Source organism: Dryobates pubescens, chromosome 3 (assembly GCF_014839835.1).
Source record: "Dryobates pubescens isolate bDryPub1 chromosome 3, bDryPub1.pri, whole genome shotgun sequence".
Lineage (NCBI taxonomy): Eukaryota > Metazoa > Chordata > Aves > Piciformes > Picidae > Dryobates > Dryobates pubescens.
Window position 1 is genome coordinate 47293880 of NC_071614.1, and position 117986 is coordinate 47411865.

Here is a 117986-nt window from a genome sequence, read left to right on the forward strand (position 1 = left end):
TGTGCCATTTTCAGAAATCCATCTGGGACTCAGGAACAAAGCAAATGCACACAAACATGAGGAAGACAGAGCTGGCACAGCCACCGGATGGAATTTCTTTAGGGGAGCTAAATCGCTTGTTCATTTTGCTGGCAGAGAAAGATAGGAAAATGAGCGTTCCTGTTCTTGATGAACTCTGTGATATTGTTAAAGTCTTCAGACAACATATAATTCATGGCAAAGCTGTGGCAGAATTCCTTTGCACTTATCCACAGTGTGGCTCTCCCCCAAAACACAGCTCTGCCTTTCTTTCATACTCGAAGAGTTGCTCAGATGAACAATAGCTCTAACTTTAGAGAAGACTCAGAACATTCGCCTCTATTTTTTGGCTTGAACTCTGTCAGCATTCATTAGGACTCCATCGGTTGCAAAGTTTCCTTGCTCTAAAAGGACACAAAAAAAGAAAAAAAGATATAAAACACCACAAAACCAAACACAATAGCAGACTGCATGCTGTGATATGGACTGGCAGGTGATTTCCCAAGAAGTTTTGCCAGTTTGCCTTGAGCTTTGCAAACACTGAAGGGGAGGGCACAAGCGATGCCCCATACCTGCTGGCACTGTCCTCCAGTGCCAACGGCACTGATCCACAGTCCCAAGGCTATAGGATGGCACATCCCTGAGCCTGGAGCAGTATGGGGAGGTGGCACATACTTGAGCTCTGACCACCAAAGCCAGTTGAAATCTCACTTGTACATGCCAGTGAATATTTGAGTTATGCCAGTTGAGGATTTAGCCCAGGGCTGCGAATCCAATTGAGCACCCAACTCAGCTTTGCATTTCTTTTGGAAAAGAGCAGTGAATCACTGAAGTGGAGGCTTGAAGAGGAAATCCTCAGCCACCACAAAAACATTTCATGCTTTATCTCTCCCTCTCAAGTATTCTAGCAGACAGATGGAGGATTTTCCTCCCAGTGACAACAATAACTACACTCATTGAAGAAAAATATGTGGACCAGTAAGACCTGCATTCCTTGTGTGAAAAATAAGAGTCATCTGTGCCAATTGCATTTTTCAGGAACAACTCATCCACATGAACAAATGGCTGCTGGGATAGTGTCAGGACCAATGAGGTGTAAGGTAATGTGCTACATAACTGACAGAAGGGAAAAGCAAAAAGAGAAATGTGGCTCAGTCTTTGTTTCTTCCCAAGTTTCCATTATTAATTTACCTCTTTGACTCACACCTTCCCTGATCCTTGATCCCGTTGCTTTGTGTAGCAATTGCACCTTATTCCTAATTGCAGCATTCCCAAGAGCTTAGTTACTTTGTGTTTAAGAGACTCCTTGAAATACATCCTGACGTGTTGAGCCCTTCAGGGCAAGGATTTGGAAAGCTTGTCCTGCAGTCATTTAGGCATGCACTTAACTTCATAGGTAGGTCCCTAAATTAATGAAGCTTACCAAAATGACAAGGCTTAAGTACAGCCTGGTAGTCCAGACAGCAATATGTCTATGAGATTTGATTATTATCATTCATCATTATGAATTTTAAAAGAGAACTCAGAGTGGGGGGAAAAACAGCCTGGAATATTTGCTAACCTCTTGTAGATGGAAAAAGAGTGACAAAGACACCAGTCTCACTTACGAAGTAAGGAAGTGCCCACATTTTACCACATCAGGTATACAAAAAGCAAGGACAACACATTTCCCACTCTCTACCTGATGACCATCATCTTCAGAGCAGGAGCCTATGGGCATGTCCCAGTTGCAAACTTCTAAAACTTCTTGAATTCTTCCCCTCCCTGGTGCCTCCAGTGCAAGTGTTCCTACCACATCCAGTGGATTTGCTCAAGTCACCCATGGCCATGAGAGCAAGAGGCACTACCCCATTTAAACAAAGGGGCCATCACTTTTTTGCTTCCAGGGTACTGGATCCACAGGACACATAGGACAAAATCAAAAGGCAGGATCAGAGACACCAGTGTGCAAAATTTGGGCAGGTGATGCAGAAGCGACAGAACAGGCTTGTGCCTGGGGGCTGCCAAGCAAGCTGTATGGCCCACGGCACCACACTTGCCTGGGCAAGCAGAGAAGGGCATTAGGCGCCAGATGAGAAAGCAGCATCTGAGCTGTGCCAGTCTCTCAGTATAAAAACACTCAGCTCCCTTTCAGCCATTAAAATGAATGAAGAGCAAGACTGTTTGGATAAACATCAGCCAAAAGAAACCTTGGAGGCTGTTAGAAAGCTACTGCTCCATACAGTATAGACCATGTTTCCAAACACAAATATTACACTTGGCAAAGACACTCTTTTGCTTCATGAGTTATGTTGCCTTTTTTGTTATGTTTTAAGTTTGTGCAAGAGGTATAAATAGCTGGGCTGCTATTAAATGAGCTTTTCGATTTTAATTCTTGTTTTGTTTGTTTGCAAAATATCAAAATGGTCCCAGCTCTTCATGGAACAGACATACACTAGATTCTTGTGCCTGAATTTTCATTGCTAGTTACAGAAAGTACCATGTAACTGAAAAACAATGTTCAAGAGCCAGACATGAAAAATACAACTTTCCTATATGAGGTCATTTTTCAGAGAGCTGTCTGGAGCAGGGCATCTGGTTCACCATGTAATTTACATGAGTGCATACATGATTATTTGCCTTACAGAATACTCATTATTTTCTGCTCACACCATGCTAGGACATGAGAAGCCCCCTGAGACAGAATCATGGAATGGAAGGGCTTGGAAGGGATCTCTGGAGATCATCTGGGTTGCACAGCATTGCATCCAAGCAGAGTGTGAGTATCTCCAGAGGAGGAGATTCTACGGCCACTCTGGGCAGCCTGTTTCAGTGCCCCACCACACTCAAAGTAAAGAAAAAAAGAGTGAAACAGAGGTACCTAGTTTGGGGGTTTGGTCACAACTGCTTTGGCTAATCCTGTGTTCCCCAAAAGCTGAGTTAATAGGCGATACTGATTGCAGACTACACTAGACTTTTTACTGCATACATCCAGCTCCATAGCAACACTCAGTGACCCTCCATACTTTGTCTCATCATGAGAAGACATCAGAAAGCAGCCAGAAGCCTATTTAAGGTTATCATTGGCAGAAATACACCTCAGGCTGGAGAGAAAATTCTTCAGTGAGAATGAGTAAGTTGCTCATTCCAAACTCAAACACAACCACATACTAATCACCAGAACAAGTTGGAGGCCAAACGGCACTGTGTGTATAGTATAGTAGTCTGTGTGTATAAATGTGAGAGCACAGCTGCATCCTTGCTAGCTGAATCCCATCTAGAGAAGTTCCAGACATGGCCAGGCCCTGACACTGCCCCTTTATCAGCACAATAGCAATGTATACCTAGTTTAACCAATTCATACTTGAATGAGTCAAACTACTCAACAGTGATGCAACACTAAGTGACTGTCTTAGCTCAACCACAGAGAGGCATTCAAACACCTCTCTTAGCATTGCAAAGGACTTCCATCTTCAGACAACACCTTATTCCCATTAGAAGTCAATATTTACTTCCATTACAAAGAAAACCTCACCAAATATTCCCAGGTATTTCAGAAGTGTTACCATACCACCAGAGCAGACACCAAGTGAAAATATGAGCATATGATTAATCCTCCTTCATCTTGCAGGTCCACAGCAAATGCACACTGCATAGTGTTTACTGACAGGAGGGTTAAAGGGAGTGGCTCACAAAACCTTCTGTTAAAACCTATTTGCTTTTTCTTCTGAGAGGACACAGCAAAAGCCCACTACAAATGGCTGTTATTCAACGTGTCTCGCACAGGACCTTTCCATCCACTCAGCAGTCAGGCAAGAGCAGCCATAGGAAGTCTCACCAGCACAAATACATCTGGCGCTCAGAAGCTGGAAAAGTGTTAGGTCAAATGCTGTAGATTAACAGCTGAAGTACAAAAATCAGACACACAGCCATGTTCATACAATCACAGAATGGTTTGGCTTGGAAGGGACCTTAAAGATCATTTAGTTCCAATCCCCCTGCCATGGGCAGGGACACCTTCCACTAGACCAGGTTGCTCAAGACCTCATCCAGCCTGGCCTTGAACACTTCCAGGGAGGGGGCATCCACAACCACCCTAGGCAACTTGTTCCAGTGTCTCACCACCCTCCACTGTAAAGAATTTCTGCCTAATATCTAGTCTAAGCCTACCATCTTCCAGCTTCAGTCAGTAATTTTATCCCCTAATCCCTCATGGTTTTGTTGATGGCCAGAACCTCAGAAGCAGATGAGTGTGCATTTCAGTACATCTTTATAAATGTCTTGTTTACCAATCTTCTAGTTACTTCCCCTTGCACCAAGGCAGGGAAATATACTGACCTCATGTAGCTGATAGAAGAGAATAAGTATTGCTTTTACAAACCACAGAAGAATGTTCATAAATTTAGCTCTTGACACCATTCTATGGGACTTGATGAGCATTTCAGAGAGTGTTGGACCAGTAATAACCATTCTACAGTGGTGTGGCCAAGTTTAATTGATGGTCTCTGTTCATCTTGTAATCAGTGGTTCTTGACCTCATTTTCAGTTCACATTTATGGCTGTGAGAAGCTGTTTGTATTTTAGCCAATGTGATAATCCCAGCTTGGTACTCATTTTCTACAAAAACAACTCCCAAAACAGAGGTGTGGGACGAAGCCACCAGGCTGTGAACTAAAGAGCCATTCCCTGCAGTCACTTACTGCTGCTCCTCATTTGGAAAAAGGTGTATTTTTAACACTATAGAATTAGTACAGGGGATGAGCCTTAAGCTGTCATTAGAGGCTGCCCAATGAGCCACTGTCCCTTGTGTCAGTAAGTAAACAGGAGTGTACGAGTGCTGAACAAACAAACAAACAAACAAACAGAGGGGATGGACACGGGTGACTTTTGGACTGCACCACTGGTCAGTAGAGTAGGAGTCTAAAGAAACACTGTGCTGTTTTCTCTCTGCTTTTGCAGCAGACATTGGTCTGGGTGCCTTGAGTCCCTGTCTGGATTAGTGAGATCCATTCAGTGGCCTGTTTCATTGTGGTTAAACTCTGGAAGATCATCCCACTCTTAGATGAGACCATTGCAGTAGTATCATACAAGCACAATGTGAAGTTCAGTCTCTGGATTAATTACTCTGGACAGTGAGATTCATCTACAACCCAGGCTGATGCTGGCACACCCAGAGCTGCAAAATGTATAAACAGAGTTGCTTATACAACCTGGTTTTAATGGGTTTTGCTCACTTGGAGTCACATCATAATAGAAGCTGGACCTGGGAGTCCTCCTGTCCAGCCATGGGTAAGGCAAGAGACCTGGAGCTGCAAAAGCACTGTGGAGGGACCAGAATGACAGGCATGCAAGCAGGTTCAGTGTGCTGTGGAGGAAGAGCTGTGGTTAGACAAAACTGGATGAATTGTACTAGTGTGCAGCGTACAATTCACATACAGACAAACCTGTATGACTGGTAGGAGCCCTGTGCCTGCCCATGCACAGTGAGTTCAAATATTCTCTTCTGGGAAGTTAAATGCAAACCAAGCTTGTGACACCTGTCTGATGGTGGCTTTGCCAGCTCAGCTCAAACTTCCCAATACTTGTTTGTAGAAACAAAAATATCATCATCCTTCAGCTCCCCTCCTCCAAACTGCCCACAAAAGTCTACCAGAATTTCTTCTAAAATTAACATCCTACTCACAGTTAAGGGAGAAAAACAAAACCAAAACAAAACCCAAACAAACTAACCAACAAACCCCAAACAAATTGAACACTGAGTAAAATACACAACAATGCATATAGACTTGGCAAACAGCAGTCCTGGTTTCTGTGTGGACCATAGGATAGCCCATGGTATCACAGTATCACAGTATCACAGTATAACCAAGGCTGGAAGAGACCCCAAAGATCATCAAGTCCAACCTGTTCCAACAGACCTCACAACTAGACCATGGCACCAAGTGCCACGTCCAATCTCCCCTTGAACACCTCCAGGGACGGCGACTCCACCACCTCCCTGGGCAGCCCATTCCAATGACGAATGACTCGCTCAGTGAAGAACTTTTTCCTCACCTCGAGTCTAAACCTCCCCTGGCACAGCTTGAGACTGTGTCCCCTTGTTCTGGTGCTGGTTGCCTGGGAGAAGAGACCAACCCCCTCCTGTCTACAACCACCTTTCAGGTAGTTATAGAGGGCAATGAGGTCACCTCTGATTCTTCTCTTCTCCAGGCTAAACAATCCCAGCTCCCTCAGCCTCTCCTCACAGGGCTGTGCTCAAGGCCTCTCCCCAGCCTTGTTGCCCTTCTCTGGACACGTTCAAGTGACTCGATGTCCTTCTTAAACTGAGGGGCCCAGAACTGGACACAGGACTCAAGGTGTGGCCTAACCAATGCAGAGTACAGGGGCACAATGACCTCCCTGCTCCTACTGGCCACACTATTCCTAATACAGGCCAGGATGCCATTGGCCCTCTTGGCCACCTGGGCACACTGCTGGCTCATGTTTAGGCGGGTGTCAATCAGCACCCCCAGGTCCCTCTCTGTTTCCTTATTGGTCTCTGGGCCCTCTTATAGCTATATTTGTGGTAGTTGTGATTCTGCTGAAGACTTCATTTCCCCACTCAGAGTCTTCCCTGCCTCCTTACTCCATATTCTACCCCAAACAGAAAACTATGCATTTAGTTTGAAGGCAGATCACAAGCCCTACTTCCTCTCCTTGCTTGAGATAGTTCTGATAAAAATGTGTAAGATTTTAGATCTGCTTTGACTTTGTTTCCATGCTTACTATGAACTGAAGAGATAATATTAAAGCTTTCTTCTAATTGTTTTGTGTGTGTGTGTGTGACAGCACTATTGCATTAAAGATATCCATCAAAAGACATACTTCCTCCATTTGCATATCGTTACCATTTAATGACTCTGTGTGACCTACAGAACTGCTGACTGTGATTCTCAACACAGGCAGCAAGGACAGAGAATGTGCAACACACAGGAAGTATTTTTTAAGTCATGACTTAAAGGCATGAAAAAAGAGGAAGAGTTACCAGTTCTCTGCTGGCATACACACTGCTGTGTATTTTTCTAAGGAGTTACTGCCTCCCCACACAGACGACTCTGAGGTTTTTCTCCCCCACCTTCTTAGTGCAAAATAAATAGGTTAAAGCAGCCCATAGCCTCCTTCCAGCACAAAGTGGATGCTCAGTCAAGAAATGGATGTGGGACTTGTGTTTCCTCGTGTTTGCAGTGGCTGTTGCCTTTCAGAGGGGAGATGCTTCTTTTCTAAGGAGAGGGATCCCTCTGGCCATGCCTCATGGGCTGCCAGCACTCCTGCACCTCTAGCTGTTGCACATTATGCATAACCCAAGGAGGATTCAGAGGTTTTGCCTGGAGAAGCTCTGGAGAAGTATATTGCAAAGCTCCACTGACTATCCCAGGTGGGTGTGAGGTCCCAGGTGGGCGTGAGGTCCATTAGGCAGTTTGGAAGAAGCTTCCCTGCATAACTCAGAGGAATCACCCAGCCAAAGCTAAGGGCTTGCCTTTTTTGTCCTCCTGAAAACTGTTCTTGCTTCTGTACCAGCAACAGGCTTTCATTTAGGTTACTCAGATTAGCATCTTGTCAAAAAGCTGCCAAAGGCCAGCAGAAGGCAGAGGGTGTTATGAAAACACAGGACCTGCATGATCTGGTCAGGGATAGGCATCACCCCCCTGGGATGCCTGATGGCCTCTCATATTTCCTGAGCTTTCTTCCATCCCATGGGGCCATGTGACTCCAAACTCCAATGTATTCACAACTTAGTGACATCTCTACAGAAGAGTATTAGGCAGCTGTGATTTAACTGGTGAGGAAGCAATGATTTATAATAAGATTTGAAGCAGGCCATTAAATACGACCCCCTCATTGCAAACCCCATGCCGAGCAAGATATTTTCTTGTAAATGATTTACCAGCAAGCTTTTTGTACTTCTGCCTAGTAGCTTTTTCATAACCAAAATCAGACTCACTCATATTTCCCAAGCCCTCGTAATAGTTTTTCTTCAAACTGAAGACATTTCAAGTCTGCTGCAAACTGGTTAGGGTACCCTGGCAAAGAGGAAGAATTTAGGGCAGTTTTGAACACCAAGTTGCTTTCTCTGATCTGAACTTCACTTTGTTAGAAATACAACCCCAAAGTTTCTGAAGTGAAAGAAAGTAGCTCAGTTTTAGTTTTCCTGGTTTTATCTCATCTACAAGATGCCCCACCAACTCCACTCCTTGCTCTTCTCAAGCCCCCAACACAGTGTCATCCAAGCACCTTCCAGAAGCACAGCTGGCATTTGCCTCTTCATAACCTAACTTTTCAGGAAGAATTAGTCCTGAAACATATCACCACAGCCATCTCAAGCAGCAGAAATGTAGAGCAACAGCAGGAGGCTGAAAATTATATGGCAACATCAGGCTGCTGTGAAATTGCCCAGCAAAGCTACTGCAGTCAAAACTCATCAAAGCAGCATGTCTCCCAGAACAGAGCATCTTTCTTATTCCTTTCTTCTGTTTAAGTTTCCAGAAAGAAAAGCTGCTTCCATATCAGGGAGATCAAGCTGTTGTGCTTAATGCTGACAAGCTGCTAGTTTGTAGTGTCAGACCCAAGAGTGTCCCATGATGCAATGAGGGATATAAGAGAAGGAAGGTTGCTTTTGGGGCATCCAGCTAACTTCTGTTTAATTTTCTCTGTCTTACTTTGCTAAGCAAACAGACTCTCTGCCTCCCATCTGTCAAGGAGGGTACACTGCTCTTCCCCAAACTCCCAATTACAAGATCAATGTGTTACTGAGGCTGCAGGCTGGGTCCTTGCCCATGCATGAGCATCCAGTGTCCACAGCAGTCCTGCATCTGTTAAACTCCCACACAGTGCAGGGAGGATTTCTGCTGAGAGCTGACACTCCTCCCAGAAGAGTCATCACTGCACCTAAGTCAAGGCAACTCAAATCATACCAGAGAGCAGTAATGAAGCACTCATAGGTATTCTCCTTTGTGGGGAAACTTCAAATTCTGCATGCCCATCCTCCTACTGGAGTGGTCATCTTCAGCATGAATCTGCAGATAAATGTTTCAAGGCAGAGAAAACTGGGAATCTGAAGCAGTGAGTGCAGTACTCATACTCCACTTCTTCCATCATGAATAAGTTATACTCATGTCCTTCTGAGAGGCATTTATAGTTTTGCAATATCACATAGCCCAATCCAAATCTCTACTGAAGTCCATGGAAGCAATCTGGCTTGTGTTATGTCAGCTCTGGGCCAGGCTTCAGTCTCCAAAGGACAATCACAACCAAAGATAAGCAAACAAGCTGCAGAGTTTTGTTTGGTTTTGCCTTTTAAATAGAATTTTTCATCTGTGTAACTAGAACTGTTCCTTCACAAATGAGGCTGGATCACATTGCAGGCTGCATTTGATAGCATGAGAAACAAAATGTTTGCACTGCCTTAGCTAGCAAATCTCTTTTGCCTTTTATGAATTAAAAAAAAAAAGCAAACAAACAAAAAACAACAACAACAAAGAAAAGGCACCTCTGCCAAAAAAACATCATAAAGAACAGTACTTTTTTATATCCCTTAAAGAAGATGATACTCTTTAAAAACCCAGACAAATAATAAGCATGTGCAATGAATAAAGGCTTACTCCTACTGTAAGATCAGGTCACATTTAAAATGTGAATATATACTGAAATAAATACTGAAAGCATCCAATATTTTATGTCAAGCAAGGAATGCTCTCTAAGCCTGTTCATCTCTACACCACAAGAAGCTGGAAGAAAACAACATGTTCAAGAAGAAAAATAATACTTTCTTTGAGACAGAAACTCATATAGACCATACGAGGCAAAATTATTTGCTTGTTTGAAGGCTTCTTTATGTTTTTAATGGCTCCAGCTTGGACAATTACAGGCAACTGGAGCTGCTCTCGTTGATGCCAGCTTTATTCATGCCTAGAGTCAGGCCACAGAGTTGAGCATATTCAGAGCCACCAGGGAGATGACAGAATTTACTGGCACTCAGCATTGGGCTCTAGGTCCTTAAAAACAGAGAGAAGCTTGTGTTGAATTCCAGCCTTCCCAGGCAACACAGTTTTTGCAAAGACCACTTTAATTCCAGCATTTGCTGAAGCTGGGTTGGGAAGCAGCCTTGCTCCTCACGCCTGGTGTGCCAGGCAATCACACCACAATCACAGCTCTTCGCTGACATCTCCAGAATATGAAGGCTTAATGCTGAAGGCGCACCCCCAACAGCCAAGGCGAGAAAAAAACACTGAGGATGTACACAGGGGCACACAGGGTGCTGATGGTGTGCCCCAGTGGGACAGGAGCCCTGCTCACACCACCGCTCTCACGCACAGTCGCCGCGGAGGGGCCCGAGGGGCCGCGGAGAGCAAGTGCGACGTTACCCCGCGCTGGGTCCACTGCCGCCGCAGTGTCCCTGTCTGTGGTACCCCCCTGTGGCCAGGTCTGACATAGCAAGCTCCAAGTCACCTGCGCTGCCTCTCGCGGTGCCGTGCGCTTGTCATTCACACCGACCACCGTGCCAGCCGCCCTGCTTTTGCACCCCCGTCACCTCCATGCCCCATGTTCGCCCACAGGGCTCCTTCACCCCCAGCTACTCCTGCGGAGCCCCGGGTTCTGTGCACAGCTCTAGGTGAGCACAGAGCTCTCCCGGCCAAACCTACCCCAGCACAGGGCACTGCAGCTCCTGCTGCTGCTCACTGGAGTGCCCAAAGGATTGGAGCTGCCCTTTCCCTCTGGGCAGCTCTGTAGGAATGGCTCCTGCCTCTTTCCACATCTCACAGTCCAGCATTCCTGCAGCTCTCCTCCACCTGTCTGTGTGCAGTGAGCAGGACTCACGAACCCCCCACGGCCAGCCCGCATCTCCGGCCACCTCCACCTCCTCTGTTTCTTGCAAGCACAGCCCCTGTCAGCCCTTGGCTGGCCGCTGCTGGCTGCACCCGGCACGGCAAGTCTGGCCTGGGGAACAAAAGCAGACGGTGTGAGGACACAAGGTGCAGTGGGTTTTCCTCCTCATCTCTGCCCAGACCTGCAGCATGCTCATCCGAGACACAGCACTCCATCCTCCCAAATCAGCTGAAGATGCAGGGGGAGCCCAAGAGGTTTTGGGACAGTCAGCTGGTACACCAGGCCTCACGTCCATCAATTCTCTTCACAGTCCAAGTGGAGAGGCAATTCTTCTTGCTACCTTGGTTTGGGGGTTGTGGGGGTTTTTAGCCTTTGTTCTTTATCTTTTTTTAATTTTCTTTTTCTGTCAGTGGGATGCCAACAGATGGAGCTGTTCAGAGCAGAGGTTACTCACCTTGGCAGAGCAAGGAGGAAGCATGGGACCCAGCACAGAATTCTAATTATTAAACATAATGAGAGATGAATCATCTCCAGGCAGGAGACAAACTCTATTTACTATGCTAAAGTGAAAACCAAGTCTGTCAACAAAGCTATGGCCCAGGATTTCTCCATCTCTGCAGGTGAAGATGTTCTGTTCCACGACAGAGGAAGGGTTCATCAAACCCCTTCAACAGAGGGGTTGGAAGCTCACGGTTGTGTCTTGGACTCACGTCATCATTCATCAGAGCTTCAAATCAAATGCATACATCATGCAGGATTTCTTCCTCCCCCCAGCTTAATCTCAGACTTCAAAGCCAGGATACAACGGCATGTCACAGAGCAGGAGTCAGACCAAAGTCCTCAACCTCGTTCCCTGAACTTGAGCCACAAGTACAGCATAAAGTCTCTACAGCTCATCAGCAACCAGGGATGTGCTACAGGAGGACAGGAAAGAGCAAACATCAGGTGACCCTTCTTGGACCTGTGCATGCATGGACAGTGAATGTGAGAGATGCATTGTTTCACTGAGGAGCAAACTGGGAGGGGGAAGTATTATTGCTTTTTTTTTTCCTGGCAAGACAGACCAGAGCAAAATATATTTGGTATCCTTCTTGGCACATGACTTACAAAAAGCAAGGTCTTGCAGCCTACCTGCCAGTGACATAAAAATAATTAGAAAATTTAATATGAGGACAAGATGTCAGCTTTCATTTGAAAGAATAGAATAGAATAGAATAGAATAGAATAGAATAGAATAGAATAGAATTAACCAGGTTGGAAGAGACCTTCGAGATCATCGTGTCCAACCTATCATCCGACACCACCTAATCAACTAAACCATACAACCAAGCATCCTGTCAAGCCTCGCCCTGAACACCCCCAGCGTCGGTGACCCCACCACCTCCTCAGGCAGCCCATTCCAATGGGCAATCACTCTCTCTGTGTAAAACTTCCTCCTAACCTCCAGCCTAAACCTCCCCTGACGCAGCCTGAGACTGTGTCCTCTTGTTCTGGTACTGGTTGCCTGGGAGAAGAGACCAACCTCTGCCTGTCTACAACCCCCCCTCAGGTAGTTGTAGAGAGCAATAAGGTCACCCCTGAGTCTCCTCTTCTCCAGACTAAGCAACCCCAGCTCCCTCAATCTCTCCTCATAGGGCTTGTGCTCCAAGCCCCTCACCAACCTTGTTGCCCTTTTCTGGACACGCTCCAGCAAGTCAACCTCCTTCCTAAACTGAGGAGCCCAGAACTGGACACAGTACTCAAGGTGCGGCCTAACCAGTGCAGTGTACAGGGGCAGAATGACCTCCCTGCTCCTGCTGGCCACACTGTTCCTGATGCAGGTCAGGATGCCACTGGCTCTCCTGGCTGCCTGGGCGCACTGCAGGCTCATGTTCAGTCTACCATCAACCAGCACCCCCAGGTCTCTCTCCGCCTGACTGCTCTCCAGCCACTCTGACCCCAGCCTGTAGCTCTGCATGGGGTTGTTGTGGCCAATGTGCAGAACCCGGCACTTGGATGTGTTCAGTCTCATGCCATTGGACTCTGCCCATCTGTCCAGCCTGTCGAGGTCCCTCTGCAGAGCCTCTCTACCCTCCAGCAGATCAACTCCTGCCCCCAGCTTGGTGTCATCAGCAAATTTACTGATGATGGACTCAATGCCCTCATCCAGATCATCAATAAAGATGTTAAAGAGCATGGGGCCCAGCACTGATCCCTGGGGCACACCACTGGTGACTGGCTGCCAGCTGGATGTGGCACCATTCACCACCACTCTCTGGGCTCGGCCCTCCAGCCAGTTCCTAACCCATCGCAGTGTGCTCCCATCCAAGCCATGGGCTGACAGCTTAGCCAGGAGTTTGCTGTGGGGGATGGTGTCAAAGGCTATGCTGAGGACTTTTGGGGTTTAGTTTTTTTTTGGTAAGTATAATTAATTCGTTACTAGGCACAGGGAAAGTATTTGTGTCTTCTTTCCAGCCACATGAAAAGTGCCAGGAAAGAAGAAACAGGCAGAGAGGGACCTGGGGGTGCTGGTCGATGGTAGGCTGAACATGAGCCTGCAGTGTGCCCAGGCAGCTAAGAGGGCCAATGGCATCCTGGCCTGCATCAGGAACAGTGTGGCCAGCAGGAGCAGGGAGGTCATTGTGCCCCTGTACACTGCACTGGTTAGGCCGCACCTCGAGTACTGTGTCCAGTTCTGGGCCCCTCAGTTTAGGAAGGAGGTTGACTTGCTGGAACGAGTCCAGAGAAGAGCAACAAAGTTGGTGAGGGGTTTGGAACACAAGCCCTACGAGGAGAGGCTGAGGGAGCTGGGGTTGCTTAGCCTGGAGAAGAGGAGACTCAGGGGTGACCTTATTACTCTCTACAACTACCTGAAGGGAGGTTGTAGACAGATGGATGTTGGTCTCTTCTCCCAGGCAGCCAGTACCAGGACAAGAGGACACAGTCTCAGGCTGCACCAGGGGAGGTTCAGGCTGGATGTTAGGAAAAAGTTCTATACAGAGAGAGTGATTGCCCATGGGAATGGGCTGCCTGGGGAGGTGGTGGAGTCGCCATCACTGGAGGTTTTCAGGAGAAGACTTGATGGGGTGCTTGGTGCCATGGGTTAGTTGTTTAGGTGGTGTTGGATTGGTTGATGGGTTGGACGCGGTGATCTTGAAGGTCTCTTCCAACCTGGTTTATTCTATGTATTCTACAGAGTGTAGATCGTGTGGTTTGTCTGTGTAAGCCTGTTCCAAAAAGGCACTGTATCTACTTTTACAAAATGGGTATAGGATTTCTGATGGCAAAATTACCTGAGCATTGCTTTGTTCTTCACAAAAGGACTGCAGATGCACCAACTGAGGGACATCTTTGATGGTGAAATTGCAGGGCAGGAAAAATAAACAGCATCAGTAGAGAAAGTAGATAAGGGATCTTGTGTCACCTTCATCAGCTCCACTGTTTCCAGTGGGGATCCCCTGGCTTCTTCAGCTGATATTCAGTGTAAGCCTGGTGCTGCATTATTGCACAGGTGATTTTGACCAGTTGTGAAAATTCTGAGGAATAAAAAGAGGCAAAAAAAAATGGTGAATGTGAGGAAAAAACCACTTCTGCACCAACCTATAAGGTTCTTAATTACGAATCAAGCTGTTCTGTAATCACTGGAACAAATGTGCCTGGTGTCTTCCAAACTTGTGCCAAATGAAGCTCACAGACACCAACATTTTAGCACAAGCCGGGGAAAAAATTGTTTTCTCTTTCATGGATCCCCAAAGGATTCATCACTTTCCTTTCAATTCAGGAACTTACTGTAGTTCTTTATTCTTGCGCCCCACACATCAATTTAACTCGGGAAATGTTATTGTTTATCCTCTGTTAATGGTATTGAACTGAGACAAGTGACACTGTTGAGGGAAGGGAGAAGAAAAAGGAACAGTGAAGAGTGAAGATAACAGGACATAAAGACATGAACATACATGAAGACAGCACATATAAACCTTATTGACACGCTCACACTATCTTGAAAAACCCACAACTAGGATTTCCAGATGAATAGGTAATCACATTTCTTAGCCAGCCTCCAAAACCACTCAAAGACAGTTTATGGAGAACACTCTGACTGATTTAAAATTGAGATTCCAAGGGTTTTCTTGGGCACCAAATTATTCTTTTGACCCTTGATAGTAATTCACTGCTAGAAGGGCCAACAAGCATCAGACTGAAGGAAAAAGGTTTTCGTATTCTTAGTACCGTGACAGCACCTCATAGAATACATAGAATAGAATACATAGAATAAACCAGGTTGGAAGAGACCTTCAAGATCATCGCTTCCAACCCATCAACCAATCCAACACCACCTAAACAACTAACCCATGGCACCAATCATGCTGTAGCACTCAGAAAGCATCCTGAAGAAACGCTGACATAGCCTTGGGGAAGGGTTCAGGCATGAGGAGTGGTACAGTTCATTTCAGGCAGAAAAAGAAATCAGCAGGTCTTGCATTCTTCATTACCCCTCCAGGGGGACAAAAGGAAGCCTTTTTCCTCTTTGCATCTGTCATTTATGAGAGATCTAACATGTTTGTGGCTCATTCTGTTGTGGTTAGAGATGAAGCACTAGAATTCAAACTCTGCTGAAGACAAAGAACCAGAGATTATTGAAAACCTACACCTGCATGCTTGGGGGGGTAGTTCTCTGCAGGGTCAGTCTCTATCAACTACCTTATCTGGGCATGCCATCTCCACAAAAGTGAAAGCATCTCTGTTTTAAATGAGTTTATATGACTTTAGAGATACCTAAAGTGAAAATATTTTTACTTTAGCAAGGCATTAAAAAAAAAAAAAAAGAAAAAAGAAAAAAGAAAAAAGGTATTTTAGTTTCAAAATTGAAAACAAATAAAATAGAAAAGTACTGAAGGAAGAAAACACCCTGAGCTCATACCTGAATTTAAAATTCCAAGTAACATTTTAGACAACAACATTAACAGAATCATAGAATCATTAAGGTTGGAAAAGCCCTTTTTAAGATCATTGAGTCCAACCATATCCCACCTACCATGACCACTAAATTATATCCTGAAGCACCACATCTACACACTTTTCGAACACTTTTCAGTTGCTTTCTGCTACTGGAATATTGTTTTTAACGGCAAACTTGATCCTAGGTTCCTGTTCATCACTTATGATGGAGAGTTTCCTTATTTTTGAGTTCTTTTTGAATTTAGGTACCTCCCTTATGTTGGTCAAGGTTCTTGAAACTTACCTGGGAGTAAATATCTTTTTGATGTGCAAAGAAGACAATCAGAATTATGCTTTTTCTATCCATTCATCCTTTTGCTTGAGGAATGAACTAGATTGCAATTCTCAGATTGTAACAGTTTTGAAATCAGGTATCATAAAGCCTTTTCTACTGTGCCATGGGATTCTCTGTTGGTTTGCTAGTTGTTGGACTTGATGATCTCAAAGGTCTTTTCCAGCCTGGTTAATTCTGTTCTGTTCTATTCTTTCCTTTCATGGGCAGTTCGTGATACATTAATACATGTCGTAGTTTGGGCTGGGTGCCCTCTGCTACAGGGGGGTTTCCTGTGTCCAGAAGTCCATCCCAGTGGGTGGACTCAGGAAATTAGGTATTTCTACCATAATCCCTTGCACCACTATAAATTTTGCGGTGGGGTCTGGCACTTCCTCTTTCCTTCCCTCTCCGAGACTTGGTAACTGGGGAAGAGATCTCCCGGCCATGGGCCTGATTGGGCCCAAGGCCACAGGGGGATGGGCAGTCTCAGGCCTGGCCAGCTGAGACTAGCCCAGCAGAGGGAGGGGGAAGAAGGAGCCCTGGGGGTTTTGGATGCACCCTCAGGTGGGGTTTGGGGTCTTTCTGGGTTTACTTTGGTTCCTTTCTTGTCACCATGTTTCCTTTTGTGCACACTGACTGTTCTCTATTTAAACTCTCCACTACTTTTGCAATCAGTTTGTCTGAGTCGTTATTTCTGCGCGTGGTGGGGAGGGGGTCTGCCCCAACCCATTACAATACAATAAACATGCAGTCAGAAACAATTTCCCTTTCCTCCTCAGGCAAACACAGCATTAAAGACTGCCGTTGTCACAACACTGACACCTCAGGACTTGGCATGCTCCTAAACTGGGTGAAAGTTTTAATCTGCTTGAGGGTACTAAGGCTCTGCAAAGGCTCAATAAATGTCCAGATGACATGAAGTTAAAGCAGGAGTGTTAATCTGCCCAAAATCCTACAATCATTAAGGCTGTAAAGACCTCTAAAATCATCAAGTCCAGTCTTCTATTCAACATCTCCATGACCACTAGACCATGCCCCAAAGTGCCGCATCTACTCATTTTTTGAACACCTCCTGTTCTCATGCCTGAGAACAGGCATTACTGTTTCAGTAATGAAATTCTTCCTAACATCCAATCTAAACATCCCCTGGTACAGCTTAAGGTCAGTCTCAGGCTGTGCCAGGGGAGGTTTAGGCTGGAGGTTAGGAGGAAGTTCTACACAGAGAGAGTGATTGCCCATTGGAATGGGCTGCCTGAGGAGGTGGTGGAGTCACCATCACTGGAGGTGTTCAGGAGGAGACTTGATAGGGTGCTTGGTTGCATGGTTTAGTTGATTAGGTGGTGTTGGATGATAGGTTGGACACGATCTTGAAAGTCTCTTCCAACCTGGTCCATTCCATTCCATTCCATTCCATTCCATTCCATTCCATTCCATTCCATTCCATTCCATCTTGTCCTGTCATTAGTTACACCAGCCTCATTGCAACCTCCTTTCAGGTAGCTGTAGAGAGCAATAAGGTCTCCTCTCTGCACCCTCTTCACGCTGAACAATCCCAGGTCCCTCAGCCTCTCCTCATGAGATTTGGTCCCCAAATACCCCTCAGTTTTGCTGCCCTTCTCTGGACACATGGCAGCACCTCACTGTCCTTACAGTGTGGGGCCCAAAACTAAACCCAGTACTCAAGGTGCAGCCTCACCAGTGCTGAGACCAGGGGAACAATTGTTTCCCTCTCCTGCTAGTCACACTATTCCTGATACAGGCTAGGATGCTTTAGCCACCTGGGTACACTGCTGGCTCACACAGAGACAGCTGTCAAACAGCACCCCCCGGTCCCTTTCTGCCAGGTAACTTTCTAGCTCCCCTGCTTCGAGCCTGGAGCTTTGCATGGGGTTGTTGCAACCAAAGCGCTGGACCCAGCACTTGGCCTTGTTAAAGCTCATACAACTGACCTCAGCCCATCGAACCTGCCTGCCCAGACATCTCTGCAGTTCCTTCCTACCCTCAAGCAGATCAACACTCCTGCTTCATTTCCTGTCATCTGCAAATTTCAGGAGAGTGCACTCAATCACCTCATCTAAATCATCGATAAAGATGTTAAACAGGACCAGCCCCAGCACTGAGCCCCTGTAAATAGCCGCAAACTGAATTTACCTCCATGTACCACATCTCTCTGGGCCTAGCCATCCAGCAAGCTTTTTAGCCAGTGAAGAGTACACATAAACCATGAGCAACCAGCTTCCCTAGTAAAATGCTGTAAGAGACAATTTTACTAAAGTTCAGGTATACAATATCCTCATTCTTTCCCTTATCAACTAGGTGGGTCATCTGGTCATAGAAGGAGATAAGGCTGGTCAAATAGGACTTGCCCTTCATAAACCAGTGTTGGCTGGGCCTGATCCCCTGGTTGTCCTACTTGCTGTGTGAGCCCCACCCCAGATGAACTGTTCCATAATCTTCCCTGGTAGCAAGGTCAGACTGACAGGCCTGTAGTCACCCAGCTACTCCTTTTGGCCTTTCTTGTTGACGGGCATCACATTGGCAGACCTCCATTCATCCAGGACTTCCCCTGTTAACCAGGACTGCTGATAAATGATGGAGAGTAGTTTGTCAAGCTCCTCCACTAGCTCCCTCAGTGCTCTTAGGTGGATCTCATGTGGCCCCAAAGACTTGTGGGAGCTGGATTCTGGAACTGAATTCAAGAATGCAGCAATCAGGATGAAAGGCAGAATGGAGAGTCCTCCTTGGATGCTGGCCATTGAAGTAGAGAGCTTAACTCTTGTGATCTCTTGTCTCTATACTGAACATGATGTATACGAAATAGAATAGAATAGAATAGAATAGAATAGAATAGAATAGAATAGACCAGGTTGGAAGAGACCTTCGAGATCATCATGTCCAACCTATCATCCAACACTACCCAATCAACTAAACCATGCAACCAAGCATCCTGTCAAGCCTCGCCCTGAACACCCCCAGTGACAGCGACCCCACCACCTCCTCAGGCAGCCCATTCCAGTGGGCAATCACTCTCTCTGTGTAAAACTTCCTCCTAACCTCCAGCCTAAACCTCCCCTGACGCAGCCTGAGACTGTGCCCTCTTGTTCTAATACTGGTTGCCTGGGAGAAGAGACCAACCGAATCCCTTCTTGTTCAGCTTAGGGTCACCTGCCACCCTTACAACACTCCAGTGTGGTACACGTGATTTAGCAGTGACCTTGGTTTCTGTAGGAGCAAGCACAAGCAAGAGCCTTTCTGCAAACCATTCCTGAGCAGTAACTATAAACATCAAGTGTTACCGTTGCTAGAAGAAGCCTCTGTCTGCAGAAACAGTTAACTTCAGCAAGGACAGTCACTTTGTAGAGAATTAGCTGAAAATTCAAAGAACAGTTAGTTCTATTCTAGCTCAAACCAGAAGACATCGCAAAGTGAAATCCATGCTCCCATGTGTGCTGTGATGGTGTGTAGTCTATACCACTCGAACACATGCACCGGAAGCGAAACAAGGGCTGTAAAAACAATCACCTTTAGAAAAACTGTTTAAATTAGAAAATCATGCCAAAAGCTCTTTGCTACTGAAGAGCTCTTTTTCAAGCAGTCATTGCCTGACTACATCAGATTACTTGCATGAAGAAGTCTGCAGCTTGGTTCTTCCACTTGACTTTTTGAGCCCTACACACCCACCAGATACTCCCAGATAATCCAAAAAACCCAAGCATGAGTCATCAAAACATCTTACACAACCTCATTTCTGAAGGCTCCAGTGTTAACATTAAAGAACTCATAATGTTTGAGTCCTCTAAGAGCAATACCTCCAAGGATGATGTTGTGGTTTTGCCAAAGCTGACAGCTGAGCTCTAGGTGACCTTATTGGGGACAGGACCTCACCTCAAACACTTGCCTTCCTACAGTGCTTTCTGAAAGCTGCATTTAAGAACTCTGAAAGGCTCCTTGGCTTTGAAAGCTCAATTTAATTGGTCCCTTTCTGTATGTTGTGAGAGACTACTTGTCCCTCCTTGTGTGACTCAGCAAAGATAAAATCACTTGCTGCTTGCCCAGACAATATGTTGCTGGGCAGAGCCACTGGAAAGAAGGTGCAAAGATCATGGAGGAATCCTGTCTACCAATCCTGGATGCAAATCACCTTGCGATTGCATCGTGACAACACTGGACTGCAGCTGGCCTACAACAATGGCCCAAGGACCCAGCCATCATGCCTTCAGGACAAGATCATTTCCAGCTATCAGATACCCTCAGGAAAGGAGGATGGCGAGACAATGGACTCACCACCTGTTTCCTGATGTGTAATGAGTGTGTGGGCAGGTAGATGGAGACAAGGGGCTGGAGGCCCCCGCCCCCTCCCCCTCCATCCTGACCCCTGCCCAAACACACAGAAATGCACAGAAAGATTTCCTGGGGAACGATACCTGGATATTTACCTAAGGAGGATTTCCTGGCTCCTGAATTCCTGAGGGACAATGCTTGGACACATACCTAAGGACTAAAAACTGTATAAAAGACTTGACCGCTGCTGGCTTCGTAGAAGAAAAACACAGAAGAAGGACCATGCCACTGAGAAGGAAGGAAGCAGACTGGACCCTCTCTCCGTGTCCTGAGTGCCGCCTGCTGCAACTCATGGAGCTGACCCAGGCTGCCCAGAGGACCACATCTCTTCTCCAGCCAAAGCCTCAGCACCCTTTCTCTACAGACCCACAACCACATCTCTTCTCCAGCCAAAGCCTCAGCACGGTTCCTCTACAAACCCAGCATCTCCTGCAGCACCTTTCCTCCACAGACTCAAACTGTCTTGGTGGGGGGTGAGGGGTGTGGTAATATAATTCCTTTCCTCTTCTCTCTCTCCCTCTCTCTCTTCTCCCTCTCCCCTCCTTATTTCCATTTTATTTATGTAATAAATAGTCTAGCTGTTGATATTTTGGCCTCGTTTGTGCCTCTCATTTCACAACACGGGAATATTCAAAAGAACTGAGTCTCTTTCCCTCTCTGGACCGAGACATATGTCTTTGTGGATATTTAGAGGAACATAACTGAGTATAATCAACTGGGCAAATCCTGCCTATCTATTATGATAAGTTGTAGCTGATAGGCTCCAAGAGGAACGATAAGGTATGGGGACTCTTCCTCTGAGAGTCCACTGGATGTATGATCAGCAGATAACTGCACAGTGTGCACAGGAACAACCATTTGTGCCTGCAGTGTGAAGTCTACTAGGAGCTAACCATGCTAGGGTGTGACACCCATAGACCTTAGCAGGCTTGCACAAACTCCATGAGGAGCACTGGCACCATAACTTCACAGCTATTTTCTCTCTAGGATCATTACATTATGAGCAGACTGGAGTCTGCCAGCTTTGTCATCTACACTCCACAATCATCCTTGAGGAACTTGTGAACACAGGTTTCCCTGTCTCTCAGATGCTGTTTAAGATACAAGGAAAAGCAGCTGCTTCATACTTTCATAGCCTGGACCCTAAGGAAACTGTGTTTGCATACTCACACTCTTCTTCTGTACAGTTTCAGTAGTTCTTGTGTCAGACAATTTCTGCATATCTTAAGAGGACTGCTGGTCTGACAGATGCTCAGAGCCTATGGGAGGCATGCACAAAGCGCAGACTGCGGGCTACAGGCAACTCTTGAGAACAGCAGCCAAGAGGTCACCTCTCAGGTCTGCTACCCAAGAGACAGTGAAATTATGTAGATGCCAGAGATGTGAGGGTTAGCTAAAAGTCTTACAGTGGGTGGAGACAGATGAGCTGGGGTAGCTGACCTTTCTGGATAGGGATAGGGAACACAGGGAGAAGAGCAGGATACTACTTTGAAAAGAACTATGAATTCAAAGAGTTGGTAAAGGAGCACGGAACAAAGTATTGATTGCATGGCTGCCACAGAGATGACTTTTAAACGAAGGGTATTATGGCTAAGGCACAAAGCCAGAGGAAGGCTGATCTTGCTCTGTCTGTCATTCCTCTGTTTGCCAACGTATTTTATTTGGTCCATTAGGCAGACAGGAGTGAGCAGCAAGACAGTTATTGTGTTCAAATCACCATTAAGTGTTCCTAATGCTCTTTCTGGGGTTTCATTGTCCAGGTTATGGGGAAGATACATGCTGTGACTGTAGGATCTAAACTAATAAAAGCCACTGTACAAGTCCTGCTTATCTTTGTGTTATCTCCTAATGGAGCAAATAGTCAAGCACAGGGCTATTAGAGCAGAATAATCTCTCACAAGGTTTCCTGTAACAAATGAGCATAACCAAAAGAGAGAAGTTTTATTGATCAAGAATGCTACCTCTAGATTCACTACAGGAGTTCTTTTACCACAAGCTGTCCATGATGTTATCTGCATATAAAATGTCAATACAATTTCCTGCAAACTGTAGGTTCTCAGCATCACTTAGCAGAACTAGACTCTGAGACAATGGCATTTTCTCAGCTCACCTGCAAGGCACACACAAAAACTTCCACTATCACTCCATGCTAAAAGGCACAGAAATTGTCTTTATCCTCACTTCGTCATAAACCAAAATGAGTCTTTCACAAGAAATCCTGGCTAGATATATCCTTCAAATATCCCTTGGAAGATGAGCCTTATTAGCACTGTGAAGGACATCAATTCTTATCTAGGTTTCTTGAAAGTCTTCACAACTATTTCCTCTTATTTTTTCTCTTTCCTTAAAAATATCCCACTCCCCCCCAACTTTACATTGATTCCTGTTCACCCCTTAGAGAATTCTCTTTGCATACACTGCAAGAGCCTTTATTTCCTCACCTAGCCACATCATAAACTCTCCCTTCAACTGTCCAGTTCTCTTCCAAGCCTTCTCCTGCCAACTAAGCCCATCTGAAAACCAGATTCTTTCCTCATTTGTATTTTAACCTGACAGGATGAGACTGCAGTCACCTAGAATTGCATAGGTTCAAATACTGTTAGAGTTGAACACCTTTTGAGAAACAAGAGATGCTTTGGAAACAGAGCTGCACATGGACTGCAGATGGTCGTGAGTTATTTGCAAACATAACACTGTAAAAACTTGCCATGCAATTCAATGTCTTTGGATAAGTGAATCCTGCTACCACTGAATGACCAGAACTCCCTATCTTGTTGACTTGAAGTAAATGACTCACCTGGAGTACTGTGTCCAGTTCTGGGCAACCCAGCTCAAGGACAACCAAATACTGGAGAGACACCAGTGCAGGACCACTAAGATATGAAAGAACTGTAACATCTGTCACTTTTTCTGTCACTTTATAAACTGGAAGCAAGGCCAACTTCGTCTCCTTTTCTCCCTCCATTAGGTTCTCTGGAGGAAGTCCCTCATCTGGTAACAATGAGGAAGCAGGGTCTGTTTGCGGTCTTCAGGGGCCTCACTAATTTTCCCTCCACAATCTTGGCCTGCTTAGGCCCAATGGAAGGGAGGCAACAAGGTTGGGGGGCAGTGGTGTGAAGAAAACAAGCATTAGAATGTGTGGTTTCGTGTATCCTGTATATGTATTAGGTGCAAAGGATTCATGTATTCTGTATTTTCCTGTGTATCTTTGAATGTATTTCTGTATTTCTCTCCAATTCAACAAGAGTGGCTTTAATTTACTTCTTCTGAGAGTACAACTGTATCTGTCTGCTCTTTAAAACAAATGTGTAGATCTAGACCCTAGAACTTCCCACCTAATTCTGCATCATCCTGCTCAAAATTGAGCTACCAAAACTGTCCAGTTGCATCATTACCACATGCCACTGTGAAACATCGCACCTATTTTACCTGTAATGCCACAATATCCATTTCTTTTTGCTTCTTTTTCTAGACTCTGCAATTAATTTGCATTTTAAGCAATGATAGCTTTCCACAGCCCTGCTAATACTCCTGTATTTATTACCAGATTTGCCTCCTCTCAGGCTTCCTTCTTTCACAGCATCTTCCACACTGCCCCTAACAGGTGAGTGGCTGCAGGCTCCCTAAATCAGGCCCTCTCTTCCTCCTCAGCCAAATCCCCTATTTCACAGCACTTCCAGGGGTTAATTCACGCAAAGAAGCATCCTCCTCATGCCTAAGCACACAAAATGGAACTCAAATCACCTCTGAACCTATTATTTAGTGCAACAGGCCCCTCCTCTGTGACTTGCTCAGCTGCAGCCCTCTGAAGTGACTCATTGCAGGCCCACACTGCTAAGGTGCAGAAGGAAAGGAAGACAATAAATGGGCTGTATTAGGTTTAGTTTAAACCATTACAAGCTTTTAGCAGTGAAATTTCTCCTGGCAGAAGACTGACTACTCTGGCACCAACCTGTCTGCTACAAAATATTTCAGGACACATAATTGTGTGTTGAAGTAGAAAGCCAACAGTATTCAAATTATTTGTATTTATACACACTGCATCTGGCTGCCCTTTAAAATTTCAGCCAGCTCTTGCTGTTAGCTGTTAATTTCCTCTTGGACTGCATCTGCTTATGTCACTGGCAATGGTTACTCATCACATACAAGAGTTTACAGACAACATCATTGCAAACTGTCTGTCCACACCATTTGTATTTCCTAAGACCCTTTTCAGTATAAAACAGAACTAGTAGCAGAATCAGACTCATTATTAAAGTACTGCAAGATCTTCCATTGGCTTAGAAGGGAGTTGGATGATAGGAAATTCTGTTTCTACCAGTCTTCACTATCACTGAAACTTCTGGGTATTAACACAGTTGTTTTGCTTTCACAGTATCACAGTATAACTGAGGTTGGAAGAGACCCCAAGGATCATCGAGTCCAACCTGTCACCACAGACCTCACAACTGGACCATGGCACCAAGTGCCACGTCCAATCTCCCCTTGAACACCTCCAGGGACGGTGACTCCACCACCTCCCTGGGCAGCCCATTCCAATGACGAATGACTCGCTCAGTGAAGAACTTTCTCCTCACCTCGAGTCTAAACCTCCCCTGGCACAGCTTGAGACTGTGTCCCCTTGTTCTGGTGCTGGTTGCCTGGGAGAAGAGACCAAGCCCTTCCTGTCTACAACCACCTTTCAGGTAGCTGTAGAGGGCAATGAGGTCACCCCTGATCCTTCTCTTCTCCAGGCTAAACAATCCCAGCTCCCTCAGCCTCTCCTCATAGGGCTTGTTGCCCTTCTCTGGACATGTTCAAGTGTCTCAATGTCCTTCTTAAACTGAGGGGCCCAGAACTGGACACAGGACTCAAGGTGTGGCCTAACCAATGCAGAGTATAGGGGCACAATGGCCTCCCTGCTCCTGCTGGCCACACTATTCCTAATACAGGCCTAATACAGGCCAGGATGCCATTGGCCCTCTTGGCCACCTGGGCACACTGCTGGCTCATGTTTAGGTGGGTGTCAATCAGCACCCCCAGGTCCCTCTCTGTTTGGCAGCTCTCCAGCCACTCTGACCCCAGCCTGTAGCTCTGCATGGGGTTGCCATGGCCAAAGTGCAGCACCTGGCACTTGGACTTGTTAAATGCCATCCCATTGGCCTCTGCCCATCTGTCCAGACAGTCAAAAATAGAAATGGTGTGGACAGACAGTTTGCAATGATGTTGTCTGTAAACTCTTTGCTGTGGTTTTTCTCCCCTCAGAAGTACCTTAAGAAGAAAGTCAGGTGTATACCTAGTTTCATAGAATCATAGAATTGTTTTGGTTGGAAAAGACCTCTAAGATCATCAACTCCAACCATCAACTTAAGACCACCGTGGCCACTAAACCATGTCCCACACTTTTCTGGAACACTTCCAGGGACCATCTCCCTGTTCCAATGCCTGACCACACTTCCAGTAACAACATTTTTTGTAACATCCAATCTAAACTTCCCCTGGCCCAATTTCAGGCCATTTCCTCTTGTTCTATCACCTGATACTAGAGAGAAGAGACCAATCCCCACCTCACTTCAAATTCCTTTCAGGCAGCTGTAGAGCACAATGAGGTCTCCCCTCAGCTTCCTCTTCTCCAGACTAAACAATCTGTTTCCTCAGCTTCTCCTCACAGAACCTGTTGTCCAGACCATTCACCAGCTTTTTTGCCCTTCTCTGGACACGCTCCAGTGCCTCAATGATCTTCTTGTAGTGAGGGGCACAAAACTGAACCCACCACTTGAGGGGCAGTCTCACCAGTGATGAATACAGGGGCACAATCACTTCCCTACCCCTGCTGGCCTCACCACTCCTAATACAAGCCACAATGCTGTTGGCCTTCTTGGCCACTTGGGCACACAGCTGGCTCATGTTCAGCTGTCTGTCATCCAGTACCCTTAGATCCTTTCCTAATGGACAGCTTTCCAGACACTCTGTCCCAAGCCTGGAGTTCTTGTAGAATAGAATAGAATAGAATAGAATAGAATAGAATAGAATAGAATAAACCAGGTTGGAAGAGACCTTCAAGATCATCATGTCCAACCTATCATCCAACACCACCTAATCAACTAAACCATGCAACCAAGCATCCTGTCAAGCCTCGCCCTGAACACCCCCAGCGACGGCGACCCCACCACCTCCTCAGGCAGCCCATTCCAGTGGGCAATCACTCTCTCTGTGTAAAACTTCCTCCTAACCTCCAGCCTAAACCTCCCCTGACGCAGCCTGAGACTGTGCCCTCTTGTTCTGGTACTGGTTGCCTGGGAGAAGAGACCAACCTCCGCCTCACTACAACCTCCCTTCAGGTAGTTGTAGAGAGCAATAAGGTCACCCCTGAGTCTCCTCCTCTCCAGGCTAAGCAACCCCAGCTCCCTCAGTCTCTCCTCGTAGGGCTTGTGCTCCAAGCCCCTCACCAACCTCATTGCCCTTCTCTGGACTCATTCCAGCAAGTCAACCTCCTTCCTAAACTGAGGGGCCCAGAACTGGACACAGTACTCGAGGTGCGGCCTAACCAGTGCAGTGTACAGGGGCAGAATGACCTCCCTGCTCCTGCTGGCCACACTGTTCCTGATGCAGGCCAGGATGCCATTGGCCCTCCTGGCTGCCTGGGCACACTGCTGGCTCATGTTCAGTCTACCATCAACCAGCATCCCCAGGTCCCTCTCAGCCTGGCTGCTCTCCAGCCACTCTGACCCCAGCCTGTAGCTCTGCATGGGGTTGCTGTGGCCAATGTGCAGAACCCGGCACTTGGATGTGCTCAATCTCATGCCGTTGGACTCTGCCCATCTGTCCAGCCTGTCGAGGTCCCTCTGCAGAGCCTCTCTACCCTCCAGCAGATCAACTCCTGCCCCCAGCTTGGTGTCATCTGCAAATTTACTGATGATGGACTCGATGCCCTCATCCAGATCATCAATAAAGATGTTAAAGAGCATGGGGCCCAGCACTGATCCTTGAGGCACACCACTGGTGACTGGCTGCCAGCTGGATGTGGCACCATTCACCACCACTCTCTGGGCTCGGCCCTCCAGCCAGTTCCTAACCCATCGCAGTGTGCTCCCATCCAAGCCATGGGCTGACAACTGTAACTGAAGTGTGGGGCCCAACACTTGTCCTTGTTGAAGCTAGAATGCCAGAATCCAAATCTCTGTAAAAAAAATAAATAAATTAAGCAAGTAACAAGAAGCAACAATTTACAGATCTACACTTTCCAAACCATTCTGCTACACTTATTCCACGACTGAGTAACTTTTGCCAGTTTTAATGAAGTCAACAGTGGACAGCGCTTTCAGAATGAAAGCTGGCTAACACTTAACTTCAGCTTTGTCAAAACCAGCACAATTTTCAAACATGGATACGTACAAATCCACATGCATAATCTTCAAGTATTCTTCCTTATTACAGAGGGAAGTGTTCACACAGTTACTTAATGCTGCACATTAGAACAATTCTACTGGCTGCAACAACAGCATCTTTGCTGTTTGCAAGTCTGAAGCATTGCAGTATAGTTCATTTCATGAGACCGTGAGTTATACTGTCTGGTATCTCAGCACAAATTGTTTCAAGGCAGATCATAGAATGGTTTGGGTTGGAAGTGACCTTAAAAATCATATACTTCCAACCACACTGTGCCATGGGCAGGGACACCTTCCAGAGGCTAGGTTGCTGAAAGCCTCCTCCAACCTGGCCTCAAACACCTCCAGGAAGGGGCTATCCACAACCTACCTGGGGAACCTGTTCCAGTGTCTCACCACCCTTACCGTAAAGAATTTCTTCCTAGCATCCAATCTAAATTTACCCTCTTCAAGCTTCAATCCATTCCATTTTTTTTTAAATGCATCCCCCATTTTTGTTTCTGCATGGTTTAGTTGATTGGGTAGTGTTGGATGATAGGTTGGACACGATGATCTCGAAGGTCTCTTCCAACCTGGTTTATTCTATTCTATTCTAAAGCCTCTACTTCATCTTATTCATAGAATCTTCAGTGACAGGACTAGACTGGTGCCACAAAAAGAACCCAACACATAAACACAATCATATCACAATGTATGCCACAACCTAACAGTGAAAATTAACTCAGGCTATTGAAAAAAAAATTTATTAAGATTTTTTCCCCCCCCAGGAAGGATTGGTACTACAATCAATATAACCATTTAATCAGTCAAGTATGTCTGTTTTAGGCAGGCACAACATTACAAAACAGGCAAGTACAATGCCTAATTAAGCAAATACAGTCTGAATATCTATTAGTCCACTAGTTCTGAAAACAGAATTATCAAATATGCACCAGGGAAAAAGATGAATTATTTTAGTTTCTCTTTGGCATACTTATCAGGACAATGGATTAGTTACAAAAGTCTGCTATTGCTGCCAATGTTGTGAAGGAATTGAAAAAAAACAACAAAAAACCACCAAAACTGAATGGAAGATTGTATGTCAGAACTCACTTTTAGGACTTGGGTGATCTGGCTAACATATTGGAAGAGGTGATAAATGGCAGTTCAGCTGCAGTGCTTCACAAGGCAGACAAGGATTACATTGTTTTAGAATGCAGTTTTGTTGAAGGTATAAAAAGGATTAGAGTAAATTTATGCACAGGACATACATATTACACACAGTTATATAAATACCCATGCTGTGGCTGGACTTTAGGAAGTTGCTTTATCAATAAGAAAGCTAGTATCAGACCTCCCAGCATCCATTTAATACACATTGCACTTTGCATCCAGTAATATGTTCATTTATGTACCTCTCTTAAAAATAGATTTAAAACAGAAGTGAAGAATAATAGCGAATCTTTCCATAAACTTCTTATTTACATTGCAATATTCCATTATACATAAAGACTGCCCTTAGAATACATCATCTTCATATAGCTTTTTGTAATAGATACAGCTTGAAGATATTAACATCTTAGTTTGGGAACAGAGAAATGACCTATAAGACTATTTAAAAACAGATCTAGCCTTAATTTTGCTCTAGTTTGTTTCACTGAAACCATTCTTTGCCAAAGAAAAATAATAAAATCCTCCTTCTTGGGGAGGAAAAATAACAACCCATGTTTAAGCCTCCTCTGGATTCCCTTAAATCAATGAGGAACTCAGAAATCATGATTATTTTTGTATAATTATATAGCCACTTCAAAGACTTCTTAGTTTCAAATTTAGAGCATGAATGACAATTGTGACCATTATCTTTAAATTCACAATTTAACTTTCAGTTATTTTTCAAACATAAAACAATGAAAATGAGATCATTAATCACACATCATCTTCACACAACTGGGAAGAGTTCCTATTTCATTATTAGGGGGGAAAATGAACATGCACACACCCCCATTCATAGAGTGAGAACATAAACTACAGCAGCACTTGTCTCAAGTTATGGTGCACATGGTTGCAATACAGGGTATAAAACAAAAGTAGAATTTCCAACATCTGTTAAAACACAAAAAAACTTATTGTACAAAAAGTAATTCACATTCTTTGCAACGAAGTGAGGAATCAGCCGTTCAGCTTTCTGGACTCTCCAGACGGCAGACTCCTCCTTCTATGGCCACGGACTGTCCCGCCACAGCTCCAGGGGGAAGCCTTGAAATATGAGTCTGGAAAAGTCAAGAGAGTATTGCTGAATGAGAAGAGAGGTAAAATTATGCAGGACACAAAGCAAGCTTTTGTGTGTTGAACAATTAAGCTGTTCCATCACTGAAGTCTGAAGGCAAGCTACAAAGCAACTTGAAAAGCTGCAAATAAACTGGGTTGTTGGTTTTTTGTTTTTCTTATTTTGTTTGCATTAATGTTTAACACATGAAGAGAAGGACCATGACAGATGTGTAGAAAAGGTAAACTGGATGACTCAGTGCACTGAAAATAGAAGAAAAGACTATCTAGTGGGAAGGCAAAAAAGAAAAGTAACTGTGGTATTTCATGGTTTATAAGTCCGTTTTTCAGGGAGATTCAAAAAGTTTAGTAGTGCATACAGAAGCATACCTTACAGAAGTTTTAGACACAATAAACTATTTGACAGAGCTAAACCAACACGTCAGAGCATAAGGCAACTGTGATGATGAGGATGCAACGACATGTCTCTGCAAAAAAATACCTACTTCCCTACCTAAAAAACCCAGGGATTCCCCCTAAAACATTTATTGCCAGCTGTCAAACAGACCCAAAGAGCAACTGTTTCTGTCCACAGGCATCTTTTCCATGGAGAAGTTTTAAAAGCAGGCCTTTGAGATGGCTCTGTAATGTTTCAGACAGAAAGTGGACATGTGTGTGTGTGTATACACAAAACTTCAGCTTTTAACTCTATTGTAACTCAGTGACAATACAAATTAATTTAAAATCCCTAATATTCTGAGGTACATTTTATTACTGATGAGCAAAAGCTCTTTTCTGGTCTGTTAATTTCCCTCCAAAATGTAACTGCCAGGTTTTGGACATGTTATTTTTATAAGCTTAAATTAAAAAATGAATTAAAATGAGGACAAAGAAGTGAAGGAGGATTTTCTGATTTTGAGCGACAGACCCAAGACATTTTTCCAGGTCTATGAAAATCTCTAAATGAAAAGCAATATTAACAGCCACAGTAGAAAATTTCTTCAGTGGAAGAATGCAATATCTCACTAAAAAGTGACAATCTAAGCAAACCAGTGGCCCACTCTAAGGCAGGCATCACACAGGGATCAGTTAGAATTATTAGCAGATCATTATAGCAATCCTATAGAAAACCAGAGAGGCCCACGAATGCTGCCAAGAACCATAAGAGAAGAAGCCTATTACTGAAATAGAAGAAATATTAGAACCATCATGATTATCACAAATTTGATAGTCACTTGTTTTCCATTACAACTACAACTGACCCAATTTATGTAAATTAGTTTTCTGAGCCAAGATAAGAATTAGCATTTTGCACAGGGTGGAGTCACCCCACAATCCAAAGTTAAATGCCTAATAGACTGTTATGTAATTGCAGGAGTAAAATGTGAGGCTTCATTGAAACCACATGAAATTTATAGATCCTGTTATTTATAAAAAAACATTTAAGCATATCCTAGTAAGTATTTGAGCAAGGATAAGCAGACAGTCAATATTTATCAATACATGATCAAGTAGCTAGGTTTAAATTGCTGTTCGAAACATATTTCCCATACAAAACCTCATTTCCTATAAACGGAAAAACACACTTAAAATACCAAAGACCACAAACCACTATAGACCAGCATCTGTACACATCCATTTAGAGAAACACCCAAACCTAATATAACAAAACCTTTCTTAAAGTCTTTGCTCACATCCTGTTTATTTGAATACCTTTTATGATGGAGCAAATACAGATGCTGTTTTCCACCAGCTACTACTAATTACTGTTACCAATGGCTGCCTTATATAGAACAAAAATGAGACAGATCTAAAATGATAACTGTTTAAACATTTAAATGCTTATATGTTTAAAATGTTACCAAACAAGTAATGTGAAAGAATAACATTGCCTTGTCAAGACAACTTCAGATGAACTCCCAAGTGAATTCTTATTATTTTACTTCCCTTGTTTTTAGCAATAAGAACAATCTCTAGAAAATAAAAAGATCAAAGGACATTAACTATTTTTAAATGCAGCCACAGAACTTCTTTGTAGAGTTTGTTACATTTTTAGATCCCAACGTCATATTTTACATTAAGTCCAGATTTTAGGTTCTGATTTTTAAAACAGAAAAATAAAAAGCAAGCAAAAAAGAACAACACTGGAAAGCTTTTAATTGAATTCGATTAGTCTGTCAACTTCACACATCTGGGGGAAATTGTGCCTGGAAGAACAAAAACAGGAAAAGAACAAGTTTTACTGAATTAGTTCTCCACTCAGCTTCTTGGAATCCTCTGTTTGAGGAAACCATAGGCCAAGGAAAGGTAGATAAAGAATGACAGGGCAATCCACATCTTAATTCCCTAAAGAGCAATTTTACTGTCCTTAGAATAATCTAATTTGATTTGCTTACCTAGAGAAAAAGGAAAGGTTGCTGAGGGCCTAGTAGGAGCAGATGTCCTGATAGCTAAGAGACCAGTTAGTTACCACAGATCTTTCTTTGCAGCTTAAAGGAGGAACCTCATGTCCACAGATCAAGAGGTAGAAAGATAAGCATTATATGAACTACTTAACTTTGCTTCTCACCCTTCCATAAAGCACAATCAATCTAACCACCTTCAGACACTGATTCTTGCTCCATGTACTTGCCTCTTTTCCTCCCAACCAAACCAAAATCAGTGAGCAACCAAATCCAGTGCTGTAGATACATGGAATATTACTATCTCCCCAATCTTTCTGATGCACAGTGGAAAGTTTGCCACAACCCTTCAAGTCCTACACTAATAGGTCTTTGTGCCCTGCAAAAAGTATGAACTGCTAAAGGAACAATACATAATTCCATCTTTTTGTCAAGAACATTTGGTCTACTTTTCAAGTTAGACATTTTTCATATACTTCTTTTTTTAAACAAACAAACAAGTTGTACCAAGACTTACTTTATGTGACCGTTTGACACTGTGCCTTTAAGGAAGGGGCACACTGGCTAAATGTTTATAAAATATTTTGGTATTCTAAATGAATTTCATTGGCCAAGTAAGGTGGGAGGTGAGATTGTTAGACCCAGGGGAGCTGGGACTTTCTCTCAGTCTTCCTTTCTTCGCTGTCCCTTCCACACTGGACTGCTTCTGGGCTTCTTGCCAAGAGATAAGAACTAACTAACTCCCTGTGCTTAGGCCTCTGCTGTGCTAACTCCCCTCTTTTCTCTTCTTCTACCTCTTTGGGGGAGAAGGGAGGTAGGGGGGTGAAGGGGGCAAAGGGGGAAGCCCCCTCTGTTGGGGGTCTGGTTTCTGACTGTGTTTATTTGCTGTATATTCCTGTATATATTGTAAAATACCTGTATTTGTTGTGTTACATAGAATCTGTTTCCTTGTAAAATATACTCTCATTTCTCCGACTGAGTTTTAGCCGCGGTTTCTTTCTCAGTGGGGGAGGGAAAGCAGAGCCTTTCCTCTCAACCCACCACACTTTACTTCATGTCTCCTGGGCAGATTCTGAAACAACCTTGAGACCAACTAACCTAAAAAGACTTTTTTCTTTTCAGCCTTTAAGGAGCTACTCTCCTCCCTTTATTCACATAAAAGTATTAGTTTGTCACAACATCTTCACTTTTCTTTTTATTAAAAGCATATATACAACGTAAAATGAACTAAGCTGAAGCCAAAACATAGACAATGCTGCATGAGAAAACAGAAATGAATCAAAAGCTGCCAAGAGGACAGAGTACAACTACCAGATGGCAGCACACTCAGTTCTTAAGCAAATCTAGGGAGTACTTCATGTGTTTAGCTTTCTTATTACATACTCAGGATGTACTTTAGACTAAATAATTTCTAAAACAAACTTTTTCCATTCATTACCCTATTGAGATGAAATATAATGAAAGACTAAGGCCATCATGCACAATGAAAAAGCTTTCTGCTGCCTTTTCGAGCAAAAGAAGTACCACCAAAGCCATTTATTTTTCAGAAATTCAAATCACTCAGAAGTCTACAAGCTTTCCAGCTGGGTACGTGCTGCCATCAGGAGAACAATCTGCCCCCCTGTTCTCTATTTATATTTCCTAGGCAGTAATGGGCTATTACAGGAACAGCCAACCTCTGCTGCTCTGTCTCCTGGGAAGCCCTCCTCCAACATGGTTTGAATGGCAACAAGGCTGGGGAGAGGCCTTGAGCACAAGCCCCATGAGGAGAGGCTGAGGGAGCTGGGATTGTTTAGCCTGGAGAAGAGAAGGATCAGGGGTGACCTCATTGCCCTCTACAACTACCTGAAAGGTGGCTGTAGACAGGAAGGGGTTGGTCTCTTCTCCCAGGCAACCAGCACCAGAACAAGAGGACACAGTCTCAAGCTGTGCCAGGGGAGGTTTAGACTCGAGGTGAGGAAAAAGTTCTTCACTGAGCGAGTCATTCGTCATTGGGATGGGCTGCCCAGGGAGGTGGTGGAGTCACCGTCCCTGGAGGTGTTCAAGGGGAGATTGGACGTGGCACTCGGTGCCATGGTCTAGTCGTGAGGTCTGTTGGGACAGGTTGGACTTGATGATCCTTGGGGTCTCTTCCAACCTTAGTTATACTGTGATACTGTGAATGTACACCTGACATATGACAGCAAAAGTTGTCCTGCAAAATAGTAGCAGCTGCTGCTATCAAAATATCCCATGAACAACCTGTTCGGAGAAATCTTAAGAAAGAAATAAAAATTATTGTTCTTGCGGGCAAAAGGCAGAATAGAATAGAATAGAATAGAATAGAATAGAATAGAATTAACCAGGTTGGAAGAGACCTTCGAGATCATCATGTCCTATCATCCGACACCACCCAATCAACTAAACCATACAACCAAGCATCCTGTCAAGCCTCTCCCTGAACACCCCCAGTGACAGCGACCCCACCACCTCCTCAGGCAGCCCATTCCAGTGGGCAATCACTCTCTCTGTGTAAAGCATATTACATAAAGTTAAGCATATTACTATACACTATTCATGTGTCTAAAAATATTAATGTATAATGGGGGAAAACCCACCAAATTTTAAAGAAGTATAAAACTAGAGCATTATAATCTCTCTAAATACATGTGTTTAGACAGTCTAAGGTCATTTGTATTTGCATACCTGCATACACAATTCCACCCTCCTTGCTCCATTCTAAAATGTCAGCCAAATATGAGGAAAGTTCCAGAACTACTGGCTTTAGCAAGAATTCAGCCCAAAACCCTGAACTTCTCACCCCATCACAAGCCGATAATTTCCATGAAAGTCTACAAGCCAAACATTTTAACTGGCATCATAGCACTGAAGGTGCAAAATACACAAGGACGTTATTTTTATCAGAGAACTAGGAGAGCTTGGAGGGTTTTTGTTGTTTGAGGGGTTTTGGTGGGCTTGTGGTTGTTGCTGCTGGATTTTTTATTTATTTATATATTTATTTTAAGAGCTGTTTTCAAGTGAAAATTTGATCCCTCAGTCTCTGGACAACAGGGCAGACTTCAAAAAAAAAAAAAAGAAAGAAAAAAAAAAAGGTAAGTATAACAGTGACATATACTTTTCCTGTCTCATGAAGTTAAAAGACTGTCTCTGTAGTCTGAAATGAATGACTGAATTATTTGACTTAGTATTTCTCTTAACTGAAACAGGCTCAGTAAATTTTTCCACTAATTTTCAAATTAGAATTAAGAGTTCTTCCAAGATGTATACCTTCACCTAGTGAGCTCTGGATAACTGCCCTTCCCCGACAAAGGGCTTGCACAGACCTGCTAATCACAAAGTAAAACGCAGAAGCCCATCATCAGACCACCTTCAACAACGAGTAAAATCATATGCAGTCTGAAGGATGGCCAAGGGCTCAGGTCCAGCCAACATGGATTTAGGAAGGGCAGGTCCTGCCTCTCCAACCTGATCTCCTTCTATGATCAGGTGACCCATCTGGTGGACGTGGGGAGGCCTGTGGATGTGGTCTATCTGGACTTCAGCAAGGCCTTTGACACCGTCTCCCACAGTAAACTGCTGGCTAAGCTGTCAGCTCGTGGTTTGGACAGCAACACTCTGTGCTGGGTTAGGAAGTGGCTGGAGGGCCGAGCCCAGAGAGTGGTGGTGAATGGTGCCACAGCCAGCTGGTGGTCAGGCACCAGTGGTGTGCCCCAGGGATCAGTGCTGGGCCCCATCCTCTTTAACATCTTCATTGATGATCTGGATGAGGAGGTTGAGTCAGTCATCAGCAAGTTTGCAGATGACACCAAGTTGGGAACAGATGTTAGTCAGTTAGAGGGTTGAAAGGCTCTGCAGAGGGACCTCGACCGACTGGACAGATGGGCAGAGGCCAATGGCATGGCATTTAACAAGTCCAAGTGCCAGGTGCTGCACTTTGGCCACGGCAACCCCATGCAGAGCTACAGGCTGGGGTCAGAGTGGCTGGAGAGCTGCCAAACGGAGAGGGACCTGGGGGTGATGATTGACACCCGCCTAAACATGAGCCAGCAGTGTGCCCAGGCGGCCAAGAGGGCCAATGGCATCCTGGCCTGTATTAGGAATAGTGTGGCCAGCAGGAGCAGGGAGGTCATTGTGCCCCTGTACTCTGCATTGGTTAGGCCACACCTTGAGTCCTGTGTCCAGTTCTGGGCCCCTCAATTTAGGAAGGACATCGAGACACTTGAGCGTGTCCAGAGAAGGGTAACAAGGCTGGGGAGAGGCCTTGAGCACAGCCCTATGAGGAGAGGCTGAGGGAGCTGGGATTGTTTAGCCTGGAGAAGAGAAGGCTCAGGGGTGACCTCATTGCCCTCTACAACTACCTGAAAGGTGGTTGTAGACAGGAAGGGGTTGGTCTCTTCTCCCAGGCAACCAGCACCAGAACAAGAGGACACAGTCTCAAGCTGTGCCAGGGGAGGTTTAGACTCGAGGTGAGGAAAAAGTTCTTCACTGAGCGAGTCATTCGTCATTGGAATGTGCTGCCCAGGGAGGTGGTGGAGTCACCGTCCCTGGAGGTGCTCAAGAGGGGACTGGACGTGGCACTTGGTGCCATGGTCTAGTCGTGAGGTCTGTTGGGGCAGGTTGGACTTGATGATCCTTGGGGTCTCTGCCAACCTTAGTGATACTGTGATATGTATTGTGTTTGTCATGTACATCACTTCAGAGAGAAGTAATCTTGCTACATTTTAGTGTCAGTAAAGGTGAACAAATCTGACTATGACATCTAACATCTCAACAAGAAAAATGAACTGGAAATGGTCTCTCTGCCCAGAATGTTTCCTCACACTGCAAAAATGAAATGAACTGTCAGATACGGTTTGTTTGCATATTGCAGCCACAACAGTTGCTGTTGACAGCAGTTGTTTCTGATGGATGTTTTCAAACACAGCAATATGCAACACTCTCCACTGCTGTTTACCTCATATCTTGCAAAGGAATTTGTGTTTGGTTCATTAGCAAACAGAAGAAATGGCATATATAGCTTTGCGATAACCTGCCATAGCAAAAAGCTTAGTAATTCACATTACAAAAAGTAAACCTTTCTTTGGCAGACAAAGTGGCAACTGATTTGGATTACACTCAATATAACAACTAGATTTTCAGAAACTTGCTCTCCAGGTCATCTAGTTGTTATAAAACCTAAAGCCTATGAAGCGGAACTACAAAGACACATTGAAAGTATTGCAACATTTACAGTAACTGTAACAGTTATAATATTTATACACACACCTTTGAGGTCTTTTCCAACCTTGGTGATTCTGTGATTATATAGCAAATGTATACATATGAAGAACCATAGTGAGCTGACAGACTATTTCAAATACCTACACATAACACAGGACAAAACTGGCACATTGTTGGTATTGAGATTTCATTGGAAAGAAAGCACTCTGACTTCAATCACTTACTGAAAACACAGTGAAGTACCACTCTTCAAGCAAAAACATCCCCCCAACAACAACTACCCTCAGTCACTAGGACAATAGGAAAATTGGGATATCCAGGAAAAAATAATTACTGTGACATATGTGCCCACTATACTTTCTGCATGCAGAGAGCTATGGGCTGTGGGTGAAGAAACACTCCACAGACCCCAGGATAAAAGGGCTCCTGATTCACTGATGCACAACACCGAATCAAAGAAAGGCTGCCTAGCAGAACCTGGTCTCTTTTGGTCTCTTCTCCCAGGCAACCAGCACCAGAACAAGGGGACACAGTCTCAAGCTGTGCCAGGGGAAGTTTAGGCTTGAGGTGAGGAGAAAGTTCTTCACCGAGCGAGTCGTTCGTCATTGGAATGGGCTGCCCAGGGAGGTGGTGGAGTCACCATCCCTGGAGGTATTCAAGAGGAGATTGGACGTGGCACTTGGTGCCATGGTCTAGTCATGAGGTCTGTGGTAACAGGTTGGACTCGATGATCCTCGAGGTCTCTTCCAACCTTAGTGATACTGTAACCTTCAAGTGATGCAGTTGGTATGTGAACTCATGCTGCAGACATACACTACACTGTCATTTCACTCATAGAATTGTTTTGGTTAGAAAAGACCTTTCAGATGATCAAGTCCAAAGACCATCTAACTACCAAGTCTGATCACTTAACACCACATCTCTACATCTTTTCAAAGGCACCCTCAGTCAGTTTGCATATGACACCAAGCTGGGAGTGAGTTGATCTGCTTGAAGGTAGGGAGTCTCTGCAGGGAACTCAGGTAGGGGACATGAACAGGCTGGATCCACAGGGTAAGGCAAATAGGATGAGGTTCAACAAGGCATGGTGCGAGGTCCTGCACTTGGATCACAACAATGCCATGAACGCTCCAGGCCTGGGGGCAGAGTAGCTGGAAACTGCTCAGTGGAAAAGGATCTGGGGGTGTGGGTCAACAGTTACCTGAAGATGAGTCAGTGTGCGCCCAGGTGGCCAAAAAGAGCCAACAGCATCCTGGCCTGAATCAGCAATAGTGTGTCCAGCAGAACCTGGGAAGGGATTGTCCCCCTGCACTGGGCACAGATGAGGCCACACCCCAAACACTGGACTCAATCCTGGGGCCCCCACCCCAAGAAGGACACCGAGGTGCTGGAGCAGGTCCAGAGAAGGGCAACAAAGCTGGTAAAGGGTCCAGACCACAAGTCCTGTGAGGAGTGTGTGAGGGAACAGGGGCTGTCCAGCCCAGAGAAAAGGAGTCTGAGAGGAGACCTTCTGGCTCTCTACAAGTCCCTGAAAGAAGGTTGGAGCATAACAAGAGCCTTAAAAAGCAGTCCCTTGAGGTCTATAGCAAGAAGCTTTTTGTTTGCTTTGGTGTTTCAGGATGCACAATTCATAGGTTAGAGTATTATGAGTCCTGAGATAACCAATGACCTTGCTTCAGCTGCACCTGGAAGGTCTCCTTTCTTGGACTTTACTTTGGCTCACAACTGGCACTATTGACCTTCACAGAGCTTCAGGAAGAAACTGAAAAGCTTCTTTTCCTTTGCAGTGGTCTCCATTGGGCAAGTAGACATGGAATACAAAGATAGGAAGACTATGTAACTAAGAGGAGTCAGTTCACTTGTAACCTACACACCAATCTCCTTCCCATTCCACATTTACGTATAAAAATGACATTATGGGTGAATTCAAGGAGTTATTTCTCTGCCTCCTAAATTACATGGCAGAAGGTCTCAAAGGCCTCCATGCAAACTGACACTTATATGGTTTTATCAGATGCTACTCCAACCATTAAGACTCTAAATATTGCACATCTCCTGCAATAGTACACACAGAACAGCAGAATATGGCTGTCTTCCCAATGGTGAAAACACAATTGCTCAGAAGTTCTTGGAATGTAAACTAATCAGTTCAGGAACATTGGAAGTGATTAACTGAAAGCTGCCAGAGCTCACAGTTCCAGTAAATGGCCTTCTTAGCTGATGCTATGATCAGCTGTTGGATCTATCACAGATATATTAAAAGACTCTGGAAAGTTGTTCTGAAGACTAGTGCCTCTGAAAGGAAAGAAAGTTTGGGCAGAAATCTGGAAGAGATAACTGCTTATCAAAGATCCTGAATTCATATCAAGTAATCAATGAGTCAACATCACAAGAATGAAAAGGAATAAACATACCTCCTCAGATTATAAGGATATTTCATGTCCTAGTCCTTCAATCTAGAAGTCTTAACCTTTACTGACACAGCAGTTACTGATACAAAAGGAGCTGCTTAAGTGCCGAGGAAGTTCAGGTAGTGTTTACCATCATAGTACAGATGGTATTTCCTAGCTATTCTCATGATCATTGACAGAAACTTTCACAGCAGCCTCGAATATTTTAAGAGGCTCACTTACAACTACACATAGTTGAGTGTCAGCTCATTCTACCATCATACAGGTAGCAATGCAGGAACTTGCTTCAGGTGATGTCGGAATGTCCGTTTTTCTTCCCAAAGAATAGGCCTAATGTTGAAACAATCAGTTATGTTGTTGCTTCAGGAAGGAAGTTTGAGACTGGCAACTATATCTGTCCCTTAAGCTCGTCATAGCTGAGGCTCCCAGGAATAACCCTGGGCAAGTTGCAGGAATAGGTGGTCTAGATAAGTTTCAGCTGAAAAGTATTTTTTCCTTCCAGAACTAATATGTGACAAACACTGGCATCAAGTGATTATGGAACTGCTGACATCAAGAGGAAAGACAAGAAAGAGTACAGCTGAACCAGCTGCTTGTGGAAGTGATCTAGAGGTTCAGGGACATGAGAACCAGAGGGAAGCCAATAACATATCATAGAATGGTTTGGGTTGGAAGTGCCACAGAAATCATCTAGCTCTAACCCTCCTGCTGTGGATTCCACTAGACCAGGTTGCTCAAGGCCTCATCCAATCTGGCCTTGAACACCTCCAGGGAGTGGGCATCCACAGTCTCCCTGGGCAAGCTGTTCCAGTGTCTCACCATCCTCACTTTCTAATATCCAGTCCAGCAACCATGCAGGTAGCAAAGATGATATTGCCAGTGCTAGCAGTGGTGGAGGAACTGAAACACTTCCAGCATTGGGAGGGCTAAAGGCAAGTAAGTAATAGGACATGCAACCAGAGATGACTGTGTCAGCAATAAGGTGTGAACTTAGTTCATCTGGCAAGCCTCCACGGTATTTTTAAAGTTCAAACAAACATTGTAAACCAACGTTCTACAGGAAGCAGTGACTTTTCCAGGCAACTGGTTTTCCAAAAACAGACTGGTCACCTTTCCAAAATATATGCTTTAAATCAAACAGCTATTAGTCACAGTGCAAAATTGTTCCACAGCTCTTGCAGGCTCAGCCATTTCGTACTGGTGAGTTAGCATTCAGGCATTTTAGTTTGGAGGCAAGTGGCCGGCTGCAGAACCCAGTCTCTTCTAAATTGGGAGGGAGTAACCCCCTGTTGTAAGGCTATTTCCAAAACAGTATTTGGAAAGCTCATGGTGCTAACAGTCAGAAGCACTGTCAGGTCACGATGTACAAACTGCTTCAAGCCTCCAATCCCACTTTCCTGTCCCACTGTTCTTTTAAGGAGTCCCTGATAGCTACTCAGTTGAATATGCTTCTACCTCTCAAGCATACTGCTGTGTGCAGGTGTGCTTGTATCTAGTTTGTGAGTGTTGGAAGTGCCTTGTAAGAAAGAGGCCTCCTATACCTCCACAACAATGGGATCACCATTTGCTAGGTCCTATTATGAAATGTATTAACCTTCAGTGCATGAAGAATCATACTAAAATTAGACAGCAGGATCCTTTTTATCTTTACCACATACTCCTTTATGTAATTGCGATTCTAATATTAGTCCAATTAATACCAGTATGCACTTAAAAACCTTCTCACTTTCTAAACGTCTCGCTATAGAAACATGTTGTCATGTTCATTACATTGAAGCAGTCCAAGATCAGCCACTGTGACAACCCCCTGGTTTAAGAATAAAAATCAAGTCCCATATTGATGACAGAAATAAAATCTGAGGGTCTTTACTACCCTAGAACAACAAGAAAGCAAGATGCTTCCCTACAAGCTGCTGCCTGGTCATTTTTCTATGGTACTCAAGCAAGTGATATTTTATACTTCCATGAATTCTTATAACATTATTTTTATGGCAAGCACTCTAGATTAATTATACCAAAACAGTTATTAAAGAAAAGGATGATTTTTTTTTTCCATTTGCAATACATTGTGTTCTATTTCAAGCCCAGTTTTCCATCTATAACTTACCCCTCGCTGTAGCAGAATAAAATTCCAGCTTTTATGAAGAAGACTTTTTTTGATCAATAGAAGTCAGCAGCAAAAGCATTTGTGGTTTTTCTCTGGAAAGCATTTGAGGCCACAGACTCAAAGGAGGAAGAAAGGGAGGGGGATTAACTCTTCAATAAAGGTCAAAAACATAATTTAAAAGTGAACCAAGAAGAGCAGCTGTGTCTGTCAGCACAATCAAGATTACCAGCTGGAGAATTTACCAGCAGTATGAAAACAATGCACACCAGATGTCAAATGTTGCAACTGTGAGTAGGAAAACATCTCTGGGCATGGCACTGTCATGTTAGTACTCATTACCAGACAGATTTCATATTTAGCATTTAGTTATTAATTGGAACTACCAGGAAAAAGCAGTACTATCTCCTTAAAAACAGCTTTTGAGTTTGCAGCATAAGCCAAAGGCAGGGGTGCACACTGATAATTTAACTCTGCACATTCTAATAATCCTTATTTCACTGTGAACACAGTATCGTGACTTCTAAAGTAACTAGAAAGTATCTGAACATCTGCAGCTGAGCTTGCTCTAGCTTCACTGACTTCAGTCTGAACTTTTAGCTTGATTTTGGATTCTTCCCTAACAAATCTAAAATAAATATTAAGAAACCAAGTAAAACCACACCCTATTCCACACATAATCAACTGGAAAGAACTCCACATAAACCATGAATATGAGTGCTTCAATAACAGCTCTACCAGCACTTCCTTCAGAAGTTGCTTTTTATCTTCCTCCTGCTCCTGGGGCATTCTTGTCTTTTTTTCTCTGTTTTACTCCTTGAAGGTGACGGTTCCCAATGCTTCAACAATGATTCTTGCTGTGTAGAATATCTGATGACAATTTCCTTCTGTTATTATCTCACTCACATCCTCCTTTGTATTTTTCTTTTTCAAATTATATGCACGGGGAAATAGAGAAACATTAAGGGGAGGAAGAGAGAGAAAGATTTGGAGTTTGTACTACTCTTCCCTTCCATTGTTGATGACTTAAAACTTTCTTCCTCAACCAATCCAAAAGCAGTCATTTCTGCAGAAAGCCAACAAACCCAGGCCTTCAAATTTCTCCTTCTCTAGGCTTTAAAATTAATCCTTCTTTAAATTCTACTGTCAAAACGCTGGAAGTCTTTCTTGCTATTATCTGCTGATACAAACTTCCTGCCTCCCTCATTAGTTTAACTGTATCAGGCAAATGCCTCTGTATTGTGGCTCTTTCCGCAAGCATGCCACTTTAACCAGTTCTGAGTGTTCACTTTAATATTGACAGCTGTACATTTATAGAAGTCTACAGAAATTATTACTTCCTCTCTGCTTTCAGCTTCTCCCATTTCATTCTCATTATCCACGCACCCCTCCAAAATGCTCTAGGTTTTTACATTACAAAACTTGCCTTTTCCTCCATCTAATGCTATACTCCTAAGAGTATGTGGCTCTCATCACTAGTATTTCATGGTAAGCACTTTTCCATTGCTGAACTCGGTTTTTAACATATTCCTTCTCCCATTACAGAAAAAAAAATAAATTAGACCCCAAGAAACTAAAAGAATCATAAGTGTTATTACCCAAATTGTTTACCATGGAGGCTATTCCAGAAACTACCCTTGAGGTTATAGATCCTGTCTGTTCTTCCTTCGTGTAAATGCTTTACGTGAAGGAAGATATGCCCACAGGAAAATATCACACTACCCAAAACAGACAGTATAACTGAATCAAGCACTATATTAATACAATATTGTATTAGTACACAACAGAAGAAATAGAAATGTTTTTGTGCAGCTTATCCTGACATAATAAATGTTAGCATGGATTTGCTAGCTGCTGCAGTTGAAGAATTAGAAATGCCCATCAATAGATATATTTCACTGCTTATGCATCCATTACTACTTCCATCTTCTTAAAGACAGAATTTTCTTTTACAGATTTCATTATTATCATATAATGTTCTCCTTAGCTTCTGCACTGTATTACAACCTATTCTTCATGGCTTACCTTAGCTTTGCCATCCTGTGCAGACATATATCCTACACACATGCTCTCTGTTGTATGGCTCCACAGGAATTCCACTACAAAGGAAAATGCAAGAAGTCACAAAAACTGCTTTGGTTTAAAAGATAAGATGTAATTTAACAAGGCTGGAATCCTGAGAACCAAATATAGCTTAAAATACAATTTGGGATAGAACAAAAACCCCCAAACTTAAAACCAGAACCTGCTTATCAGAACAACTGAATCTCTAAAGAAACATCTATCATACAAAAAAAGATTTTCCAGCACTATTTGCACATAAGCACTGCACACCCAGAATGAGAATGTTACTTGAATGATAGGGAACCTCCAAGATGAGAAACACAACAGCTGTAATTACACTTAAAAGATAGGGCCAGCTTTTAAAGCAGAGACCTGTTCTACCCATAAAGTAGAAACAAATGTAATTTACATTTCCTTGCCTTCAACTCAGACATAATCACGCAGCAGCGTATAAGCCCAGAGAGCATCCAAGGATTCTGTAGAATTCAACTTCTGCAGGGTTTTTCCTGTATGCTACTTGTGCAGTTAAATAACAAAATTTCCTTTACCTATTGGGAGCCACATATGTATGTATTTATCTCAGTTTTGTGAAAAAATGCTGGCTATTATTGGCTATTCTGTTGATAGTGTTAGAAAAGTCTGCCAAGATGAGACCTTAAAAAAAAAATAGAGCAGGCACGAAGAACACGTGGTGAAAGCAAAATAACCCTGTAAAAAAAGCAGGAGAGATGTCTGATGGAAGCAGAACAGGACTGCAGAATAAGCAAGAAAGGTATCTAGCAAAACTAGAGCAGGACCTAGTCCCACAACCAAGCTGAATTGTATCATGAGCATATGCAATCAACCCCTTTGGAGAGAGTGTAAAAAGTAACAAAGATAAGAGTCAAAAATGGAAGATGCAGAAGAAGTGAGCCTGTTTTGATTTCACCTTTCCTATCAAAGCACTCTCAGTTTGACCCTGATCAACTTGACCTCTAGCACTAGCTATAGAGTATCAGCTCTCTGGTACTCTGTACTCACAGAGTAGTATGTAAAAGTTGTCTTTGTAGTGATAACAAATAAGAAAATCACTGCTAACATGTACTGTTAATGTATGTTAACCCACTAAACTGTTGTTCTCAAGTTTTAAAGTGGCCTAATTTATCAGTTGTTTCAACAGTGATCTTTAATTCCCCAGTACATACACAGATATGGATTTAGGAAAAGCAGGTCCTGCCTCTCCAACCTGATCTCCTTCTATGATCAGGTGACCCGTCTGGTGGACGTGGGGAGGCCTGTGGATGTGGTCTACCTGGACTTCAGCAAGGCCTTTGACACCATCCCCCACAGCAAACTGCTGGCTAAGCTGTCAGCTCGTGGCTTGGACAGCAACACTCTGTGCTGGGTTAGGAACTGGCTGGAGGGCCGAGCCCAGAGAGTGGTGGTGAATGGTGCCACATCCAGCTGGTAGCCAGTCACCAGTGGCGTCCCCCAGGGATCGGTGCTGGGCCCCATCCTCTTTAACATCTTCATTGATGATCTGGATGAGGGGGTTGAGTCAGTCATCAGCAAGTTTGCAGATGACACCAAGTTGGGAACAGATGTTAGTCAGTTAGAGGGTGGAAAGGCTCTGCAGAGGGACCTCGACCGACTGGACAGATGGGCAGAGGCCAATGGCATGGCATTTAACAAGTCCAAGTGCCGGGTGCTGCACTTTGGCCATGGCAACCCCATGCAGAGCTACAGGCTGGGGTCAGAGTGGCTGGAGAGCTGCCAAACGGAAAGGGACCTGGGGGTGATGATTGACAGCCGCCTAAACATGAGCCAGCAGTGTGCCCAGGTGGCCAAGAGGGCCAATAGCATCCTGGCCTGTATTAGGCCTGTATTAGGAATAGTGTGGCCAGCAGGAGCAGGGAGGTCATTGTGCCCCTGTACTCTGCATTGGTTAGGCCACACCTTGAGTCCTGTGTCCAGTTCTGGGCCCCTCAGTTTAAGAAGGACATCGAGACACTTGAGCGTGTCCAGAGAAGGGCAACAAGGCTGGGGAGAGGCCTTGAGCACAAGCCCTATGAGGAGAGGCTGAGGGAGCTGGGATTGTTTAGCCTGGAGAAGAGAAGAATCAGAGGTGACCTCATTGCCCTCTACAACTACCTGAAAGGAGGTTGTAGACAGGAGGGGGTTGGTCTCTTCTCCCAGGCAACCAGCACCAGAACAAGGGGACACAGTCTCAAACTGTGCCAGGGGAGGTTTAGACTCGAGGTGAGGAGAAAGTTCTTCACTGAGCGAGTCGTTCGTCATTGGAATGTGCTGCCCAGGGAGGTGGTGGAGTCGCCGTCCCTGGAGGTGTTCAAGGGGAGATTGGACGTGGCACTTGGTGCCATGGTCTAGTCATGAGGTCTGGTGGGACAGGTTGGACTTGATGATCCTTGGGGTCTCTTTCAACCTTAGTTATACTGTGATACTGTGATATTTTTATATATATTCAGACACACTCCCACTCAGCCACAAGACAAAATTCAGATGAACAGCACATTATCTGTACGTTTAGCTCCCATCCAGTAGAGCCTTATGAACTTCCTCACTGTATTCTTGCTGCTCTATGTGACAGCCATTTTGCTTTCTGTTCATTAAGTACATAATTTGGAAGAAGTAAAAAGAAAGAAAGAGTAGCTGATTGGAATTTGAAGTATTTCATAGAACACTCTAAAAGGCTTTAAAAGTGCACCTTTGTATAAATTTGTCTTTTGGATTACAGAAGTCTTACAGGAATTATGTAAGATGCTATGAAAAGCTACTTCCAGGTATTTCTTCAGAAAAATACTTCTAAATACTGCAAAAAGCAGCATGGTTTTAAAACTCTTACTCATTCCTTCTCCTCATGCTCCTCTAATATGCTTGATGAAGGTCACAGTATGCTTGTATGCTTATCCTTTGAACCATTTATCCTTGCATAGCAATTAACCAAGAGTAGAAGACCAAAGTTTAGAAAAACCAAACAAGACTGAAGAAGATTCTGCCAAATATGTAGATAGCACCATAAAAGAAAAATGAACTTCATTTAGATACGGGCTTTGCTCCCCCATAATAGATTCACAACTGGCACCTCCAAAGGTTGCTCAAAAATTTTCAGACAGAGAAACATATTGAGTGGGATGTAACTGTGCTCAACGAGGCCAACCTCTGCTTAGCACACTAGGGGTTCAACTGTCAGTGAAAGCATTCATTTTTTTGGAGACAAATTTAACCTTATCTTTCGGTTTGGAGAAGCTGGGCAACAGTTCAGGCCAAATACCCTCAAAATATTACTTCTTTGCCTCCCACAACTAGCTATATTCTTTCAAGTTCTACATAATTTTTCCCATCTACATTGTCCACCACGGTTAATGTGTACTAGTATGAAACATAGTTACTGTAAGCAATGGAACTACAATTAAAATCCTACTCTACATACTTATCTAAAGACATTTCACATATTTCCAACCACTTATGTATTAAGTTTCTTGCAGCTTGTTTCAGCAATTCAAAAAGTAGATTAAAAAAAAACACCCTGTAACAAACATAAGATTTCATAATTCTATACATTGAGCTTTCTGATATTATGCAACATATTTTCAGTTTAAACATCAGAAACACTAAGAATGTTTAATTACATATATTTAAATCAACATACACCACAAGGCTGGTGACACAATGTTAGGATTTAGCAGGACAAAAGCAGTAATGAATTAAAACAATAGCCTACAGATTAAAATAAAACTATGCAATTCAAGAATTAGCAGGTAAGACGCTACAACTTGTCTTAATTTACAAAGCTAAAAGTAGGTAATCACATTTGTCATGTCAGATCTTAAAAGACATGAATGCTGCTTCAAATCTGTAATGCTGCGGACAGCAACTTACGAAACACTTAGGGAAAAAATAATAAAGCAGGGGATTTTACAAAAGAAAAAACTTTAATTCTTGTAGCATAACATAAATATGTATTAGACAAATCCATGAGACCCAATACATAGGCACATAGCACAACCAGACATATGCCCACATCTGAGGAGCACCACAGTAAAGGAGATGGTACAAGTTTCATGCTGAAATAATTCATAGGTCCCCAGTCTCAAATCTTTGCCTTCAAAGAGGAACATGGGCTTTACTGTCTCTGGGTTTTATTTCCACCCACCTCTACAGTGCTCGGTTTGCTCATCATTTCTCTACAACAAACTGCATGATAGTAGCAGCGAGACAGATGGAGATCTTGTTTCTAGGACATGAATGAAGTGTTGTAAAGCTCAAAGCCTTCTGAACCAGTCAGCCACCGATGAAGTCTAAGTACAGAGTTCTGTTGATCTCAATATAACAGCAAGTACTTCTATTGTCTGAATACGTAAGGAGTAACTACAACTCATCCAAAAAGATTTTGCTTTAGCATAAGAAAAAATTTCTAACAGTAAAGAAATTCCCATCCAAATTTTCAAGTTCTCCCCCAAACATTCACATTCTCAGCTGCAAAAAGAAGGAACAAATGGGAACAGATAGAGCTTTTAAGTGTATAAACCACTGAGAAACAGTAAATAGTCCTATGCATTATCCTTTGCTAAAAATGCAGAGCATATGCTGCCTCACCACAAGCAACCATTATTTCTAGGCCATGGTTTTAGAGGGATTCCACACACTCCTCTGAGTCACAGTTCTGCTCAGAAATAACCAGTCTGAAAGAATGCTCTTTTCCGTGGTTTTAGAGAACAAAGCTGACACTACTAGACACTTCCTAGAGTTTTACCATATCAAACAATTTCAGCTCCTTTTTGTTTCCTCTGTGGCCTTTGAACAATGGTAACTATGCACAGACACCTTTTATTTGATCTTTCACTTGGAGTTAGCACCTAGCTCAAGTGAAAACAAGGAAGATTACCTAATAAAGTTGGCTTCTCCTGTGATGACTCAGGCTCTGCTGAACACCTGCAAGACCGAAGAACTATCACGCCTCCGAGAACACCATCTTCATTGGCTAGAAATGGTGAACCTGGGTAAAATCATTGGGGAGAATTACTTGCAGCAGCAATTTTTTTGTTTCTATTTGGTATTATTACCTTCTTTTTTTTTTTCCATTTTACTTTCCTGTCTTGGAATTTTAACATTGTCACACAGGGTTGAAAAGACTGCCAGATCTTCCACAAAACCAGCAGTTACATTTTTTTCTAGTGCTTTTAAGGAGTAACTTCCTAAATAGTGACCTACCAGTAATCCAGAAAGGAAAATGATCTACCTGGAATAAAAAGCATATTGGAAATTACATTTGCAAGTGCAAAACAAGTTGCTCATGGATCAAGGGAAATAATAATGAAGAATGGGACATCGAGCTGAAAGAAACTGTGTCTCAGCATTTTGTTTTTTCCATAGTATAATTCATATAAAGATGGTTATATACACACACAAAAATTTATTCAAGCCAACTTGGGTCACTTTTACAGTTCATTCATTTTTCCCAGCTTAAAGCACTTTGTACAGAGACATCATCAAACTGCTATACATTGTCTTCCTTGCTGGTTTATGAATGTTAGCAGAAAAGCCAAAACACATCCTACAGTGGCTTTTTAAAATTTAGGACATATGTTATAAAAATGTCTTCTATCAGAAGCTGGAAAAGTTTTAATGCTAGCTGAATCAAGTCTAAGTATTCTTATTCTGGTTTGTAATTTGAAAGATTTCTATAGCTTTAAATGTGGAAACAATGGTATGATGGACATATGATTTAAAATGCCTTAAGCCACAAAATTGCACTTAAGCCCCAAAACACACTAATCACACATTTGCAATACACTGTGATTTAAAGAGAACATAAAATAGCAACAGGAATTTCGTGTTTCTTTTGAATTGTTTCTTTCTCTATAAATTAATATACTATGTCTAGTGTACAGACATTGTAAAAGGAATTGCTGGCCACAAGAGCTTCAGGGCAGATCTACCCACCAGCCTCCTTCAATTTGCTCACAGCTATTCATGTGAAGAACATTACTCCTTCAATGCAAATAACAACAAACAACACAGAAGAAAAAAAAATAGCAACACAAAACCAACACAAGCAACCAAAACCAATGCACTCCCACAACCCCAAACAACAAGAACCAACTTCAAGCTTTACTGTAAGAAAAACTAAAAGCTTTATCATGTTCTCACTCAGCACAAGAGCAACCATGTTCAAAAGAGATACAAGGCTGTCTAAAAACACAAGATGGATGTTCTTTATGATGAGAGTGGTAAAATGCTGGATTAGGTTGCCCAGCATTAGGGTTGTGGCCCCCTCCATGGAGACTCAATGTGGCCCTAGGCCATAGCCCAGCTCACTGATGGGGTTGGACAAGATGACCTTTGAGGGTCCCTTCAAACCCAGTGCAATCTGTGAACCTGTATGCTTAAACAAACTGCACTATTTGATGTAATACAAACAGATTATTACCTGTGAAGTGTCACTTGCTTTGTAGAACAACTATTAATAAGTAGATACCAATTACACCTACTGTATTACTCACTGGTTGTGACCAAATCCCTGTGAATCAAGAACCCAACCAATCCTGACATAATAGATTACAAGACAGGAAAGCACATTTGGTTAAAATAGAAATGTAAGGCTTGGCAAGTTGTAAAGAGTTATACCACCTAAATCAAAATCTTTTACCCCATCCTTTCCAAGATGCTGAGTGTATCTCTCATACTCTCACTGCATTAACCAGGTGCTGGTGAAGTATGTGGCATTTCAGAAAGCAAGGGAACAAAACAAGCAAGTGGTTTTCTTTGTAAGGGGCATGACTCCTTTAATCTTTACTTCAGAAAATAAGGTACTTCAAAGACAGCTTGAACTTAAGTCTGCTGACCAAATCTTGCACTCAATTGCATGAATTATCCAGTCTAGAAGCTATGCTCTGGTGAAAAGTCACTGCAAACAGAAAAAAATTTTGGTTTGGTTTTTAATAGGTAGTGTGACTTCAAAAAAATAAATAAATTTACAACTTGGGCTTCAAGCATATAAGAAAAACTCTCAAGCTTATAATTTCATCCAAAGAAACACTCTACCTATGCACAACCAACTGTTCTCATGAGAACCCCAGTTCTGCCAGCACAAATTGCATTTCTTTATTGACTTTGAACATTGTGTTGCCTAAATTGTTTTCTGAACTAAGTTACTTCCTGCAATGATTATGTACCACAGAAACTTTATCACTAATCCATAAAATTTCATGTTTTGAAGGCCATGCTTAACACTCCAAAGCTGGAAAACACCGTGAATTAAAAGGTTAGGAACATAGTTCATTAATTTGGTTGTAAAAGTCACTCTGTTACAGCTGAGCCACTGAGATGATTCTGTGATCCTGTGCTTTCTTTCCCATTTGTAGCTATCAGACAGATCCATTCTAGCACAGATTTGATACTAAACTGTAAAATAAGCATTTTATTTACACTCTACCCATATGAAGGACTAACCAGCTGTTTATCAGATGTTTTAGATTCATATTCTTTCACAGTATAGAAAACATTATCAGCTTCATTGTTTACATTAGCTTTCAAAGCCTTCAGAACTTTGGTCTAAATGCTGACTGTGCTGTGGTGCTTCAGCATCCCTCAGCTTTAACCAAGTGCAGCTAAACAGTTCTAAACCTTCTTGAGCTACAATGCGAGTCAAATTCAGACTTTCAGGTCAGTATCTATGGGTCATCTATGCCCTTGCACTTTGACAGCTTGTATATAGGAATGTGTTTAAAGTGAAGCTGTTCACCACTCCTGCTTCTGCTAAAGCAACTTCAAGGTAAGAATTTCAATAAACATTAGAGGGATATGTAAGCACCAAATAAAGCCTGATTTTAATTTCATGCACCATTATTTGTTAAATATTAAAGTGCAATCTGCCTGAAACCATGTATTTCACAGTAAGTTAAAGCAACTGTGTAGAATTTTTGAAGAAGCTGCAATGAAAACCACCTGTAATTTCAAAGGTTGCAGGTAGACATTAATAAATTAAATACCTGAAGATACCACTAACCAATGAAATCCCAGTCTTTTTGAAAATGAGAAGCACAGGCAGGACCTAGACAAACCCTTCATCACCACTGTCAGTTTTCAGCTGGTCTTATTGTACAGATAAAGAGCCCTATTCAGTTCTATCTGCCATATACACTTGTGAAATCATAAACGTGCAGTGGATAAAATAGGTTATATGGAACTTCAAGATCACTTCATTCTCTTCTCAAATCTTTTCCTCTGTGTTTTCATAACATGCTTCCTCCATTCCAAAACCACAAAGAACACTGCAAAGCTTAGAGTGAATATAAGTAACAATAACACTATGCAATGACAGTCACCAGGAGCCTTTTAATTGTTTAGGTTGAAGCTTCCCCCCCAACCCCCCCCAAGCATTGACTGAGAACCAGGAAATTCATATTCTCTGATTCTTAACTGTCCAAACTCCTGCTTCCAAGAGAGGTATTTGACACAAAATTTCTAAAAGAGAAAAAAAGTGTCAGTGTTACCTCTCTGCATCAGTGTTATCTGTCTCGCTACCTTTCTGCAGACATGGCTCACCTGTGAACTGAAGCACAACTGAAAAAAAATTAATAAAAATACAAGACCAGACAAACATATTTCCACCAAGCAAACAAAAAGTATCAGATTCCAACTATGTCTTTCAGCTCATTATTTTCTAATCCTTTATAAGAAGCTTTAAAGTACAGCATGTAACACTGCCCCTGTTAAAAGTTCAGTATTCCTGCCAGCGAGATGACACAAACATTTACTCTAAGTCTGCATGCCACAAACTTGGCCTCATTTGAAAGGAATGATGAGTAACAAAACACTCTCCTCTTCTGTTTGGAAGGTATTTGTGTAAACAGAACACCCTTCTTCAATCATGTGCAAAGCTATTTGTGCTCTTCAACTAGAGATATCAAGCCTAGTCAATTTACATTAAACAAATGAAAGCATGTCAATTTAATTTCTCTCTCCTCCAATTCAACCATCAACTGTACGTTCTCCGTAATAAGCTGGAAAGGATGAGAGAAGCACATCTGCCATTAGTTTGCTCATCACCTGCTGTTTAAACAGCACTCACTGTTTATGCCAGGCATTCCCTAGCTGGAACCCCTCCCAGGGTTCTATGGAGACTCAAGAGAGCTCTGTAAACAGGAAGCACTAATCTGATGGCAACTGCCAAAATCAGCTGTTCACCCCTTCAGTACAAGTAACACACATTACATCTTTTGATAGAACATTTTCACAATTGGTTGGGTTTTGTTTTGTTTGTTTCTCATGCCTTTTTTTTGGGTCTGTTTTGTTGCTGTTATAATTCTAGTGAAAGTTTGAGAAGACCACAACATAGAGCTGTAAGAAAGGGCTATCAAATAAAGAATCCACACCATCCTATCGTTTCCTGCATCAGACCATATCTTGTGAGATATCCATGAGCACATCATCTATAAAAATTCACAGGAAAAAACACATCCCTCTTTAGTATAACCTCTTGCTGCAAATGTAATGCATTATGCACTATATTCACATCACCTTTGCATTCTATCTTCAGAATTACCAAGAGACCCTAAAATTACACTATTCGCTATGAGCTTAGTACTGTATCACATGTAAATAGCAAGATGTATTTCAATTTGGAGGTCTTAATCAATCAATCTACATTCATAGGATAGCTGAGGACAAACTATGTTATGCTTTCGAATCAAAACACAAAATCCAAGCACTTCACCTATACAAGAAAAAGATGGCTGTATTTTGTTTTTTCCCCCATATCAGCACTGCCTCAAAACACAACTGAGTAGATAATGCACAAACCTACTGTCAGACAACTTGCTGTGCTAAGTTTCTCATAAGACAAGATAAACCTATCCCTAATTAGAACATGAAAATTTAAAAGGAACTAAAAGCCACATTTTTTAAATTTCTTTCCAATTTTCCTGTCAAGAAAAGCATTCATTTCATTCTGCCTCTAATTCTTTTCACTTTCCCTTGATTTGCTGGTTTTAGTCTGTTTTCCCAAGGCAGTATGACAGCACACTATAAGCCTCGTATCTCTGTGTGCAGCTCCTTTTTTTATAATAAAAGCTTCAACATTTAGTATCTTCTTAAGTTCAATACAAACATTTTCAGCAAAGAATACATTGTGCATATCACATACACATGTGATATGAGTTAACTCCCAAAATAAAAACATCTGATGGCAAAACACATTTGGTCTGAGCAGTGAGAGAAGAATTGCATTTTTGCTAATAGTTATCAAAAAGAAACCCCAGAAAATACAACTTAAAGGAGGTACCTGGACTAAAAGGTTCCTGCATTTTTTGACCTTTCATCAGCCACTTTCAATGAATGACTTTGCTGTAGCTTTCTATGCTGTGTGTGTGCATGCACCAATGTGAAATTGCATAATGATATGCAAAACTTGGACTTGCTTTCAGTATTCCTATCACAACCAGCAAAATAATTTTTAAGAGTATGCACTAAAAACCTGACTTCCCTGAAGCTGGGCCACTTCCATACAACACCATCAGAGTAGTGCTACAAATTAAAGCTATCACATACATTCTTCCTAAAGACTCCCTTTAGGTAAATAAAGCCCTAATTTTGTGGCACTATGCACTGGAGTAAGTGGTTCAGTATAAAAAGTTACATTTGTGCTGCTTTGATTACAATCTCTTTAGCAAACATAGGATTATTTTGTTCTGCATTCCTCTAACACCTAGAAATTACTGTAATATTGCAGTAGATTATCAAGTGCAGCCTTCCAATGCAAAAGTAACTTCCCATCAAACAGTTGAATGTAACTGTGTCAGAAACAGAGTTTAAGATGGATTCAAGATTATAAATGGAAATAAATTGCAATGCATCGCTTGCCTGGACCAAGGGGAATGGTTTCTGCATGCCCAATAGGTATACACAGCTCCTCTTTCACTTCTAATTAAAGTGCCCTAAAACCACAAACTTCAGCAGCACAGTGTACAATAAATATTATTTCGATCACAAGAAATTTAGAAGGTCAACATTGTCTGTGGATTCTAAAGCTTCAAAAAAAGTAAGAACTATGAAGACAGTGGAAGTCAATATATATGCCAGAAGCCTCACTGGAATCTACACTATCTTCAAAAGTTGAAGTTTAGAGAGATGTTTTAGTATCCCACATTCACATTCTGGTTATGATCTAAGGAGGAGAATGAGATCCACAAGAAAGGACTCATGTGTAAGTAATCACGTGTAATCCTTTTGAATCAAAGAAAAAAACTGGTTTGACTTTACAGTAGTCCTGAGTGAAATCTGCTTCACATTTTCAAAAAATTAATTTCATCACGTAAATAGCAAATCCGAATCTGTTTGTCCAAAGCACTTAATTAGAACATGCAGTGGTTCTGAGGTCTATTATAAAAGGGTTAAGATGATGAACAATTTCTTAATAATGCTGCTAAACCATCAATTCTAAAATATGCAATTGTATGCCACAGCCAGTGATTCAGGCAGGAAATTATTTCTTCAATACTCTTTATGACTCACATCATAATTAAGATGTTCCAAAAGTTTTCCTCTGGACTTGCTAAACTATTCTTCTATCACACAGAATCACAGAACATCAGGGGTTGAAAGGGACCTCAAAAGATCATCTGGTCCAACACCCCTGCCAGAGCAGGATCACCTAGAGTAGGTCACACAGGAATGTGTCCAAGCAGATTTTGAATGTCTCCAGAGAAGGAGTTTAATATTCTTAAGATGTAACACAACACTAAATTTGAAGCCAACTGTAACATAAAGCTTCAACAGAAATCACACAAATAAGTATTTTATGTCATGCCATGTTAAGGCAATTAGCACCGTGCACTTACCAATAAACTTGTTTTGCATAGTCTCTAGGAGAGCTTGGTGGGCATCTTCTGTTTGCAAAGCACATGAACATTCTCTGGCCAGTATGGTTCGGACAAGGTGCTCTCCACAACCTGAACAAATTAAGATTGTTTGGAATGGTCAAAATATAGATATCTCTGTGAAGAAATTCTGTCATGATTTCACAGCATTTAAAAAACAAAACAAAACAACCCCCCAAAAAACCAAACCAACCAAACAAAACCGAAGTAAGCACCACCAGCAAAAAGATGCATATGACGGGTTTCTTTCTCAAAGGGAGTGATATTAGGTCACATGGAAATTTGGTGACGCCAGCAGTTTGTCAGCTTCCCTGAAATTTCTACTGCACAGAACCACAAACTTAGAAAAGGTAAGTACAGAAAGAAGAAACAGAACACTGAGACTGTTTCTTACTTGCCATCTTTATCCAGAACCTACAGTTTTCTCTCCAAGACTTCACTTACTAAACATTTTCACAGGCCTGATGAAACTCCCTTCAAACCACAAACACCTTTAGTGAATGCCACAGTAACTCCTTTGCACACCATAATCTTGTTTGTTCCATCTGATTTAGCCTTCTGTCAGCAATAGAACACAGTTAATTTACCTATGCTTTTTTGACACAGTGCCTTTTCATTGGACTCCTAACAAAAATTCCTGTAATTTGAAGGACTAAAAAGCTCCAGTAAACCACCAGTTACTGCCTCAGTGCTTTCTGTAACTATTCTCTGAAACCCATTGATGACAAATGGGTCATGAGTGCTACTAATCTGCAGGAACACTTTCACACCTGCTGGTTTTCTCCCATGTTCCAGTCCATTCCTATACTGTGCATTGGGACACAGAGCTATAGTCAACTGGTACAAGTCTGTGTTCACTGGATTTACATTTTCCTGGACAGGAAAGACACTGGTGATACCTTCTGTATGTATACAGAAACAATTCTTCTATTACTCCTCCCTTGTGGTTACATTTTTCCTCAATGACAAGGAAGCAGAGGAAGCACCTAGAAGTGGTCTAACCAAGAAACAGTTAAGCTGAAATGTGCCATCCAGTTAGAAAACAGGAAAAACACAACTAATTTATAGCTGCAATATGACAATTATTTCGAATAATCTAAATTTAGGTGATTACAGCTTGATTAGACTTGTAACTTCAGAGTATATCAAGACCTAAAACTGCATTAGACAATGGAATATATATTGAGAAGTGGAATATAGTTAGGTCCCAATTGCCTACATATATTTCTATTGATTTTTTCATTAAACATGACAAGATGCAAGCACTGTGCTGGCTCCACAGGGGAACAAAAAAACTAAAATCCAAATTGCTATAATCCAGTTGGACTTTAGCTCAGGTGAAGAACTACATAAAAACATCTGCACACCTTACAGACACACTTTATGGCTGGAAATAATCTAGATGCTTTTATGTGGCAGAGGGTTGGAGCTGGTAAGACATCAGTCCTAAACTGCCTCCAGACAAAAGCAGCTCAGTCTCCTTGGATAATACTCACTTTACTGAAAGCACTAATAAGCCCAGAACACAGAAAACTGAGCAATTCCAGCTGAAGCACAGATCTGGCACAAAGAACTAATGAACAAACTCAACCCAAACTGGCTCCAGTGCAGCCTGCTGAGCTCCTCTTCCCTGCACTTCCCAATACACTGAACTTAGAGCACTGATAGGGCATAACATTGAATGAACACACATCAGCAGGTCCGGTGCAGTGTCTTGGAGCTACTCACAGACTGCCTTCTTGTTCTTGCCATTAATTTGGAGCCCTAATTTACATGTCAGCTTACTCCAAGAATCTTTCTCTTGTCACATGATTATATCCTTCCCCTTAAAGGCAAAGTAAGTTTAAAAACTTCACAAGCTGCTAACAACCCCCATACCAAAAAAGATCCCTCCCCCTTCATGTCCAAGATTAAAAAAAAAACCACCAAAAAACCACCATGGAACATTATATATGCATTAGCTCTCAGAGAGTAAGATCAGGGACCAGACTGCAGAAAAATCATGTACAGAAATCCTAAAATATTAGTGTCTTCAATATTACATTTTTGTTGTTCAGTTCTGTACTCATTTTAAGTGTCTCCTGATTAACACGACTGTATTAAACGGAAATGTTTTAAGTGGTTACCTTGGCACTGAATCTACATATAATCAGCACAACAGAAAGACAAGAAATTCTTTGTATACCAGATTGTATATTAAAAAAAACCATATAAATTTAGAGGAAAATGAAAGAGCTGAAATACTACAACATCAACACAATAAAAGGAGGCAGTTCTTGAGATCACAAGAATTGAAGTGTTTTCATTGAAACTGCTAAGCTCTCCAGTTACTGAGAAAAGTGAAGATGGATCTTAACCAGGTCAAGAGGCTGACATGACAGCATCCTCAACAGCTGCTTACAAGTAGATCTGTCCATTCATTGCCTCATTTCCATGTTTAAAAGCTTTTGTCCAGACTAGACTTGCTCAAGATAATGTATAAAGGATATGTGAAAACTACAAGACACATTTTATCCATAGATCACATGGCTATCACTTCTTTTTTTATACTAAGAAAACTTAGTCATTAAGTTTGCTGTAATGAATAAAACTAAATAAGCATATGCTTCATGAAAAAAAAAAAGGCTTTTTTTTCCCTTGCAAAGAAGCTTTAAATATAACATTTATATCCTATGCGAGTTAAGAAGCAGGGGATTTTGCATGGGAATCAAGCAAATGGGACAAAAATCAGGGTGAGCTTACACATCTCCTATGCATGTGGTAATAAAATCAGATGCTACTACTTCACAATTTTTAATTCCTAAATTGGCATCAAAAGACAATAGCCACTTTTCAGCATGATGTACAAAGTTAGTTTTCCCTAAGAGAATTATTTTATTGAAGAGCTCCCATAACTTGAAGTCTGGCACAAAGGAAAAAAATGAAGAGAGAAAATTTAATATAGGTTAAGAACAGCTGCAGCTCACTGATGTGATCCAGGATCAACCACAAGGAAAGCTGCCTTGTAATTCTACTAACACATCACACATCTCTACATCCCCACAGACAAAGTAATTTCTTTTTGTCACATTTATGTCAACCTATAAGGCAGCAAACTTACAGACTGCTGCTGGCAATCTAAGTAAAAATCTTTCAACACATCACACGCCAGCAGTCCATAGGGAGAGAGAACTATAGGAAATAATGCCCTCAATTTTGAAAAGAGAAATTTGTTACTCCAGTTTTTGATGTAGGAACATCTATTTTTAACAAAAAATAACTAAACAGCATTTCATGCATTTTGACCACTTAAAGACTGAAGAAAAGAATTACCCTAATTATTCCAATAGAACTGCCCTTCTGATTATCCCACATCAGAACCAAACACTGCAATGTGAACTGCCCTGCAGGTTTAACAGTCTTGTATATCTCTACAGTTTCAAACTGGGAAAACACTTTAGATAATACTGGGACTAGACACAAACCAAATGAATAGAGAATTTCAGCAATTTAAACCTAATTTATAACTTACAATATAAAAGTGGTGGCTTCAAATTTATAGTTCCATTCACTTGTAATCTAACCACCAGCATCAGCCAACTTCCAAAAATGTTTTATTAACATGACTTAAGACAGCAACTCCAGTCAAAGCTACTGTAATTCATTTCAAATCATATAAAAAACTGATGAAAATGTAAATGTGGCCCATTCATTTAACTATCTCACATTATGCCACACTCAACTGCATGCGTTATTAGACTGTGCAGCTTCTCACTAAATAATACTGAAACCAAATCAACAGGGATTCCTCATGAGAATTTTTCAATTGTACATGAAAATCTCAAAGGCACTTGTTTTAATAACTTCCCTATAAACATAGTTGAAATAATTTGATTATCTTCTCTCAGCTAGGATGATGACTTCTTGGATAATCTCAAGATCATCATATCTGAGAGACTGACTAACCAGAGATTCCGTAAGCCTTCACACAACAGTGACTCAAATGAAGATTGCTGTCCAGAAAAAAGTCCCGGTTAGGTTAGTGCTTCTCACTGAAATAACTGTTTCATGCAATAAAGAATTTTTTTTCCTAACAGTAAGACTGTAAACATTATGTTGCCTACTCTTGACTTCTCCATTGACAAAACCATTACTGGCCATGTTTGCAGAGGTAAGTACAATTAATTACTCTTCTCTAGGATCATCGCTGGCTGAAGAGAGCAACGTTTCTATAGAAAATGTATAGTCTCTTCTGATAAATGCACAGAAACATGCAAAGGCAAATATTTTGATACAAATTTCTAGCATTCTAGGTTATGGAGAATGAAGTTTAAAAACGGATTCCTAAAGGCTCCAGAGGTATATGGCAGAAACAGGCTCCCATGAAAAGGGAAGCAAAGGAGGATAAGGCTCAGCAGACATAACACATTTGTCTTGTGCTCAATATTCTTGAAATCTGAGTCTCAAAAAAAGCCCTACCAACCAAACAACAAAAAAACCCAAACCCTAACAAAACTCCAACCCAGAAAACTTGTCTTAAATCAGAACTTTCTAACCCTGCTGAAAACAGGTTGGAGATCATACAGAAAATCCATGATGATGTTTTTATCAGAGCTGATTTTCAGAGAAACATATCTTCTTTGGATCATATCACAGTACAGCTTTTAATGCAGTGTTTCTTTCAAAGTGCAAAACTAACATGGAAATATGACTTCCCTCTTCTGTGGATACCTGAATGTGTGCTGAGGAGTAAGACAGGAATCAGTCATGGAAACATGCCACTATGCTAACAGATAACAAGAACTTTTGCACTGTCAGCTGTAATTTCAGTAGTGGGCAGATAATGTGCGTAGAAAGAAACTCTTTTGTACCTGAATGTCAGTATGTGCACAAGACAAGAAATGTATCTGAAGTTAGATAGAAGCAGCCCAAAATGTTATATGAGGAGTACACACCTTGCTTCACACTTCTAGCATCTCCTGCATGTTGTATCTGCTCACAGTATCACAGTATAGCTAAGGTTGGAAGAGACCCCAAGGATCATCAAGTCCAACCTGTCCCAACAGACCTCACGACTAGACCATGGCACCAAGTGCCACGTCCAATCTCCTCTTGAATACCTCCAGGGACAATGACTCCACCACCTCCCTGGGCAGCCCATTCCAATGACGAATGACTCGCTCAGTGAAGAACCTTCTCCTCACCTCAAGTCTAAACTTCCCCTGGCGCAGCTTGAGACTGTGTCCCCTTGTTCTGGTGCTGGTTGCCTGGGAGAAGAGACCAACCCCTTCCTGTCTACAACCACCTTTCAGGTAGTTGTAGAGGGCAATGAGGTCACCCCTGAGCCTTCTCTTCTCCAGGCTAAACAATCCCAGCTCCCTCAGCCTCTCCTCATAGGGCTTATGCTCAAGGCCTCTCCCCAGCCTTGTTGCCCTTCTCTGGACATGCTCAAGTGTCTCAATGTCCTTCCTAAACTGAGGGGCCCAGAACTGGACACAGGACTCAAGGTGCGGCCTAACCAATGCAGAGTACAGGGGCACAATGACCTCCTTGCTCCTGCTGGCCACACCATTCCTAATACAGGCCAGGATGCCATTGGCCCTCTTGGCTACCTGGGCACACTGCTGGCTCATGTTTAGGCGGGTGTCAATCAGCACCCCCAGGTCCCTCTCTGTTTGGCAGCTCTCCAGCCACTCTGACCCCAGCCTGTAGCTCTGCATGGGGTTGCCGTGGCCAAAGTGCAGCACCTGGCACTGGGACTTGTTAAATGCCATCCCATTGGCCTCTGCCCATCTGTCCAGTCGGTCGAGGTCCCTCTGCAGAGCCTTTCAACCCTCTAACTGACCAACATCTGTTCCTAACTTGGTGTCATCTGCAAACTTGCTCAGATCAATAAGGAACAAAACTTGGCAAAGACAAGTTTTCTAAGCATACAAATCACCACCCATTATGCTGAAGGGCCAGGCCCAGTCTGCACCTCAGGTTCTGTTTAGCTGTAAGAAGACAGTGGGTTTTAATCTCCAAGTATTTTTTAAAGTTTTGTTCTATTTAACTTGTCAGTAACAAAATGCACATAAATTCAACAGCGTACCACTAGATAGGCACATACTTGAGGGCTATGGAGACAATCTTGATGCAGTTTGTGAAAGCACCAGTTGCTGTGCTGAGAAAACAGACAAGCCCCTAGCATTTACAACTGAACTTATAACTTGGCATTTTTCCTTACTAAGTGATCTTTAGTAGCTAATAGCTCTATCCTGTAGTAATTTGCTAGTTTGTCTTTGCACAAATTTCACAGCCACCAGGTTACTAGGAGTTTTTCGTGGGTTTACTTTAGGGTTTGGTTTTGGTGGGGTTTTTCGGTTGGTTGGGTTTTTTTGTCGTTGTTAAGATTGTTCACATCTTTATTTTTACAGAATTACAGTTTTGGTTGAAAGAAACCTTTAAGATCATCAAGCTTAACTGCTACTCCAGCACTGCCAGGTCACCACTGAGCCATGGCAGCGACAGAACTATGGCATCCTGGCCTGCATCAGGAACAGTGTGGCCAGCAGGAGCAAGGAGGTCATTGTGCCCCTGTACACTGCACTGGTTAGGCCGCACCTTGAGTACTATGTCCAGTTCTGGGCCCCTCAGTTTAGGAAGGAGGTTGACTTGCTGGAGCGTGTCCAGAAAAGGGCAACGAGGTTGGTGAGGGGCTTGGAGCACAAGCCCTATGAGGAGAGGCTGAGGGAGCTGGGGTTGCTTAGTCTGGAGAAGAGGAGACTCAGGGGTGACCTTATTGCTGTCTACAACTACCTGAAGGGGGGTTGTAGTGAGGCGGAGGTTGGTCTCTTCTCCCAGGCAACCAGTACCAGAACAAGAGGGCACAGTCTCAGGCTGCGTCAGGGGAGGTTTAGGCTGGAGGTTAGGAGGAAGTTTTACACAGAGAGAGTGATTGCGCACTTGGAATGGGCTGCCTGAGGAGGTGGTGGGGTCGCCGTCGCTGGGGGTGTTCAGGGCGAGGCTTGACAGGATGCTTGGTTGCATGGTTTAGTTGATTGGGTAGTGTTGGATGATAGGTTGGACATGATGATCTCGAAGGTCTCTTCCAACCTGGTTAATTCTATTCTATTCTATCATTTAAACACCTTGAGGGATGGTGATTCCACCAGTTTCCTGGGCAACCTGTTCCAAGACTTGACAACCCTTTCTGTAAAGAAATTTTTCCCTAATATACAACCTAAACCTGCCCTGCCTGGCACAAACTGAAGCAGTTTCCACTTGTCCTATCAACATCCTATGCAAAATTTTATACTTTTCAACAAAAACAAGAAATCTGAGTTATAATCTTTTCATTTTAATCTAACTTTCTGTACCAAACAGTATCTAATTACATAATGCATAGGTTACACAATCTTTAACTTGTTGCAAACATTGGTCCTTATTTTGTGCTACACTGAAGAAACTAAGGATTAAATTACTGTTTTTTCCTCAGCAGAGTGACTTCTCAAATAGATTTCTAATGCTCGAAATCACCACAAGAAGAGGGCAAGGAACCCAGCACAGTGTAAGCCCAACATCCCATACATTGCATGCTCTGCTTCTTACAATATTCTACCAGTGGAGCCAAGATGGCAAACGAAAGAAAGGCCTTCTGCAAAGCAAGGGCCTCCAAACAGCATGTCAGAAAGAAATTGTTTTTCTGCTTCTTTTGATGGGAGATGCTTTCAAGTCAGGAAATTAGAAACAGGTGTGCCAGAGGGGGCACACACATCCATGCACCACACTGAACAGCGTATGTTTTCAATTTTCAGACATGAAAGAGACTCCTGTTGAATGGAAGGAGAAATGAAAATCTAACTTGCTTTCTGCAAGCCATAAGTAGAGCTTATGGAGCTCTGACAAGCTGCCGGAGCCCGTCTAGCTATTGAACATATAGTACCTCAACACAGAGTGTTGGAACTTGTTTTAAAGGAGTACAAAATGGAAACTTGCATTACTGACATTCATTTGAGAATGGAAAAATTAATCTAGTTTATTCCACTGCCAAAGTATAATTATTCTCTTTTCAGAAACTAAAGACAGAAGCTACAGGTTATCTGCACTTTATTGTCTATTCCACAAAGCAGCATCTGAACCCAGTCCTGTTAAATGCTTCAGCTTTGATGTTGTTACTTTAAGTTAAATAGTAGTGCCTAGAAGTGTCAGTTAGCAAATTAAAACTACTGCTTTTGCTTAATTTCCCAAATTGCAGTTGACGAAAAAGTAAACACAAGCTGTCAATGTGGCTTACAGCCCAGAGGCCAACTGTGCCCTGGGCTGCATCAAAAGTGTGACCAGCAGGGGTAAGGGAGCTGATTCTCCCTCTCTACTCTCATCAGACCCACCTGCAATACTGCATCCAGTTGTGGTGCCCACAGCATAAGAGGGACACTGAACTGCTGGAGCAGGTCCAGAGGAGGGCCACAAAGATGATCAGAGGGCTGAAGCACCTCCACTATGGGGACAGGCTGCAAGAGTTTGGGCTGTTCAGCCAGGAGAGAAGGCACCAGGCAGATCTTATAATCATAGAATGTTAGAATCAACAAGGATCCTCAAGGATCATCAAGTTCAACCTGCCACTCAAGACCTCATGCCTACTAGACCATGGCACCAAGTGCCACATCCAGTCCCCTCTTGAACACCTCCAGGGACGGCAACTCCACCACCTCCCTGGGCAGCCCATTCCAATGGCTAACAACTCTCTCTATGAAGAACTTTCTCCTCACCTCAAGCCTAAATTTCCCCTGCTGCAGCTTGAGACGGCGTCCTCTTGTTCTGGTGATGGTTTCCTGGGACAAGAGACCAACCCCCTTCCTGGCCACAACCACCCTTCAGATAGTTGTAGACAGCAATAAGGTCTCGCCTGAGCCTCCTGCTCTCCAGGCTCAACAATCCTAGCTCCTTCAGCCTCTCCTTGTATCGCTTGTGCTCAAGGCCTCTCACCAGGCTCGTTGCCCTTCTCTGGACACATTCAAGCATCTCAATGTCCTTCCAGTACCTGAAGGGAGCTAGGAGAAAGCTAGGAAGAGACTTTTCTGCAAGGGCTTGTACAGATAGGATGAGACAGAATGAACCAAAGCTGTAAGATGGTAGACTTAGACTAGGTATCAAGAAGAAATTCTTTGTATCAAGGGTGATGAGACACTGGAACAGGTTGCCCAGGCAAGTTGTGAATACCCTTTCCCTGAAGGTGTTCAAGGCCAGGCTGCATGAGGCCTTGTGCAATTTGGTCTAGTGGAAGGTGTCCCTGCCCATGGCAGGGCACAGGAACTAGATGATCTTTAAAGTCCCTTCTAACCTAAACCATTCTATGAATAATTTCTAGTTATGTCTAATGGAAACACAGTGAAACCTGTATTTTAGTAAGCTCTGGTTGTCATTATCAGCATCTCTAGTAAATGCTAACTAAAACTTACTTTAAAAAAAAACAAAACAAAACCAAAAAACAGTACAATGAAAACACTTGGCTGGTAAGATACTGATACAATTACTTACATATTAAAATAAAAAAGTCTAAGCCTGAAAAGACATAAAATGCAATGCAGCATAATGCACTAGAGCACTAAATTAAAGTAGGATAACTTCTAGTTTTCTGTACTCCTATCAGCTGCTGCATCTTGCCCTCATATTAGCAAAGGAAATTCTTAGCTTCCTGCTGCCACCAAGAACACCTGCAAATAAATTCCTGTCCAGTTCCTAAAGCAGTGATACTGGTGGGATCAATGAAGCACATTCTTGCTGCAGACAGAAAATTCTTAAATGATTTAACTTCCAAACTACAGAACACCTACTAAGAATATGCAAATGGAAACTTTCCAGAAGGCTGCAACTTCAGTACATTTGGGTAGGTTTCAAAGACAACAGAAGACAAATTCAACATCCAGAAAAACTGAGTCTAAAGCACTTTCTCCAGGAAAAGTGGGAAAATACTTTATACAGCTCTACATTTTCAATATGGGCAAAAATAGAATAGAATAAACCAGGTTGGAAGAGACCTTCAAGATCATCGCATCCAACCCATCAACCAAGCCAACACCACCCAAACAACTAACCCACGGCACCAAGCACCCCATCAAGGCTCCTGAAAACCACCAATGACGGTGACTCCACCACTTCCCCAGGCAGCCCATTCCAATGGGCAATCACTCTTTCTGTATAGAACAACTTCCGAACATCCAACCTAAACCACCCCTGGTGCAGCCTGAGACTCTGTACTCTTGTTCTGGTACTGGCTGCCTGGGAGAAGAGACCAACATCCGTCTGTCTAAAACCTCCCTTCAGGTAGCTGTAGAGAGTAGTAAGGTCACCCCAGAGTCTCCTTTTCTCCAGACTAAGCAACCCCAGCTCCCTCAGCCTCTCCTCATAGGGCTTGTGCTCCAAGCCCCTCACCAACTTTGTTGCCCTTCCCTGGACTCAGTCCAGCAAGTCAACATCCTTCCTAAACTGTGGAGCCCAGAACTGGACACAGGACTCGAGGTGCGGCCTAACCAGTGCAGTGTACAGGGGCAGAATGACCTCCCTGCTCCTGCTGGCCACACTGTTCCTGATGGCATTGATGCCATTGGCCCTCCTGGCTGCCTGGACACACTGCAGGCTCATGTTCAGCCTACCATCAACAAGCACCCCCAGGTCCCTCTCCACCTGGCTGCTCTCCAGCCACTCTGACCCCAGCCTGTAGCTCTGCATGGGGTTGTTGTGGCCAATGTGCAGAACCTGGCACTTGGATGTGTTAAATCTCCTGCCCTTGGACTCTGCCCATCTGCCCAGCCTGTCGATGTCCCTCTGCAGAGCCTCTCTACCCTCCAGCAGATCAACTCCTGCCCCCAGCTTGGTGTCGTCAGCAAATTTACTGATGATGGACTCGATGCCCTCCTCCAGATCATCAATAAAGATGTTAAAGAGGATGGGGCCCAGCACTGATCCCTGGGGCACACCACTGGTGACTGGCTGCCAGCTGGATGTGGCACCATTCACCACCACTCTCTGGGCTCGGCCCTCCAGCCAGTTCCTAACCCATCACAGTGTGCTCCCATCCAAGCCATGGGCTGACAGCTTGGCCAGGAGTTTGCTATGGGGAACGGTGTCAAAGGCCTTGCTGAGGTCCAGGTAGACTACATCCACAGGCCTCCCCACATCCACCAGGCGGGTCACCTGATCATAGAAGGAGATCAGGTTGGTCAGGCAGGACCTGCCCTTCCTAAATCCATTCTGGCTAGGCCTGATCCCTTGGCCATCCTCTAAGTGCTGTGTGACTGCACTCAGGATGACCTGTTCCATAATCTTGCCTGGCACTGAGGTCAGGCTGACTGGCCTGGAATTCCCTGGCTCATCCAACCGGCCCTTCTTGTGGATGGGCACCACGTTGGCCAGCTTCCAGTCTTCTGGGACCTCTCCAGTGAGCCAGGACTGATGAAAAATGATGGAGAGCGGCTTGGCCAGCTCATCTGCCAGCTCTCTCAGCACCCTAGGATGGATCCCATCTGGTCCCATGGACTTGTGGGAATCCAAACTGCTGAGGAGAGTTCCAATAACCTGCTCATGGAACACAGGGAAACTGTGCAGCTCCCTGGCTCCTTCTGCCAGCTCTGCAGGCCAGTTGTCTGGAAGAAGCTAACATCACTCTGAAGAACAACTCATCCATTGTTTTGACAATTATACAGATAAGAAAAAGGCTAAAGAGTTAAAATATGCCCAACATATGAACCTTTCACTTCTAAATAGTTTGAACTGTCAGGTAACTTTAGCTACTGAAAAAAATGTATTTGTTTCATTATCCTGAACAAGAAGAATTTCAGATATACCTCAAGAGATATTAGAATGAAAAAAAAATGGTTCCATTCAAGAAGATATGTGTTCTATATCCTTTCTATTAAATGTATTTTTAAAGATTAATTGTGGTTAAAGTGTAGAGGAAAAAGCAAACTCTTCTTTGCCTAGGCCTTCATCAGAAGCTTTGTTGCTATCAGTCTCTTTGTAAAAATACTAACCTTTCCAAACTACATCACATTTGTCATATAAACTTACAGCAAAAGAAATAAGATGGTACCTTATGTGTTACATACCTAAGTTTTTCTAATCATATTAAAATGCTTAAGCCACAAAAAGAGAGTTCAGGTTGCTGCTGTTTTCGTTTCATTTTGTATCCTTGCACCTATTTCCATCCATTTAGGCGAGTCATGGCAAACAGGAACGGGATTAACAGCCTTCAGTGGAGATGGTGCTGCATGGCTGGCTGCTGCTCCACCTTATGAACACACAGCTCTGTGAGCAGCAGGCCTTCTTCAGGAGACTACCACTTCTAAGAAGTCTGTGCAGCTTCATGCTTATAATATATTAATACATTAAGTCTAACTAAAATTTCTAGAGGCAATAGCACTCTTTTGATTGCTGCATCCATCCAGTTCCACTTCAAAAAACTTTCTGAAGGTAATTCAACCAACTGTTCTGATTATTTTGTGGACAAATGCCTCGGCTTTGAACGCTGTGGTACTGCTCTTAATTGACTCTTAATACTACATTCCAACAAACCACCTCTGCTTGCTGCTTCCTCCCTCTTCACACAGCCTTGTGGTGGGAGTGAGTTAGTTCAGACACCACATGATACAGCATTGAAGCCTCCGAAGAGCATCTGGACACAGAGACTAAATTCTTGAAGGAAACAAACATTTCAGAGGTAAATACTGATCTGTCTGGAAATAGACCTTTCTTCTACCTTCTGGTTCACTGAAACAATGATGTAACTCTTTACCACATGCAGCTGCTTCATCTGTGATGCATTAAATGACCTATTTTTTTCTCCAGATCTTACAGGACTAGACTGATTTTGAGAGATAATTAATATTTCTACAAAAACAGTCACTGTATCATACTATTTCACACAGTTTAGCTCAAACAGTCTATACAGGATACAAGATTTGCATGTGAAATTCCTATGAAGGTTTGGAGCATGGATTCAAAAGGATGCAGGCCAGACAGACAAGTGGCACTTGACCACATATCAGCAGTCACTGGATCCCAGCACAGCTACGACTACCCTCAACACATGGGGGTCACAAAGCCAAAGCCCTAAATAAGTCAATTTACCATTAAAGCTTCTTTTTAAAAAGTATACTTAACTCCACAGATTTGCACATCACTGCAATTCCTGGGGAAAACTAGTTTTAAAATAAGAATCTACAGGCTTCTGTAAGGAGAGACTGAAATGCTGGCTGAGGGCATAAACTCAACAACCAGTTTAACAAGCACAGGACATCTCTTCCTAAATGTCATTCTTTATCTTACATTACCCATTCCATTTTGCCAGCAAAAGCATCCATGAGACACAGTGGGCTGGAAAGAACAGCAGATACAAACAAAAAAAGTGAAAATTTCAGCAGGGAAAGGAAGAAAGAATATACTTCATTCTTTATTGATAAGGATTCCAAAAATAGGCACACACTGCTCAGAACAAAGTCTGTGTATGCATTCCAAAAATACTGCTGTTATCTGCGTCTGATTTTCATTCAGCCAGGGGCAGGCTCTGGGCAGGGAAGAAGAGCAAGACAGCATCCAAAGACTTACCCAGGACACAACCCTCAACTGCACCTCAGTTTTGGCCTACAAATCTGACACCCCAGCTACTTTCTCAACAAAGCACATTACAGGGCTTCAGGTCCGAGTCCAAAGTTATTTGTTAACATGCTCAGTACGTTTAAAGATTCTACTTCTTTTTCTTTAGGATTATACACCATAATTAGATCCCATTTATATCCTCCCTAGGACATGACATCACTAACTTTCTTGTATCAAATATTTGCTTCAAATGAATTACAGTAAAAGCTGGAGACTTTGAAGGTTTGTGTTAGAGTCTCTGCAGTTTGTAAATAATGCAAAACCTTCTGCCTGCCTTCAGAAATGCAATACAAAAAGGCTTGCTGGCTTCAGTGGCTGATATTCATATGCAAAGCACACCACCCAGGCACGAAGAATGGGAAGACAATATTGTAAAGCTGTAAAAAGGAATGCAGCATGTTATTCTCAGACTTCACATTTCCACTCAGAAATTCCATTTGTGGTCACATTTTCAAAGACTCCTGCATTAGCTGTTACTTTATATTTTATATTTATCTTTACATTTTGTATTTAAGGTCCTGTACATCCAAAGAGAATTAGTACTCTTCAACTTGCCTCCCAGGAAAAAAAAACTCAGCCTGCCTTTTACCCCAGAAGTATCACTTTTGGCACAGTTAGTAAACAGAATATTCAACAATCATCATGGATATTCCAGCTAAAGAGGATATTCAATGCCACATTTGATATTATTTTGAATGAGAAGACTATACAAAGTATTTGATTCCTATTATGTTCAGGAAAAAATAGGAAATGTTTTCTTAAATACAGCCAAGAAATGGACTATTGTTCCTCCTGCGGTTTGGTTTTGCTCACAAATGTTTTCCCTCTAAATAATACCCATCTTCCTGTGTTTACATTCATATACCAACAAAAGCCATTCACTAAAGAGTTCTGAGAGGCCTTAAGAGTCTGATTTTTTGGCCTCTTCTTTTTGGGAGGTGGTAGGGGTGCTTAAAGAGGATGGATTTTTGTGTCTGTGTGTGACTGTGCAAATATGTGCACACATGCATACATAAGACTTTAAAAACTAAAGACTTGGCTTCTAATACACTGATCCACTTCAGCTGTTAATTACACTTATACCAAATGAAGGCTACTGGTCATCTCTTTTAACAAGCTTTCACTCAGTCTCTACCAGCATTCTTGCACGAATGGCACTTGCAGAACATTGTTAGATGTCACAGTTAGGGTTGCCCAGGCACCTTAGATATGTCTGCAACATCCTCTGAATTTCTTGAATTTTAATACTGGTTTTGAGACACTTACAGAATTTCTGTAACGTTTATCCTTCAGATGCCAATAAAGTCCCACAACTGTTTTTGTTTGGGGGGGCAGGAGTTCAGGGTTTTTGGTAAGTTTTTGGTGTGGATTTTTAGTTAAGGAAAAAAAAATAGTAATTGTAAACATCGTCCATTAAAATGTCTCCAAATGGGCTTACTTGTTTAGACAGAAATGGATCTTTAGAGCTTCAGAATAAACCTTGAATGTAAGGCCCTTGATATTCAGTCATTCCTAAGTTTGACCATCTCCGCATCCTGTCTTTCAAAAGTTCTTCATCTTTTGATTTCAGTTGTTCCAGCCCCTGTTGAACTACAGTCATAAAATGTGAGTTTTACAATATCCTGTGTTTTATAAACCATGAAGTAACTTTTGAAAAGCCAAAAGGAAATAAAACCAAAAGACAGTGTGGCTAAACAACAAAGCCAAGAGACTGTTAGAGGTAAGAAAATACCGTTTAAAATGTTGAAGTCATGCCCAAACAAGTTCAGCACCACCATCTTTGGCACATTCAACATAAAATTGTGACAAAAATGGCCAAAAATGTTTGGGAAACAATTTGCTAAAGGCATTAGGACTAACACCAAATCCTGCCTGAATACAGAAGCAGGAAGCCTGCCAGCATCCAGAATGCCAACAAAAGATCAAGATGTAAAAGCAGGTCTTCAAAAATTACTTGACCACTGAAAGAAAGCTACATGAATTTGGAAGTACTTTCAGGGTGATGGCTTTCCTTTCCTGCCTGTTTTGCAAGAGGAAGGTATTGAAAGATGCATCTGAAACTGAAGTTTCAAAAGAAGGATTTTAGAACGAAGTTAAACAAAAAAGTCAAGAATAAAAAACTCCTGTGTTACTGTCTCATTTGAACCAACACTTTTCTGTTTTGCAAGAAAGCTTCTAAAAAGGTAATCTGTCACAGAACAAGAAAAATATTCCCAGTAAAATGTAAATAACCAGTCTATGTAAAAAATTGAATAAGGCCTCTTGAGAAAGTCATCCTACCTACTACAACAAAGATATCTCCAGTTCACAAAGCCCTAAACACACAAATTGCTACAAGCTTGGATAACAGCAGAAGCGTTTTCCCAACTCTGTACATTTCATTTGAGACCTGCAAACATAATCTGTCTGGACCTCTGGTTCGACCCAATGTACTCATTCATATGATCCTGCCAGTTCCACATGGATTACTATTTCCAAGAGTTTATATTCTGTATACTTTGAAATAAGATTCCAGACTCTCCTTCCCCCACACTAGGGCTTTTCCTCAACCTGTTCACTCTCTTGCTGAAAACAGCCTCCAAAATCCAAAGAAATCAACAATGTAATAAGTAGGAATTAAAATAGTTTGTAATACCATTTACAATACAATCGTTTATAATCTGGCCCTTAAAAACTGATTGTAGAAATTAATGGCAAAGAACATCCATTTTCAAGACTGAATATGGAGCCTGATACAGGAAACTTTCATGGCTTAAGAGTGAAAACCATAGAAATACGGCCTGATTGTATATTTGGCTAATTTTATGCACATATTTTTAACTGCTTTTACATGCAAGTGTATAAGTGTATGTAAAATGAAACAGGAATGTGCAGGCACAACGCATTTTTACTTATACAATCATGAAAGTTTCATTTGTTACTGGCTTTTTATATGTATGTCCACACAAAACCAGATTAGAAACCTGTAAAACGGGGATGTCATCAGTATTACAAATCCAATCCAGTCCAAGTAATAACAATTACTTTCTTTTAGGAAAATGAGCTTTCTAAATCAAGGCTTCTTTTACAGTGAGTTTAGACAGCACTTTTATTAAAAAAAAAAAAAAAAAAAAAAGAAGAAAAAATCCATGCAGGAACTATGTATGTTAACATTATTTTCTTGCATAGCCTTGGCAATCTCACCTGTTGAATATCTGCAGATGTTTATGAGCCTCGATGCTTATGATTGTGTTGCGATCCAGCCAAGTTGTAACTTTGATTCTTTCAACCTTGCCTATAATTTAATTTTTCCATCCCTCTACCCCTTAATTAATGTCATGGTTCACATTGTTGGATGCTCCTACTTCCAATAGTCAGGCATCAAGATATCAACAGGCTGGGCAGATGGGCAGAGTCCAACTGCATGAGATTTAACACATCCAAGTGCCGGGTTCTGCACATTGGCCACAGCAACCCCATGCAGAGCTACAGGCTGGGGTCAGAGTGGCTGGAGAGCAGTCAGGCAGAGAGGGACCTGGGGGTGCTGGTCGACGGTAGACTGAACATGAGCCTGCAGTGTGCCCAGGCAGCTAAGAGGGCCAATGGCATCCTGGCCTGCATCAGGAACAGTGTGGCCAGCAGGAGCAGGGAGGTCATTCTGCCCCTGTACACTGCACTGGTTAGGCCGCACCTCGAGTACTGTGTCCAGTTCTGGGCCCCTCAGTTTAGGAAGGATGCTGACTTGCTGGAACGAGTCCAGAGAAGAGCAACAAAGTTGGTGAGGGGTTTGGAACATAAGCCCTACGAGGAGAGGCTGAGGGAGCTGGGGTTGCTTAGCCTGGAGAAGAGGAGACTCAGGGGTGACCTTATTACTCTCTACAACTACCTGAAGGGAGGTTGTAGACAGACGGATGTTGGTCTCTTCTCCCAGGCGGCCAGTACCAGAACAAGAGGACACAGTCTCAGGCTGCGCCAGGGGAGATTCAGGCTGGATGTTAGAAAAAAGTTCTATACAGAAAGAGTGATTGCCCATTGGAATGGGCTGCCTGGGGAGGTGGTGGAGTCGCCATCACTGGAGGTTTTCAGGAGAAGACTTGACGGGGTACTTGGTGCTGTGGGTTAGTTGCTTGGGCGGTGTTGGATTGGTTGATGGGTTGGACGCGATGATCTTGAAGGTCTCTTCCAACCTGGTTTATTCTATGTATTCTATATTTTAAAACTACACTAAACATAAGTTACATGATAAAACAAAACATTATGAGCTTCTGAAAACAGGAAAAAATAATGGTATTGATTACAGAAGAGTTCTCACTTCCTGTAAACATTTCTATCTCCCTCTCACACAAACAGACTCTAAAGGAAAACCAGAAACAAGAATTTAATTAAACACCACTAGTCTGAATTTCAAATCACTGAATAAACAGATGGCCATGCTTCACAAGACCACCAGCAGTCCATTTCAATTAGCTGGAATTCACATTAATGTCATGGCATGGAAGCTAGAAGATTTGAACCAAAGCAGCATTTATTTATTTATATATAGATATGTGTGTGTGTGCACTTGCAATGGCTATAAATAGCATAACATTAAAGTATTTACCACTATATAAAATTAGTACCAGCAAAAAACCAGGAGGCTTCTATTTAAGGCCATCATTAAACCCAGACATCTCCTTCAAGTGTATCATGATGCTTTCTGGTACTTGCACAGACTTCAAACCCAAATTAATGGTCTTTTCCTTAGCTTTTTGACAAGGAGCTTCTACTATTGGACCGACACTCGCTAAAGATTATGGCACAAATACTGCCAACAGATAAGAACTTATTAAACTAAAAGAAATTATGCCAAAAGATCCCCTTCTGCCTTCAGTACAACTTCCCTTTTCATCAGCACTAAAAGGGACACTTGCTACTTCTAACACTGAACTACTCAAATTTGCAACAGTGGAAGACAGACTTGAAGGGCAATTAGAAAGGTATTGTGATTTCAAGAGCAACACAAGATGCAAATAACTGACAAATAAGCAGTAGCCTATATTGTGACATAAGCATTTATGAAGAAGTGTTGCAAGTAGTTTTTCTGTTTGAGACTCTTCATACAACTAGGGGAAAAAAAAAACCACAAAAACAACACAAAAAAGCAGTCAACAACAACAAAACAAGGAAAGAAGAAATGCAGTCCTTTCAACTGCTTTTAAGTGGGAATTGCACAAGAAAAGCAACTGCTGCATAGCTTCACCTTAAGGCTTCAGCATTCTAGAATATCCATCCAGTACTGTGCAAGAATAGTTACCTTTTCAAGGCCTGTTCCAGACAAGATACAAACATTTTGGCTTACATTCTCAAATCTTACACTGCACTGTGAGATATCTTCCCATTTTCATCCTCTGGCTGTTGGTTTGCTTGTTTGTTGGGGGGTTTTTTGTGGGTTTTGTCTGGATGTGTTGGTTTGGGTTTTTTTGTTTTGGATTGGTTTTCTGTGGGTGGTTTTGGAGTGGCTTTGAGGGGGCTTTGTTGTCATGGGTTGGTTGGTCTGCGGTGTTCTGTTTTGTTGTGGTTTTTGGTTTTTCCCCCCCCTCTAATTTTTACTATTTCATTCCTCTTGCATTTACTTGATCTGTTGACAAACTTGTTTTCACAATTGCTATCTCCAGTGCTCAGGACTCCAACTGACCAAACAGCTCTACGTGATAGCTAGCTGACAGGCATTCAATGAACAAAATACTTCAGCGCAACCAGAAGCCCTGAGGTTTCCAAAGAACACAGAAAATGATAGCAACTTTTTGAAATATTTATAAAAGTAATAAATACCTGAAGTACTCACAGCAGTGGAATAAGGGGTACGAGCTCCTGTATTTTCAGCCCAGCAGCCACAACCATAAAGAGCTGCCTAAGGAAAAAAGTGCATCTTTCATAAATTTAACTATGCAAGGGGTTTGGGTTGGTTCCCAATCAACAACAAAACTCAAAAAAAAAAAAAAAAAAAAATCAACCTCTAAACCAACAAAAAGAAGAAACCCAAGATAAATAAGAAAATCCTAACAGTCAAAATTTCAATTCCTATCCATTTTGCTGATGGTAGGCTGAACATGAGCCTGCAGTGTGCCCAGGCAGCCAGGAGGGCCAATGGCATCCTGGCCTGCATCAGGAACAGTGTGGCCAGCAGGAGCAGGGAGGTCATTCTGCCCCTGTACACTGCACTGGTTAGGCCGCACCTTGAGTACTGTGTCCAGTTCTGGGCCCCTCAGTTTAGGAAGGAGGTTGACTTGCTGGAGCGTGCCCAGAAAAGATCAACAAGGTTGGTGAGGGGCTTCGAGCACAGCCCTGTGAGGAGAGATTGAGGGAGCTGGGGTTGCTTAGTGTGGAGAGGAGGAGATTCAGGGGTGACCTTATTGCTCTCTACAACTACCTGAAGGTGGTTGTAGTGAGGTGGAGGTTGGTCTCTTCTCCCAGGCAACCAGTACCAGAACAAGAGGGCACAGTCTCAGGCTGCGTCAGGGGAGGTTTAGGCTGGAGGTTAGGAGGAAGTTTTACACAGAGAGAGTGATTGCCCACTGGAATGGGCTGCCTGAGGAGGTGGTAGAGTCACTGTCGCTGGGGGTGTTCAGGGCGAGGCTTGACAGGATGCTTGGTTCCATGGTTTAGTTGATTGGGTGGTGTTGGATGATAGGTTGGACACAATGATCTCGAAGGTCTCTTCCAACCTGGTTTATTCTATTCTATCTTTTACTATTCTTCAAAACTGAGTTATTATCATAGATACATCATATTCTAACCTATATTGACAGCAAAAATGAAGGCACAGATATCAAAATGCAAAAATAGTTCCATCTGCTCCCTATTGATATGAAGTCCCTTCCACTATGCTGTTGTGAAAAAAATATAAATAAATTTTGAACACATTTCAAAAGAGAGCTGCTTTTGGGGCAGTGGCAAAAATCAACCAGAAATCCAGCTGTATAGCAATGGAGTATGACGCTTCTGATACGCCTCAATATTCCCTCACCTCATAACAATAAGGAACATGTATCTGATGTGCTCTTTTGATATCTACATCACCTCCCCAAACTCACAAGATCATTAAAAAAAAATTTATCAGGACAACTTCCCTATATATTGATGAAAATCATATATAAAAACAATCTAAGCATTTAATAGATTTTTGGTGATATTAAAGAGGTATTTAAGTCCAGAAAATTAACTTATTAATAGTTATGGTGAAGGATAGCTAACTACCAAACAACTTCTTACCTATCAATATTTTATAACACTGATATAGGACACCAAAACTAAAACTTGCATTCCAATGTAATGATAGTGCCTTCAGAGTTTAATGGGAAGGGAGAACATCGGTTTGCTATCACAGCGCTTGCTTAATGTCATGTCTAGTGAACACTCATTATGAAGGAAAAAAGTTATAATCACCTGACCAACTCTTCCAGGATGCTTTAGTGCTAAACCTCCACTGGAGACAGCAGCAGCAACATTTCCTTCTTGGTCAACAACAACTGCACCAACTGTATCCAATGTTCCCAAGTCATTCTCCTGTAGGACACACAAACAGAAACAACTACTGAAACCAGCTTACTGAAGTTACATTACACTTCTTAGCAGTGTGCAAACTAATGTGCACAAAACCAAGTGGCAGGCTGATCAATAAAACAGATTGGATCTCTATGCATATTGTTCCAATTGTGCTGCCTGAGAAATGACTCAGGCAGCCTTTCCCAGAAGCTTCAAGATGGCATTTTCAGAAACTCTGATCTTTAAAGATATATATACATTGAAAAACAAACCCAAAAACTTTGATATCCTGAGTGAGACAAGCACAGATTTGTTTTCTCCCAGACCTATCCTTGAGTTCAGCAATGCTTAGTGCCTTCCTGGTTGAAGAAAACGACCCTTTGTCCACTCTGGGTCACTAGAAAAGCATCCTCACATTCATTGCTTCTGCTCCCCTATGAGCAGAGGTCTTTCATCATCCTTTCCTGTTGGGAGCTCTTTGCCTGCTGTCTCACTGTGGATCATAGAATCAGTCAGGGTTGGAAGGGACCACAAGGATCATCTAGTTCCAACCCCCCTGCCATGGGCAGGGCCACCTCACACTAGATTGGGCTGGCCAGAGCCTCATCCAGCCTGACCTTAAACACCTCCAGGGATGGGGCCTCATCCACCTCCCTGGACAACCCATTCCAGGGCTTCACCACTCTCACGGTGAAGAACTTCTTCCTCACATCCAGTCTGGAACTTTCCACCCTCCCCCCACTTCCTTAATACATTGCATTTAGTCACTCAAGAGAAAGAGCAGTTTTCCTTTCTCTGCCTAGGCTTCCCATAGACGCTCTTCTCTGCAAGCCCCAGGCCAAGGCACTCAGACTTCCTGCCCAGTCATACACTTCTGATGAGACAGCATGCAGTGTACATAAAATAAAACACATAAACAAAACTTGATACATCAACCATCACATACTCCAACGATGAATGCTGCTGCACAAGCCCTCAAGCCTTTAGCTGGTCAGTATTTACTGTATAAAAATTTACCTGCATTAAAAGAATGCTACATAAACTTCGCCAGGCAAACAATATCAAAGGATAAGAAACTATTCACATAAACGCATATTTTCTGGACTAAAGATCCAGAAGGAGGAAGAAAAACCCCAGCAAATTGACACCTAGTTCTTCAACCTCAAATTATCAAGTTTTCATCATCTGTTAAAATTTCCTAGGGCACAGGACATCACTTGTAAAGCAGAAATCTTAGGAGCTGCTTTCCAGGTTGTAAAGTTAAAAGAAAATTAGGGAACTCTTCCTTAACATCTCCCAAAACTGCCAGCCAGAACCTAATTCAGGTACTATTAATCCAGGTAGAACAATATTATTCAGTAGATTGAAAAGATTTAAGCAGCAGAGCAGAGCTCACTGGAGATGCACTCGCATCCACAGAGGTTTGCAAGATCAGATTGGATAAAGCTCTTCCCAAAATGAATTCTCCTTCTCAAATCAAGTAGCAAGTATTTTAGAAATCTCATTGTTCCCTTCTTCTGCACATAAAAAAAAACCCCTATAAATAGCCACAAGGCCCTCAGGAAGGAATTTACAGTTTAGAAGAGCTCTATCCACTGCTTGCTGGAAGATATCTACACACAAGATCTCTTCCCTCTCAACTTGAGATTGTTCTGAAATTCCATGGAAAGTAATTACCACTAAATTTCACCTGTGAGTATCAAACTGACAAAACACAAAATTAATCAAGATTGAAGCAATTAACATTTACATGCTATTTATCCAACTGTGCACACAAATAAACAGGATTTTACATCTGATAACTGAACTCCTATAAAAAGAACAGGACAACACATAAATCTTCCAGTACATCCCATGATGGCCCTTTAGAGAGTATGTGAAAACAGAGAGGAGCACAATCATGGATTGTGCTATTTGGAAAGTAATACATCAACCATTAATGGTTTGGTTTTTTAAATCTCAGATGTAAGGCTCTTGATGAAGCCCTTCTGTTGATTAGAGAGTATTTAACAAGGTGAGAGGCAATCTTTCAAACATCATTTTATTTATTAAATATTTTAAAGTAATACTTATGAATTCCTCTAAGTAAAGGGAAAATGCCACTATCCTGAAAGCACTGGGACAAATTCACACACAGCAATTTCAGGAAACGTTTTCCTTTAGGGCAACAGCATAGCATGACACACCCTCACATCATTCTAATCTTGATGGAGTGTGCATGACTATGCCAACATTTCCATGTCTGAAAAGAAGCAATTGCAGTCTATGCATACAAAGCTCCATGTCTAGCCTTTCCAGTTTAATAGTTGGTGGGTATGTAAAAAAAGGGATAGGGCTGCAGTTCCAAAGAGTATTTATCAATTAAAGCTTAACTTTGATGAGAGCCTTAATGTTCAATTCCTCCAGTATGTATATGGCTTTCATATAATTATTTTTAAAACTTTTATGAGAGCTCATCTTTGACAGTGAGAGTTTTGGGATGACAGATGATGTGCTTCATCCTTGGCAAATGTCTCTTTTTCCAATAGCTTGGAGATAATTGTTCTGCTCATCTTTCATTTTGAAAAAACTAAGCTTCCTGTAAGGCTGCAATTATCTTACATTCTGTGGATAACACAAGCAGTCCACATTGTTAACGTGGTTTGGTTTTCATCCACCCTTCATATGACAGGATGTGCCCAGTATGATGACAAAACTGGAGTGCTATGAGTGCTATGTTACTGGATTACTTACCAGCAAGTAGAGCTCTATTTGATCACCTCCTTTACCTACCATCACTGGCCTTTCAGGTCTCCCACAAGCGCTGCACATGACACTGGAGCCCTTGAAATTTCAAATTGCAGGTTGGTAAGCTCATGCATTGGCCTATGTTTCAAGCATTGACTTGCCCCTTATTACATGAACATCAGTATTATGTAGAGAACCCTCTTCTCTCAGTTACAACTTAACATCCTTAGTTTCATAAGGAAATACCTGACGTCCTGCAAGCAGGAAAAGTTCCAAAGCTAATAACTAACTTCTTCCCCCTCTATCCTTACTTTCCTCACAGGACTTCTCCTTTAAAATAGAAAAATTTCCCTGCTAGGGAAAACTTATTATCCAAGAACACCAAAGAAAATATCTACTTAATCACTGGTTTGCATTTGCACAGACTGCATAGAATAAACTTTTTTTGCCAATTCTCTGCAACCAATACATTATTTATATCAAAATATGGAACTACATAAGGCACTGTTCAGTCATCTTACCAAAGCAAAGACAAATGGTCAATTCAAAAGCCCACAGGCCCCAAATAAAGCACGGACATATAATTTAATGAGCTATACATTGATACTCAACAGTAAACAAACAAAATAACCCCATAATGAGTCAAAATAACTCTAGAACCAAACTAAGAGTAAGTTGAACAGAGGGAATTCTAATAATTTTGTAGTACAAGTAATATGGGCCAGGTCAATGCCAGATGCACGCACAAATGCACGTGTTTACCTACCTGACATTTCAAATTTCTCCAACTCCAGCTCCATAATGCATTGTGCTCAGGAAACATTAAAGAGTGGGAAACAGTGACAGAGATCCCAAGCTAAAGAATATGTTTCAGTAAATAATTATCTCTTTGTTTACATGTGGCATATGTCCAGTTCAAAATGAGCAAAATATTTTTCATGGCACAAACAAGATAAAAAAGTGACAGACTGGTTTTCAAATAGCAAGGCAGAAAGCTTTAATTGTACTAACATTAAGATGCTCAAGAAGTGATTTCTGACACTACATTAGTCTCATCACATGACATGAAATTTATGAGCAACCAGCTGTAAGTGTAGGATGACAACAAAATGTTAAAACAGGAATTTACCTTTTCATGTGATTGTCTTCTTTTCTTTAGTTGAATGAGATCTGTTTCCACCTTTTCAGCCAACTCCAGCTTCCTCTTGTTCCTCTTAAAAGCTGCTAAACTAAACCCTATAAAAATGATTCAAAGGCATTTAACTAAGTATAATTTATTTAAACAAATATTTGTGAGTTGACATTTTGCAGTTCTCATCCCCCTCCATTTTTACTGATGCTAAAGGCATCGATTAAAAAAAAAAAAAAGAAGAAAAAAATAGGTAAAAACTAAGTCTTTAAGTTTTAGTACAAAATGTTTACATCATTTCCTAAGTGAAAAAGTTGTACTATTTTTCAGCAACAGTGATGGGTAAAATATCTAGTAGAAAGAAGTTGCTGAACACATGGTAGCTACGTTGATCTAAATATCTTTCTGCTTGGCTTAGAAACAGCACTGCACTGCAGAAGAAAACAGAGTAAGTAGCTTGTGTTAAAATTATTGGGTTTGACTGCTGACAAATAAATAGATACCATGTGAGCTCCTCCTGATATCTGTAAAATTGGACTACTGCTTTACTACCTTAATTGCATGACTCTGTTTACCCACATATTTAAAGCTGTACAATAGCCTAACAACATTCTTATGTTCTATAATACGACACAATCCAAAGACCACCTAGGTCCTGAAAAGACAAACTTGTATTTTCCACATCTAAAATTCCACATTCAGAAAGGAAGTGTTCTCTGAAATGGAGCAAAAAGTAAAAATCTGTTATGCCTAAGAGACCAAAATGACATCTTCCCATTATAGAAGTTTAGGGGCGGGGGGGAGGCAGATATTGACATATTTAAATTACTTTTGACTTAATATTGTCCACAGATGGTTTTAACATTCTCTTTGGCATGTAGAGGAAAGAAAGGGCAGGGGGATAAAAATGTTTTGTCACTTGTCAATCATGCAAAATGAAGCTATTAGAACAGCAGAGGTATGCACAAGTTAATTCACAAATTCAATGGAAGTAAAAAAGCACAGGTTTCATTTTTAATCTATATGCCTTAAAAAAAGACACTGTAAATAAAATTCTGAATATAGCTACATGACTATTATTCAGAATACTGGAACAGCTGCAAGAACAGTCTATGAATAAAGTAAATATTGCAGAGCCAACAGAACACAAAGCTTTCATTTACAGTTCTCAAAGAACACAGACAGCAAGCATTTTACTTCTTTGACACTTCCCCACACAGGTGCCAAAATCACCTAGCGAACTCTCTTTCAAACCTGTTTTCAAGTACATAAAATTGGACCTTCAACTACCACAGTTATTCAAGCATATAAGCTAAAAGCAATGAGAAAGCTGGCGTTTCTCTCCAAAAGCATAATTAATACCAGTCTCTTAAAACTGTAAACACATATTAATCTGCCATCACCAAGAAAGGAACAGAAATGAGGTCCAAGATGTAAAAAACACTTTACAGGGAGAATCAAGCAAAGAATCATTTCAGTCTAGTACTAATTAGGCATGGGGAGGAACAAACAGAAAAACCTCAAGTGGATAAAGACTTCATTAAACCTAACTGCCCCAAAAAGAAAGAAGTCAGTACATTGTTTTTAACAGAATTTTAAAGCAAGAGAAACTGTAAGTTGACATAGCTACAATAAATACAGTGCATACCTAGAGTCACAATACGGGTGGGTGAGTAAGAATGGTGGCTAGCATCGGTATTCATGAAAAGTAGGTATTACATAGGGATAAACATGCCTAAGACTAAACATGCTATTGTCTCCTGCCAATTCAAATAAAAGCTCTGTACCTAGAGAGGCAAGATAAATATGAGGGTGCAGGATCTCCTACATGAAAACCAGAACACAAGTTTTCCTTGTACTCCCGAATCTAATGCTAGTGGTGCCCTGAAACCTTCTGCAATATTTGTATGTTCAGCAGTGCAAATATATGCACAAAGATCACATCAAAACTATAGGGCATGTGGGCTAGCCCCACAATGAAGTGCCAGTTACACAGACAGCTGCTGTATGGCTTCTCAGCAGCAATCCAACTATACCTGGGTTGCTACTTATCCTGCCATTTTTTCCACAACACATGAAATTCACTAAGTTTGAGAGAGATGTTTCACTCATTGAAGGCCTCGGTTTCTAGCTAAGCCATCAAATAATCTTCATATTTTACCTTGTGCTTTAAGTTTCAGTTTGTCTTTCCAAAACAAGACAAACACTGAAGATTCACTTTGAAGGATCTAACCGCTCACAGTAACTTCTTACCTGCAAGTGTTCCAGCCCATGGCAAGGAGGTTGGTACTAGATGATCCTTGAGGTCCCTTCCAACCCTAATAATTCTATGATTCACAACTCCTCTAGGCCCCTATTCCAATACCTGACCAACTTTCTTTAAAAAAAAAAAAAAAAAAAAATCAAAAAATTAGTTAAAATCTTGCATGTTCTAATTTACATTAGTGTTCTCTCAACCTATCCCCATGCATCAGACATGACCCTACCCAAGAAATTCATCACTTAAATGCACAACCAGAACAGTCTAGGTTCAGGAAGCTATCATGTTTCTCTATTAAAATAGCCAAACTTCCCCAGCCTCCTCCATCCTAATAGCTACAAAACTTAATCATCAGCTCCTATCATGACAGATAATGTAATGTTTTTCACATTGGAAATGTCATATTGTTTCATTAGTGCTACTCATGTCTCTGTACTTCCAGAGGACTGCAGCATCTCTCTTACAAGGAAAGACTGAGAGACCTGGGGCTGTTTACTGTGGAGAGGAGAAGGCTGAGAGGGCACCTTACCAATGTCTATAAATATCTGAAGGGTGGCTGAAAGGAGAATGGAGCTAGTCTCCTTTCAGTGATATCCAGTGATAGGAGGAAGGCAATGAACATAAACTCAGTCACAGGAAATCCCATTTCAACACGATCATAGTATCACCAAGGTTGGAAGAGACTTCAAAGATCATCGAGTCCAACCTGCAACAACACCTTCCTTACTTTGATAAAACCTTACTGTGATAAAACCTTCCTTACTTTGAGCATGACTGAGCACTGGCACAGGCTGCCCAGAGAAGTTGTGGAGTCTCCTGCTTTAGAGATCTTCAAAACCCACCTGGATACATTGCATTGATACGTACCCTAAGTGGTCCTGCTCTGCAGGGGGATGGGACTCAGTATCTGGAAGTCCCTACCAATCCCTACCAGTCTATGATTCTATCAGAAAGGCCTCAGGGTCATTTCTGAGGGGTGGGGAGTGGATTATTTTGGTGAAATTCTTTTTTCAGGGGTAATTTTTCAGTATTGTGCATCCCATCACAAAGTTACTTACGTGGGAAAAAAAAAGAGTATCAATTCAATCATCTTTATTCATTTTAGCATGAAATGTCATCTTTCCATACTGTGAGCAGAAGTCTGTTCATACTTCCCATAGAGTGGACATTCTTGCTCTCACGTTACACTCAGCTTCACAAGAATTATCAGTATTAACTTTCATGTGAAAGCTGAGGATTTTATTTTAGCAAGGCCTGATGAATAATTGCCTTTATTCATAGAAGATAATAATTATTAGTGATTATCAGCTCCTCTCAACAAAATAAAAGTGACCAAAGAATGACAGTTTGTAAAACCTAACCTATCAATTTATCTTTTCACCTCTGACATTGATTTAATTGATCATCTGAAAAACACAATGTCTTAAATCTTAAATTTGGCCAGTTTTCCTCAAAGTAAGGGAATACAGACTAATAGCAAGTGAAAGGCTGCGTGCCCTCAGTTTATTCTTCCCTTTGCTATGTTCTGTCTATACAAAACTACTATAAATGCCGTTAAACTTGCTAGTACTTTGATTGCTTTGTCTTACTCTGCTAGTGACAAAAGAAACTAGAAAACACAAGCATGCTTCAGACTGGAAAAATGAAAGACAAAAATTAGGCTTTCTGAAAACACCCAGTAAATCTGGTCCTCGACAAGTAATATATTATGGGGTTTTAACTTCAATAAAACATTTCACAAACCAAAAGAAAAAAATTAATCCAGCATTCAAATGTGCTTTGTTAATGGTGCATAAATAACATGGAAAAATAACCCACTGAAAATTTATTTTGAAAGTAAGTGCAATGAACAGCAGGAAACCCCTAAAGACAGATGAAGTTCATAACTCACATTAAATCCAAAACAAAAACTCAACTTTGTGATTTAAGGATGCTAAGAAATTTGATTTGTCCTAAATGACAGTACAAAAAACACTCTCACCTTCTCCAACAAGACAGCTTATTCCAAGGTTGAGAAGAGGAAAAGGACACAGTGTTGAAGACAGGCATGACTTCCTAAAACAAATGCAATATATAGCTACATCAGCCTCATGCGCCTAGGCCAAGAAGAAATGGAAGCAAGAAATATAGATCTTATTGGCTAGGGAGGGGAGGAAAGCAAAAAAAATAAAAATAAATGGCAGTAAAGGAGTAAATGACATTTTAATTGGAAAAATTTTTGCATCACAGCCCAGAGGTATTGCTGTTGGAATCTACGGAAAGGTACTTAGTACAACGTTCTTGGATTTTGCTCAGGAATGAAGAAGTTCACATTAAAATCAAGCATGTGCTTTTAGATAAAAGTCCCTAACAATTATTACCCTACAAAGCAGCACATGTGCTCAAACTAACATTTAAAGGAATTGAGTCTCAGGAGTCACAGAGGACAACCAGAAATTCTGTTTTGCTTTACTGTTCATGTATATACTGTTATAAATAAAACTACTTCAGAGCTTCTGGGAAAGGAAAGGAAAACAAAAAACAAACAACCCCCCCCCCCCCCAAAACCAAACAAATAAAACAACAAGAAAAGAGCAAGAAAACCCCACAGCTTTACAGAATGTTTGTCTATTGGTATTTATATGCCATGCTCAGGCCTCATTCAGATTAAAGACATGGAGCAACTGATAACAGAAGCATATCAGAACTAGAACATTATTAAAAGCTTAGGACTCCTGTCTCACATTTATAGTAGGCTCACATTTGCTCACATGTCCCTGCAATGGTGCATGGGAATGGGCTGTCACCATAAGAACAAGTAATCCTCAAGCACTCAAAAATTTGTCCTCCACATTCTCCCTTCAACCCTGCAAGGTACCAAAAGCATCTACCCACACGTACTCTGTAATTAAATGCACTGCATTTGGGGTCTAACTGTGCTAGACAGCAGAAGCACTGGGTGGAATACACACTCTGGTGACAGTGGAGTTGTTGAAGTCAAGACAAGTACATAGGCTTGCTGTGGAGAAAGCACAGCGGCTGAGAAAAGAGCAGGTGGAAGTAGCTCCTACTCAACACCACTTGCCTGCACGAGAGGTTGGGATTACTGGATGTGGTGTCAGAATGCATGCTTGATAATATGATCTTTTCATAAATGCACAAGAAAACTCTCACAGACATATGTTGCTCAAGGTTAAGACTGTCACAGATGTTCCAATTTTCAAAAGGTTCCAGTATTACTGGGTCCCCTGATGAGTAATGTAATTAAGGTCTGGTGGTCCTAACGCATTAGCACAAGATCTGTCTCCCATATTATCATAGCTAGACAATAAATGCAGCTTTTATATAGCCTTTTTACATTGCTGTCACCACAAAGAGATGAGAAAAATTTCAGCAAGCAGGTCAGTAGAAGAAAAAGGAAGATCACTGGTCTCCGAGTCTGTTCAAAAATGCCATCTGTGTGCCACTTGTTTGTCATAAAACTGCCACATCGTTACTTGTCTCTTGTACTAATCTTGTTGGCACTCTGGCAGTCTGATCATTCCCTTTTACCATTATACTACGTACAAGTAAAATTCAACCAAAAAGCTTGACAGTTTTATTATATAATGATAAGGTGAGTAAGGAAATGAAAGACAGCTGTATTCCACATTCTACATAGCTCTTCAGAAATTTTTCCATTAGAAATTATTCAGCAATTGGAAGTAAAATTATTAGAGAGAAAAATTAGGATTGCCCTATTTGTGGAGTTCTTGAAACTACTGAATTGTACATACAGAACAAAAAGCAAGAGTAAAACTGACACACATCTACTTGTTAACTCCCATACTGTGTACTTTAAATAGCCCTGTAGCTGACAAGTTACTCATTACAATAGACTAACATTTCTTGCCCAAAGTTAATGCAAAATGTTTGTAGTAAAAAGCCCATGTTTCCTTGCAATTCCCATGCTTTTCTAAGCCACATCTATTCCCCTACATATTTTCAGAAAACAAATACAAATTTCTGCCACCACTAAATTACAAATGAAGTTCAGGACAATACGCCAACCTTACAATTTACACTGGTGGAACAGCAAGCTGGAAACATGAAGTCCAATGTTTCTGTCAGATGCATAAGAAATTATCATGCAGCAAAATATTATGCCATTTATGAGTGTTCAGCCATCATTATTTAAATGCAAAATGTAAAGTTTAAGAAAAGTCTAAGAATACTTTAAAATCTTTGAAGTACAGACTGAGCTCTAACCCATCACATAGCACCCCCTGGCAGACATTTCTTATAGTCAATTGAAAAAAGCCAGAAAGGATAAGTGTCTGCATTTTATCTTTCTATTCTGTATTAAAAGAGAATGCAACTATTGGAGAGAAGCAAACTAAAAAGGAGCATGTTAACAAATTAGTTAACCCACAGGAATTAAAATGATCCAGTGAAGAATTCTGTTGAGCTGTTACTAAAATAAATGGCACAAATGAAAGTAGACAGACAAAAATAAATTTGATTTTAAACAAAGCTATTTTAAATGACAAATTAACACCACTTATGCTTGTGCTGGGTGCAAAGACTACCAGAACTACTTCCCATGTTGCTGTACTTGAACAAGAGACAGCAACACAAATGGGGCAGGGGGAGAAATACCCCTGCACTTTGCATCTAAAGCATGTTACAAAAATAACTTCTCTTTCCCAGAGCACTATCCTCATAAGAAGAATTCAGGGTAAAGTCTTGCCAGACAAGGCACTTCTTACTACTTCCTAGAAAGAAAAATACATCTCTTTATTCCAACAAGCAGCCTTTCCTGCTCCCTGGAAGATTTTCATTCAAAAGTATCTTCCAGGTACTTCAGCCCAGCTTTTTTCCTGGCTAACTTACAGCTGCTCTGTTGGCTGCACATGGCTGTTCAGATTTCTGCAAGTGAGACTACAATACTGTGTTCAGTTCCAGGGAGAATTTAAATTGTGCCTGCCTTTTTTTTTTTTAATTATTATTATTACTTTAATTACCAGTGAAACATAGGCACTTACCAGAACTCATTTACTTTGCATATTATGGAACAGAAGTAGCAATTTTCATTGTTAGAAGACAAGCATCTTCTATCTGAGAGAAACCTCTTAGTTTCCTAAAATCAGATATGCCTTCCCCCAAACCCTTGAGTTTCCTTTCTGATCTCTTTCTCACTCTAAAAGCAAAGAAACAAAACAATGGTCTAAGCCACTACCCTGAGTCACTGACTGAACCTTACAATTCCATAATTCCACAGTTCCAGCAAGATGGCAAACGTTTTCCTTAATGCAGTAATAGCAAAGAGAACTTGGAAGCAGGATGAAGTTTATGGTTTTGGAGGAGAAGCAGACTAGGTAAGTAATACTGATGTGCAGGGAGACACGTAGTGTCACTGAAAGAATGACAACCTGTATGACACATGAAGAAAAGGCTCTCCCTCATTAAAGCAGCCATAAGGTAGAAGGGAATATGCTTCAATAGACAAAACTGGTTAAAAAACAGAAACCACAGGAGTAAATAACTATCTTGCTAGAAGTGAAACGCCATTATCATCTTATAATAGCACCTACTCTGTTCAACGTGATGGGGTTTTACTGTTGACACTAAGTTATTCAAGACAGTAAATGAACTTGAGTAAAGAATTCTGAGTAATGACCTGACATAAAACAGCAGATATTCAGCAACCTCAAAATAATGAAAATGTAGTTTTTCATACATTCTATAATAAAGTGGTAAAGTTTTTTGCAGATACTAGAAATTAATACAGCCAAAACACAAAAGCAACAATTTCAAGGCAGAAAATGGCACTGATTATCTCCTTGTATGCAGGAACCAGTCAAGACTCAGGAATGTAGCAAATAGGGTAGGGAAAGAGAAATATGTATTTGCTCTGTTCCTTAAGCATCATTTGTGGCTGCTCTTGTATTCCAGTTATCAAGCTATTAGAATCCAGTGGAGCTGCTTTTTTTCTTATGTAGTGAAGTAATTATGTTCACTTCCATTGTTACAGTTACACGCTTGCTTCCTTCTCTTTACTTAGAAGACCACATTGGAAGCAACTACAGGATGCTGTTTTACACCATGTTATCTTTGTGAAATCAAGTCTTTTGCATCTACTGTAGGCTGAACAGAAAATTTCAGATATATAATGAATACATACACAGGAAAATTCAGATATATAATAAATACATACACTTTTAACATTTATCAGAGGTTGCATGATATGGTAAATTAGCATTTCTGAACTTTGCATGCAACACTGATAATTTTCAAAGCAGTCTCTCTAGGACAGGGTAACAAAGCTCTATCATAAGCTAGTATGATCAGGAATCAAACTCTAGCATGGGCAGGAATTAATAAATTCAACTTTCTTGCATACTGTAGGCAATACAGACAGATCACATGTCATAAAATAAAATCCACCCACTCACTACACTGGAAAGTCATCGCATTTCTATGAACAGTAGAAATCCCATTTCCTTGCACACTTGGCAAACTGAAGAAGACAAAGCAGGTGAGCTTTGACATAACCTTGATGTAGTTTAATAAGTAACATAGTTTAAAACATCATTTCATTTTGGTGCTCAGATATTTCAGTAGTTCTGAGAGAATTATGGAGTGTGACCACGAAGGTGATCATGCAGCTTGCTTTGTAACTGAACAGAGAACTTGTGTCCATGCAAAACTAGCCACACAGCCTTACAGCATGTTTAGCATGATTCTTGCCATCTCAGAAAAAAAAAAATCAAGACACCATAATGTGACTTCAAGACTGTTTTCCACATGCAGTACAGAGAAGCCAAAACATATGCACCTTGTTCTCCCTGCTAATACGGACTGCAAGTATGTGTCCAGTGCTCGGGTCAGGCAGTTTTATGGGGTTGGCTTTGGGTTTTGTAATTAAATTACTGAAGATTTTTCTGACGTTTAGCAATTTCTTCATTCTACAGAGCTATTTCACAGGCCCGTAATTTCAAGTAAATGTACCTCCCATTCTCCATGCAAGCTCTATCATAGCAATTGGAGCAAACATGGCAAAAAAAAATCTCCTGCTTTTTGAAGTTTGTTACACTATTCAGTGCAGCATCACATTTCAGATGAGATTCTCTGTGGTTGCCTGGAAACAACATTTCTCTTTAATTGTAATTTCTGAAGACTACCTTTCTCTCCCCTAGTAACACTAGAAAACACAATTTTGGCTTTCTTATATGTTAACTGTAAGACAGCTTACAATTTTTCTTCAGCTCTAACAATCCTATGTTGTCACACATGGTACAAATGGTTATCTTCCAGCCTTACTGACCAGAAGTCTATTCATTAAAAGATGAGCTTTTCTAAGGACTGGTATGAAATCCGAAGTGTATCATTTTCTATAACTGATTTTTCAGGTTTTTGTTTATTCTTTGCTGTTGTTGTAGGTTTGTTTTAAAGAAAAAAATAATAAAATCAGATATACTAACATTAGTAATTATTTCTTCAGCATGAATTAATAGTCTGGGTTAGGTAAATCAAACTAGCAGTAGTCATCCTTATTTTAATACCATAACATATAGGTTTGCTCTGACTAGTAAGGTATCATCTGGCAATTCATGTTACAACCTAATTCTCTCTGTCACAACAGAAACACTGGTACGAGAAACAATGGAAACTTTTGTGCATGCAACCAGAATTAGTCAAGAAACCTTCCTTCTGGAGTATCTCCTACACTGAAGTAACAACTTAAAAACAATGAAACAAATAAAAAGTCAAACACAACAACCTTTAAATAGTTTTACACTTTCTTGTCACAGAAATAAAAGCGTTTTGCTTAAATGAGCCCAAAAATTGTTCTGCAAATGCTGTTCTGGACAGCAGATTGAGGGAACAAAAGCTTCAGTCACAAGGAACTAGAAATCGCAACTTCCTGTTCAAAATGAAATATACCATGACCATGATCAAGTAAAATGTGGCCACCGTTCCAGGGGTTACATTTAAACACTAACTATTAGCAACTTCAAACTGCAGTTTCTGGATATTTATCTACATTTAGAACTTGACTGAATAAAAGCCTTAAAGTGAGCCCTGGGTTTCAGTCCTTGGGTTAGGGACTTCTCCTATTTTATGCAGTAATTCTGTTCACTGTAAAACAAAAATGTTCTGTGTTCTCCTTTTTCTTTGGGTAACGTTCTCTGATTTCTTTCCTGCCAAACTTCAACAGGAAGTCATGGGCATGTTCTCACCCACAGCAAACTGGGATTAACAGCACTTCCCGTAAGGGAAGAAGAAAAGGAAAGGGAACCACATCCTCCTTCCTATAGAAATTTTTAGCCTAGTTTACAGATAGTGTATCAATACAATATAATCACTTCTTTTACTTTTAGAAAAACTGTTTTTAAGAGACCTGACTACCGCTAGTATACAGTGCAAGTCCATTTTCTGGGTGGAGTTATTCCACTATATTAGAAGATGCAATGCCTACCCAGGTTGGAAAAAAAAAAGAGGCGGCAAATTAATTTGACAGCCTGTTTAGATCAGATCAATTCTGGACCAATCAATCAGAGATGAGTGTAACTGTAGAATCTGAGAGGTAAACTACTGAATTTAGATACATTGCTAGCCAGTATAACTCTGAGATGGACCACAGCTGGAGATTTGCAGGACTGAGGTGTTGAAGAGCCTACATTTTAGTAAAACAAGTATTTCATTATATTTAATCCTAGAATTACAAATTCATTTGAAGTTGCTAAAATGCACCTGAAGTAATGGTTTACAATTTTTTTCTAGTTAGATATTAAATAGAAAATTATTAAACTTAGACCATTCTGATAGACCATGAAACCATAAGCTAGTTGAATGTATAAGAACAGCGAAGTGATGCACACCTCAAAATACGAGGCACCATTTAAAATGACTCTGTCCTGTTCTTCCTACTGACACCACCAGTTTACTCACTTGTAGCCATGATACCTGGAGGACATGCTGGTATCCCGTGATCAACTGCCCATCTGTAAGCTCCTTCACCAACTAAAAAGCTAGGAGACACAGAAGAGGGAGTTTAAGCAAAGCCATATAACAAATCCCCCTTTTCTTGCAATTATTTTTTTTCTATTTGGTTTGGTCATTTAAAACTTGTAAGCTGTCTACATTTCACAGCAATGTCAGCTAGAATTACATCTGGCAATCTGTGTAGTTTCACTAAAAGACTATGCAGTACTGATGCTTAGTATTGGATAAAAACAAATGCTATTAGATTTGGAATTAATTACCAAATAGCACCAGCTTTTAATTGCAGCTATAACAGGACAAAATTGTTTGAGCTCTTGCTCTCTAACAACTTAGCAAGATGCCAAAGACCAACAACATGGGATGAAATGAGGTGGGAATGGTAAGGAATTTCCAGTTTAGTCAGGCAATGCCACAGGAATATCAAGTATTTTTGAGAGGTACAACACAAGCTAAAAATAAGCCTTACTGGGAGGGATGAAGATCTACCTCATGGAGTTTTATCAAGCATTTGCAAATGAGAAGTCTACTAAATTTTTAATAACCTTGAGGGGGGGGAATCAGCAAGCTGTGAAGCTGTTTATTACTCTGTACTGAACACTTTACAGTACACACTGCTGTGACAATGAATGATAGCAAAAAAGAAACACCACCATAGACAGAGAACTTCTAAGGAGAGGAAAAATAAAAACATGCCTCAAAACTTAAGCGATGTGATTTTTCACTTTGCTCACACTTGTGTTCTTAACTCCTAGATTCCTCTCCCTCCTGTATAAGATAGGCAAAAAAGTATTTTCCAGTCCTGGTCCCACAGAATAAATTAGATTAACTGAAATTGGCATCTAACTGAGGTCTCATAACACCACTGAGATTTTTTAAATTTTTCAGTTTGGATATCTTGAAAGGACAGCACAATCACGGGAAAAAACATAAAACTAACAGCTGACAAAAAACAAACAAACCAACCAGCTAAACAAATAAGAATAAATCAAAACTCAGGATCTCAGTGCTTTGTCTGTACTACCTATACTGCATCTTCCATAAAGTGATATCAAATTAACTACCAATAGACTCTTACAGGACTGGGATTGTTTAGCCTGGAGAAGGATCAGGGGTGACCTCATTGCCCTCTACAACTACCTGAAGGGTGGTTGTAGACAGGAAGGGTTTGGTCTCTTCTCCCAGGCAACCAGCACCAGAACAGGGGGACACAGTCTCAAGCTGTGCCAGGGGAGGTTTAGACTCGAGGTGAGGAAAAAGTTCTTCACTGAGCGAGTCATTCGTCATTGAAATGGGCTGCCCAGGGAGGTGGTGGAGTCACCGTCCCTGGAGGTGTTCAGGAGGAGATTGGACGTGGCACTTGGTGCCATGGTCTAGTCGTGAGGTCTGTTGGGACAGGTTGGACTTGATGATCCTTGGGGTCTCTTCCAACCTTAGTTATACTGTGATACTGTGACATAGAGCATGAACTCAGTCCTGCAGGTAGTCAAATATGTGTCATCTAAACAAGATTAAACACTCTTCACACCATCACTTCAATTGCCCTGTGTTCCTGTTCAGCACACAGCTCCACACACCACTCTACCAGCCACAAATGACAGGTTGGCAAGAGAGCAGGAAACAGCAGGCAGGCACTAGGTAGCTACTTTAGTTAACCACGAGAATCATCCACATAACCATGCAGAAAGGATGCAGCAAGCAACAATGAACAGGGCAATACTTTCAGCTGACAAACTCAATATTACCTCTAAACAGCTACCACCAAGCTTGATTTACTGGGGGTGAGGAAAAACAGGGAATAAAGCCAGTGGGCTGCAGAAACCAGTCAAACCCCCACCAGGTTTCAAAAGCCTTTATGGTAATTCAAAATACAAATTTCCAAATGGAGGGGGGGGAAGAACAAAACAAAGGATAAACTGAGTTGCTGCTCTGCTACTCTGAAAATTGGTTCTGCACAAACAAGACAAAAAGATCTTTCTTGCAAATACATCAGAGTAGTCTGTAGTTGTTGCAGGCTCAGAATGCACAGAAGATGAAAACATTTGCCCAGCAAGCTTGGATACACTCTTCAGCTACAGCGAAACTGGACCATATTAATGGGAAATACCAAGTAAAAGTGTCTATAAAAGAGGGGGGTTTAGGCAATTTTCTCCAAGAACATAGTTATTCTGGTGCTATCTGCTCCAAACAGGACCATTTCATTTGGGCTGTGGGAGACAAGGCCACACTAAGCTAAACAGAAGTCCCAGAAGAAGATGATGTTCATTAAGATGGTCAAGATGATTCCAAAGTGACAAATGCACTTTGCAACATTTATTACAAAAATGCAGCAATCACCCTGACACTGTTACGAAGGAAAGATTGCTCTGAAGAAACAGAAGAGAGATAGAAAGTGGTGCAAGTCTTCACTCCAGACACTTTCTTGACTATGTACACAATGTCCTACCTACAGTACAGTACAACACTGAAGTGATTACAAATCCCTGCAAAGCCAAGAGGGAGGAAAAAAAAAACCCTAAGGGTTACTGAGAAAAAGATACAGATAAAAACTTAGATATCATTTCTTTGGAGTTCTAAGAAAGCAGACATTTAAAGTAAGAATTGCACTACCTAATAACGAGATGTAAATAAGCCTTTTCCCTCAAGAAGGTCAAGGCTTCAGCATAAGAAATAGGAAAATCTTCAAACTTATTACTCCAAAACATCTAATCCATTATGCTGGGACCAAATACCACTTCCAAAGATCCAGCATGCAGTTGTGCTTTCATTTGGTAAAGCTATACAACAAACAGGAATAACTTACATAATAATATGTAACATTTCCAAGTACAGAATTTTCTGTTCCTGCATACACAGGCAGGAAAAAAATCCCGATAGTAACAAGCTGAATAAAACAGGACAGAAAGACTGAAGGACCGTAGAAGTTTCAACAGATGCACTCATGCATTAAGGGATTCCCTATTTTAAACTTTTAAAATTCATTTTGGAGAGTAGGATTCTGCATTTTAAACAAGTATTGGTCCAGAATGACACATTCTGCAGAGCACTCCACAGTAAAGTGGATACATCCATTCAGACATTGATCACTCCATCCAAGTAAGCTTACCATTTCAGAATAAATTAATTCATAATCATTACCATTTCTTCTACTAAAAATCAGAACTATACCACTTGGAAGTGATTTTGAACTGTCACGGTAATACTGGTTGCTTAAGAGGGGTAAACAGGCCAAACTAGTTGCCTCTATCTCGTCTTTTGAAAGATAAGAATCTCCGTAATGCCACATTTACTAATCTCCCAGCTCCCAAATTTTTCATGTGTGGTCAAATGTTCTGGCCAGAAAACATAAAGCTAGCTTTGATCATTCTACAGAAATAGTCTCTACCACTAGGTTTCATTAATGAGACAGGTTGTTAGGCTAAGCACTATCTTGAAGATGCCTTGACATGCTATTTGTCCATGAGAATCAAGATGAAACTTGCATACGTTTACAAATAAAAATCGGGTATTAAAACCCTGACACTTGGTACAAATGCCAAAATGCATCAGCTGTCTTGTGATTTGATCATATATGTTCCCAGCTTGTGCAAGAATACATTTCAATCCCCAAACAACATCATGTCAAAACCTGCCAGGCATGAAATTATCATTGCCTACAATGAACATGAGTTCTATCATTTTGAACTTGGGATATCCCATATGAACAGGAGCATCCACAAAGGCAAGCCTAAAGCACAACCCATCACATCCCACTAGTATAGATTGTTTCTAGGGTAATTATTTTGCTCTAAAAGGAATGTGCGTATAAAATCCAGAATGGGGAAGAGGAAATGAAAATATATATTAGGTACCTTAGGGCCACAACACTTGGACAATAAACTGTACGTGTTGGCTCCAAAGACAGCTCATCTCTTGCCTTGAAAGTTTAAGCTCCTCGTCTTTAAAAAGATCTGTTATCCAGGACCTTGCACAGGCTTTGAAAGATTCAGTCTTGTCCTTCAAGGGCAAGAGGATATACTTTCTTGTCCATTCAGTTATTTTTCCAAGTAACAGCAGCATAAACTAAGTAATGAAGTTACTGCAAATGTGCTACAATGCCCAAGTGTTCTTCCTTGCAACAATTTGAGAAAAAGCTATGACAACACATACAAAATAAATCACAAGTGCTTGCTCCTGCAGTTGACTTCAGTACTAGATCTGGAACACCAAAAAACCCTCTCTCTCTTTAATATAACTCTCTCAGCTAAAACCCACTTTCTCCTGACACTGGAAGAAATGAGCTACTAAAAGCAACAGAAATTCAAGTTCCTATTGTTTGGTAAAGTCCCACAAAAAGAAAGAGGTTCTCTCACTCATTACAGTTATTCCTTTCTTCATTAAAAAACACAAAAAAAACCAGTTTTAAATGTAAAATCTGCTTGCTGATAGTTTGGTTTCAGAAAGCCTTCTTTTGATCTCTGAACCTCCTTTGCTGCACAACAGAACACAGGAAGAATGCTTTTCCTCACTGTTTAAACTGGAATACCGTACCATCCATCTACCTACTTGCTAGGCTAATTTTACAAAAGAAGAATAAGATATTAAGGAAAGTAAAATTTAGTAATCTAAATATATGTATTTTAAACTACATAAATGCTGGCTTTAATACACCTGTAAATATTGCGGTCCATTAGTCAGGAAGTGGCAGCAAAATTCTGCAATAGGTATGATAACAGCAGTCAAATAATATGAATGAATCATTCAAGTTCTCTTCTTGACAATTTAAGTTGCTAATGAATATAAGATGCTTTTACAAGTAACCAATTCTGACACATTTCTTGGATTCTTCCCTGTATGATCCAATAATATTTAGATTTGTTACACATTTAGTAGTTACCTTTTCCATTTAAGTTACTATTCCCATCTCAGTAAAGGAGTGCATGTTTTCATTATTGTAAATACCATTAAATCTATCTTTAAAATAACTTCCCCTGGCTAAAATAATAGGAAGTTACTAAACATTTTCACAGCTGCAAAACAAAGCCACAAAGGCAGGAAAGTGAGATTCTTTTGTGTACTTGTTAAAAACTATGTTACTTTTCTTAAAGGTAGATGAGGCAAAGGCAGTAAAATTTCATTTTAATTATTGGTTTATTTAGGGGATTTGTCAAAATGTTAGAGTAATAAATGTAAAAATTCAGTATGAAGTAGCTGGAAACAAAACATTATTGCCATCTACAGTTCATTCTACCCTCATCTTCGTCAAGAACAAAGTTTATATTCTTTTTAAATACATATTATCACTGATATTTAAAACAGCAGCAGCCTTCTTGGGATAAGATATAACCTTCAGATAGTTCATGCAGTAAAGATGAAAGACCAAAGTAAAGTCAATCATAACAAAGCAATTACCAGGGTGGAATTCTGCCAGCAGAGAGTTTGCCTTTCTGTCCTTCACACAACAATCTATTTGCAACTGAAACTGGATTCTTGATTCCTGAAAATACATATTAGCAAAAAATGGGAACAAAACATTAAAAAGAATTCTTTCCACATCGGATTGTAGTGTTCACTCTGGTAACAGAAGTGACCTTCTAATGATTTTGCAAAACCTTAGAAATTAAAGGGAGACACCTTACATTACATCTCAATTTAGTAACAGCTTCACCAGTTTTTCCTTTGCATGTTCTACCAGTAGTGACAAGACCTTCTGTGGCACCACCACACCTTCTAATCAACACACTCCCCCTCCTTTTGTTTCTTTTGAAAAGAAAAGTTTGTATTGAAATATTCAGAGTGATATACCACAGAAATCTCAAACTATATCTATGGTATTCTACAGGCCAAAGATATTTTATGAGCATTAATTTTTCAAGATGGAAAGAGCTTTATTTAGATCTATCTGGCCAGAACAGGGATTGCAACATTCAGGCTTAGCTTTCTGTCACTCCCTCATTTCCTCCTTACCCATGGTTGGAAGAATACATTTTCTACCAAACAAGTCTTGAAATATAAATCTAGAATAAATACTAAAACTAATTATCTACACAAGGAATTTATTACCATGGGTTAGAAGTATTTTAGGACAAAGAAATGTTGTCAGAAGAGCTAGTCAAAAGTAACAGTCAAGGCTGTTTAATGTACTCATAACAAAACCTGAACAATCCCTATTTGGGACTGTATACCTATATGTATTTGGTACTGAAAACTAAAACAAGACAGAAAAAGGAGAAGCAAAATAGTTTCCAGATTAAGTAAATCCCATATACAAATGTATCTAACTTTATAACTGTAACACACAAAAGAGTAACTGTAACTGAGCAAGTCAGTGAAATTATAATTAAAAATAAAATCTGCTGTACAGAAAAGTTTATGTCCCAAGCAAACTGCACAACAGATGAGCAGCTCTGCCTACTCTCAAGAAAAGCATGAAAGGCTTCAGTTTGGAGGTCAGAACCCTGCATAGCCTTCTGACACTACAAAGGAAATTTCAGACCCCTAGAATCCTAATTTGAGCAATTTAACTGAGACAGTAATACCAACTGACTTTATGATTGAATTATATAATAAGTTCTTTGAGGAAATTTAGAACAAAAATAAATACAAAAGCATGGTTTAAATGTCTGTCACCTTTCATTTATTGCATTTTATTATACAGCTTTCATTCTACTAATTAATGTGGGCAAATTCACTCCCAATATGAGTTTTCTGTCATATAATTGTTCTGAAAAGGATTATCGGTGTACTAATACATTACAGAAAGTAAATTAACACAAAACACTATTTCAGGAAGCAGGAATGTCTCCCCCCCTTTTCTAAAATGGGGCTGCGACAGGGGAAGTTTAGGCTCGAGGTGAGGAGAAAGTTCTTCACTGAGAGAGTCATTTGTCATTGGAATGGGCTGCCCAGGGAGGTGGTGGAGTCACCGTCCCTGGAGGTGTTCAAGAGGGGATTGGACGTGGCACTTGGTGCCATGGTCTAGTCATGAGGTCTGTGGTGACAGGTTGGATTTGAGGATCTTTGAGGTCTCTTCCAACCTTAGTGATACTGTGATTATTTACAATCTGTGTGTGTCCTTCCAAAAAGGAAAAAAACCAACACATTAATTGATCTTTGCACTTAAATCAGTAGTGAGCTTAACAATATGTAGTTAACATACCACTCAGTGCTCCAACTGCTCCAAAATTTAATGATTTTCCATCCATTATACTGGCATCGCATTCTATCTCACCCAGAAGGTTTAGGTTAGACCCCAATCCTGCATTTGTAAAAGGAGAATCCTGAAAAATAAGAATGAAACATCATAAGGCCACATGCATAATAGACTAGATCAACACTTTTGTATAACTGATCTGATGACACTACTCTTGGTATGGTGCACTTAATTCTAGTAGTTTCTTCTGCCAAAGCAAAATCAGCAATTCGAGCAGGGCATCTTCAATTGATTTGTAATGAATACAAAAGGAAGAGAGAGCACAGAAAAAGTCACTTAGCTTTTCTTAACTTTGAAACGAGCAAGTAAGTTCAAAGCCTGTTTTGCAACAAGTTAATTTTAGAGAGGCATTGTTAGAGTCATTAAAACACCATCTTCCTGAAGAATCATGGATACATGATTAATGTATAATCATGAAACAGACTGTACTCTCTGTTGATTTTATGCTACTCATCTTTATTTTCTGCCTTTTACTTCTGTCTACAAGAAGCAGCACAAGATTTTACCCCACACCACAACATATCTTCGAATTCACTGTGTATATTTCATGATGTTGTCATAGTGTTCACTTTGACAGCTATACCTCACAGCAAAGAAGCAAATTTGAAAATATTTTAGGGTAATGAAATGCTTACAATTTAGTTCACAGGGAATAACTTCCCTTAGAAGGGTGAGAAGAGTACGGTTTTTTAAAAGGCTACCAAGATGATGGCCTTGGAAAGGTGGAAGACTGCAGAACAACCACGGGCTTAACTGACTTTGTTGCTCCACAGGCTCTACAAGTATGAAAGGGAATCAAGTCAGTGGAGTTCAAAACAAAAGGAGCAGAAAAGCAATGGAAGGAATCAGAAGGCAAACAGTGAATTCACTGGAGAACTAAGAAATAACAGGAATGCATTAAGGTGAATAATGTTTACTCTCAGTGCTGTCCAAATTTCCTGTCCATGAGTAATCAGAGTACGTAGACCTGCAAGTCTAGAGACAAATTAGTGAAGTTCTGCTCCCAAAAATATTTGCTCAGTGCATATACTCAAAAGCATTAACAAAGAAGATTTTTGTGCTTTACAGATTTGTCACTGCCACAAAGCAGAGACAGTCCTTATATTAAAAGCACATCACAGCCAAATAAAGAAAGTAAGAAGGACCCATCAGAACAGAAGTCCTGGTAATGCTGTCTAGAATCCCTCTGTAGTCAAGACACAAAGCTCTCTATCATCTGACAAGTGTAATGAAATTAAGATAGCAAAAAAAAAAAAGAAGTGGCACTAGTTAACTTTCTTTCTGAATTCTAGATGTGCCTAATGCTTTGACACAGCATCCTTCCCTGGCACAGCATCCAGGATGCACCAAGAGACAACTTAGAAGATTTCAAGACAAAAGGAATGCCGCCTGTTTCTCCTTACAAAATACTACGGAACACTGGATAAATAAGAACTCTAAACCAACAAAACTGTAGATGCCTCTTTGGTTGCATGACTTCATTTTAGGACTCAGAAGGAATCTTACCAGTACAATCAATTACAATATGAGTAACTTCTCCAGTAAAAAAAAAAAAAAAAAAAAAGATTACATTTAGAATAGAATAGAATTAACCAGGTTGGAAGAGACCTTCGAGATCATCATGTCCAACCTATCATCCAACACTACCCAATCAACTAAACCATACAACCAAGCATCCTGTCAAGCCTCGCCCTGTACACCCCCAGCGACGGCGACCCCACCACCTCCTCAGGCAGCCCATTCCAGTGGGCAATCACTCTCTCTGTGTAAAACTTCCTCCTAACCTCCAGCCTAAACCTCCCCTGACGCAGCCTGAGACTGTGTCCTCTTGTTCTGGTACTGGTTGCCTGGGAGAAGAGACCAACCTCCGCCTCACTACAACCCCATTCAAAACTTACGTGGAATTTTACTTAGTTTTGCAATCAAACTGCACTCAATTAAGAAGATGGTCTCAGAATTGCTAAAAGGAAGGGGGTCTATGCTATATTCACAGATCTGAAAGGCAATCGGCTAACACCTTCAGACCATGCAGGAGCTGGGTGTGAACACATGGAATTTTCGATACCTACCTGAGCGTCTTGGAGATAAGAGGAGATACAAAGCCTTTGAAATAAGGCAGGAAAAACACCTTTGTTAAAGGTGTTAACAGAAATTCACACCTACTTCTGAGTAGGCAGGGACATGAAATACACCACACAAATACTGCTTTTTGAAAACAGCTATCTCTGCAAAGTCTGACCAAAAGATCAAGACTGATATACAGATGGAGAAACATGAAAAAATTAAGGTGTATTTTGAAAGGAAAATTCTAACCTTTAAAGAATGCAGAAACATTATTACACAACAGAAATGTGCATGCTTTCAAAAAGGGAAATAAATGAACTGATCTAACCAAAGCACTCTTCATACCCTTGGACTGAAAAAAATGCAGTAGTGTGAAAACCATATGACTACCACAGCATGAGGAAGAACCCAATCAAAGCATGTATCCATAAACAGGGAGGAAGGGAAAGGAGGACAAGGTTTACAATACAGAAGGTATCTTCAGTATTCTTAAAAAAAATACCAACCCACTCACACACACCCCCAAAAAAATCCACCAAAACCACACATAAGCTGAAATCTGCCTTTGTATTTCTAAGACAACTGAAAGCAAACCAAGCATGACCTTTGCATGTTGAAAGTGCTACTACCATAGAAAAGTTGGGAAAAAAATACAAACAAGTGGCTATTCAAAGCATTTTAACAAAACACAAGCTTTCAGTTATGTAAAAAATACTAGACTACCTGGCAGTTATCCATTACTGAAGTACCTCTAACTTAACCATGCAAACTTGTAGCAAAGGAGATAATACAAAGCTTTAGGATGTGAAGCAAGAGTTTCATTTTCCCAAAGTACCCATCCTGTAAAAACTCTCAATTTTTTCTTTCAGAATCCTTTTGACTTCAAGATGTATTTAAAAAGTGTCCTAGCAGCAAGCACAGGTATGCTGAAGTTTCAAGCTGCTCCACAGAGAAAGACCTTGGTGTCCTAATGGACAGCAAGTTCACCACGGGACAGCAATGTGCCCATGTGGCCAAGGAAGCCAATGGTATCCTGGAGTGAATCAAGAAAAGTGTGTCCAGCAGGTCTAGGAAGGTTCTTCTACCCCTCTACTCTGCCTGGTGAGACCACACCTGGAATACTGCATCCAGTTTTGGCTCCCCAGTTTGAGAGAGACAGGGACCTGCCAACGAAGAGTCCAATGGAGAGCCATGGGAATGATTAGGGGACGTGAGCAGCTCTCCTGTGAAGAAAGACTGAGAGCCCTGGTTAGTCTTGAGAAGACCAGGGCTCTCATCAATGTGTATAAATATCTGATGGGTGGGTGTCAAGTGGAGGGGGCCAATCTCTTTTTGGTGGTGTGCAACAATAAGACAAGAAACAACAGGTACAAGCTTGTGGAGTTCTCCTTCTCTAGACACATTCAAAACCTGTCTGGATGTATTTCTGTGTGGACTACCCTAGATGACCCTGCTTTGGCAGGGGGGGGTTGGACCCAATGATATCTGGAGGTCCCTTCCAACCCCTAATTACTGTGATACCTGCACAGAAGATTTTCTGAAGTGCTCTATGGTCAAAGAAAAAAGTCTGGAACTGCACTTTGCTCTCACAGCCAGGCATAAATGCAATTGCATGTGGTTTTGTTGAAAGCTGCAAGTTTTAATGGGTGTACGTGGAGGGGCGCATCCTCAGCCCCACAAAAAAGCCTTTGTGTTTCAGGAGAAACTCAGCCTTCATATAGTGGCCAACAGCAAGAGTCTAAAAAAGAACAGGTACTGCAATAATGTTTTTGTAGAAGAACACAATGGAAAAGTTTATGAAGCAACTCGTCAAGATCCATTTTATTAGAAAATCTGAAAGACATAACACGTTCATTTTCCTCCCTGCAATGAGAGAGTTCACAAATGGGAAAATAACTGCATTTAATTAACTTATCAAATGCAGATCATGCTTATGAAGACCAGCAGAGTTATTTTAGCCATATTCTGAATCAGCTGCTCTTGTTTGCAAGAAAAATCTACCTTTTCTCTACTTAACTATTAGCACTATCATCTTAATCACACAACACAATTTCACTGGAGATTCACATTGTCCATCAAAGGAAAGCTGTTCTTTCTCCATCTAGAGCCTGCAAAAATAAAACAAAGACAGTATACCACAAGCAAACTGTCAGCTTGCTCATAAAAGATCAAGAGCAAGTCTCACACCTCAGCCAGTCTTTGAAGTGATGCCTCTTGGATTAGCTGAAATTTTGTGTAACAGGAGGTGTGCAACTGAGCATCACTGAGGAAAACAATAGAATCCTCTTTTGTGACACTTCCACAAAAATATGTTTGTGCCTTGCAAAGATTACAGATTTTTGGGACACAGCATTAAAAGACCTAAAGAGCTGTAGAACTGATTAAATATTTCTGATACATTCACAGCAATGTGTTCTACAGCAATCAAAATACCAAGATGGTACAGAGTACTCCACCACAGAGTCTGTTATCCTGTTACACAAACCTCTACTTGTGTCACTGTAGTATAAAAGAGTGGAGACAAACATTGCTTTCATACAGATTTTCGTTACATACTTGCCAACTTAAAATGCTAAAGCTATTTATGAAAAGTGACTATTTTTTCCTGCATAAGCAAAAGAGTAGTGATGGCTCAAAAGACAGTCAATGAGCAAACTTACACTTCACCTACACTTCCACTCATAACATTTTTTAATTGATGAGAAAGGTCATTCTGTTTGCTTTGTAGACTTGCCACACGCAATTTCTGTTTTCCATAGAGCAATAGGAAAAACATGACATTTAAACCAGAAGATGCAGCTCCAGAAATGACAGAGATGAGACATGAGCAGATACATGCCTTTAACATTGTGAAAGCTGACAGTCACCACACTGGAATTTATCATACCAGATCCAAAAAAAAACCTGCCACTGCAAACCACACCATTTTCTGTTGGGTATACCTTTGACTTTTCCCCCCAGAGTAACCGCATGGCTGCTTACTTGAATTTAAAAGACGTGTCCACATCCCCAACCCAATATTCTTTATCCCAGAAACAGAAAGAACAAACCACAATTTAGAGATTATATAAATCATTTAAGGAATAAATGAAAGCAAATAATTAATGACAGCAGTAAAACCGGAACAAAGTATTTCCTTAAAACCAGGAAGAGCGTTTTGTGCAACAGCACACATCCAAGTACTATGTAAAGCAATTATAAAACCAGAGAGTGAATGATGGCAGGCATCACCATAATACTAGCAAGACACAGGAGAATAAATACATTGCTGATTAGAGTAATTTCATACAAAGGTTTTGATTTCATCTTTAAAGCCATAAATTCTCACACACACATCACTCCAGAATACTTAAATCTCCTAAAAAGAGAGAAGTCTCTGCGGGATAACAAAAACAGATTAAAATATACACCCCAGGCACAGCTGCAATGAAATCTGTAACTGTTAAGGTTCTTAAAATATATTTTCTTCTTTGTAGGTCAGGAACATAAAAATCACAGCACAGAGCAGATTTTTTTTCCTTTTTCCTTTTTCCACCAAAGAGGGAACTGACACACAAAATCTTGTGGAGTAACAGCCTCAGTTTATGGAAGCGCGTAATTCCAGTTGAAAGACACCTTTTGTTAGAAAGGTATTAAAAAGATAGCTTTTGTTTTCACCTAGCTAGGTTCTGGTAACACATGAAAGCATTTTTGAAGAGTTTAGTAGAGACCAAAAGTACTGTTTACTGCCAAGAAGCTTGCCAAGCTAAAAGCATGACTGCAGTCTTGGCTCCTAGCCAGCACATCTAACACACACTGAAGCGTGTACTGCCTGCCTCACACTAACTCAATCGAGTATGTTAACACTTTCCCGACATACACGTAAGGAAATCCACTGCTAATCTTCTCAGAATCCTGCCATAAACTCCAAACCCAAGAAATTATTTTTACAGCACAACACTTAACTTGCTTTCCATCTTTTAGTAGTGAAGTTGGAGAGGAACAAACTTTTATTCTTTACAGGATACTTCTTTCAATCATTGGGTATTAGCTGACCTGGGACAGTAATCAATCTGCTTCATTTCTGTTCCACAAATTCTTTTAGCTCCACTCTCTTCACTAGAGTCAGAAGCTATAAAAATCTAACCCTTCCAAAAAGACACCTTCCCAAAAACCTCAAACAGCTGCTCATCTCTTTGACAATCAAAACTTTCTACCTCAATTAACAAGTGCCATTTTGAAATAGAAGTATTACTTGTGCTATTCTTCTACCTGTATTTTGTCATAAATACCAGAGGAAAGAAAAGGCATTATCTTATACTGAAGTCACATTTCTCTGCATCTTGCTTCTAATCTAATTAGTGTGGGCAGCAGGAGCAGGGAGGACATTGTGCCCCTGTACTCTGCATTGGTTAGGCCACACCTTGAGTCCTGTGTCCAGTTCTGGGCCCCTCAGTTTAAGAAGGACATCGAGACACTTGAACGTGTCCAGAGAAGGGCAACAAGGCTGGGGAGAGGCCTTGAGCACAGGCCCTATGAGAAGAGGCTGAGGGAGCTGGGATTGTTTAGCCTGGAGAAGAGAAGGATCAGGGGTGACCTCATTGCCCTCTACAACTACCTGAAAGGTGGTTGTAGCCAGGAAGGGCTTGGTCTCTTCTCCCAGGCAACCAGCACCAGAACAAGGGGACACAGTCTCAAGCTGTGCCAGGGGAGGTTTAGACTCGAGGTGAGGAGAAAGTTCTTCACTGAGCGAGTCATTCGTCATTGGAATGTGCTGCCCAGGGAGGTGGTGGAGTCACCGTCCCTGGAGGTGTTCAGGAGGAGATTGGACGTGGCACTTGGTGCCATGGTCTAGTCGTGAGGTCTGTTGGGACAGGTTGGACTTGATGATCCTTGGGGTCTCTTCCAACCTTAGTTATACGGTGATACTGTGATCTCTTATTAGAGATCATAGAGAAAAACTGTACAACAAGTCTTTGAGACTTCACTAATCTAAGTGCATGGAAAAAATATGTTGTAGGACAAATGAGAACTTAGAATTGCTACTTCATTTTCACACAGTCCTTTAGCTAGATGGAGACACAAGCAGTGTTAAAAAGTTATGCAATCACTTTTGCAGCATTATCCCAAATAACTGCAAAAAGCATGAATAAGACAGCCAAGAAAGTATACTCAGTGTGAAATAATAAAGCAGACAAAAGAAATGAGGGCTTATCCTAGAATTTTTAGTTAATGTCATGCTACTGGTCAATGTTGTTTTGCCCATCTAAGAAGCAAAGCCATAATAAAACATAAATCTTAGTAGATTTTCCATTTGAATTAATACCTTCCTACAGAAAAATCTGGCAATATATCCAAGACATATCTACTATTAGTCAGAAATTCATACCTCTAATTCTATAAGTGCTGCAGTCACTGCATCTGTTGCAAGAGCTCCAGCCTGTAGCTTTTCAATTGCCTGTAAAACAGAAGTTTTGGGTGATGATTAGGAAATTCTAATAGTCTGTAACTAAGGCCTACATTTTCCTCATCCTGTACAGAACAAAACCTTCCCCAAACTGAAAAGCAAAAACCCAAGAGGCCTGGGAAATAGTCACTGTGCAGCATGCAAGGGCACATATGACAGCACTTCCAACCCAGTCACACTGCATTTCATAGAAGATTCCTGCATTGTCAAATTTATAGCAAACAAAATTTCTTATACCTCATGTCCTCAAATACTTCATGTTTTAGTCAAAAATTGTAATTTTCCTTCCACAATTCAACAAAAATTCCTAGTAACATACTTGGCAACTGTCATAAAATTGAACAGAGTCTACAAGCAAGCTTATCTGAAAGCCAACACAAGTAAACAAACCAAGTAAGACAATGCTTCCTTCAAATTATATAGGCACACAAAAACGAACTCCTAGAGCCCAATATTATTTCTTAGATCCAACCTGGACAAGACCTTACAGTCAAGTTCTCTCAGAGAACCCAAGAAAACAACTGTGGGTGCATCTCCTGATGTAAGGTAAATTTACAACTGTTTGTTCCTCAGTAAAGTTATTTATATTGGCTACCTAGTTTAAGCAACCAAACAGAATCTCAATTTAAGATTTAAATTAAACAGTAAACAACCTTTTTTAACACATAATTAGCTGTAAATTAATATCATCGGGGCTACTGCACAACTTTAATGAAGCTAGTATCTGGAGGATATTTTGAGGCTTCTCACTACAAAGATGAATTGCTATTAGGATTGAGAAACACAGCCGTAAAATGAAGTGAAAATTATCAGAGGCCAACTCTGAGACTCTTCTAAAATGCCTGCCAAGCACCCCAGCTCCTTCTCCTGGGAGAAAGCACGAGGCATTAGAACCTTTGAAGACAGGTCTTCAGGCTTCTCATTCAACACTTACTAGTCAGGATTTGCCAGTTCCAAAGCTAAATTCTTGGAAAGGATAAAAAAAAACAAACAAACAAAAAAATCAACAATAATTGAAGTCTTGCTGTTTCTCCCTTTCCAGCTTTGGGAAGAGATCTTTTATTTTGTTTTTCCTTTTTTAAATCTCCCCTCTTATTAAGAGGTTAAGACCTATCAAGAAGAAAAGAATTCTAGAAATGCCCACATGCATGAAGCAATCCAGATACTAGAGTTTAAATAAATTCCAAACAGAACAGACACTGACTGAAAAAAAAAAAATCCAAACACTGCTTTTAACTCCAGAAACCCCATAGACTCAGGGCTAGTGCAGGAAGTGGTAGCAACATTCTGTGTAGGTACCACGGTGAGCCTTCCCCTGTTCCCTCCATGCTCCTTTGGTGTCTGCTGTTTGCCACCACTGATAAAAACATTGCTGCTCTTCACGGCCATGCACTCTTTAGACTCTGCATGTTAACCATGTTTTTCCCCTAGAAACACACACAGCCTGAGTAGCTAAATGCAGATACACCCAATCATACTGAAGAGTCAGTGCTGCCACACATTTCTTGCAGCCACCACAAGACAGTGGAGCTGGTGAAACATACCTTTTGACAGGCCCTTTTGCACACATGCTTGTATTCTTTAGCTTTGGATTCAGAATGATAACCTGCACCTACAATAAAGGCGAAAGGGAAAAAGATGATTGTCCCTGTCAAACTGCAGTCTACAGTTCACATAAACAATTCAGGTCCAGACAGATACAACCCTCCATAGTCTAGATTGTATTGGCCTTCTCTCTTTGTATCACCAATTGACAGCTTCGTGCATTCCAACATTAATGCAACTACTCTCAATAAAATACAGGATACAGACCAAATATGCAGAAGTTTACAGATCATAGAATAGTCAGGGTTGAAAGGGACCTCAAGGATCACCTAGTTCAAACCTCCATGCCATGGGCAGGGACACCCTCCACTAGATCAGGTTGCTCACAGACACATCCAGCCTGGCCTTAAGAACTTCCACAGGTGCTTCTACTACCTCCCTGGGCAACCTGTTCCGGTGTCTCACCACCTTCATGGTGAAGAACTTCTTCCTAACATCCAATCTGAATCTACCCACTTCTAGATTTGATCCATTCCCCGTAGTCCTATCACTAGTTGACATCCTAAAAAGTCCCTCATTAGCTTGTAGCCCCACTTCAGATACTGGAAGGCCACAAGTAGGTCTCCTCAGAGCCTTCTCCTCTCCAGATTGAATAGCCCCAACTCTCTCAGTCTGTCTCCATAGAAGAGGTGCTCAAGATATAAAATTTCAATGTCATCCAATCTGTTCCTCTAAACATTCTCCAAGAGATTCTAGTTTTGCTCATTCTTGGGAGGATTTCCAGCAGAGCCTGTTTTATCATTGGGCAAAATACTTGATTTTAAGTCAAATGGCAATTTTCCTTGCAAGTTTGCAATTATTCAGCTCATCTTTTCATATTTATGTTTAGAACCAGGACAGTTCCTAGAAAAAGAGATCATACAGGGTTGTTTTTTCTCCCACTTCTTTCTCCTTTTCAGCATTTATGTCTATCTTACTGCATCTAAGTATTTTGCCCTGTTTTGCAGCTACTGACTCCTACTTCCATACCTGAAAAATGAGTCAGTGCCAACTACTCAACTAAGTACAACATCAGAAAAATAACAGACAAGACCAACACAATATTTCAGTTGCATCTTCTTCCATCTTTTTTCATTTTTGAACTTGAAAAATATGCTTGTATTTATTTCCCTTTCCTCACCTTTAGAAATGTTAGCTTTGAGAAATATTCCAAATAGTTAGTAGTTTTAACACTACTAACAAAAGAAAAAGAATTTTAAACAGAGTAAATTAACCCAGTAAAGGACAATATGTTGAACAACTCTATTTACTCTTTAAATAGTACACTGGGGTCATCAAATATCAATCAAGAATAAGTTTCTCAAACATTCAGGATTTTTTTTTTGTTTGCCTGTGGGATTTTGTTCATTTGATTGGGATTTTTACCTCAAAGATTTTATTAACTAAGTAGCATGTTGATTTTTCAAATATTTTAGGTATCACCAGACTGCTTTGCTCGACTTCAACTCACGCTACCATGTGTATGCTAAACACAAATGTACAGCCAAATAGAAGCATCACTAGTATTTGCAGGGTTAACAATATTTAAGAACATACTTGAAAATAACTTATGATCAAGACACACACAGCACATCATTGTATCACATCTGAGTAAATGACTTCTTCATTACATGTGGAAAAAAATTAATAGTAAGCCAGTGAAATGCAAACAAATCAGTATTTTTTAAATAGACCTGGAGGAAAGCTTCCTGAAAGGGTGAAAAAAAAAACAACCAAAAAACACAGAAGTTATGCAACAAACAGCCCAAGGAGACTTAAAAAACTCTTAACTACACTGTTCTTAGGGACAAGCTAGACAAGAAACTACCAGGAATGAAACAGCTATGTGATGTTTCTGTAGGGTAAGGGAACAGACTCGAAGATCACTTACATTTTGTATGTTTCCCAAGTTTAGCAGATGATTGCATAATTAGATATAACTATTTAGTTCAGGCATTTTGTTTGAGCTTTTGTCAAGGAGAAAAAAAGAACAGCAACAAAACAAACACACACAAACACACATAATGACGTTCAGAACACACACACAAACACACATAATGACATTCAGAACACACACACAAACACACATAATGACATTCAGAACACTCAAATCCCTACACTTTTTTTGCTAATGATTTCCAAGATCTTCCAGCCACTGCAACTCCCAGTCAAAGTCTCTACTCCCAGATTAACACTCAAACTTAATGTCACTTCATCAACATCATAATAGTCCAAAGCAAATATAAAATTTTACTTGATATTTAGTTTGCATGTGCACTATTTCCACTTTGGCTGTGATGCTTCTGCATCTTACCTGCATGGACCAGCACAAATCCCACTCGTTTCCCTCTTTGGGTTGGCTTTGTTTCGGGCTCTTGGACCACCACTTTTACAGCTGTAACCTGAGATGATTTGGAAGGTAATACTTCTACTGAACTTAACGCCTTCTCCATGATCATACATTAGGATCACCATCTTCTACTGGAAAAGAGCATCTTTCCATTCAAAAATAAACTCTGGAGAGGAATCATCCTAAAAGCAAATTACATGCATACATTAGATACTGATTTCAAAAGACTGATTTCAAGGTCCTGCACCTTCATCAATACAGGGTGGGGAATGAAGAGATGGAAAGCAGCCCCGTGGAGAAGGACTTGAGGGTACTGGTGGAAGAAAAGCTGGACAAGAGCTGGCAATGTGCGCTCACAACCCAGCAGACAACCACATCCTGGGCTACATCAAAAGCTGCACTGGCCAGCAGCTCAAGGGAGGTGTTACAGTGGATGCAGAGGACACCACAGAACAGATCAGAGGGCTGGAGTATGTCTCCTTTGAGGAATGGCTCAGAGTTGTGGTAGTTCAGCCTGGAGAAGATTCCATGAAGACCTTATTGCAGTACTTAAAGAAGGCCTTGAGGCCTCTTGTGACAGGACAAGGGGTGATGGCTTTAAACTGAAAAAAGGGGAGATTCAGACTAGAAATAATGAAGACTATTTTTACAACGAGAGAGAAGTGAAACAATGGCACAGGTTGCCCAAAGGGATGGTAAAAGCTCCATCCCTGGAAACATTCAAGATCAAGTTGGATGTGGGCTCTGAGTTGAGGATGTCCCTGTTCATTGCACAGGTGATTGGACTAGATGATCTTTCGAGGTCCCTTCCAACACCAAGTATTCTATGGATTTCATACAACTAACTTCAGAAAGAACTTTTGGAAGAGATGTTTGAAACAAGGAGAATATGCCTTTTAAAGAAAGGACTTCTATGTTTTGCCTCTTCCCTAGCTAGCAGCATTAATGAAACTTACAATAATCAAAGTTCATGCTGCAAGTTGAAAGCAGCGTTTTTGTTACAATTTAATTTGAATCTAATAATCTTTCCAGGCATTGTGGGGAACTGTTGATAAAAGGTTTGCCCATGCCCGAGAGAAAGCTGCTTTCCATAGTCTCTTTGACTAAATAGTAAAACCTCTTTCTGCAGTCATTGTGCCTGAAGTTTTTAATGTGATGATGCTCCACAGTCATAATCTTGAATCCTTACATTTGTCATTCCTGTGCAGAAAGTCCTAGCATCACTGCAGCAACACTGGTCAAACTGACAGACAGAATGTGTGGCTGTTGTATGGCAGAATCTCCTATCCTCACATCACATACTGGCTCGAGTGACTTCATGTCTATGTTTTAAGCAGCAGATGTAGAATCTGTGCATTAACACACATTAAATAATTGTAGAAGAAGTTACTAGTAAGTGCTCCAGAGATTGTAGCATAAGAGTAACACTTCAAAATGTCATACTTTTTCCTTTCTTTTGCAGGAAACAGCTGTTCAAGATCCTATAATAAACTCTTTAACGCTCCTTCACCCCTTAGTGTTCTTCACTAATTTGGGAAGGAAAAGAAAATAAATTAACTTTTTTTTTTTAATGACAAAAATATTTCTAATTAAATGCTGAATAAGCTTAAAATGGAAAGAAATTTTGTCTAGGAGAGCATAGGGATACCTACCATGATTCTTAGTGAACCACAGCATACTGAAATTGATTTCACATAATTTAGTACCACTGCTTGATTTTGATCTTAACCCTTAAGATGTTTATAGAAGGCTAATGGAGAAAGAGTTAGCCAGTAGTTTCTAGTATACAAACCAAAAAAGCTCCCCACTTAGAGTACCTAACAATGTATATTTTGGGAATCTGAAAATAAACTTCACTGCTCCTCTTTATCAACAATTCATCCTGATGCAAAACAGCTCCTCTAGTTCAGCAGGTAAAATTAAAAGCAGAGACATTCTACATGCTGAATTAACTCAGGGACTGAAAAAGCACAGAGCATTAAGGGAGAAATCCTCTACAATACATTCTAATATGATGCCTATCACTCTTACCACCTTGAAAAGGATTACATGTTACCTGTGAATACTAGAAAATGAAGTGGGGGGTGACAGAAAAAAGTTTAGTACGTAGTATTTAAACCACAAATTTTGTAAATGCTATATGGCTTACTCCAGTAATTAAATAATGCTCCATTTAAACAACATAAATCAGTGCAAATTTTGTTCAGCTAGATTCAGCACTGGCACAGAACAAACAAACATGCTGCTTTACCTCAACTACCTCTAATTTTCATGACTGAAGGACAGATTTCTAGGAAGGTATGTATTTCGACTTTTTGTTCTTACACGCTAAGCATATATAGTGTGCCCAGGCAGCTAAGAGGGCCAATGGCATCCTGGCCTGCATCAGGAACAGTGTGGTCAGCAGGAGCAGGGAGGTCATTCTGCCCCTGTACACTGCACTGGTTAGGCCGCACCTCGAGTACTGTGTCCAGTTCTGGGCCCCTCAGTTTAGGAAGGAGGTTGACTTGCTGGAACGAGTCCAGAGAAGAGCAACAAAGTTGGTGAGGGGTTTGGAACATAAGCCCTATGAGGAGAGGCTGAGGGAGCTGGGGTTGCTTAGCCTGGAGGAGACTGAGGGGAGACCTTATTACTCTCTACAACTACCTGAAGGGAGGTTGTAGACAGACGGATGTTGGTCTCTTCTCCCAGGCGGCCAGTACCAGAACAAGAGGACACAGTCTCAGGCTGCGCCAGAGGAGGTTCAGGCTGGATGTTAGGAAAAAGTTCTATACAGAAAGAGTGATTGCCCATTGGAATGGGCTGCCTGGGGAGGTGGTGGAGTCGCCATCATTGGAGGTTTTCAGGAGAAGACTTGATGGGGTGCTTGGTGCCGTGGGTTAGTTGTTTGGGTGGTGTTGGATTGGTTGATGGGTTGGACTCGATGATCTTGAAGGTCTCTTCCAACCTGGTTTATTCTATGTATTCTATTCTATGTACAGGTATGTCCTTGTAAGTTTAGAATATAAAATTAAATATGAACCTATAGTAACATTGCTATAAAAATGAAAGATGAGGACATCACATACACTCTACAGAGGAGGGGAAAAAAAAAGGCATTTTATGGACTACATCCAATTGTAATGGTCTCCTGGATAAACTTCAGAGATTAAACTTCTAATCACAGTATTTACCTCCTTTTCACTAAAAATAATGAAGAAAGCTCCAGCAGCCATTGGTAGAGGCAGGAAGATGAAATACAGTCTTGTTTCCTAAACACTCCTCTTAGATGCATCTCATTATACCAAACAGAATGTCATGACAGCCAACAGGGGCATGGCAGACCCTTCAGGAGAAGCAAAAAGCAACCAAGAGGTGACCCTCACCACTCCCCCCAAGATTCAAATCTCTATCTAATGCTCACAGAAAACGTGGTTGGAAGAGACCTCAAAGATCATCCAGTCCATCCCCTCGACTCAACACTGAAGGGTTAACACTAAATCACCTCCCTAAGTGCCAGGTCCACATGCCGCTTAAAACACCTCCAGAGATAGTGGCTCCTCCACTGCCCTGGGTAGACCATTCCAGTATTTGATAACTCTCTCTATGAAGAAATATTTCATAATATCCATCCTAAACCTCCTCTAGCACGGTTTGAAACCATTTCCTCTAGTCCTGCCGTTTGCCACCAAGAACAGGCTGGCCACCTCCTCACTCCAAAATCCCTTCAGGAGCGATGAGGTCTCCCCTCAGCCGCCTCTTCTCCTGACTGAACAAACACAGCTCTCTCAGACACTCCTTGTAGGCCATGCGCTCCAGGCCCTTCACCAGCCTCGTTGCCCTTCTCTGAACACACTCCAGCACCTCAATGTCCCTCCTGTAGCGAGAGGCCCAGAACTGAACACATTGCTCGAGATATGGCCTCACCAGTGTCGAATACACGCAGATTATCACCTCCACGTTCCTGCTGTCCACCCCGTTTCAAACACAAGTCAGGATGTCCCTGGCTTTCTTGGCCACCTGGACAGCCTGCTGACTCATTTAGTCGACTGTCAACCAATAGCTCCAAGTCCCTCTCCAGGCTTCACTGAGACAAAAAACAGCCTTGTAAAGCAAACGCTCACACACGTGGCTGCGGGACGGAAGTACGTCTGCGTCTCAACACTGGCAATGTGGAAGAACTTAAAAGCCTTTGAGGTTTACAGTGAAATGCCTGATGGGGAGCAAAGACGAAGGGCACTAGGACGAGAAAAAACACTTAACCCCCCCAAGCGAGCAACTGAGCCCCAACAATGAACGCTTCCACAACGGACAGGCAACAGCAGCAACCGAGAAGCTAACGGGAAAACGAGCAACCATCGGCAACACAACAAGTAGAAAATAAACTTTTATTTGGAGAAAAGACCATCGGCGAAACCGGCCCCGGCTTCAACACGTGGGGGAATGCGCGCAAGCCTGCCAGACGGAGGAGGCCAAAGCGGCCGCATGGCGAGAGGGAGGCACAGCCCGGCACACTCTCAGCTCCAGCACCCCCTCAGAGAGATGACGGCCACGGTCGCTACCCGGGAGACTACCCCCGGACCCCGGCACAGCTCCGACAGCGCGCGAGACCAGCGCTTCCTTCCCTAGCGGGAAGAGGCGCCGCAGCGGCGGGGGTGACGTCACCCAGGGGAGCCCCCCGCGGGCGGTGCGCGGACCGCCGGAGTCCGCGCGGTAGCCCCACGCGGCGACCGCTACACCCCACAGCAGCCCAAGGAGCCCCACTGGGGAAATTAAGCGAGCGCGGGGACAGAACAGAGGACGGGCCGAGGAGAGGCGGGGATCGGAGGGCTAAGGCGGGGCAGGGCGGAACCAGGCACGAAACACTCACCCTCCACCGCCGTCAGTGTCGCGCACACCCGGAACCGTCAGGCCGCCCGTTGCCACGGTGAAGATGAGGCGTCCCGCCCACCGCCTCCCTCCGATTGGGTGAAGCCGGCAAGACGACCGGAAATTGCGTTGCGCCGGTTGGCGGCTTGGAAGAGGACTGCCGCGCCATTTGCCCTGGGAAGGCCAATCACGGCTGCGGGGGTATGCTTAGGCTGGGGGAGGGTTTTGTGGCTGTAGCTGGAGAGCGGGGTGCTGTGCATTCGTGCAGGGGCTGGGAAGGCCTTATGAGCGGGATGGCGCCGGTCGACGTGGCTCCAAGGGGGTGGCTGCGCGATAGCGGCCAGCGGCTTCCCCGCAGCCTCTGCAATGGGAAGGCGCCGATGAAGGCGCTGCGCGCGCTGGGCGACCCAAGCCCGTGGCTGTGGGGAGCCGAGGGTGCGAGGTGGAAACTGCGCACGTACCGTCAGTGAAGCAGCTGGCGTCCGTCCGCTTTTTCCCGGGCTTGTAGGCGTTTGGGCCGTCTTCATTTTCCTCCTTATCGATAATACTGTCACAAACGACGGTTTTCAACGTGCAAAATCTGAATAAAAAATTAGTGCAGCCTCTTGAGATGCGTTTTCTATGAGGAGCTGCATAACGGCCTGTGTGTTACCTTGCTTCTGGCAGAAAAATTACTTCTGCTAAGTGCCTAGAACCAAACCAAATTTACTGACTACAAATATTTTTGGTAATAGTGCTGTCAGGAAAAATTCACATCAGCTGTTCTGCATCTTCCTGCTTCAATGGGTGTTGGAGTCCTGTATACTGTTACAGAAATACTAAGTTCCTATTAATTTCTGCCTGTTTTCCTGTTAAGACTTGGTATCATTTTCTAACCTTCCCAAGAGTAAGTGCAGCCATATCTATATCCTATTCCCTTGATACCTGCTCAGATGACCATAACTTAGTTTGGGGAATGAGCTCCGTAGCACTTCCATTCTCTGAGTCTGCATTGTCTACAGTTCCTAAAGTGTCTTTATGCTTGCAGCCCTTGTGCCTCTGCTTTGTAAGACTCTGAAAAGAGAGCAGATGTTGTTATGTACTTCCTTACATTGTGGAGTACGTTTATCTTGGCTTATGCCTCAAATTCTCATTTGTAAAGCTCAGCTTTTTCAAGTTGAAACAACGTTTTACAAGATCAAGGGTTGTTCTTTTTGTAGAATTCACAGTATCACAGTATAACTAAGGTTGGAAGAGACCCCAAGGATCATCAAGTCCAACCTGTCCCAACAGACCTCACGACTAGACCATGGCACCAAGTGCCACGTCCAATCTCCCCTTGAACACCTCCAGGGACGGTGACTCCACCACCTCCCTGGGCAGCACATTCCAATGACGAACGACTCGCTCAGTGAAGAACTTTTTCCTCACCTCGAGTCTAAACCTCCCCTGGCACAGCTTGAGACTGTGTCCCCTTGTTCTGGTGCTGGTTGCCTGGGAGAAGAGACCAACCCCTTCCTGTCTACAACCACCCTTCAGGTAGTTGTAGAGGGCAATGAGGTCACCCCTGATCCTTCTCTTCTCCAGGCTAAACAATCCCAGCTCCCTCAGCCTCTCCTCATAGGGCTGTGCTCAAGGCCTCTCCCCAGCCTTGTTGCCCTTCTCTGGACACGCTGAAGTGTCTCGATGTCCTTCCTAAACTGAGGGGCCCAGAACTGGACACAGTACTCAAGGTGTGGCCTAACCAATGCAGAGTACAGGGGCACAATGACCTCCCTGCTCCTGCTGGCCACACACTAAAGAACTATCCCTGATCGCATGTTCAGTCTCCAGCGTGAGAAGTGTTAACAATGTATTTTATATAAAAGAGTCTCCTGACGCCTCTAGATTCTCTTCCCCATTTTTCTTTTCCTAAAAGTGAGTACAGCTTGTAGCTAGTAAGGTTGTTCCTGTCCGTAATGGACAGTATCATTCATTCTAGGCAGACCAGCTGTCAGGAAATCATCTGCTTCAGCCAAACTATAAAGGGGATTTTTACAAATCAAGTCTCCACAGTGCTTTTCTCTGATGCTGATTTCATTTCACTAGTCAAAGTACATTTCAAAACAAGTAACTCGTAATAGATCATTTACACTGATTACCATCATTATCGTGCAAATGTAATTTAGTCTTACTTGCATTTG

At 41.6% G+C, this 117986-nt stretch overlaps 1 protein-coding gene across 1 annotated transcript; it reads right to left on the reverse strand.

Moving 5' to 3' along the window:
• Positions 1–28578: 28578 nt before the first annotated feature.
• On the reverse strand, positions 28579–115879 carry TASP1 (taspase 1). The gene is made up of 15 exons (XM_054180103.1): positions 115826–115879; positions 110941–111158; positions 108587–108654; positions 106965–107033; positions 99479–99599; positions 97732–97816; positions 92290–92369; positions 81117–81223; positions 79994–80083; positions 77162–77281; positions 75548–75626; positions 56105–56215; positions 49150–49260; positions 44226–44299; positions 28579–30068 (listed from the first exon to the last, which is right to left on the reverse strand). The coding sequence occupies exons 2-15, from the start codon at positions 111083–111085 to the stop codon at positions 29976–29978; spliced, it is 1353 nt and encodes a 450-aa protein (XP_054036078.1). The 5' UTR covers positions 111086–111158; positions 115826–115879; the 3' UTR covers positions 28579–29975.
• Between the last annotated feature and the right edge of the window lie 2107 nt (positions 115880–117986).

Coding starts and splice junctions, on each gene's coding strand:
- TASP1 (XM_054180103.1), bottom strand. CDS start 111,085: ATGATCATGGAGAAGGCGTTAAGTTCAGTAGAAGTATTACCTTCCAAA. Junction 81,224..92,289: donor TCCAGGTATCATGGCTACAA/GTGAGTAAACTG, acceptor TCATTTTTATAG/GGTTTAGTTTAGCAGCTTTT. Junction 56,216..75,547: donor CACTGCTGTGAGTACTTCAG/GTATTTATTACT, acceptor TAATTTGTTCAG/GTTGTGGAGAGCACCTTGTC.